Here is a 144179-nt window from a genome sequence, read left to right on the forward strand (position 1 = left end):
AAAGTGGCTTAAAACTATACCTCATACTCACACAATAGCTCTGAAGGGAAGACACATTGGTCCCAGATAAGAGAGAAAGGTCACACTTGCTCATAGCAAAAGAAAGTGTGCCAGCTCTGCGTGTGGTAACCTTGAGGAACAAGGAAAAAAAAAAGGCCTTTCCACTAGGCAATTAGGCAAACAAACTACAAGGGTCAAATAAAACAAACAAACAAACAAACCACACCTCATACAAAAGACAGAGAACCCAGTCTGAGGAAAACCACAGTCAAAAAAGATATTCTACCCAAAAACTTGACCACCAATGTTCACAGCAGCATTATTCATAATAGGTAAAAGGTGGAAACATCCCAAATGCCCATTATTTGATGAATGGGTAAACAAAATGCAGTATATACATGCAATGGAATATATTTGGCCATAAAAAGCAATGAGGGACCAATGCATGCTATAGCATAGATGGAACTTGAAAGCATTATGCTAGGTGCAAGAAGCCATCACAAAAGACACATGTTATATGATTCCATTTATATGAAATGTCCAGAATAGGCAAACCATCTATACAGACAAAAAGTCTATTAGTGGGGCTCCCGGGTGGCTCAGTGGGTTAAGGGTCCAACTCTTGATTTCAGCTAAGGTCATAATCTCATGGCCATGAGACTGAGCTCCAAGTTGGGCTCTGCACTGTCAGTGCAGAGCCTGCTTGGGATTCTCTCTCCCTCTCTCTTTTTCTCTCTCTCCCTCTCTCTCTGCCCCTTCTCTCTCTCAAAACAAATAAACAAACATTTTTTTAAGTGGACTAGTGGCTGTTTAGGGGTAGGATGACAGCAGAGTACTACCCTAAGGGAATGTGATCTTTTTTTGAAATGATGAAAATATTCTAAAATTGACTGTGCTGATGGTTGTACACATCTCTGGATATCCTAAAACCCACTGAACTGTACACGTTAAATGGGTAAGTTGTGGGGTACCGGGTGGCTCAGTTGGTTAAGCGTCCGACTTTGGCTCAGGTCATGATCTCACAGTTTGTGAGTTGGAGCCCCATGTCAGGCTCTGTGCTGACAGCTCAGAGTCTGGAGCCTGCTTCGGATTCTGTGTCTCCTTCTGTCTCTGCCCCTCCCCGACTTGTGCTCTGTCTCTGTCTCTCAAAAATAAATAAATATAGGGGCGCCTGGGTGGCGCAGTCGGTTAAGCGTCCGACTTCAGCCAGGTCACGATCTCGCGGTCCGTGAGTTCGAGCCCCACGTCGGGCTCTGGGCTGATGGCTCAGAGCCTGGAGCCTGTTTCCGATTCTGTGTCTCCCTCTCTCTCTGCCCCTCCCCAGTTCATGCTCTGTCTCTCTCTGTCCCAAAAATAAATAAAAAAAAAAAAAAAACGTTGAAAAAAAATAAAAAAATAAAAAATAAATAAATAAATAAATATAAAAACAAAAAAATTTAAATGGGTAAGTTGTATGGCATGTGAATTATAGCTTAATAAATCTGTTTAAAAAATAAAAGCCAGCAGTGTTGTCTAAGAGACTCATTTAAACAAAACAAAACAATAGACATAGAAAAAGTGACAATAAAGGAATGGGAAAATATTTTTTTTTAAGTCACATTTTCTGCAAATACTTATGCTATAATATTTAATAACATAACTTCAATAAGTTCTAGAAGATGATGCATCGGTTCAGGACCAGTCAGGAAAATATTGGTTATTTAAATGGAGAGAATGTGGGGGAATTGGTTAAGCTGACTGAAGGAGAAACATGATGAGGCAGTATAGAGTTAGTAACTGCAGGTACCACCCCTGGGGAAATAAAGAAAAGAGGGGGACATCAGCCAAACTTAGAAGCAAAGGAAGAGCCCCACAGAATTGGAACTTGGCCGTCTGGGGGAGGGGCACCCTGGTTGCTCTTATGACCTCAGGGGTTTGGAGAAGAGTCTCCAGAGGAACAAGGTCTTACTTCTCTGAGGAGGGGTGCTGTCCAGCCACTGCTTATTCCTTCAAGCAGGCTGATTCTTGGAGTGTGCAAGAAGTTAGAAACTGGAACCACTGCTACCGTCGAGCTGAAGTGCTGCCTCGGGATCATTCTGACAGGAGGAACAAGTGGAAAGACCAAGAGGCTTCTCCTCTCTCCCACCTTCCCGTCTCTTTCCAGGTGCCCACTACTGACAATGTCTAGCAGGTAGCCCGCTGGTGAGGAAGTATCATTTGCAGGGTCCCAATCTCGGCACCACAAAGTTTGGAGTTGGGACACAATAGATTAATAGCACAGCTGGTGAGAAAACATCAAAACGAGATGAAAAGGATGATTGAAGAGCTAAGGAATCATCGAAACTAATGGTGACACTGCACCATTGGCAATTTGGCTGAAAATTGAATTAATAACATGTAGAAAAGGTTTGATTTCATCGTCATGAATTCAGAAGAAAAAGACAAAGATATTAAAGCAATTAACAAGGAGAGGGTACATGTGAAGGACAAAGATGTCTCTTCCTTTTTTTTCAAAAATTTATTTATTTTTGAATGTTTACTTTTGAGACAGAGAGAGAGAGAGAGAGAACAGCAGACAGAGGATCTGAAGCCAGCTCTGTGCTGATGTCAGAGAGCCCAGGATTCAAACTCACGAACCGTGAGATCATGACCTGAGCTGAAGTCAGATGCTTAATCAACTGAGCCACCCAGACGCTCCCCAAAAACTTCTTTTTAATAGTGATCTTCTCTTTAGCTTTAAGTTGTGCAAGATGTTTCAAACAAGAATAATTCTTGCCCCTGAAGTAGAAAATCTATTCAAGGTCACAGAAAAAGGGGCACTTGGGTGGCCCTCTCTCTCTCTCTCAAAAATAAATAAACATTTTTAAAAAATGGTCACAGAAAAAATATTCAGGGCTGTTATACAGAAAAATTTCCTAAAATGATTAAAGAACTTAATTTCAAATATTATATTGTAATAACAGGAAAATCTGTTAGAAACTGATGGACAGTGAGATATATTGTGGTTAAGACCTCAAACTTCAGGGGCGCCTGGGTAGCTTGGTCGGTTAAGCGTCCGACTTCGGCTCAGGTCATGATCTCACGGTCCGTGGGTTCGAGCCCCGCGTCAGGCTCTGTGCTGACAGCTCAGAGCCTGGAGCCTGTTTCGGATTCTGTGTCTCCCTCTCTCTCTGCCCCTCCCCTGTTCATGCTCTGTCTCTCTCTGTCTCAAAAATAAATAAACGTTAAAAAAAGAAATTTTTTTAAAAAAATAATAAAAAGACCTCAAACTTCAAAAGGCGAGAAAAAATTCTTAAGTAGGTTAAAATCAAATCAGTCTCAGACTTTTCCAGAGTCTTTCCTATGAGCAGTATCCACAAAGTCCTGGGACATGGCAGGGGTGCAGGATGGCAAGACTCAAGAACACTTGTTTAAGTTTAAATAAAATAGGAAGACGTTTTCAAAACTTAAGGAATATGAGGCTGTTGAAAGACTGAGAATACACACAGATTCTTCGTACCTTCTGCCATCAAAAGATAAAGTCTGTTTCTTCATCTTTTAAATATGGGCTGGCCTTCTGACTCGCTTTGGCCAATGACTTGCAGCAGAAGGGACATTACTTGAATTCCAAGCCTGCAGCTTCCATTCTCACGCTGCCACCTGTTGAACAAGACAAAGCAAACCTGCTGGAGGGGCTACGAGTGCCTAGGCTGACCACCAGAACTGACAGATGCAGCCCTAGGCTCAATACCGGATGGCCAATTTGCACAGGTAAGTCCAGGAGAGATCAGCTGAACCTCCCAGTTAAACCCAGCCCAACTGACCAACCCACAGAACTGGGAGCTAGGAAAAGATCCCTGCGGGTGGTTTGTAATCCACATAAACAAAGGCTAACTGAGACATGATGAAATCTACACAACCAAACCAAAATGGAGCTGGAAATAAAGCAGTGCACGATAAATACATTTAAAATACTGGTTAAGAAAAATTGATAGGAAATGATGGATAAAAATGGAATATAAATATTATAAACCCTGACAAAGTGAAAAATAATGTGCACCAAAATTTAGGAAGTATGGGGAAGAGATGGGAGGAAGTGAAAGAGTGTTAATCTATCTCTCATAGCAGGGAACTCAGTATGGCCAATAATGAAGCACATAGTTTTAAAAAGTTGCTCTGTCCTATTATGATTTTTTATCATTTTGTTTACCCTTTGAGAAACCTTTTATGAATCTCTCTTACAATGAGGAAACATGCATCTGAGAAGTTCCTTCAGTTCTTTTGTTAAATTCAAGTAAGACCAGGTTCAACACTGTATCTTAAGAAAAATGGCATGTCCAGATTGAGTCTATTCCTGTCCATTACTCTATGTAGCTCTCTATCCATCCTTCTATATGTATTCATGCTTGTAATAACAGTATTCACATATGGATGTTAGTATTCTGTAATATTAAAATTGGGATGGTTTGAACTTTTCTTTATTTCTTGGACTTTTTATAAAGGGTTTATATTTTTATAAAAACAACAAAGTTGTAAAAAGACTTTATAAGAAGTTTCGTTAGCAGTCCCAGTGGAAAGGGGCATTTTCATAGGGAATATTAAAATGGCATTATGCTCTAGATGTGGTGTATCTAAACTGGTGGTTCTCAATGGCTACACACTATAACCGCCGAGGAACATTTTTAAAAATTTCAATATCTAGGCTTCAGCCAGACCAGAGCCATTCAATTAAAATCTCTGGGATGGGGACTGAGAATGATACGGTTCAAATGTTCCCCCAGGTGATTCTGATGTGCAACTCTGGCTGAGAACCACTGGTTTCAACAGGCCAGACAGCACATTCCTAAGATGTAATGCATGTTGCTGAAAAGTCCGGCCACTCATTCCACCCTATGCCTCTTCAGAGGATCTGCTACTGAAGAAGACAGGAAGAATGAATACTCTGGGTAGGCTACTAGTGGCATAGGAAGCCTGTTGGCAGGAACAGGGGGCAAGATGCTTTCTTGTTTATCTCCAGGAGAGAGAGCCTGGATTTCCCCCCGCCCCCCCCCCCCCCCAGATGCTGAGTTGGCACCTCTTGGTGTCTCACAGGTTTTAAATGAATGACACACCCCCTATAGAACCAGTTCCTAACAAGTGAGATGGAATTATTGTGATTGGTTTACCAATGCTTTTTAAACTTTATTATATAGAGGAATTGCCCCGGAACCATGTTAAAATGCAGATTCTGATTCAGTAGTTCTGGAGTGGGGCCAAGATTCTGCATCTCTAACAAGATTCCAGGTGATTAGAATGGCTGTCAGGCATCAATTACGTCGTCCACCTTAACTATCAAACACACCTGATATTTACAGTAGCTGAGGAGTGCATTCTTTCCTTGTAGGTGAATATACAGGAGAAGCCAATTATAATCAGAAGGTGCTTAATGAGCAAAGCCAGATTGCAAAGCATATGTGAAGGCACAGAAGCAAGAAACTGCTCACGTGCATGGTGAATCAGAAGCTGGAGGTGGGCGGAGTCAGATCACTAAAGGGCTGGGCTTTGATCTGTGTTCTGCTGAGCACAAAGCCTCTACAAGATTTTCCATGGGGAAAAAAAAAGTCTTCTAGAGTCAATCATTTTGGGGAAGCATTGCACTCTATGCCCCTCACTTTGTTATTTACAACGCATAATTTGATTTTAAAGATGCTAAGAAGCCTTTGTCAAATAGAGATAATACCTCATAGGCAGTACTGGTTATATAATTTGTGGAGCCCAGTGCAAAATGAAAATTTGTCTTTTCCAAGAACTGTTAAGATTTTCTAGATGGCAGTGACAGAGCATTAAACCAATTGTGGAAATCTTCAGACCTTTTGGGACTATGCAGTTCACATGCCCATGAAGTTGCCCTACTCATAGAGATATTGGGAGCATTAAATGAAACAAGGAATGAAAAGTGGTTTAATGCTTGCATCCTGTATGCACTAAATAAATAATAACTATGGTGAACACACAGCTTTTAGTTAAAACCCTTGGTTGTAACAGAAACTCACTTTATCTAACTTAAGCAAAAAAAAAAAAAGCAGAATTTATTGTAAGGATCCAGGCAGGTGTTTCAGAATCCATGGGGAGAAGCAGCCAGCAAGGTACAGGAACAAAGGGGAAGAGAAGCATTATCAGGACTCTCCTTTTCTCTCTCAACTCGTCTTCTCTGTGGGTTCCCTGTCCACACCGTGGGACAAATCAGCCCAGATTTACAGGTTCAAGAGACTTCCCAGAGGGAGATTGGGGTCTCTTAGCCCGAATTCCGCATTCCGAGGAAGGGCTTCTGATGAGTCCATCTAGTTTTGCCTGGATTAAGCAACTATATATAACAACTCTTCAACTAGTATTGGCTCAATGGAGGGGGGGGAAGAAGGCAACATATGTCCATCCCAGTGTCTCCCATACTTAATTGATCATGAGACATTTCTTGAAGGAACGCCTGTTAGTAGTGACAGAACATACCTGAGGATTGCAGTTGCGGGTAACATGAAGCAATGAAATGGCTAAAGGAGAGGCATGAGAGCCAGGAATCAGATTTTCATTGCAGATGGCAGGGAGCAGAACTGACTGCAGGGAACAAGACTGAACACAATAAGGCTAATTAAGACCCTGCTACAGAAATTCAGACCTGGGAAGCAAGGCTAGTATTAATGGGGAAACGGGGAAAAACTGTCTCCAGAAATATTTGGGCAGTGAAAATCTGAAAGGATTGGCAAGTTACCTATATAGGGGGAGGTGTATGAGAGACAAGAATGGTTCAAAGGATGAATTTAGGGATACTGAATAGGTCGTGGCACCGCCATCTATGGAGATAATCTACGAATTGGAGGTGGCGGGTGGGTGTGAATTGTTTTTGATACGTTTGGTGCCAGGAAGAATATTCAGGTGGAAATATCTAGAAGCCTGAAATTTGGGCCACAGGCGAAGGCTTGAGACGGATTTAAATGTCACACCTTGTTGGTAATTAAAAAACTGAAAAGCTCATGCATTCAGTACACGACTGTTAAACAGTCTCCCATGGCCCAGGCGCTGGGGGACACAACACACATGCATGGACAAGATACCCATGGTCCTTGCAGCCTCTCGGGTAGCTTACAGTCGTCCAGGAAGATAAAGTTCGTACAAGGCGCTCCGTTTCCGAAGTACAGAACGTCAGAGGGTTGTGCAAACAATGGAGAACAAATTGGACACAGTGCCCGTGCCTCTACCACATTACAGCTGTGTGCCAGGGGCAGACTCCGGGTGGGTTTCAAGCCTGGGATCACCACTACCAAAGCCAGGAGCCAGGACGATGGCACGGGTTTGGTCTCTAACTGCGAGAGGGAGGGAGGTGCGCTTGGAGAGCGCGGTTGATGAAAACTGGCGATAAGTGAGAATCACTGCCCCAGCAGAACGACCTGAGACTGTTTTGTGTTTTCTCCGGCCAAGCGTTGCAGGCCGGCAATGTGCTGAGCTGGTTCCACTTGCCCAAGAGGAAACGACTAGAATGACAGTCCACGTAAGGGGTTCACTTTTCCATCCAAACTGCGTCTCCGTCGTCTTGCTGCGGGGAGAGGGTGAGGATGGAACCCAAGGGCCTGGGTTACTGTCCAGCTCCTGTGGGTGTCAGCACCCCAGAAGCTAAGTGCGGGGAGTACCGCGCGGTCGGAAGCTCTAACACCCGCACAGGCGGTTGGCGGAGAACAATGAGCTACCGGGGAGGAAGCGGAGGGTAAGCGAATTCGGAAGTCGAGGCCCCACGCGGGAAGACAGACGCGAACGCGGCGCTGGGCAACACGCCTGCGCCGCCGGAGGTTGGGAGCGCGTCCCCGCTTGGTGCCACCTCTGAGTCCAGAACCAGCTGCGAGCTCGCAAGGTGAGGGCGGGGGAGTGCACGCCTGAGGGACGGCCGAAACGCGCGAGCGCTGAGAGCGTGCGCACGCGCAGAGCTCCCGCCGGCCGGCGCCCAGAGCGCGGGAGAAGCGACGGAAGCCACAGAAAGGAGGCGCACCTCGGTGAGTGCTCCCCCTCCCCTTTCTCCCGGAGTGCCTTGCGCTCGCCCGGTGGGCGGGGGGGGAGGGGAGGGGAGGCGGCGGTGGCAGCCATGTTGTTGTGAGTCTCTGTGTCTCACCCTCGGTACTTCGGTGGTTCGGAGGAGGAGGGGGAGGAGAAGGAGGAGGTGGGGTGGGGGGGAGGGAGGTAGGTGGAGAAAGAAGATATTGCCGCCACCGAAGGCGGAGGAGGGAAGGACGGCCAAGAGCGACACCGCCGTGTGCCCAACGGTCGGTGTCCCCGGCTGAGGCAGCGCGGCCGCAGCAGCCCCGTAAGTCAGCCCGCGCTTGCTCCTTCTCCCCGTGCTCTGGCACCGCAGGGGCTGGCTCCCCGGGCTTTGTGTGGCGGCCTCGGCTGGGGCAGCCCGCAGGCGGGAGGGCGGACGGGGCCTGCGGGCAGCCCGGGACGGCAGCGGCCTGAGGCCCACTCGCACAATGCGGGGGGAGGGGTGCCGGAAGGGGGTGTGCGCCCGGCGGCGGCGGGGGGGTGGGGGGGGGCTCGGCTCTCCCGCTTCCTTTCCTTCCCCACGCCGCAGCCTCGCGGCGCTGGGGTGCTGGTGTCCTCGGTTTCTCGGCGTTTGGGGTTAAGGACCGAGCTGTCCTCTCAGCCCTTGGATTCGGAAAGAGGGCAGAGGCCGGTGGATCCAGAGAAGTGTGCGAGTTGGAAGTGGGCGAAGAGGAAGGAGTGGGTTTATAAAAACAAGTGTGGGAATTCTCGTGGGCCCGAGTGTATCCAGGAAAAGCTTGCAGCAGACAGGTGTGGGTATGAAAGAGCGACTTGGGTTAGGCTGGTTGGGTGCCATTATTAAGGAATGTTATGTTTTTGTTACTGAAACAGATTTCGACACTCAAAAAGATACATACATTAAAACGAAAGGAAAGATTAGATCCTTCAGACATTTTAGCAATAGTTTTGTGTCTGAATTGGGCCAGATTTTGGGAAAATGAATTGTTCCCGAACGCGTGTAAAAGTTATGCTACTTCCGAAAACATACCTAGGGAAAACCCAGTTTCCTTAACTTAGTCTTTTATTAAGACACATATTTAAACATTTTGTGGGTTAGTATTACGGACACATTAGGTGTAATAGGACAAGCATGTTAAAGTCAGGTCTTAGGACTTTGAGATTTTTAACTTAAAACTGGTGACAGGGTTTTTTTTGGTAAAGTTTTTTAGGGAAAGCTTTATTAGATGAATGTTTTAAACGCTTAAGAGAAATGTAATATCTGTAAAGGTATATCGAAACAATTATAATAAAGGAAGTTACCTAAGGATTTTAAAGGCTTGTTTACTGCTTAGATTTCATGTTTAATAGGTGACTCTTCACCATGTGACTGGGAGTATCAGAGGATGATTTAAGGAATTCTGGCTAGGAATCCTGTTTAAAACACAAGGACAGATATTTTTAATTGGCTTAAGTTTCTGTCCTTAGTCTTTTAATATCCTGCTTTTTAAAGATAATTTGCTTCATCTGCATAGGCATCATAGTGATTTCCTTTTTGCATGAATGTCGTTTCAAGCCAAATTTTTGGTGAAATAAGTTATTTAGGATTGTCTTTTGGTGTCCCAGGGACAGTTTTTGTACCCGCTAAAGGTTTACACGGATTTTAAAAAGTTAGTATTTCAGAATCTTGGGTCTTCAGCTTTTAAGTTCTTTTTTCCTGTTTGTACAAGTCTGGCTATTTAATCTTCAGGTTAGATTTGCTATTAAACATCTTCAAGAGAATTTAAACCTTATTTTTATATGTTTGAAAAAATTTGAGTGCAAGGTTCTTTTAGATGTTTCCATATTTAGTAAAATTTCAACTTAAAAGTCTAAATTACTACCATATTTAATTTGGTCATGCAAGGCTGTCTGCTTTAATAGGCCAATAATCTTAAGTGTTACAAGTATACAAACCAAACTATGCAGTCTTAAAGGTAATATTATGATTTTGTTTCTCCTAAACCTTCCATACTTTATAAATAATCTTTCTGGTATTGAAATATAACTTGTCTTCCTGTGTAGGTACTTATCCTAGTTAACAAAAGTAACTATGATCAGAGCTTTGGGCCAGGTGTGACCTCCAAAGCCAGTCTGGTCAGTGACCAGACTCTGTCTGCTTTTTATAGACATTGACAAGATCTTCATAATTTTTTTAAGTTTATTTTTGAGAGAGAGCAAGCTCGCATGCACAAGTGAGGGAGGGGCAGAGAGAGAGAGAAAATCCCCAAGCAGGCTCCTCGCTCTCAGAGCAGAGCCCAGTTGAGGCCTCCAGCTCAGGAACCTTTTGAGATCATGACTGGAGTCGAAATCAAGAGTCAGACACTTAACCAGTTGAGCCACCCATGCGCCCCCAAGATCTTCATAATTTTAAGTGGAAGTTGGTTCCTGTCTCCTGAATTATTTCATAATTCAATGACCTTTAAACTTGTCGGTTTCTAACATAGGGAAATACTCTATTTTTTTCATGTTGTTAAGTTTATGACTGTTTTAAATATTTGAATGTATCTCATATGCCTTTGACTTGCATTCAGGTTGTGGCTGTTTTACTGATAGGTGTGTGATTAGTATAAAAATTGTACTTGTAACTGGGTAAATTGGTTGGTGATATATTAGATTTCTTGCTGTTTTTACGAAGGCATAAAAACAGTCTGACTTGCTTCTGTTGTCCTAATTCTTCACTGTTGCTTTTTTTTTTTTTTTTTAACGTTTATTTATTTTTGGGACAGAGAGAGACAGAGCATGAACGGGGGAGGGGCAGAGAGAGAGGGAGACACAGAATCGGAAACAGGCTCCAGGCTCCGAGCCATCAGCCCAGAGCCTGACGCGGGGCTCGAACTCCCGGACCGCGAGATCATGACCTGGCTGAAGTCGGACGCTTAACCGACTGCGCCACCCAGGCGCCCCATTCACTGTTGCTTTTGATGAACTTCTAAGAAGGAACTGATCAAGTATGGCTTGTAGTCTCCTTCCTCTCTTTCTCTTTGGAAGTCTGCCCCCTGCAGAAAGCTCTTTATTCTGCTGCTTCTTGAGGTGACCATGATAGACTCTGCATCTTTTTGGAGGACCATCAGTTGTCCAGTGCTGCCTGTAACTGGGTCAGGATAATTAAGGGGTGTGGTGGTAGAAGCCCCACTGGCTTAGGTCTAAATTATGCTTTCCATTGTAGCTTGATCAGATATTGGATTGCTATCAGTCTAGTTCCTGTGTCTCACTTCTGAATTCTAATGTGGTGGAAAAAGGTTTCCTTCAAAAACCTTTCCTTCAAAAACCTAAACCTTCATTTAGAAGCTAATATTTTAATAATAATTTTTATATTTAGCAATATAGATAGAAGACATTTATCACTTAAAATGTATTACTTTTGTAGTGGGAAAAGTGAATTTTCAGAGCTGTTATTTTCGAGCCTTTCCAATGAAACTATTGTATAGGTAGGTTCTTCTTTCTTTTTAGTTTCAGGTAACAGTGTGTTTATATACGTAAGGTTAATGTATTTTTGTCTTGGTGACTTTTTCATCCAACAACTCAAAAGATCCAACTTTATAAATGAAAAAATTAAGACTTGCCTAATTAAACACAGTATCACCTTCCAGAGAGTCATTTTAATTCTTAATAAAATTGTGGAAATTTTTGTCTTTTGTTAACCTTTTTCTTAAAAGAAAAATTTTATTTGATCTTTGCCTGGCTTTCTGTACTTTAGAATTCTAAAGTGCTTTAAAGAATTGAAAAAGTATTGGTTATTCAAGCATGTTGGCAAAATCATAGTTTAGTGTATTTCACCTCTGCAAATTTAGCTGCTGTAATCCCATCCATTTTTAGTTCACAGATTTTCACTTATTCACTTACTCTCTTTGTAGAGAAAAGACATTGGAGTAGAGTACTGGAAAACATACAAGTGTGTACACCTTATGTACATATCCCAGCATTTCACTAAAGGGAAAGTGTAAAGGGAGAATGGGTAGTTGGAATGTAAGAATACTTTTGACTATAAATGGGACAGAAAAAAAAAAAAGCAGCCATTATCAGCTACCTGAGGCAAGTATTTGAACCACAGAGCCTCCAAAAATCTGCTTCCTGGAAGGGATTTGGTGAAATTGACTATAAAATGACACTGCAAAACCACCTATTCAATACCTGCTTAGGAAAATAAAACCTGCAACTGACTGCCAGAGTACATAAAAAATGGTGTGTGGCAGGGGAAGGGGGGAGAGAAGGCATTTTTTTTCACACTTTTTTGTAGTCGTTAAAAAAAATACCTATAAATATAGAGAACGTAATTTGAGGATAGATCTTTATAATTTCTATTAGAGTGGACATCTCATACCAAGAGTGCCAGTTTTAGATCTAAAAGTGGTGATCTGTGGTTTTAAGCACTATTGCTGAAAGACTTATGGATCAGTGGAATATTGTTTTGATTGTGTAAGATGCAACTGGTTGTATGCATTCAGACATTAGGGTAAATGAGTGGTAGAGTCAAGCTGACCTTAAGTATAGGTCTTTGCTAGGTAGTCAAATAAGGCAAATTGTAGGTAGAGAAAAATATGGATAGTATTGTCTGGTTTTGTCAAATACCAAGAATTATATACACATAGGAGCTATTTATATCTTCCATTTTGGTGACCAGGTCATTTATTAACATCTATGCAGTATTTTATCAACACTTTTAGCTTGACTAAATGTAATAAGTTTTCTGTAGTAATATCTAAGTCTTTAAGACTGATTTAACATAAGCAACATTAAGATTTGAAGTTTTGAGATGATGATAGCTGTCAGTTTTGTCTGTAGATGTTTTCTTGGACCTCCCTACGGTTGTAGTGTAATTGCTGAAAAGGGATCAAAGGGAATGTCTTTGGTACCTTCATTTAATCTCTAAATTATGTGGTTCCTATACTAGTAGGAATGGGAGTACTCTAGGAACTTGCCAAAGATAAATTGTTTGCTAATTTTTGAGTCTGCTTGAGAAGATACTCATGGAGTATTATTTGAGGAACATTCAATCCCATTTGTTACTCTGAATATTCTAGGTTGTATCCTGTCATCAAGCTAGACTACCAGAAACCTGAATACATTTTGAGACTTGCAGGCCTCTGATAATGCCAGACTTTATTTAGACATTGGTGGTATCAGATCCTTGTTATTAGGGAGTTTATAATACGGTGAAGAGGGGGGCGCCTGCGTGACTCAGTCGGTTAAAGTGTCTGACTCTTGATTTTGGCTCACGTCATCTCAAGGTTCATGGGTTTGAACACTGCCTCAGGCTCCCTGCTGACAGAATGGGGCCTGCTTGGGATTCTCTCTCCCTCACTCTGCTCCTACCCGCATGTGTGCTTTTGCTTGCGCAGCCTCCTCCTCCCCTCCTCTCTCTCTCTCTCTCTCTCACTCTAAGTAAATAAATTTTAAAAATAAAGTGAAGAGGAAGTTGATTAAACTTGTGATTACAGTGCAGTATACTAAGTGTACTGAGTAACACACGCGAGTGATGTCACAAAAGTGTAATGGGCTTACATAGGTCAGGAATAGCTGACACAGGGGTCAGGAATAGCTTTCTATGCGAGGTTAAGTTGAGTTTAAAAAAAAAAATTGGAGAGGGGCACCTGGCTGAGTCAGTCAGTCAGTAGGGCATGCAATTCTGGATCTCAGGGTCATGAGTTCAAGCCCCATGTTGGGCTTGGAGCCTACTTAAAATTTAAAAATGAAAAAAAGGGGGCGCCTGGGTGGCGCAGTCGGTTAAGCGTCCGACTTCAGCGTCTGACTTCAGCCAGGTCACGATCTCGCGGTCCGGGAGTTCGAGCCCCGCGTCGGGCTCTGGGCTGATGGCTCAGAGCCTGGAGCCTGTTTCCGATTCTGTGTCTCCCTCTCTCTCTGCCCCTCCCCCGTTCATGCTCTGTCTCTCTCTGTCCCAAAAATAAATAAACGTTGAAAAAAAAAATTAAAAAAAAAAAAAAGAAAAAAAGACCTGGAGAAATTAGTCAAGAGATGGGTAAATGGCATTCAGCCAGAGGGATTAGTATGGGTAGTGACCCTGATAGGGGAGAGTAGCAGAACTTAAAGTGGAGGTAGGGAACATTGAAAAGATAGGACCTGGAGAGGTAAATAGGGGCTCATCAGATTTAAAGGCTTTTTTAAATTTGGTCGTTCCTGAAAGACTTTGGAAATCCAAGATTGTAAACTGGGAAGATTTAGACCATATTGTTTGGAACCTTTAAAGTATTGCTGTGGAATTGCATTCCCTGGATTGTGTTACAAGTTAGGTACATGGTTTTCCTGGAGGAAAGCTGACTGTAAAAAATGAGATTATGAAACCTGCATCTGTTAAGAGAATGTTGTTGAGATTTTCTGTTACAGTTCTGTGTCCTTGATATAATGTTCCATATAAGAAATTTCTTTGAAAACTTAGTGCTAGAAATAAGGTTGTCTATGAGGAATTGGTATGATTTTTTTTTCATGGATAATGAGAATTGTATGTAATTTATTGTGTTTTCTCCCCTTTAATCTTTGTATCTTCAGAAGTTACATTTTACTTACTAATTCGCTACTAATATTTGCTTTGTTATTTTCCTAAGATTAATTTTTGCTTTATTGTCTATATTTCTTCCTATGAGATACTTCATGCAGCTTTCAACACATTTTTATTTACCTAGCTACAGAGCAAATTTCATTGAAATTATGCTCAAGAATATTTCTATACAGACCCTTTTTTGGTATGTAACTTAATAGTCCTGGAAACTAACAGATTTGGTTTCTCTTTCTCTATACTGCAGTGTAGGCATTTGTGGTGGTGGTGGGGTGTGTGTGTGTGTGTGTGTGTGTGTGTGTTTTAAGTTTTTAATTATTTTTTTTTTAGTAATCTCTACACCTAATGTGGGGCTCGAACTCCCAACCCAGAGATGAAGAGTCCCATGCTGTTCGGAGCCGCCCAGGGGCACCATAGGCAGTTTTTTTGTTTTTTTCTAAGCAGCTTACAGAAGGTTTTTTACAACATCTTTAAGAAATTGGTTGGGTCATTTCACTTAAAGTTATTGAGATACAAGTGATCATCCATTCAAAGCTTGTTCTTGAATATTTGAGGAATTTAAAAAATCACAATTCATACTTAATCACCTAAGAGATTCCTATTTATTTGAAAGGTTTGTACAGCTCATATATTTTTTTTATACTATTCAGAGTAGTCATAGTAAACCAAACGTGTTTTAAAACTTAACTGTCATAAGTTGTGGCTTTTCTTAGACAAAAGTTTAAAAAGTTGAAATATGTTGTATAATTGGCTAAGCTTTCTTTTCTTGGAAATTACTAGAAATACTGCTTAAAATAACTTATTTTGTGTTAACATATTTCCAGAAAAAAGTTATAATGCTGGCGTAAAGCTAAGCAGTTTTAACTGTAGGACTTACTATGTGACAATGAATTCTGGATTGACTGTATGCTCAGCTTGCAAAAGAATAAATGAGTACCAGGGAGCAGCATATCCTAAATGTAATGGACAGGGAACCTCTTATTTCAAATAACACTGTGAGTTTGTGGTTAAGGAAAACACTTTGGAAAATTCTAAAGAAAAAAAATCCTTTTAAAATTGCATTAGAGTTTGCTGCTTAAAATGGTTTTTATTTTTCCTCAGTTGTCTCAGACCATGCATTGAAGTGACTTCCTTTAGTTCTGTTACAACCTAACATTTAAGTTGTTTCTCCTTGGTGCTATATTGATTCCAATTGATTATGTGTAACAATTGAAAATTACTAGATAATCATTTGAGACAAGTCTTCAGTTGTTGGGCATTCAACCTAGTACTAAAATGAACTGAAAATAGCACAGGATCACTTGTACTATATTCTGTGATAAAGTCTCTAAACTAATGCATTTAAACTATGTTAACATAGGACCTTTTAGGGTGCCTGGGTGGCTCATTTGATTAAGCATCCAACTCTTGATGTCATCTCAGGTCTTGATCTTAGAGTCATAAGTTCAAGCCCCGTATAGGGCTCTGCACAGTGTGTGAAGCATATATATGTATATAGTGCATATATAAATATGTGTGTGTATACATGCACGTATACGTATATATATCTATACGTGCATGTATATGAGCACGCACACACACCTTTAAAGAAAAAACAATTTTGCTAGCTTCAGTGAGCCTTAGAACACAAACCAAAAAAGCAAAGATAAAGCCAGTAGTAGTACCTCCTCTCCTACCAGAGTTAAGTGTTTATTTGGTCATACTGCACACAAATATATGGTCATATATATATTGCTCCTCTATTTTAAACAAAAATGGGATTGTGTGATACACCTTAGCCAACTTGGTATTTTTACTTAATATGGACATTTGACTATATTACTTATCAACTTGTAACATTCAGTGCATAGATTTTAATTTGCTATACCATTTTTCTGTTGTTGAGTTTATGTTGTTTAATTCTTATTTATTTTTTTTTTTAATGTTTATTTATTTTTGAGACAGAGAGAGACAGAGCATGAATGGGGGAGGGTCAGAGAGAGAGGGAGACACAGAATCCGAAACAGGCTCCAGGCTCTGAGCAGTCAGCACAGAGCCTGATGCGGGGCTTGAACTCACGGACTGCGAGATCATGACCTGAGCCGAAGTCGGACGCTTAACCGACTGAGCCACCCAGGCGCCCCTTAATTCTTATTTTTGAACCACTAGAAGTGGTGCTGCAGTAAATGTTATGCAGTTTATTTTTTTCTTGTTGGTTCTGTTTATGTAGGGTAAATTCCCAGAAAAATTCTTGTATTAGAGGATTTTATATTGATTTTTTTAAGTAAGAAAATCATCCACTCATTATACTAGGTCATTAATACTCTAGAAAACACTTATATTTTAATTTTATATATTATCTCATTTATTCTTCACAGTAATCCTGTGAGGGGGGCATATTCTCACTTGCAAATGGGGAAACAGGACCAGAGTATTCAAGTGTTCTGAGTTCATTCACCTAGTTTGGGACAAACGTGGAGCTATATTCTAGATCTTTTAATTCATATTTATCTGTTACATCATGATGAATGATCCAAATTTTTTATTTTTTTATTTTTTATTTGGAAAACCATTAGGGTGCTTGTAGGTGTATTCCTTAGCTATAGGTGATATGGTGACGTGTAAGGGTCTCAGTTGTATCTGCACAGGGAAACATCATCTGGAGAACTTGCAAAAATACTAATAACAATCTATCCCTGTTTCTCTGCCCAGACTAATTTAAGTTTTAGATAAGTGGGAACTGAGAAAGAGAGAAACAGACAGATGGAGCATGAGCAGGGGAGGGGCAGAGAGAGAGAGAGAGACAGACAGACAGAAAGACAGACAGAATCTGAAGCAGGCTCCAGGCTCCAAGCTGTCAGTACAGAGCCTAATGTGGGGCTCCAACCCACGAACTGTGAGATCATGACCTGAGCCAAAGTCAGATGCTTAACTGACAGAGCCACCCAAGTACCCCTTGGATTTTTTTCTATATATGCATAAATGCATTTATCTCATGCTTTTGAATGGATTCATACTTGATAATGTTACGAGTTTCCCTCTCTCCTTATTACATTATCCTGATCCTCTCCCTCATAACTGTTAACATTTCATGGAACACTGGTGTAACCAGAATAGCTTGCATGATTGTGTTATGTGTTTTTTCTGTCCTAGTTATGATTTAGAGAAGTTTTCAAGTCTAACAGTTAATGTGATATTAATACACTGAAAATACCAATTAAATGCGATGGAAATTAAGAAAAAGATTGCTTGGGGATAGGTTTTGATGAAGAAAGTGGCATTTGAGCCAAATTTTGAGTTTATAGAATTTGCATGTGAAGAGTTAGATGGCAAAGAGCTGTCCAGAGGACTGGAATAGTATAAGCAAAAGGATGATCGGGGAAAGCTTTTAGTTGTATAATTTACATACAAGCTGACGGTTTATGCTTGGTTGGTATGGAAAAGAGCAGCATGGAGCCTTTGGAGTCTTGACAGTATCAAATCCTCTGCCATTTTAGTGGTTTTTTGTCTATTAGGATATGGAAATTGGTACAGTTTCCTTATTTGTAAAGAATCCTGCTTTTCTGGATTGTAGTAAGAATTAGATATGTGGCATGACATTGAGTGTTAAGTAAATTTTGTTCTCTTTAGGGGGTGGTGTCTGATAAAAATAAGGCTAAAGACATTTATACTTATTTGGAAATCCATTTTTTGGGGAAAAAATTTTTATGTGTCCTTTGTCAAAAATATGGTTGAGGAAGTAATAAGTTATACTAAGTTTATACAGTAGCTTGGACCCTGAGTCAGTTAGCCTTGTGTAGGGTAACTCCCTTTACAAGCTGCAGTTTATAAACTTTTTTTTTTTTTAAAGGGGGATGGATTCAAATTGTACCAATCCTTCAGGCCCAGCTTGAATACTACCTGCTTCCCATGGCCTTCTGTCATGTTGTTATGTATATTAAACCTTATTGTGGAGATTTTCAAACACAGAAGTAGAATAATGCATTGTATCCTCAGGTATCTGTCATCCATATTCAACCTTGGGTGAAATTTAACTTTTATTAATTTTTAAAAATATTTTTATTTAGTTTTGAGACAGAGACAGAGCATGAGCAGGGGAGGGGCAGAGAGAGAGGGGGAGACACAGAATCTGAAGCAGGCTCCAGGCTCTGAGCTGTCAGCACAGAGCCCGATGCGGGGCTCGAACCCACGGACCATGAGATCATGACCTGAGCTGAAGTGGATGCTTAACTGAGTCCCCCAGGTGCCCCTGAAATTTAACTTTTAAACGAATATTTCAAGGCAAATCCCAGACAGCAGACCAGTTCAAGCATAAATTCTCTTACTGATGAGGACTTATTAAAGTATACAATCCTCTCGGGGTGCCTGGGTGGCTCAGTCAGTGAAGCATATGACTTTGGCTCAGGTCATGATCTCACAGTTAGTGAGTTCTGCCTGCTTAGGACTCTGTGCTGACAGCTCAGAGCCTGGAGCCTGCTTCAGATTCTGTGTCTCCCTCTCTCTGCCCTTCCCCCGCTCACCCTTTGTCTGTCTGTCTGTCTGTCTGTCTCTCTCTCTCTCTCTCTCTCCCCAAAAATAAGTTAACATTTAAAATAAAAAAAGTAAACGTTTAAGTACACACACGCACACACAGTCCTCTTGTATTATCACTAACAAAATTCCTGTGTATCATATAATACTCATTCCATATTTAGATTTCCCTGATTTTCTCAAAAAAGTCTTTTTTTATAGTTGGTTTGTTAAAATCATGATTCAGACAGGGTTTACACAATATATTTGACCTTTAAGCTTCTTCTGAATAATATTCTTCCTTTTGTCCTCCCCTTTAAAATTTCACATCATAGATAATGTTAGTGAAACCAGGTGGTTTTCCTTTTTTCCGTATTCTGGATTAGACAATTACTTTCTTGTGTTATCTATTGACTGTTCTTTTATGTTGCGCATATTTCTGATAAACTAGTATTTGGATCTAGCACCTTTATTAAATTGAAGTTTAATGGTTTTTGTTTTTGAGGCAATAAAATTTCATAGGGTGGTGCTTTTTCATATTTCATTTTATTATGGGGCATATAATGTTTGCTTGTTCTACTTTTAAGATGATAGCATATTAAATCACAAATTAATGTTAATTTATAAATACTCCTTTTGGAGGGGGCTCATTCCATAATGTATCTTTGATATTTCACATGTCTCAGATTCATTAGTCACTTTGCATTGTCTGTTTTTATTCAAGTATGTCATTTTCATTTCCATCTAAGTTATTTGACCTCTCAAGTGTTATGTAAAAGTAACAGAAACTAGGATTGATTGAGGTTGATTGTGAAGATCTTCTGTAGGCAATATTTTGTTTTTCAAAATAAAAGAATTTCCTTAAGCAGTATTTTATTTCCCAAATGAATTGAGAAGACTTCATAAGGACTCAAATATTTGGTGATTCTTCTGTGAGAGAATTTTAAGGAAAAAATATCTTGCCTCATATTTGCATATTTGTAAGTTAAATATTTATCCTATTTTGCCCCTTTTTGAGATTTATCCTCAAAGAGCGAAAGCAGTCTTGCACAGAAATATTTGGTAAATTTGTATTTAATGTCTAACTGCTGTAATTTAATTTCTAAACTTATTAGAAGATTCGAGGTAGGGTCTTTGAAGATTTCTGGTTTCTGGGAATCTATGTTGATTTTTTTTTTTTTTTTTTTGGCCAAGTTTCATGCAAAACTAAAACTTGACTTTTCCTTAGTATAGTTGAGTGAGAAATACTGTTCTTGATGCTGGTAAAACAAGCACATATAGTTATCCCGTGAAGTATGTGGACAAATAAGTATTAAATATCCAAAAAGGTTCTTGTGGTTCTTGGCTCAACTGCTAGCTAAGTGACTTGTCCAACATCACTAGAAAAGTATATGATTAAATTTATGCCCCCAGGAAAAATAAATTACTAGGTGTTGACAGTGAATAGTAGAAATTTGTAATGTTCAATCTTTGAAGGCTAATGGTCTACTACAAATACTTAAGCCTGGATTTAGGTTTACCTTTGTCATGGATAAGAAAAGCCATTACTGGAGTGCTTGGGTGGCTCAGTTGGTTAAACATCCAACTCTTGATTTTGGCTCAGGTCATGATCTAGCATTGGGAAGGGTATAGAGAGGGGGAAGAGAGGATTGGAAAGTGGGCTCTGAGCTGACAGCAGCAAGCCCAATGTGGAGCTGGAACTTAGGAACTGCAAGATCATGCATGACCTGAACTGAAGTCAGACACTCAACCACACAGGTGCCCCAAAATGAAGATATTCTTAAGGACTTTAGCTCCTGTGTGTTTGCAGTAGATACCACTAATGTTCAGTGATTATGTTCATTAAAAACTATCCAAGGAGGAAAAGGAAAAAAAAAAAACAAACTATCCAAGGAGGATGACTACCAAGAATATTTCATCAACAGCCTAAGTTACTTTTTATATTAGCTTATATTTAATTTGGTTTTCAGGTTGGTTTTTTTTTTTTTTTTTGTAATTGGTGCACAAGATCACAATAGCCATCAGGTGTTATAGGACTAATATGGAAAAGTAGTGCCAGTGGGAAGTTGCTATTAGTTATTTTATGTTGAATGTCTTCAGTGGTATAGAAAATCTGAGGAAGTTCTTGTTCTCTGTCTCTCCATTAAAATTAGCATTATGTATTAATATGTATGAAGGCATTTATATACAGTTACTATCCAGATATTAGTTGATTTCGTGATTTGAATTTATATTTCATACAATACAAAATCTTTTTCATTCAATATATATTGAGCATTCAGACAGCTAAGACACAGTTCCTGGTCCCTTAGACCCCAGAGCTTAATTTCTACTATGGCCTTTAAATAGAACTAATTATGATACTATGAATTAGTGTCATATCATAGTAGAAAGTGCTTTAGTACCATTTATTGTGGCTCTAAATGGTTTTCCCTCCAACTTATTTTTTATAGTAGGCATATGGTGAGGAATTGGATCAGATGTCTGAGGAAAAATTAGTATATATTTTTTTAATGTTTATTTTTGAGAGAGAGCACAAGTGGGGAAGGGGCAGAGAGAGAGACACACACACAGAATCCAAAGCAGGCTCCAGGCTCTGAGCTGTCAGCACAGAGCCCAATGTAGGGCTCGATCCTGTGAACTGTGAGATCATGACCTGAGCTTAAGTCAGACACTTAACTGACTGAGCCACCCAGGCACCCTGAAAAATTAACATTCTTAATGACATAAATGTACGTATCAATGCATATTCTTGGTTCTTTACACAAACTTGTTAAACTTTTGAGTTATGTGTTAGTAAATATAAAAACTTAGAACTTAACCAGTATATTGAGGTTCTTTATCTGTTTTTCTCATGTAATTAGCAATAATGTTGCCTACAAAAAGTTGGTTAATGCTGTTAATTTTTTTTGTTTGTTTAAGTTTATTTTGAGAGCTCGCATGCGTGTGCACGCATTGGGGGAGGGACAGAGAGAGAGGGAGAATGTGAGAATCCCAGGTTCCTCACTGACAGTGCCAGCCCAGTGCTGGGCTCATGAGCCATGAGATCATGACCTGAACCAAAATCAAGAGTCAGACCCTTAACCAACTGAGCTACTCAGGTCCTCCTAATGCTGTTAAATTTTAGAATTTGATGACACTGTTGTTTCCTTTTGTTAGGAAACAAAAGAACCTCAAAAACTTAGTTCACACTTACCTCAGTATTTCGCAAGGTCTTGGCCATAGAGAAGTTTCTATTATGTATCTTCTATATGAGCCGATTCCAGTTGTTTATTAAAGGAAACAGTTTTGGGAGAGTTTCATGGCTTAGTAATAAACAAAATTTGAAGAACCCCAAGCAGTACTGTGTACCATAACTCTTGGATGCACTTTCTCCAAGTTAACATAGTCAATTCAATATTCTGTAAATGCATGCTAGATACTCTGTTGCTTGTTAGAAGAAAATACTGTTTTTTTCTCCTATGATCTAACCGTTCTGGATAAAATTGTTAAATTTATGTCCAAATTCTTTTCCCTTGCCACCAGATGGTATCAGCATTTGTAACTGTGTAGGACATAGTAGATTGGCATTTTGCAAAAATTTTGGAGTCCCACTTACTGGTATATATGTGACCCCTGCCCCCTCAACTTTATTATTATTAAAATGGAGATTATTGGTTTGAGAATTTAACAGTGTTTCTGTTCTGTTGTTTTGCCCACTTTCTCCTCTCTTCGTGATTGAGATAAATGGTAACACCCTAAACTGAAAAGCTGAGTTTGATTTTTTTTTTGTTTTTTTTTTTAAAGGCTTTTCCTCTTCCCCTATCTAATCCCCTTCATTTAAATGTAACCTGAAATACCATTCATTTTAAGAACAAAATATGCCTGGGGAATAGTATGAATGAAAAGGTTGAAGGCAAAGCTCTGATGCTTAACTTTTGGCTTGCTCATATTTTAGAGTGAATTATCTGCATTTGATTTTTTTGTGGAGCAGTCAAGAAAGTAAATCCACTAGAGCAGAGGTCGGCAAACTGGCCTACACTCCAGATCTAGCCCACTACCTATGTTTGTTTGGCTCACTCTCCAGGATTGGTATTTAGATTTGTAAATGGTTGGAGAAAAATTAAAAGAATAATATAACACAAATACTTGAAATTCAGGTTTCACTGTTCTTAAATAAAGTTTTATTAGGACACATTCATGCTTATTTACTTTGATATCATCTATGGCTGCTTTTTGTGCTACAAAGGCATATTTGAGAACAGAGACCACATGACCTGCAAAGCGTAAAATGTTTACCATCTGGCTTTTTACTAAAAAAATTTATTGACCTCTGCACTGGGGCATAATTCACCACAAAAGTAAGAATGGATCCAAGAGACTTCTCACATTTATCTGGAGGTTCTTTAACTTATGACCTCATCTATTTGGACGACAAATAAAGCCTGGAAGTAAGCAAAGAAGGGCTTCAGTAAAGCTTCAGTGCTTTAGTCTTGAGAACATTGCTTCTATGTTCCTTTTATTTTTCTTAATAAAAATCTCCCTTTTTATTCATAGATTATACAGATATATTGTAGAAAGGTAATTAAATAAATAGATGGGGAAAATGGTGTATTCTGATCACTTAAGGATGGTATGAATTTTAGGTGATTTCCTTTCAGTCTTTTTTCATTAAAAAAGTTTTTTTTAATGTTTATTTTTGAGAGAGAGGGGCAGAGAGAGGGGGAAACACAGAATCCGAAGCAGGCTCCAGGCTCAGAGCTGTCAGCATACAGCCTGACGTGGGCCTAGAGCTCACTGACTGCGAGATCATGACTTGAGCCAAAGTCAGACAGACGCTCAACTGACTGAGCCACCCAGGCTCCCCTGTCTAAGCATTTTCTTAATTGCAAACTCAAATATTTTTAATAGTTATGTGTTATTTCATTTTATAGATGTGTTACTTAACTATTGTAGGGCAATTACGCAGTTTATAATTTTGGAAGTCAGTAATCTGCAAGCAACAATACTGCAAGCATGTTTATACATAGCTTTTATATATTTATTCTTAGGATTGATTCCCAAAGTTGGGGAAACTGGTTCAAGAGATATGAATCTCGGACACCTGGGTGGCTCGGTTGAGCGGATCAACTTCAGCTCAGGTCATGATCTCATGACTCATGGGTTGGAGCCCAACATTGGGCTCTTTGCTGACAGCTCAGAACCTGGAGCCTGCTTTGGATTCTGTGTCTTCCTCTCTCTCTGCCCCTCCCCTGCTTGTGCTCTGTCTCTCAAAAATAAGTTTTAAAAAATTTTTTTAATTTTTTTTTTTTTAACGTTTACTTATTTTTGAGACAGAGACAGAGCATGAACGGGGGAGGGTCAGAGAGAGGGAGACACAGAATCTGAAACAGGCTCCAGGCTCTGAGCGGTCAGCACAGAGCCCGACGCGGGGCTCGAACTCACGGACCGTGAGATCATGACCTGAGCCGAAGTCGGCCGCTTAACCGACTGAGCCACCCAGGCGCCCCTAAAAAAATTTTTAAAAAGCTATGAATCTGTGTGTATGATGTTAAATTGCTTTCCTAAAAAAGGATTGTAACTATTTTTTTAATTAAAATTTTTTTAATGTTTATTCATTTTTGACACAGAGACAGTGCGAGTAGGGAAGGGCAAAGGGAGAGGGTGACACAGAATCTGAAGCAGGCTCCAGGTTCCGAGCTGTCAGTACAGAGACCCATATGTGACTTCAACTCACAAACTGTGACATCATGACCTGAATCGAAGTCGGATGCTTAACAGACGGAGCCACCCAGGAGCTCATTGAAACTTTTTAGAATACGTTTTTGTGCGTGTGTGTTACAGGTAGTTTCCTTCTTAAAGCATGTTTTTACTGTTGTTAGTCTACCATACCTGGATATCTGAGGCTACGGATCACTGCAAATTAAAAGCAACCTAATTAAAAAGGTCGGAAATAGCACCACTATGTTCAAGTCAAGTGGTATTTATTTAGTTATTTTAACTTTTTTAAAGGTTATTTATTTTTGAAAGACAGAGCGACAGAGCATGAGCAGGGGAGAGTCAGAGAGAGAGGGAGATACAGAATCTGAAGCAGGCTCCAGGCTCCACGTTGTCGTGCTGTCGGCACAGAGACTGATGCGGATCATGACCTGAGCCTAACTCAGATGCTTAACCAACTGAGGCCACCCAGGTGCCCCTCAAGTCAAGTAATACTTAAACTGACAGCAAGGCAGGAAATGCTAACAAAGGCAGCCACAAGAGACCTAAACATTGAGTTCCACAAGAGCCTCAGAAAGTATTGTTTCTTTCTAGAGTAGTCTGTTGTGGTGCTGGTAATGGATATTTGTTGAGTACTTTTTATTAATAGTTTACAAAACATTTTTGGATACATTATCTCATTTGATCTTCACAATAGATTAAGTAAGCTAAGGCTTAGAGGTTAGACAACTTGCAAAAGTCAAAATGTGAACTCACATTCTGTACCTAATCACATACTATTTCTATTGTACCATATTGTCTGATATAAGATGTGTCCATTGTGCTTTCTTTAGGAAAGCAGAATAAGAAAGAATAAACTTTAAGGCCATTTCCATATCCTAAAAAGAATTTTAAGGTTTTGGCCCTAATGGAATAATTACTTTAACAAGGACAGTGTGTTCTCAGAGGATACAGATAAATAAGATGTTCCATGGAAGAGTGTTTAAAAAAAAATTTTTTTTTTTACATTTTATTTTTTTTTGGGAGAGAGAGAGAGAGCGCGCGCAGTGGGGGAGGGGCAGAGAGAGAGGGAGACACGGAATCCAAAGCAGGCTCCAGGTTCTGAGCTGCCAGCACAGAGCCCAACGCGGGGCTCAAACTCAAACTGTGAGATCATGACCTGAGCCGGAGTCGGATGCTTAACCAACTGAGCCACCCAGGCACCCCTGGAAGTGTTTTAATGACTGCAGTTGGTATGATCTTTGTACGTTGAGCCCTTCAGCGCTTAATATCTATCGTTTAATGCATTTAATGTATAAGTTGATTTAAAAGGCACATATTGTTAAGCTTGTAAAGCATATATTGATTTAAATTTGAAGCATACTTAAAAACTTAGCAGCATAATATTAGGAAGCCACTTTAGATGATTGAAAATATGATTCCTAATAACATGTTGGCAATATTCTGTAGCTTCCAGATGATTGGCCATTAGACTTGGGAAACAGTTAATGCTTGGAAGAAGTTGAAGCTGTAATGGAATGAGAGATCTAGAAGATACAATATAAAATACAAGGTTTAAGAGAAGGATCACATGTGAATCTAAGAAAAAGAATATAAAGGACATACTTAGAGCAATATGTGAAATCCTATGAAATATTTATAGAATAATGAAATTGACTATATCTAAATTTAGGGAATTTTAAAGAAACATTTAGAAATCAAAGATGATTTAAGCAGACTATTCTAGACATTAGAACAAATTGTTTTGTGTTAAGATGGAGAACTTTGTGTGAATGAGAAGTTTGGAACACATTTGGACCAAGATTCCTTTATTTGTCTTGATAATTATATACATGTGCAAAATGTATATAAGTATATGTAACATCCGTATTATATATATGGCTACAGAATTTTATATGTCTATGTATATATGTTGTGTGTAAAACAATATTTTGATCTCCGTGAGTTTGCTTTAAAACCAAGAGCCATGGGGGCAACTGGGTGGCTCAGTCGGTTTTGGCTCAGGTCATCATCTTGCAGTTTGTGGGTTCGAGCCCTGCATCACTGCACCAGTGCACAGCACAGCCTGCTTGGGATTCTCTCTCCTCCTCTCTATGTCCTTCCACCACTCATTCACTCTCTCAAAATAAATAAACTTAAAAAAAAAAATCAGTGTCTTGATGATAGGGCTAGAGTTCTTATAGGTGCAGGTAAATTGGTTCATCTACATATGTAATAAAACCTATAATGTTGACATTTTTACTTTAAATGGGCATATGAATTTGAGAGAAATTAAGAGGAAAAAACAGTCCTTTATACTTAAGCACATACTTACCATTTCTGGTGCCCTTCATTCCTTGAAGATCTGAGTTTCCATCTGTTATTTCCCTTTAGCTTGAAAAAAATTTTTTAAGTATTTCTTGAAGTGGAAGTCTGTTCTAACAAATGTTTTTATCTAAAAATATCTTTTTTTTATTTTTTTAAGCCAAAGCATATTTCTACCAGGTAAAAACTTCTAAGTTGGCATTTTTATTTCTTGTTTCAGCACTTTACAGCCTCTTCCTTTGTATTCTGGTCCCCACTGTTTGAAGTGCAAAATCAGTGGACACTCATATTATCTTTTCCCCTTTAGGTAACCTTTTTCTTCTCGCTGTTTTCAGGATTTTCTCTTTGATTTTTATTATGGGTATGGGTTTTATTTTCTTTTTTCTCGTTTTGCCTTGGGTTCACTGAATATCTTAAATCCATGAATTTTGCTTTCATCAAACTTGAAAGAATTTCTTTCTGGCCGTTGTTTCTGCAAGTAATTTTCCCACCTCATTTTCTCCTTTATTATTTTTTTTCCCCTCTCTCTAGATTGGAAATCTCGGTTGATCTATCTTTAAATTCACTGACCTTTTATCTCCAATCTGTTACTAGATGCATCCAGTGAAAATTTTTTATTTTTTATTTTTTATTTTTTATTTTTTAAACGTTTATTTATTTTTGAGACAGAGAGAGACAGAGCATGAACGGGGGAGGGGCAGAGAGAGAGGGAGACACAGAATCGGAAGCAGGCTCCAGGCTCTGAGCCATCAGCCCAGAGCCCGACGCGGGGCTCGAACTCACGGACCGCGAGATCGTGACCTGGCTGAAGTCAGACGCTCAACCGACTGCGCCACCCAGGCGCCCCGAAAATTTTTTAAATATATATATTTTTAAATGTTCATTTTTTGAGAGAGAGAAACAGAGACAGAGCATGAGTGGGGGAGGGGAAGAGAGTGAGACACAGAATCTGAAGCAGGGTCCAGGCTCTGATCTGTCACCACAGAGCCTGACGGCAGGGCTCAAACTCCTGAACCATGAGGTCACGACCTGAGCTGAAGTCAGATGCTTAACCAACTGAGCCACCCAGGCACCCCTAAAGATATTTTTTAGTTATAGAATTTCCATTTGGTTATTTCTATAGTTTGCTTTCTTTGTTGTAATTTTGTATTTTTTAATTTGTTAGCATATTTTTTCTTTCATGTTTGTGTACAGTTAAAATAGTTGCTTTAAGATCCTTGCTAATTCTAACCGTTGGGTTAGCTTGGGCTTGGTCTTTATTAATTGATTTTTCCCTTTAGTCTAGGTCTCATTTTCCTGTTTGTACATGTCTGGTACTTTTAGATTGTGTTCCAGACTTTATGATTGATACATTGAAAGTACTCTCGGTTCTGTTATGTTCCTGTTGAGAAAGTTTTTTGTTTTTGTTTAATGGGGCTCAAACTCCAAATTCCTGTGACTTCTGTGGTAGTCTGTAGCAGACATTACAGACATAAGTCTGTAGCCTTAATCAGGCTGCTCAAAGTCTGCTCCACAGATGTATAGTTCAGGGATTGTCTAAAAATCTGAGTAGAATTTATATACGGAATTTGGTTCTCTCTTTTCTGAGACTTCCATCTTCAGTTTCCAGCATCTCTGGTTGCTCCAAACTGTTCTTTGGTTCTTCAAGCTTTTAAGACTAGATTCTCTGTAGGAATTTTGGTGCCCACCTCCAACCCCAGGCCTGTTCTCAGGAGAAAAGGCCATTTAAAAAACTCACTCTTTGCCAGTCTTTTCTTTTAAGTGTAGATGATGTTCCAGTTTGGGTTTTTGGTTTCCATTGCCTTCAAATTGTTTTGTATTTGCCCAGAGTTTGTAGTTTTTGGTTTCCATTGCCTTCAAATTGTTTTGTATTTGCCCAGAGTTTGTAGTTATCTGCCAGAGTGTTTAGGTTAATAAGAGCTATACCTCTAATTACCAGGAAGTGCCTGTGACTCATTTAAACTCTTTGAGAACAGTAACTGTATTTTAACTCATTTTTTCCTCAACAAAATCCCAACACATTGAAGATATCTAGTAAAAGGTTCCTAAGTTAATGAAAGGGTGAAACGACCTGTTCACTTTGTGAGAACTGTTAATGAATCCAGCTTTTCTAACAGGTTAAGAGAAATAGCTTATTTGCTATCCATATAGTTTTTTGATAATAGTATCTGTTCAGATTTGTTGCTCATTTTTAGATTGGGTTGTTTGTTCTTTTGTTATTTTGTTAGAGTTTTTTAATATATTTGGATACAAGTCCTGTATTGGATCTGTGATTTCCAAATATTTTTCTCCTAGTCTGTGGTCTTTTCATTATTATCAGTGTCTTTTGTTCAGCCTGTTTTATGGACGAAGTCAGATTTTTTACACATTGGTTTTTCTTTTATGGACTCTGCTTTTGATGTTGATCTTACCTCATAAACACTAGGTCACATAGCTGTTCTGTTTTTCTAGAAGTCTTATAATAATAGATACTGCATTTAGCTGTATGATCCATTAGTTTTTTTATTAAAGTGTAAGGTATGTGTTGAGGTTCACTTTTTTGCATATGGATATCTTACTTTTCAAGTATCATTTGATGAAAAGATTGAAGAGCTTTTTTAATAGCTGACTTTTTTAAAGATTTTATTTTTAAGTAAGGTCTGCACTCAGTGTGGGGCTCAAATTTACAACCCTGAGATCAAGAGTTGCATGCTCAGGGCACCTGGGTAACTCAGTCGGTTGAGCATCTGACTTCACCTCAGATCATGATCTTGTGATTCATGAGTTCAAGCCCCACATTGGGGTAGCTGCTGTCAGTAGAGGCCACTTCAGATTATCCCCCTCTCTCTGCCCCTCCCCCACTTGTGCTCTCTCAAAATAAAGAAAAATATTTAACAAAAAATTGCATACTTTACCAACTGAACCAGCCAGGTGCCCTTTTATTAGCTAAGTTTTGAATACTTACGTACCCTGTTCTCTAATTCACAGTAAGCCATGTGGCAGATGCTCCAGTTACCATCCCATGAAGAAATTGAGAGAAAACAGTTTAGGGTACTTGTTCAGAGTTATAGAGCTACTTACTAAGCTGCCAGACTATAATTTGAATCTAATTCTATTTCCTTGTAAACCACGTTAAGGAGTTTGAGCTTTATCTTTAAGTCAAGGATTAAGATGTAGGAATCACATGGACAAAGTACAGTTCAGAAAGATGACTGATTACATTTGGAGATTAGAGTGTATGATGGGAAGACAGAATTACAGTCATTTTAGGTAAGAGATGGTGGTAGTGTAAACAACCAAACAGCTGGAAAATGGTTAGATTTAAGTGAGGTAGGAGGTTGACATTAGTGATTGGATATTGGTGTAAGAAAGGAAAGAATTAAGCTGTAAATGGGGAAGAAGAATAAAGTTGGAATTTTGCCCAGGGAATGGGAAGGAGATATTTGGACATTTTTCAGAGAGAAATTTGGCTTATAAATACAAATGTTTGAGTGAGAGTCCTAAGCATATATATAGTTTTCAAAGCGATGAGAGTGGATGAGATTGCTCAGGATAAGGGGTAGAGAGGACACTACCTTGGATAGAGGACTAAAGGAACACTAGAGTTGAAGAGACAAGGGGATCTGTGAAGGCTGAGAAAAAGCAACTGGACACGTTGGAAAGTAGAAGGAAAAATGATGAGAGAGAGAAAGTGGCAACGGAGAACATTATTACAGCAAGGGAGGGGTGCTTTGTAATGTCCAATACTATGGAGTCTTAAAGAGAGAGAACCTGTTGGGGAAATTAATAGGATTGTATTGCAAGGCCTAAGAGCTGAAGGCTGTGAATTTGTAGTGGCTTCAGTGTTGAATGGTGTTCTCCAGCAGTACTTAACATTCGAAGGCAAAGGACCTTCTGACTCAACACATTGTCGCATGAATGATAATTTAAAATGTTAGAAATGAAAAGATAAGAAACATACACTTTAGTTTTAGTAGAAGGCGAAGTGAAAGGAGTTACTCTTAAGGAAATTTCAATATTTAATCGCTCTCACAGCTGATTAATTTATGTGTTTCTTTGAGATTGAACTGGATCATCACTTACATCTTTTGAGGGAAAGTTTTAAATCAGTCGTAGAAGATCTACAAATAAGGAAGTGTTGAGAAATTTTGAAAAATATTAACTAAAGTAATGTAAAATAGTAATGTTATAATTGGAACAACAAAAAACAGGCTAACTATACTTTAGTATTTGAGCTTGCTTCCTTTGTTACCTTCTGTTTTGCTCAGCCATTAGTGGTTTTTCTTGGCACACAGAATAACCCACGAACCTTTGACCCCAGGGTTTTAATTTTAATGTAGATTGCTGTTATGTGCTCTATTTAGGGAAATCTATCTTCATAGAGAAATCGGTTTTTCTGCAGTAATAGCAGCAATATAATATAAAAATACTTGATACAGTCTATTTAAATTTTTCTTTCTACTGATTTTTGTTTTTGTTCAACAGGTTTGATCTGTGGATGAAATGAATCATGATTTTCAAGCTCTTGCATTAGAATCTCGGGGAATGGGAGAGGTAAATACTTACGAATACTAAGAATGTATATACCTCACTTTATTTGAGCCCTTAAGACTTTTTTTTAAACCATAAATATTCTTGAAAATAGTGTTTATGTCTTCCACATGATGTGGGTTTTTTAAATCTCAGATGATACAATTCTGTAGTTGTGGTGATTTTCACCTTTTTTTTTTTTTAACCTCTAGTAGTAATTTTTAGTGAGATTGTATCTAATTGATTTGATTGACTTGGTTTAGATAATGTTTTATATTTTGATAATGAACCATAATTACTTTGCTTAGAAAAGAGCCTTTCTTGATCCTTGTCCTGCTGTTTTATATATGTATGACGTTTGCTTTAGCCACACTTGATTGTTCACTATTCTCTCTTCCAAAAATCTCTCCTTGTTCACTGCTTAATAAACTTCTAATCCTCTACAAGACTGTACTGAGAAAGATTCTTATCTGTTGTCCCATTGCTATCTGCAGTAAAATTAATTACTTCCTCTTCTGACTTCTCCTAGATCTTTATACGTACTTTATTACTTGTTACAATTTGTTTTATATTAATCTTTTCTGTAGATTGTTAGCTTTGAATAAGTGGCACACAGCACTCTGAATTTAATAGATTTTATCAGTCCTGTTAATATATGATTTTTGTTGGGGCATCCCATTTAACTACACCATCACATAAATTAAGGAATAAAAAATGCTTGAGTTTTCCATATACCTAAAGACTATTTAGAAAACTAATTGATTATGAAAACCCTTGTGGTCACATCTTTATTTTGTCATGTTCTGTAGTACTAACATAGTGTGGACTTTGGTAATAGAACATAACAGTGAACAGACATGAGATGTGTAATTAACTGCTTGCTCCCGGAGATTATTTTACTTTGGTAGATTAGCGACCTTCATGAGACTCACTCCATCCAATGCTGTGCTCTTCAGATGCAGAAAAAGAGTCCAGTCACTCCTCTGGGCCACAAGAGGGCACCCTGCAGCTAGCTAACCCTTCCCTTCTCCAGAACAGCGTTTTCCAAAGAGTTTGTCATTTTCAGAGGACTGATTTAAGGGTGAGTTAAGGTGCTTAAGCATAAGTATTGCCAAAGTACACTTGTTAGTCTAGTGTATAAGGTAAAATTCTGGTCCCTAAGAAAGGTTTGAAAGAAGGAATAATTTTTTAAACAACAACAACGACAACAAAAAAACCCCTACACCTTCACTGCAGTGGCTACTTAGGCATTATTTACACTGTGGGTGAATAAAAAGAAATAGTTGAAAAAGGCTTCTGTTTTGTTCCCTGCTACTTGTTTTCTTTGGTCTTTAGAAAGCAAAATAATCCAGGTTTGAACAGTGTTTCAGCCTGATCTGTGACAAACTTGAACTCAGTGATTTAAGGGCAAGTAAAGCCACACCATTAACTTAATTCTCTTTAGACCCCCAGCACTTTACTTCCTAGATCTACATTGTATATATGTTTACAGATTGGCTCATTTCCCCACTCCCCTTCTAAATAACACTTGATAAATGCAAAGACATCTTTGCAGTTAAACAAAAATGTCCTGATCAGAAACAGTAGTTGGAAGAGTTTGGTTAGTTATTTGGGGGTGGAGGAGGTATATTTGAGGTTTTTGGAAAAGAGACAAGCTGGGTTGAACAGTATGTTAATCTAAACTTAAATCTAGGCCTTCTTAATGGAAATTTTAGATAACGCAGAATGAAAGTGGCTAGGGTTTAGACTGCCTGCTCTTTTGGGCAGATAACAGTAGGTCAGTGCTTCTATGACCTTCATTCAGTAGAAATGTATTTTTAAATAAGCTGTTATTCACTAATTAAGTTTTTTTTCTTAACAGTTTACCAACTAATTCTGTTACCTCTAAGAGATAGCTAAGAAACCTACTCAGGTTTCTGCCTCTGGGTTCTCTCTCCCACAAGCCTTTCTATCTTTCCTCATCTCACAGGCAGCAGGGAACCTTCTGGGATTTCCTTCTTTGCCTGTCTCTCTCTCACCAGTCTTCTCCTCCTTTCCTGACAGGTGAGGTTTTTTGTTTTTGTTTTATCCCAGAATTCATTCATTTTAATAAATTAAAAGTAGCCCTGAGTTTTTGGCTCTTGAGTTTTCTAAAATTGCTTGTTTATTTTTTAATGTGACATCCTTTTTTAATGGATTGCCCTATTCTTGACTTTTTCTTCAAAAATCAAATTTTCTTTATTATGTCTTAAGTTGTTGTAAATTTCTCATGTACAAATATTGCATTACATATAGGACTATTTTCAAATGTACTGGGTTTTGTAGGTCATGATGTCTTTACTGACCCACCATCAGAAGGGCAGTCTTTTCTACTTGGTCATCCAGAAATGGGAACAGATCTGTATTCATCCATTCATAAACTCATTCTTTCCATATTTTTCCATAGCATGTTTTTGTCAAAAGACTTACTGATTTGTATTGTGTCATATGGCTTAAAAAGAACAAAGCTAATTCATAGGCGGTTGGACTCTGCTTCATTAATATAGTGTTTTAAAACTACAGTGCAAAGGCACAAATCTATTATATACACACACAGTATGTTCCTGTTTATTTTTTAAATAGGGGGAAAGATACCCCTGCCTGAAATTCTTTAGGGAACCTAGAATTTAATTTTAAGTCCCTGCGTTAATGTATATTATTTAGGGAATAGTCAAAGCTTAGTATGATAAATAATGCCCCCTCCTTTCTTTTCTGACACAGTAATATTTAAAGAATGTTATGCACTAAGATCCCAGGTGGTATGGTGAAGTGGAATGCTGGGTACGGGAGGAGACTTCTGTTTTCTCTCCAATCTATCACTATCACTATGACTCTGAGTAAGATTGACTTCTTTGAAGACAGTATTAGGAATAACCTTTGTATGAGTTACATATATCTCTCAAATGTTCTAGCTCTGATCTGAGCTGTTAGGGATAACTGGAATAGAAGCCAGCTATTTGAAATAGTGTTTAACGATCATAGTTTTATCTACAGAAATCTTTACCTTAATTCTTAAACTTTATCCACCATAATGAATGCCCACGTTATATGGGGTGAATATCATGATAATATAAACTTTTTAAAATGTTTACTTATTTTTGAGAGAGAGCATGCCATGCATGTGCCTGCGCGGGAGGGGCAGAGAGAGGGAGAGAGAGAATCCCAAGTAGGCTCTGCAGTGTTAGTGCAGAGCCCAATGCGGGCTCGATCCCATGAACTGTGAGATCATGACCTGAGCTGATATCAGGATTCAGGCAGTTAACCAATGAGCCACCCAGGCACCCCTAAGCTTTTTTATTATATCTAGTGGTGGTCTAATGCTGGTAATTTTCAGAAATATTGATGAATTAGACTGTGATTGAAAAGAACCATCTTCCATGGTAGGTGTAAAGAGAATGGGCTTTAGAATTATACAGACGATGTGTTCAAATCCTATTCCTGCCATTTATTAGCCATGTGTGTAACTTTGGTTCTGATTCCTTGTGCAGGATGGGACGGTATTAGGCATCTATTCTTTGTTTCATGTCCCTCCTATGATACTCAAATGAATTGGGAAAAGAAGGCAAATAACTATAGATAAGACTTTTGTATTGAATAGTAATATCATAGTCCTTTAAAATAATCAGCCAGTTAAATGTTGCTGGCCAGTTTGTTATGTTTTATAATAAATATAAAAAGGTTCCTATTTTTGTAGCAAAGAGATCTAATTTATGTCTGCTATATGCTTGGTACTATTCTAAGCAGTTTACTTACGCTATTTCATTTTAGCCTCATAGAAACTATAAAAGTATCGTTAATATTATCCTTACAGATGAGAAGATTGAAGCTCAGAATGGTTAACTGGCCCAAGATGGTATATAGTAGTAGCGATTGAATAGCATGAACTGATGAGCGCCTTGACTATTTACAGTAGTGCTTCCTATTGGAAGTGATGACATCTAATGGTTCTGGTGATTAAAGTGTTAGAAATGGAGAAGATCTGGGGGAAGTGGTATGATTTGAAAAAATGAAGAAGTATTGATATCTTTTATTAATAGAAAAAATTAAAGTCTGGAAAAGTTGTGGGGTTCAAGGGAATTACCCTGTCTTTTGTTTTCTACATACACATTTAGTTATTAGCATCTATGCCTGTCTTTTGTGAACTTCCATTATGAAGAGAGTCACCTTAACATCGTAATTTGACCAGATAGTCCAGATACATATCTGGTGTCATGGCATAATTATTAATAGCACCCCCTTCCTCAGAAGTGTCCCAGTTTAGATATTACATGAACATGCTTTTGTTTTTTTTTTTAATTTTTGTTTTTTAACGTTTATTTATTTTTGAGACAGAGAGAGCCAGAGCATGAATGGGGGAGGGTCAGAGAGAGGGAGACACAGAATCTGAAACAGGCTCCAGGCTCTGAGCTGTCAGCCCAGAGCCCGACGCGGGGCTCGAACTCACGGACAGCGAGATCATGACCTGAGCTGAAGTCGGCCGCTTAACCGACTGAGCCACCCAGGCGCCCCTTACATGAACATCTTAATTTAAAACACCATATTGTAGACATAAAGCCTTTACATCCTGTTAATTCTTGGGATTATGTTAATTTGGTTGGTTTTGTGATTTTTATGAAGAAGGCTCCAGGCTCCAAGCACAGAGCCTGACGCGGGGCTCGAACTGACAAACCGCAAGATTGTGACCTGGGCCGAAGTCGGACGCTCAACCGACTGAGCCACCCAGGCTCCCCGTACTGCTATTTTTGAAGATGGAGAGGGCAAGCCATAAATGCTTCTTGAAGGAAAGAACTAGTAAAATGGTGGACAGTTGGGGGGATGAATCTGTATGTTCACCCAATCATTTCTGAGTTGGAAAGACAGAGGTGTAGGTTAACAAGATATACTGAGTTGCTTGACCTTGGTTTAAAGTTTTTGTGAAATTGGGAACGAATATGAAGTAGTACTGGATAATATATTTTGCAGATCTTTAAGATCTCTTAACCCTTGTTTTCTATAATATGCTTCCCCCTTTGTACTACCGTAAAAGAGTCTCCAGGGGCAAATCTCTAATTTTATTGCTATTCCAGCCAGTGTACTGCCTACATTTTTTTTTTCCCCTAAATGGTCTATCTTGAATTGTTGCCTTTCCCTGTATTCAGTTCATTTTAACTTTTCTTGGTCACAAGCTAGTAGTTTCTCTGAAAGTATTTCAAATCAGTGTCTAAACTGTCACAGAACGTTGTTTGTAGAATGTTGGTATAGGCCTTTGTTAGGAGAGGTATTAATTTTACTAACTCCTGTGCATGATAACTTAATAAATGTTTGCAAAATGAAGATATTCATAGCACAGTGTTGGGCAAAAAGTAGGCACATTGGATAAGTGCTTAATACAGTTTTTTTAATTTTTTTTAAATGTTTATATTTGAGAGAGACAAAGCACGAGCAGGAGAGGGGCAGAGAGAGAGGGGGAGACATAAAATCTGAAGCAGGCTCCAGCCTCCCAAGTGTTGGCACAGAATCTGACGTGGGGCTCGAACTCAGGAGCTGTGATATCATGACCTGAGCTGAAGTTGGATGCCCAACCGACTGAGCCACCCGGGCACCCCCTCTAGTTGTGTTTTAAAGCAGTAATTTATGAGCTTCTCTATTAAAGCACTACACGGAACTTTATCACAAAGACTTCCTCAAAGGGATTGTTATTTCTGTTACTTTAGGTTAGTTTCAGCCATTTCTGTGACTGTTTCTATTAAGTTTCTAAAACTTTACCCTCAGTTTCTTTGTTACTATTATTTTGATATTGAAACTTTTTTTCATGATGTATGGATAAAACATTCTCTCAGAAACCAATTTTTAATGATATTTTAAAGTATTAACTTGGGTTTTACTATGCATACATGTTCAATTATTTAAATATATCAAGTGCAGTGTTTTAGTATTATCAGCTTTACAATTTGTGTGAATATTTACATGAACCTTTTATAGTGATTTTTAAAAAAAGCTTATGAAGGAACAGAGGTTGCATTTTGCTGGGATCTTCGTTAGAGCAGATTATTGTTTAAAATGTGCTTTAAATAAAAATCATTTGCAGCCCAGGGTGATCCTAACATGGAAAAACTTTTCTTTCTAAAATTAGTAGAAGCTGGTTTCCTTTAAAATTAAATATATTTAATTTAGCAAAAAAATCTGCAGATTGGGAACATGCCCAAATTGGACTTTTCCCCCTGCCTTCAAAGCTGCTTCTGGCTTTTTGTTTTAGTTAATAGTGCTACCATTTAGCTTATTATCCAAATTTAAAAATTGTATCCTTTTTATTAATCCCTTCCCCACTTGTAATCATACTCATTTTGACTGTCCTAAATGTCTCTCAAACCATTTTGTTTTTTCAGTTCTTTGGGTTGGTACCACCTGTTTTAGTTCTACCATCTTGGCCCTGTTGGAATTTGCTAAACTGATTTCCTTGCCTGTAGTCTAGACTATCCATTATTCTTAAAGCTTATAACTTGAGTTGTTTTCTAAAACACAATGTCTTAACCTCTCTGAATTCCCTTTACATTGGTGAAATGTGCAATTTCTTAGCTTATCTTTAAGGCTTCTGAGAATCTGACCTAGAAAGTTTTACCAGCATTAGCTTTGACATTCCCACATCTGTTCATCCATCTCATACCTTGTTGTACACACAGTGCAGTTTATCAGGTTGTGCCTTTGTTCATTATTTACTGTATCTTCCTCCCCTTCTACTCACACTTTCAACCCTCTCCCCCCCCCACTCACACTTTCAACCCTCTCCCCCCCCCCCCCCCCCGTTTTATTTCTCAGACTCAATTCAGGTTTTACTACGTTCATTTTATTACATTTAGTGTGTATGTTTGTGAACTCTCTAAAAATAAGGTTACTATGCCTTAAGGAGACAAACACAGGTAAAAGCTTAGTGATAGAAGTATATACAGGTTTAATTATGAGCCCTGGAAGACTGGGTACCTAATTATGGGCTGAGAGGGAGGAGATCTTAGGAGTACTTAACTTAAAATGCCACGTACATGTCTCAGAAAAACAAAACAGTCTGTACTTTTCAAACATCTCCCCAGTCCATCTTCTCTGAGTGTCAGGGAAAGTAGAGAGGAGAGGCTTGGATGAATAATAAAGTATCATTAGGAATTAGCCAAAATGTACATATTGAATAATTTGTGAATCATTGTGTCAACACAGTTTTTATGTGTTATATATGTCACATACTTCCATTGCATAAGTGAAGTAAAAGTGAAAATATATTTTCTGCCATGGAAGCTGTGGGATAAGAGGTGATCCAAGAGCAGTATTTGGAAGTAAAGGAAAAGTTTTCCTTTTCTGTATAAGTGTTTTTATTGTATTATCTATATTGAATAAGAAATTTAGTAAGTTTTTTGAAAAAATTTATAAAGAAAATCACATGATGGTAAAACCTTTTGAAAAAGTATAGAAAAGTCCAAAGTGGATTTTGATTAGTGTTCAGGTCTAGAATTATTAGAGCCAGTACCCAAACATAAGTGAGGAGTTATTTTATCATTAACAATACAAATTAGAAAATAGTTCACCCTGAATTTTCCTTAGCATTGAAAACTAACTTGTACATACCAGTGGTAAGTTTGCTTTCACCCATGTAGAATTAGAATAAATTTGTAATCAGAATGATACTTAAATTAATCATTTTTTCCCTCCCAAATAGCTTTTGCCTACCAAAAAGTTTTGGGAACCTGATGATTCAACAAAAGATGGACAAAAAGGCATATTTCTTGGGGATGATGAATGGAGAGAGACTGCATGGGGAACTTCTCGTAAGTTATTGGTGTATGTGTAAGAATTATGAGTTTACTTGAAATTTTCAAAACCCTGTTAACCCCCAGACAATATTTGGAGCAAATTTGTGAAGTCTTTGTTGAAGATTTTATAAGTCATTGTAATGCACATTTTTTGTTAATGCGCATTTTTTATTAGCCCTTATCTAATGATCTACTTAACAATTAGAAGTGTTTGTCACGGTGAAGTATGTTACAAAGTTTTATTTGAAGTTAACTCTAGGGTGCCTGGTTGGCTTAGTCTGTGGAATGTGCAACTCATGATCTCACGGTTGTGAGTTTGTTGGGTATAGAGATTGCTTAAAGATGAAATCTTTAAAAAAAATGAAGTTAACTCTGATTATAAAATTCTGAGTTTCCATTAAAAGAGGGCACATTAACAATAGGGATTTTCAATCTTAAATTGTATTAGAGGACAGCGACTGATTTATCTAATTGCAGCTCAGTCTAGCTTTATTAGACATTTGCCATACCCAGAAAGGAAGTAAACTCCCTGAGTGAGGTAAATCCACAGAAAGGAAGCAGACTTTGAATGTTTTTGATATCCACAAGTAATGGAGAGAGACTTAGAAACCAAGAAACTGTTAAGGGAGAAGGAACTGGTATGAAGGAGTACAGTTCACGGAAGTAACTGTATTGATAGGTAAATTAAAGAGCATGGCCTTATTCTTAAAGTAGTACTGATTATATTTTGAAATGTTTCTCATTAGTAAAATTTGAGATATATACACATGCAACTGTCAACATGTATTTTACAAATAAGTTTTCTCTTTTTATAACAATTCATTGCAGCTTGTGAAAGCTACACAAAATTACCAAATTAAGATCAAAACAAATTTCTGAACAAATTTCTGGATAATTATCAAATTAACCTTAAATTTTGAGTGTAAATTACCAGGTGTTTCTTTATTCTACAAATCATTAAAATACATTAAAAGGTTTAAAGTCTTTTATATTGGGAATGCAAGCTGGTGCAGCCACTCTGGAAAACAGTATGGAGGTTCCTCAAAAAATTAAAAATAGAACTACCCTAGCAATTGCACTACTAGGTATTTATCCAAGGGATACAGGCTAGCTGTTTCGAAGGGACACATGCACCCCAGTGTTTATAGCAGCACTATCAACAATAGTGAAAGTATGGAAGGGCCCAAATGTCCATTGATGGATGAATGGGTAAAGACGATGTGGGGTGTGTGTGTGTGTGTGTGTGTGTGTGTGTGTGTGTGTATGTATGTATGTATATATATATATATATATATCATGTACATACATATATAGTATGTATATTATACACACACACACACACACAGTGGAGTATTACTCGGCAATCAAAAAGAATGAAACCTTGCCATTTGCAGCTACATGGATGGAACTGGAGGGTATTATGCTAAGTGAAATTAGTCAGAGAAAGACAAAAATCATATGACTTCACTCATATGAAGACTTTAAGAGCAAAACAGATGAACCCAAGGGAAAGGAAACAAAAATAATATAAAAACGGGGACAAAACAGAAGAGACTCATAAATATGGAGAACAAACAGGGTTACTGGAGGGGGTGTAGGATGGAGGATGGGCTAAATGGGTAAGGGGCATTAAGGAATCTACCCTTGAAATCATTGTTGCACTGTATGCTAACTAATTTGGATGTAAATTTAAAAAGAAATTAAGTATTATGTTGAAAAAAAAGTCTTTTATATTTAAATTTGTTTATTCAACTAAAATAATTGCTGAAAAGTTAGGTAGTACTAGATAATTTTAGTGATTAATAAATACTCTTATAGTAAAAATAGAGAAAGTTTGAAAACTTTAGCTATTAATTTATAGTGAAATTTTCTTAAAATACTGGGAATTTTCTTTGAAGTCCGTCGGTATGTAATATAATATGCCAGGTTTGGAGAATATGAAGGTAAATAAGATATTGCCCTCAAAGGATTTTTTTTTTTTCTGGATTTGAATTAACCCATATTACATGGGTCTCATAATTTAAAGTATTCCATTATTTAGACTGGGGCACATTTTTCCCACAAAAGACACTTTCCTTGCTAAAATTACATGTGCTTGAAAAGTTGAATGGTAGACATGTTTTGATTTTTGTTTTAAAGGTTGAGTGGTTAATTACTTTAGTTACCAGAACCAAATATTTTTTTAAAGCATTCCAAAGGAAAACATCTTGAGCACAACATGGTAATGAAAGATTATTTTCAAGATGGATGGTTGGGAAATATTTTTGGTATGTTATATTTGGAGGATAGCTTGTGCCAGAAGTAAAACATTTAAGCCACAAATTTATATATTTCTTTTAGTGTCAGATTTATATTTTGAATTTCTTATATCATTTCCTCTTGAAATTTTTTTTTACGCTGTATGGATAAAATTCTGAAGATGAATATTAGTCTTTACCTGGAGACATGTGAAAATTAGAAATGAATGAAAAATTTAGAAATTATTTTGTTTATAGAACATTTATTGGGGGGCGCTCAGGTGTCTCAGCCGGTTAAGCATCCAACTTCAGCTCAGGTCATGATCTCATGGTTCCTGAGTTTGAGTCTGCTTCTGGCTCTGTGCTGACAGCTCGAGCCTGGAGCCTGCTTCAGATTCTGTGTCTCCCTCTCTCCCTGCCCCTCCCCTCGCTCACGTTCTGTTTCTGTCTCTCAAAAAATAAACAAACATTGAAAAAAAAATAAAGAAAAAAACATTTATTGAATGCCAAGTATGTACAAATATGAATAAAGGAATTGTAGGAATAATGTCCTAAAGGAATTGTCAATCTCAAGATTCTTTCCATGACTGTAGGAGACTTTACCATATGCTTGGTTTCTCTAACTGAAACTGTCTTTTCCACCTTCATGTTTCCCTATTTTTTTGCTCACTTTAACTCTTTACTCTTCATATCACTTCTTCTGGGATTCACTCTAAGATTGAGAAGGATTGATGCCCTTTCTTTATTTTTGCATAGTATCCTTGATTATTTTTACTGCTGCTCTTTTACTCTATTATGATTACCTTCTATTAAACCTGTAATCTCTTTGAGGGCAGGTACTGCCATGTTTGTTCTAAGCACAATGCCTAATATGCAAGAGGCCGTAAATCAACATTAGAACTAGTGAATGAATGGGTGAATGATTGAATGAAAAAAATATAATGACTAATCTCTTGTGGATAAAGATACTGTAACGGAAGTGTTTTTATATGCTTTAACAAAAGTAGCAATCAAACCTACAGTTAATGAAGTGATGACTGAGTTCCTCCATTACAGTTCAGCCCTTTAAGGACTAGACTTAATACTGAATATTGTATATGATCACAAATGAACCAGAGGCAGCTCACTGGTTCCTTCTACAATTTTTTTTGGCAGATCTAAAAAGTTGCCTCAAATGTTTAATTATAGTTGTATCCTATTTGTTCTCTAATCTTAAATACTGCTTTTCCTTTTTGTCCTAAAAACAATGTAGAAAGGGCACTCATATCAGGTGAATATTTTTTTGTTAAAAATAAATGGGAAAGTTTTAAACTAGAAGGGATTTTTATTTTATTTTTTTATTTTTTTATTTTTTTAATTTTTTTAATGTTTATTTATTTTTGAGACAGAGAGAGAGAGCATGAGCGGGGGAGGGTCAGAGAGAGAGGGAGACACAGAATCTGAAACAGGCTCCAGGCTCTGAGCGGTCAGCACAGAACCCGACGCGGGGCTCGAACTCACAGACCGCGAGATCATGACCTGAGCTGAAGTCGGACGCTTAGCTGACTGAGCCACCCAGGCACCCCTCTAGAAGGGATTTTTAAAAATAATCTTCAGGTGACAGGTTTTACACCAAGAGAAAATTCTGTGATATTAACTGATTTTTTTCTTTTTTTTAAGTTTTATTTATTTGAGAGAGACAGAGACAGCGTGAGCAGGAGAGGGTTAGAGAGGAAGAGAGAGAATCCCAAGGAGACTCTGCACTGTCAGGGCAGGGTTGGATACAGGGCTCAAACCCACGAAACCATGAGATCATGACCTGAGCTGAAACCGAGAGACCGACTGAGCCACCCAGGGGCCCCTGAACTGATTTTTTCAAACTTAATTTGTTTGTGTTTATAGTGGTACAGCCTTGTGTTCTGAAATCTGTCCAGTATATAACTGAGCTTGAGGAGTGCCTCTGCCAATTTAGGAGTTATTTTTATTCTTCTAGGTTTTACTTTTAAAGGTTTTTGTTTTGAATTAGTGTGAATCACAAAGAGAGCTTTAACATTTTAGTGAGATACTTACAGGTAGCTGAGCCTTCAGGTCAGTGTTTGTCTCCCTTGACCTTTCTGGTTTGACTGGCTTCACATCAGCTTTTACTTATTTTATTTTTATTTTTTACCAAATGGCTCTTTCTATCTGTATTCCCAAGAAATGTGCCTAGGTCAGTGAATATGAAGAGCCTTTAAAAAAAAATTTTTTTTAATGTTTGTTTAATTTTAGGGGAGCGAGACAGAGTGTGAGTGGGAGTGAGGAGGGGGAGAGAGAGACCATGAGAGGGAGACATAGAATCTGAAGCAGGCCCCAGGCTCTGAGCTGTCAGCACAGAGCCCAACGATGGACTCGAACTCAAAAACTAGAGATCATGACCTGAGGCACCTAGGCACCCCTGAGGAGCTTTTTGTAAAGATTATAAAAATAATATGCTGAGGGGTTTTGTATTGTTTTTTAATTTTTTTTTTAACGTTTATTTTTGAGACAGAGAGAGGCAGAGCATGTACAGGGGAGGGGCAGAGAGAGAGGGAGACACAGAATCTGAAACAGGCTCCAGGCTCCGACCTGTCAGCACAGAGCCCGACGCGGGGCTCGAACTCACGGACTGTGAGATCGTGACCTGAGCCGAAGTCGGACGCTTAACCGACCGAGCCACCCAGGCACCCCTTGTTTTGTTTTTTAAGGTAGAGCCAATAACCTTTCATTTATTTATTTTTCCTGGGTTATTTTTTAATTTAATTTTATTTTTTAAATTTACATCCAAATTAGTTAACATACAGTGCAACAATGATTTCAGGAATAGATTCCTTAATGCCCCTTATACATTTAGCCCATTCCGCCTCCCGCACCCCTTCCAGTAACCCTCTGTTTGTTCTCCATATTTATGAGTCTCTCATGCTTTGTCCCCCTCCCTGTTTTTAAATTATTTTTGTTTCCCTTCCCTTATGTTCATCTGTTTTGTCTGTTAAAGTCCTCATATGAGTGAAGTCATATGATTTTTGTCTTTGACTATAACTTCACTTAGCATAATAACCCTCCAGTTCCATCCACATAGTTGCAAATGGTATGCTGAGTTTCTGTACTTCAATATATTAATGTAAATACATTTTGGTTAGCTTAAAAGTACAAACATGTAATTGTGTTCTTTCTTCCAAACAGACCATTCAATGTCCCAGCCTATTATGGTACAGAGAAGATCTGGACAGGGTTTTCATGGAAACAGTGAAGTAAATGCAATACTGTCTCCGCGATCAGAAAGTGGAGGCCTTGGTGTGAGCATGGTAGAATATGTATTAAGTTCTTCTCCTGCTGATAAATTGGATTCTCGATTTAGGAAGGGAACTTTTGTAAGTATTTTGAATAAAGAAATATTTAATAATTACTCAGTGGTTTTTTGGTTATCTTTAAGTCAGTTTATTTTTCTGTTTTTTCCCAAGAGCTAAAGGAAATTTTATAACTTATTGGAGCTCTTGTTTTCTTTTTTTGGCCACTTCTTGAAATACATGAAATAGTAGAACCACTGGGAATATAATCTTAGCCATGTTACAAAAATCAAATTATACGAATTAAAAAACATAATTTGCAAGATTAAAATTGCTTACTTATGGTAGTGCTTGATGTGAATGTAACCGAACAAAATTATGCATTAAGTAAAATATTATCTCTTCTGTGGTGTTACTGCTCTTCCAGCCCCGCTATAGTTAAGGTTGCCTTAGCTCTTCTGTTATAAATCACTGCTTTGTGCTCAGTTTTTTGGCCTTTGATAAATTGGTTGATTATGAAAGTAAAATAAGGTTCAATGCTTTTATTGTTTATGTGGACTATAGTGTAGTTTTAGGTCACCTTATGGTGCCTTATTTTGTGTTTTATTACATATTCAGAATCAAACAGATTCTTTTTCTTCAGGGCACTAGAGATGCTGAAACAGATGGACCTGAGAAAGGAGATCAAAAAGGCAAGGCTTCTCCATTTGAGGAGGACCAAAACAGAGATCTTAAACAAGGAGATGATGATGATTCTAAAATAAATGGCAGAGGTTTGCCAAATGGAATGGATGCCGATTGCAAAGATTTTAAGTAAGACTTTAACTTTCTCAAGAAGAAAAGCATATCTCTTTAGGGATGATTACTGTTAGCTGATGTGGTTGATTTAGACACTTTTCCAATTTTGGTTTACTTTATTTCCCTTTGTACCTTGCGTTAATCCAGAAAAAGATTTAATTTTTTTATAAGGAATATTGATTATGAACCATTTTTTAAAAAAATAATTCAATAGAATAGTCTCTAAAACCATGCCTTCCATTAAAGGAGTAATGTTAGGCATTGCTGTTACCTTTCTGCTAATATGGTAGTCTAAGTTTTAACTTTTTCCTGCCTGCTAAAATTTAGTGAATTTTAGGTTTAATCTGTGATTTTTCTTGGCAAACTCCTCTTGGGGTTGCTCTTGAGCACCTTTTTTGTGGAGTTTTCTCTTTCTTCTATCCCTGTATTGTATCCCCCACCCCCCACTTAACTCTTAATCTTGGAAATGAGAAAACATAATTAGCTTAGGAGCTGTGACCTTTCTTGTTCATAAATACGAATTTGTGCTAATACTTAATATTTCTGAAATTAGGAAGTAGGGAACATATTAGAGATCTCAAAAAGTTAGTTTTAAGCTTAGAAGTCTTTAAGTTGTAACTTAGTTGTTTCTTGATGGCAATTAAATATTTTCTTCTAGCCTGTCTCAAATTAGCCAGTGTACCTTTACCTAGATATTAGAGAGTTGTTTCTTCATACTGAATTCCTATAACTTTATATTTCACTAATGAGATGCTGAAAATGAACTGTTTTCTTTGAGGTCTTGTGAGCCACAGAATCTCCCTTAACTGAGTGTAATCATATATGTGGATGGTATGCATTTACATTTATTATTGCCTTTAATTGTCAAAAGCAGAGTAACAGTGTTTCCTAAAAACAGTGCCATTTGTATCTGTTCTAAGTGCAAAAAAGCATCCAAAACCAGTAAACCTCTTTGACGAGAAATACATTTCATGCTTTTCAGTTTGTTTTAGAGCCTTATCCTGATTGTGCTTTTCTGCAATTACCTAATCTGCGATTTAGCAAGGGTGTGTATTTAAAACTGAGTTGATTATGAGCCCTTCAGAGTATGCATTTATAATTGAAGTGTTAATACACCATTAACTATAGCAAGAAAATAGCACCACTTGATAGCGTAATTCCCTTTTCTATTATATCCTCTATCTATCACTATGTTAGAGTTGTGTGTATGAAAGGCTATGCTTCTCCATATTAATACGGACTTGTACATTTATTAAAATTATAATTTTATTCCATTAAGGTTGGGGTATGTATTTAAAATTGCTTACAAAATATTTTAGATACAGTATTGTATTTGATAGTATAAAAATGTGTCAGACATATGGCTGTGGCCATATAGTCACTATGCTCACACATCATTAATATGTACATTAATTGATACATCATCAGTATATAACCACTAGAGTGTAGAACTGAAAGGAGGGAGAGAACTATACCAGTCTTTATTATTTTTTTTTCCAGCTGATTTTTTAAAAAATATTCTTTAAAGAAAAAAAAATTTTTAAGTTTATTCATTTTTGAGAGAGACAGAGCGAGAGGGGCGGGGCAGAGAGAAAGGGAGGTGCAGAATCCGAAGCAGGCTCCAGGCTCCGAGCTATCGGCAGAGAGACTGATGTAGGGCTTGAATCCACAAACCGTGGGATCGTGACCCAGCCGAAGTCGGACGCTCAACTGACTGAGCCACCCAAGGCGCCTCTTTCTAGCTGATTTTAAAGTAGACCCTTTCAGTTTTATTTTTTTCTTCCCATATATTCTGAAAGAAAAGCAAACCTTTGTGGAATATTCACATGAAAAATTATGTATGGTTAAAGGAGTTAGAAATTTCTTCTAAATGTTGCAAGGATAGTGATTGAATTTTAAATAAAATGCAAGTTCACCTAAGTATCTGGAAACAAATTCTTATAAGTAATTACTTGTAAAATGCTCTGTATATGTTAGCAAATTTATCTCAATGTGAAGCTCCTGAAGTTGGGGGCAGAGTTACATAGATGTTAACAACTGGCAATGAAAGCCAGGTAAAATAGTTATTACCATTTATTTAATGTACTTACGGTTGAATATACTATGAACTGAAGCTTCCTAAGAACAAACTTACTTCTTGTGTGGGAAAGGATCTTGCGTAAAATAATTCTGTAGAAGAAAAGACATTGGTAAATGAGAATAGATTATATATAGAAATAAAGTTTAGACCATGAAAGATGTTGATAAAAGAGGCGATCCTTAATATTTAATCTTAATACATTTTTTGGGAAAATTAAAGACGCTAGTTAGTAGAGGAAGTTGCTTTTTTGTATGTGGAAGTTTACTTTTCATTGAAGGGCACATTTAGTTTTTGGTAAATATGTTACACGTTTCCATTTCTTTCTGATGACTTAAACTGAAGCAATTTAGTGTGATAAAGATGGGTTTTTGAGAGCGGTCATAGAGGCTTTTCATAATTCCTTTTTTGTCCTCATTTGGAAAAATAAGTACGAGAAGATTATGTCTTTGGTCTCCTCACTTAAGGAATTGAGGCCTGGAAGATGAAGTGATTTGCTCAAAATCATATTTAAAGTCGGAGTCCGGAGTCAGCCTTTGTCTTGGTTCATGTCCTTTTTTGTTATATCCCACATTTTACACTCTGAAGTCATGAAGGCCATCCTTTCTGTCCAGTCCCCTCTCCCCGCCCTCCCCCAAATAGCAAGCAAGATTTTACGGGAAAATTCTGTACTCTTGGGCAAGACAGGAATATGGTAGGTGGATTTTGGTTTTGAGACTTCCCATGTTTGTCACTTGATAGGCTGCTATTCGTACTTACTCATTTTGTCTGTGATTTGAGACAAAAGTTTCAGGTAGTCTGAGCCTAAATTGTGATATTGGGCAATTTCTTATCTGTAAAATTGAGTTATATCTTTATGCTATTCACCGTGGAGAAAATGATCATTAGTAATATGAAAAAATCAAACTGTGTCAGTTCCTAAGACATTAAACTGGGGGGTGGGGGTTGTAATAAAGTGGAATAATTAGTGACCTGGGGTGCCTGATTTGCCTTCTGTATTTTGCCGCCATTTGTTTTTCATGATTTTCCTACTTTCCATTCAGATTTGACTTACTACTTTTACTCATAATGCCTTTCTGTTTTCTTTATGTAGTCGTACTCCTGGAAGTCGTCAAGCCTCTCCAACTGAAGTAGTTGAGCGCCTGGGCCCCAATACTAATCCCTCAGAAGGATTGGGGCCTCTTCCTAATCCTACAGCTAATAAACCACTTGTTGAAGAGTTTTCAAATCCTGAAACCCAGAATCTGGATGCCATGGAACAAGTTGGTCTGGATTCCTTGCAGTTTGACTATCCTGGTAATCAGGTACCCATGGACTCTTCAGGAGCTACTGTAGGCCTTTTTGACTACAATCCCCAGCAGCAGGTAAAGCGTGCCCCTTCAGTGAAGCCTCTCTGAACTATGTACCGGTGTAGCCTCTGGTGCTGTGAGGCATGGACATGAATAATAGGAGTGTTCTTAAATACTTAATGTTTTATAAATAAAATGTTTTTGTAGTTGAGAAAGTGATTGAAATATGTGTTTAAAATAATCTATTCTCAGCTTTCTAAATAGAAATTAAATGCTTTGAGACTAATCTTTGTTTTAAATATTTTCCCTAATAGCTCTTTCAGAGGACTAATGCACTAACAGTTCAGCAGTTAACTGCAGCTCAACAGCAGCAATATGCATTAGCTGCAGCTCAGCAGCCACATATAGGTGAGTCTTTATAAGTTACCATTTTGATTAGACTGTTAGCAACTCTTGCATTAGTGTTTATTAGAATGTTTTATTTTTCTATAATTGTATGGGGTTCTTGTTTTAAAACGTCTTCTTAAAAGAGTAATAGATTACATGGCAGGAGTAAAGATTAACTAGGGAAGAACTGTTCCTGATTTTTGTATCGTTAAATAAAAATGTATAATATGATGAAAGCTGTCAGCACATAAGGTCAGTGTAAAGTTAAGAGAGTCAAACACTTGGAAATTCAAATGTAGTTATTTGTGTCTTTTGTCAAGTAAAAATGCTTATTTAAAAAAATGGTTTGGGAATCAATTCCAAGAAAATTCCTTAAAATATTTTCTTCTTCTTCACTTCATTAAGTTATTTGGACTTTGACTTTTAGCCTTTAACATGAATTATTATTATACCTTTGTTATTGCTAGAGTCAAAGCATTGGTACATGTTGTCCATGTTGGGGTTTTTTATTTTTAACTTTTCAATTTGAAGTAATTCTAAATTTACATGGAGTTGCAAAGAGAGTACAGAGAGGTTCCCCACACAGCTTTCCCTAAATGGTTACATCTTACATAATCATAGTACACTACCACAATCCGGAATATGATATTGGTAAATGTATATGTATAGTATTACATCATTGTATCACATGTGTAGATTTATATAACCACGTTTATGCCTGGTTTTAGCTAACCTTGATTTATTTCTTGGTTGGAAAAGTTGTGAATATTCTCAACATCATAATCAGTGGAAGGGGGAGATATTTATTAAGTTGTTTCTCTTCCCTTACATTTGTATTGTTCTTTGTCAATCCAAGAAGGACACCTAGGTCCCAAATTTTATTTTTGGTTTTTATCCAAGATGACCACACATTTCTAGGTGACTTCTAATAGCAGCATGCATTCTTTGCCTCCAACTTTCTTTATTCCTATACTTAATCCTTCCTTCTCATTGTTAGAAACATAGTGATTCCTGTCTACTAATGGACTGGTGTAACGCTTTTATTTATTTCTTTATGGTATGGTTTAATATATGACAGGCTAATAGTATACCCATTATTGCTCTTCCTTTTTGAAGTTTTCTCTTCTTATAAGCTTTTTTATATAAACTTTAGACTTCATTTATTTACTACCAGAATATTGGGTTAAAATTTTAAATTAACTTTGGGAAAATTGACATCTTTATGATATTAAGTATTCTAATCAGGACATGGTGTATTTTTATTTTTGTTGACATCTGCTTATGTGTTGTTTATGAGTGCTTTAAAGTTTTTATCATATAAGTTTGCATATTTCTTAAGTATATTCTTAGATATTTTATCTTTTACTATCATTGTAAATGGCTTTTATAGGTCTTTTAATTGGTATCTGTGAAAGCTCTTGATTTGTAAATGCCAACTTCTATGAATATTTTCTAATAATTGAATCATTCTTGTGTTCATGGAATAAAAATGTATCTACAATTCTCTTAATGAGCTCTTTCAATTGGCTAGTGTTTTATTTAGGGTGTTTGCATCAATAATGTGTATATGAAATTAGTGTTTACGTTTGTATGTATGTTTGTTTTTTCATTTTTTTGGTCAGATTTGTCATAAAAAGAATTTAGAAATATCTCCCTTTTTAGTACCCTGGAGTATTTCAAATAACATTGGACTTATATGGTCTTTTAAGAGACCATAAGGCAGAATTTCTTTGTGAAGCCATCTGGAAGACTATGCAATTAAATTTGAAAACCTGAGTAAAATGGAAATATTTCTAAGCATAATTTACCAAAATTGATCCCATCTTTTAAAAATATTTATTTTGAGAAAGAGAAGGCACATGAGCAAGGGAGGGGCAGAGAGAGGGTGGGGGTGGGGGAGAGAATCCCAAGCAGGCTCAACACAGCACAGAGCCTGACACAGGGCTCAAACTCGCAAACCAGATCATGACGTGAGCTGACAACAAGAGCCAGATGCTTAATGCACTGAGCCACCCAGATAGAAGAATCCTACCTTTTAACCTTTGTTCCACAGTTAAATGTATTTATTGTTGACCATCACTCTTTTTATCCAAGTTTGACTAGTAATTTCTTGGGTGTCTGATAGCCTACTTTAGAACAGCACTTTACAACAGAAATATAATATGTGCCACATAGAGTTTTAAATTCTTTTGTAGCCACATTTAAAAAAAATTTTTTTTTAATGTTTATTATTTGAGAGACAGAGAGCAAACAGGGGAGGGGAAGAGAGAGACAGGGAGACACAGAATCGGAAGCAGGCTCCAGGCTCCGAGCTGCCAGCACAGAGCCCATGGAGGGGCTCAAACCCACAGACTGTGAGATCATGACCTGAGCCGAAGTCAGCCACCCAACTGACTGAGCCACCCAGGTGGTGCAGCGGTGGAGTGGGTTCTAACCTTAATTGGGATTTCAAATTAACGATAAAAGCATGTATTTGGAAAATAGCTCCGAGATAATTGGGTCCTATTCCTAATGTATCAAAATTTTAAATGAGAAAAAGTTTTGCAAGACATTTTGCCTCTTTGATAGACAAAGAACCATAGATTAAAACAAAATATTTTTAATGCTTTATTTTACCTGTCAGATTGACAACTCTTTAACAGTTTAGTAGGGGCACCTGGGCAGTTCAGTCTGTTAAGTATCCAACTCCTGATTTCACCTGAGGTTATGATCTCATGGTTCATGAGTTTAAGCCCCATGTTGGGCTCCGGGGTGACAGTGGGAAGTCTGCTTGGGATTCTCTCATGCCGCTGCCCCTCTCCCACTTGTGCTTGCCCACCACCCCCTCAAAATAAATAAACTTAAAAAAAAAATTTAAATGGTTGGGTAATGTCCAAATTTGACAGGAGTGTGAATGGCATATTCATATATTCCTGATGGGAATGTAAATTGGCACAACTTTCCTGGGGAGTAATATGGACATATTGGCCAAGAATTGATGTATATTTTCCCATTTAAGTGAATTAAAAAAATTTTTTTTTAATCTTTATTTATTTTTGAGAGAGAGAGAGGGAGAGAGAATGTGCTTGAGCAGGGAAGGGGTAGAGAGAGAGGGAGACCCAGAATCTGAAGCAGGCTCCAGCCCGTGAGCTGTCAGCACAGAGGCTGATGCAGGGCTCGAACTCACGAACTGTGAGATCAAGACCTGAAGGAAGTCAGACAGTCAACCGACTGAGCCACCCAGGCGCCCCTCATTTAAGTGAATTTTTAAATGTTTATTTACTTTTGAGACACACACACACATACACACACACACACAGTGGGGGTGGGGCAGTGAGAGAGGGAGACAGAATTCAAAGCGGGCTCCAGGCTCTAATCTGCCAGCCTAGAGCCTGACATGGTGCTTGAACCTTAACTGAATTTTTATAAAGATAGGATGATAATGCAGAGACCTTGCGTACTAATAGAATAATAAGATTATTATAACAAAAGATTGTGGACCATCTGACTATATATCCTTAATAGACTGGTTAAATCATGTATGTTCCTTCTGTGTATTAGAAAGAATGACTTGATAGGTTACCTGTTGACATAGAAAAGGACCTATGGTTAATTGGAAAGTGAAAAATACATATTAAAGTGCCATTATGGCCTACAGTATATAAAATGTGTGACTGTGTGTGTGTTCATTTCAAAATTGAAAATGATGTATATACCTACGTGTATGTATAAACATAAATATACATGCGCATTTGTATACACGTGCAAACATAAATATACATATATATGTAAACACAGTGTATTGTTTGCTGTCTAGTAAGTTGTAAATATTTCTAAATTAATCATGAACTTAATAAAAACACATGAAAAACATTTTTTCAATAAGTTTCAGTATGTATCCATTAGGCTAAACTGATTCCTTTTTCCCCCACATACCTGAAACTTTACTTCATATCTGCTTTATATTTCACATTTGTTTTATAACAAATATGGAGAAAACTATATTAAAATCCTCTCTAAAATTGAATAATTCAGTAGAATATAAGCCAACAGTCAGGAAAGATTACATGAGGACTTTGACTTTCCGTTTTGTAAAACTCCACTAGTATTGGAGATCTTAAAAGCAAGCTATTTAAATCATAAAATATTGAATATAAAAAAATTATATCCTGGCTTTGAGATTTTGTAGGGGTATGAGTAGGACATGAATACCACAACATCCATCATTTTCTTTGTGACAAAGACAATTTATGATAGAGGAAACAGGGAAATCTTGAAACCTTTTCCCCTAGGGCTTAGTTAAGAATGCAACTCTGAGCAAATGATTTTTTAAATAGTGCAAGGATATTATTCAACTCTCTTTTTTTTTTTTCAGTGTATTTATTTTGAGAGAGAGCCTAAGCAGGGGAGGGGCACAGAGGTAGGGAGGAGAGAGAGAATCCCAAGCCGACTCCCCGCTTTCAGCACAGAGCCCAAGACAGAGCTCCATCCTACGAACCGTGAGATCATAGCCTGAACTGAAATCAAGAGTCAGATGCTTAATCTAATGGGCCACTCAGGTGCCCCTGAACCCTCTTTTAGTCTTCCTTTATTAAAAGCAGAGTTTTGGGAGCTCCTGGGGAGCTTAGTTTGTAGAGTGTCTGTTGATTTTGGATCGGTTCATGATCCTAGTATCAAGCCCCATGTTGGGGTCCATGCTGAGTGTGGAGCCTGCTTAAGATCCTCTCTCTGCCCCTCTCCCACTTGTGCGTGTGCATGTGTGTATTCTCTTTTCTTTCTCAAATAAAAGTTTTAAAAACTCATTTTTCAAATGGTTGTGCCTATACATGAAATCAGTGTTGTGGGGTATGGCCACTAGTTTTAGAAGTTAAATAGATTATAGAAATTAATAAATTTAGTAGAAAATACTAAGTTACATGGAACTTTATAAAGATAAATTTTTTTTGATATTTTTGTTTGTGGCATGTATATGTATATATGGTCACTAGGTTGATATGAAATATATTTCATATTATGGGTCACATTCAAAACATTTAAAAACTGCTATAATATAGTTAGAATGGAGTTTCTGAACCTTGATTTTAAGGTTTAGAGTAAGTGTTCCTTTTGAATCCTTTCTTTTAAGTCATTTATACCCACATGCTTTTATTCTCCTATTCTCCCCCTTAATCATGTTTTCATTTATTTTTAAGTATTTTTAAGTAACCTCTACACCCATGTGGGGCTTGAACTTTCAACCCCGAAATCAAGAAATCATGTGCTCTACTGACATAACCAGCCAGGCGCCCTATTAATCATCTTGTAAATTGAATTTTTCTGAGCTCTTGTAACTTTTAAAACACCTCCTTTCCCATTATTTCCTCACCTTCCACTTGTTTTCCAGAAGAGACAACTCAAGCAAGTCCATACCTTACAGTGACTTGTATACACAGTACTTTCTTGATACCAGCAGTTTTCTTTAATAAGTACTGCAAACGAATATTTAAAAAATCTTCTTCCCTGCCTTTTACCGAATTCACGTTAGCAGTCATTAGATGCAGAAGTGGCCTTAAAGTCACAGTTCTGCCTAAAGCTCTTCATTGTTATTCTGTTGCTTTCTGGGTAAAGTCCAAACTTCTTAACATGACCCAGGAAGGTCTTCACAGGTCTTCATTCTGATTGTAACTCCAATTTTGTCTTGTCTTGCCCTGCCCTACAACCCCACATCATCCTACCCACACTTTCTGAAGCTCACTAGGTACCCCTTCTCTCTGTGCCTATAGCTCCTACTATACTGTATTCTAATTGTCAATCTGTTTTTCTCATTAGATGGATTGATTTGTGAGGGCAGATCATGCCTTCCTCACTATTGAATTCTTAGCTCACAGTATAGCTTAATAAAGATTAAATTAAAAAATACTGGGGCGCCTGGGTGGGTCAGTTGGGCATCTGACTTTGTCTCAGGCCATGATCTCGCAGTTGATCAGTTTGAGCCTGGCTTCAGGCTCTGTGCTGACAGCTTGAGCCTGGAGCCTGCTTCTGATTCTGTGTCTCCTCCTCTCTCTGCCCCTCCCCTGCCTGTGCTCTGTTTCTTAAAAATAAGTAATAAGCATTAGAAAAACAAAAGAAAAACTACCGTTGAACAATAGTAGTTCTAACTCTAAACATTTATTGTGTGCCTGTTTTGCTAGTTCTACACAGTCCTTTCATATTTGGTATCATGTTTTAACTCTCACAAAAATCCTCTAAGATAAGTGGTGATACACCTATTTCCTAAATGAAGAATCTTAGAGTCAGGTGATGTCACATGCCCAAAGTCACTCAGTTAATCAGTTTGAACCACTATATGCACTCTGCTTCCCCACTCCAAATTCAGTGTAGAAATTATTTTACCTAATGAAGAAAATTATACTTTACATCTTCATTCATTATTTCTCCCCTTTTTAAAATACAGCTGGTGTATTCTCAGCAGGCCTTGCTCCAGCTGCATTTGTGCCAAATCCGTATATTATTAGTGCTGCTCCTCCAGGGACTGATCCATATACTGCAGCAGGGTTGGCTGCAGCAGCAACATTAGCAGGTAACTTATTGTTCATCCTCGTTGCTTATTATGGATTTAGTTTTAATTTTCTTACAAGTTGTATTTTTGTCTATTTGGTGGGCAATTTGAAGTTCCTAAGAAAATCTGAAACACTTATCTAGAATCAAGTGATGTTTCCAGAGAGTTAGTTTACTATTTGTCCAGTTTTAATGCTGTAGGAAAAAGCCGAAGCTTGAGAACTTTTTCCTTTTGTACATAGTTGGTTTCCAATTCAATTTTGTAGTTTCAGAAATCTTACATTGCCAACCACAGATCTTTTTTCTGACCAATTCCATCACCCACAGAGACAGTGCAAAAGTACAGTTACTTCTAATGCAGTAAACTGGGGTAGGTACCATAGATACCCAGGTCAGGGAGAGTATGAGGTAAGGAGCTTCAGCAGTCTTGAGAGAATGAGTATCTAAAAAGTAAAGTTTATTTAGCAGTGTTAAAAAATGCAAGCCGACTGAGGGGCAAAAAGGTGGCATGGAGTTGGAAAGCACTTAACTGTCAAAACCAGAAACTGCCACTCAAAGTCTAAAATGAAAACCAAAACTATACAAATGTTATGTATCAGTAATATTGCAATAATACTGGGGAAAAATGTTTTTAAACCCAAAGCTGTATTTCTTGCTTATTTAAGTAGTAAGGAGAGTTGGGTGCTGGTCAGGCACCATCCTATTGAGCCAAGCAAACAATTTGCTGATCTTCTGTGTAGGGTTTTGAAGAAGAGGTTGTTTTAGGTTGAGTTGGTTATAGAGACAAATGAATTAGTGTTAGGCATGGGTTAATGTTGGTTACAGAGGCAGGAACAGGGTCATGTCAGCCATAAATGTGTCTTCACTGGAGTGAGCCTGCCAACTGACTTTCATAACTCTAGACTATCATGATTTTTAAACTTTGTTCAATGATATGAATTGTCACTGATGAATTTGACAATTTTAAACTCCCACTTCTGGCAGTTATTATCCTGACTGTAGAACAGTCAGTCTTTTCCTGGGAGTTAGGGGACTTGTTTTTTATACTCAAGACTGGTTTAAGAAGTGAAAAAATAAATGTTAATTTCAAATTCTAGTTTGATAGCTTATTTAGGAGACTGAAACCAACCTATCACATTCAGTAGATTTTAGTATTAGTATAGATCTGCACGTAATTCCATAAGGAGGGGATGAGCTTTCTTGGTGCCATTTAACTGGATGTTAGTATGTAAAATTCTGGTATATCATACAATCTATGGACTTTAAGGAAACCTTAAGAAATGGTTAGTTTTCAGATTAAGCAAACTTTCTAAGACCAGTGGTGTCCAATAGAAATATAATGTGAGCCAGATAATGCAATTAAAATTTTCTAGTGTCTACATTATAAAAGCAAAAAACAGATGATATTAATTTAAATGTTTGATTTATCCCAACACAACCAAATATTATTTTAATATAATTAATATTTTTTTAATTACTAATAGATATTTTACTTTTTTTTTCATGCAAAGTCTTCAAAATCCTGTGTATATCATACTTAAGACCACATCTCAGTTCGGGCTGTCTAACTTTTTAATTCTTCAGTAGTCACAGGTGGCTTCTGGCTATTGTTTTGGGCAAAGAGGTTCTAGATAGATATTTGACTCTTGTTTTGATAATGTATTCTTCATAAATCCTGTTAACAGTTTTCATTGTAGATGGTGCTTAAACTATTTTCAGAAATAATACTTTACCTTTAAGTTTTTTAATGCTTTTCACTTTAGTGATTCAGTCAATTGTACTGGGCTTTATTTTCCTCCAAAACAAAGTGAATCCAAGAGTTTAACTTTTTAAAATACTAGATATATTAAAATTGTATCCGTGGAATTTTAGGCCATTTTTATTTTATCAATTAATAATCATGACATCTTGCTCATCAACTTAACGTGGAAATTATTGTGCATAATGCTGTTTACTCCCATAGAAGCAGATGTTACCTTGAATAACATAGACTAGAACAAGAACAGTTCATTCTGTTTTTCCTAGTTTGCTTTCACATGTCTATGTCCCTCTGTGCCTTTATATTACCTGGTTCTTTCTTGTCTTTACTCACTAGTTCCATTTTCCTAACCACATAAGCAGTGATGTTTCATTTGTTTTCATGCAATTTTCAGTTGCTTTGTGAGACTTGTGACTAATTGTTTCAGATATGAAGAATATTTTTAATAAAAACTTTAACTAAAAAATATTTTTAAATTCAAGGTTTACAATTCAAATACAGTTGTCGCAAGCTTGGTACAAGAATGTTCCAAAGTTTTATGTTGTAGATTGCAAATAAAAAGATAAAAGTGTTTTGTAATATTTTGGTAATTTTTTTCAATATTCAGAAAATAGCCTTTTAAGAGAATTTGAATTGAACATAGTAAATCTTACAGTTTTATGAAGTCTAATGTTCCCTGAGTATATTATCTGTGTTTGCCAGTATCAAACCCATAAACTGGCATTCAGTCACTGTTGCATAGATGGTTAAGTATCCTGTTAGTTCATTGGTCCTTTTGACTTTAGCTTTACCATCTCCATTGAGGCCACTGCTGTCACTCCTGTTTCTCTTGAAGTAATCATAACCTGAACGAGACTTTTTCCTACTAGAATCAGGAAAAAAAAAAAGAAAGGATATAGCAGGTGTAAGTGGGTTGGGGATTATAAGGACATTTGCTTTAACTCATATACAGTGTTCCTTTTTATGATCTAATGGTAACTGATTTATCTATAAAATGTAAGTAACTTTTTTTTTGGGGGGGGCGGGGTGGGGTGTGGGGTTTAGGTCCAGCAGTGGTTCCACCTCAGTATTATGGTGTTCCATGGGGGGTGTATCCAGCCAATTTATTTCAGCAACAAGCTGCAGCTGCGGCAAACAACACAGCAAATCAGCAAGCAGCATCACAAGCTCAGCCTGGACAGCAACAGGTATAGGCCTGCCTTCATTAAATCATACCTGAAGAGTCCTTGAAATTCAATGAGTTCCTTGTTTTCAAGATGTGTGTCTTTTCATCTCCTCAGCATGTAACGTAGTACCTATATACAAGTATTGATTACATGGTGGGTTTTTTTTCTAATTGGTATCACATGAATTTAGATTTAGGTGTATTCCATTTCTACATTTTTGTTATAGAAACTGTTGAAATCTCTAGCAGATTTTAATTTTCTTTTCATCACCTTTTCAGGTGTGCTCATGTTCCTATCAAAGTAATTGCCACTTCATTTTCTTCTGGGTATTTAAGTTATTATTTTAAATATTAACTTAATACATTTCTGACTAGAAAATGATTACAGAGTACTTTATATTTTTAAGCAAGCTGGAGAAAATTGAAAAGAGGAAATATTTTCACTACTGGTTAAATTTAACTTCTTCAAAAAGAAAATGTTTATTACAATGGTTTTGGTTGGTTTTGGGTTTTTGAAATTTCTGCTGCTTTCATGTTTTGATAAACTGTTTTGATAAATGTAGAAACACTATTGGTGATTTCTGACTTCTGATTGTCAAATTCTTCATATTTATACCAAAGAAGCAACTTAATGACAAGTGTAGTGTTACTTGTCAGTTAAATTTTATTCTAAATTTCCTTTATGTGGTTTATTACTGTATTGGTGTTCTGTTGAAGCTGTCCTGTGGCTCAGTCCTTGTAGATTAGACCATGGCACCATTTAATAAATTATTTTTCAATCTATATCTTCTTTGGGCAAACATGAAAATATACTACTTGACCAATACACCTATATGTGAGGCTTATTTACAGTGAATACTGCTTGTCCTGAATTGTTCATCTATCTTTGTGAAATTAATATGATCTAAAATTTTGCCATCCCCCCCCCCCCCAAATAAATTTCTTTGGTAAGAAAAAGAGCACAAATACTAAAAATAACTTTTCGTTAAGGCCTTCAAGAATCTCTAGATGTTACTTAATAGATTGTTCTAGTTGTCATGAGCCAGTGATTGTGTTTTTGATCTTAAGTATTTTGTATTTTTTCATGCCAAATCATCGTTTTGTTGCATATAAATATGTTCGAAGAATATCCAAAGGCAATTTATTCTGGGATAAATTTATTTATCTGTTATTTTATAATTTCATTTTTAAGGAAATCATTTGTCCTTTGTAGGTTCTCCGAGCTGGAGCAGGTCAGCGCCCTCTTACTCCCAATCAGGGCCAGCAAGGGCAGCAGGCAGAATCACTTGCAGCAGCAAATCCAACTTTGGCTTTTGGTCAGGGTCTTGCTACCGGCATGCCAGGTATACAGTTAGTTAATTGTAGAAATTTGCATAGGTTTGAAATGTTAAATGTAATTGCTCACATTGAAGAGTGAAAAAATCAGAACTATCTTTAAAGTCTTGCCTACCTTGCAATAAGTTAGAACTCAGGGGCCAATAGTTGAAATCTGTATTTTTTGTGAGACCGCGATCGCGAACGTGTACTGGAATTCTCCCTACGTCCATTTTTTCTTACTCTGTATATGTCATAAACTCTAGCATTTTCTCAACATAGTCCAGAATTCTTGAAGCATGCTTCAAGAAGTAAAATCATTTGGTTAGAGTTGTCATGTTAAGACAAAACCTCTGTGCTGTTGCTGCTGAATAAGAAGGTCATTTAGTTAATATGAGAAGTTTGCAGCTAAAATTTTCCACTGTTTCATTGTGTTTAGCCAATTTATAGTATTATGAACTATTGGTATCTATAACCTGATAGCAAGTGTATACTAAAATACACCTATGAAAGCCTAATGCAAAGAAAATGATAAAACTTTATTCCCATTACCACAGTACAACTTTTAGAAGGAGCCAAAAAAATAGATTTTTGTTGTAAAGTAGATTTTCATGAAACTAGATACAAAATTACAACTTTAAGAATAATGCAAGGACAATAATTTTCTTAAACCAAGAAAAGCACTTATGTTTTTAAAGTGAAATTTAAAGCTACATTTGAATATCAGTAGATAGTGCGCCATTTCCTATTCTGTTCTCTCCTGAAGACTCACTTTCTCTCTTAAGTATCCGTTTTTTTCACTCTTAGTATATGAGTAATTATTCCTGTAACTATATAGATTACTTATTAATGAAATGTGAGTTTCAGTTTCCACTTAATTGTAATTTAGTTAAATTTTCAGATCATTTAGGAATCGTATTTAATGTATCGGAAAATATATGTGATTGAGGGTTTCTTGTATGTGTTACATGTGGCTGAATGCTTCTGTATGTTACTTTGAGAATTTCTATACTGATTGCATTCATTCTGTTATCTCTGAGATTCTAAGGTCTGATTTCATCATCTTGTCTAGCCCAGTGGCTAAAGAGAACATGTTAATATTATAGTCTCTGAAGTACAAATGATAATAGAATGGGAGTGTTCTTATTATTTTCTTTTTTTATCCCAGCTATGTACTTGCTTCGGGGAAGCTGCTTACCTGGAGCCGTGAAGCTGAAGTTGTAGACGCATGGAAGGACATGGAGGCAGGGCTAAAAGGGAACTGAACTGAAAGTTTATGAAAGATAGTACTAAGACGGCTCTGGGTTCTTCTATTTGTCTCACACTTCTTTTAAGCCTGCCTCCGTGATTCCTTTCAGTAACTCTAATATTAACTCAGTAACAATTGCAAAGTAAGACCTCCTCTTCTCCATCCTTATTTTTCTGAATTCTTTGGTGTATTTCACCATATTGACTAAGTCCAACTCTCTACAACGTTTCTCTGTCGTGACACTAGCCTCTGTGATAATTTGTTTTCCTGGATTTCCTATCTTTTTCATTGCTTTGATCAGTTTCCCTTTCCTCTGTCTAAATCCTTAAACGTGGAAGACAGTTACTTTGGACTAGATACTTTGGAATCAGATGTGCCATATTTCCGTACAACCTAGTTGAGTCATGTTGGCCAACTTTTCTCTTTGAACTTCAGTTTCAGTATTGGAACAATAGATGGTCTTTTGTGTGTGGGTGGGTGGGTGGAGACCGTCTGCTTTCATCATTTCAGCTATCATTCCTATTCCAGTAAACTAATGAGTTTACATCTACATCTTGGACTCTTTTTTGAACATCTAACATATTTCTGCCTTTGTATTGGACATTACCATGTGTATGTTCCAGCAGTCCTCAAAACTCATAGTGTCAAACAAAAAATGAACTCTCTCCCAGATTTGCTTATCTTACTGTTTATTTTAGTATTAATTTCACTGTACTCTTGAACTAGAAACTTTTGGCTTCAGGCTCAGAATCCTCTTCAACTCTTTTTTCAACGGTTTTTTTTTTTTTTTTTTTTTTTTTTATTTATTTTTGGGACAGAGAGAGACAGAGCATGAACGGGGGAGGGGCAGAGAGAGAGGGAGACACAGAATCGGAAACAGGCTCCAGGCTCCGAGCCATCAGCCCAGAGCCTGACGCGGGGCTCGAACTCACAGACCGCGAGATCGTGACCTGGCTGAAGTCGGACGCTTAACCGACTGCGCCACCCAGGCGCCCCAGAATCCTCTTCAACTCTTGATTTTCTTCTGTGCTTCGCATTCAATAATTTGTCAGTTCTTGTTCATTCTATCTCATGTTCCCTTTCTTTTTCATCTGTGCTATTCTTGTTCAGCCTCTTTCTTAACCTCCCACTAACTCTGCCTCCAATCTCTTCTGTTCATTTATCTTTTTTTATTTATCTTGAGATTATCTTGAGAGAGGGAATCCTAAACAGGCCCTGCACTGTCAGCACAAAGCCTGACATGGGGGGGGGGGGGGGCTGAATCTCACAAACCATGAGATCATGACCTGAGCGGAAATCCAGAGTCAAACACTTAACCGACTGAGCCACCCAGGCGCCCCCATTTCATCTTGTTATTCTTCTTTCAGTTAACCTTTCAAAAATATAAGTTAGTTTTATACCATTCTGGTTCTTAATATTTTGCTTAAAAAATTTTTTTTAATGTTTATTTTTGAGAGAGTGCGAGTGGGAGAGGGGCAGAGAGAGGGAGACACAGGATCCAAAACAGTCTCAAGGCAAGGCTCCAATGTGGGGCTCAAACTTAGAAACAGCGAGATCATGACTTGAGCCAAGTTGGACACCCAACCGACTGAGCCACTGAGGTGCCCCTTAGTATTTTCAATGATCTAGTCCCAAACTACTTAATTGATAGTATCCTTCCATAGTCCTGTGCTTTAACACACTAGACCATATACTACCAGCCAAAGATACTTGTATTTTTCATGCCTCTAGCCCTAGCTAATGGTTTTTAGCTTAAAATACCCTTTTACACATTTTAAGGGAAATTGGGATAGATAGAGTTTAACATTATTATTTTTTTTTTAACTCTGGTTTATAAACATTTTGTAATTAGCTTTCCTTCTCATCCTTCAGTATTCTTTGCATAAAGCCTTCCTGATCTTTCTTTCCCAGTGTGTCTTCATCAGTAATTACTCTTCTTGCACCTTTCTTTAGTTCTTCTATCTGCCTTGCATTTCATTTAGTTATTTGTGATTTCTCAATTCTGCCTTTGCTTTACCATGTTAAAGTTAGAAAATGTCTTCAAGTAGAACAACATTTTATATTTCTCTTTGAACGGAAGTTAGTAGATCAGTGTCTTGTCTCAAAACAAAGTGGCATCTTAGAATTAAGGAGGGGTGCCTGGGTGGCTCTGTCAGTTAGGTGTTTGACTTTGGCTCAGGTGGTGATCTCATGGTTTAGAAGTTCAAACCCTGTATCAGGCTCTCTGCTGTCAGCAGAGCCCGCTTTGGATTCTATGTCCCATCCCCCCACTTTGTCCCTCTCCTGCTTGCATGCTTGCTCTCTCTCACAAAAATAAACATTTAAATTTAAGGACGTAGTACATTACCTCCTCTACTAGATTGTATAGTCCTTGCATGTAGGGACCATGTCTTTTTTTTTTTTTTTTTTTAAAGCCCCTGTGTCTTACCAGACTCTCAGTAAAGAAAGATAACACAGTAGAAATTAGAAGCTTTTGAACTAAATGATTATGAAAATGCTACAAATTTAAGCTTGTCACCTACACCTAAAACAACATAGGAGGAGAATATAATAGGCTCCAATGCATACATTGGAAAGTAAGTTTCTATCTAGGAACTATAAAAGGAAGAGAATAAACCCAAAGAATTTGTAAAAGGAAACCAAATAATAAAGATGGGAGCTGATGTGAATGAAATAGGTGGCAAACATACAATTCAAAGATTTAAATTATCCCAAAAGTTATTTCTTTGAAAATACTAATAAAATTGATAAACCTCTGAGAGACTCATCCAAAAAAGATTTAAAACAAGAAGGCAGAAATACCAATACAGAAAAATTAAATAATCATTGGTGGCTATTAGGAACAATCTCACATTAGCAAATTAGTGTAGATAAAATGGACAAATAACTAGAAAAATGTAACCAAACAGACTTGAGGATATATAAAACATCTGAGGTCTGCTAACGTTAAAGAAGTGAATTAAGTAATCAAAATTTCTCCCTTAAGATTTTAGGCCAACATAAAAACTTCAGTGGTGAATACCAGGTATTCAAGGAGGAAATAATTCCAATTTTTAAGATCCTAGAAAATAGGAAAAGAAGGTATGCTTCCCAGGTCATTTTATGATACTAGTATAATCTAAATACTAACACCTGTCACATTTAATACTATCCCTATCAAAATACCACTAATATTTTTCACAGAGCTAGGACAAAGAATCCTAAAATATATATGGAATCAGAAAAGACCCCAAGTAGCCAAAGCAGTCTTGAAAAAGAAAAGGAAAGCTGGAGGCATCAGAATTCCAGACTTTAAGCTATCTTACAAAGCTGCAGTCATGAAGACAGTATAGTACTGGCAAAAACAGACACATAGATCAGTGGAACACAATAGAAAACCCCGAAATTATATGGCCAGTTAATCCTCAACAAAGCAGGAAAGAATATTTAGTGGAAAAAAGACAGTCTCTTCAACAAATGGTGTTGGGAAACCTGCCGAAGAATGAAAATGGACCACTTTGTTATACCATCACAAAAACAAATTCAAAATCAATGAGAGACCTAAATGTGAGATAGGACCCCATCAAAATCCTAGAGAACACAGGTAGCAACCTCTTTGACATCAGCTGTAGCAACTTGTTACTAGACATGTCTCTAAAGGCATGGGAAACATAAGTAAAAATGAACCATTGGGACCTCATCAGGATAAAAGCTTCTGCACAGCATAGGAAGCTGTCAACAAAACTAAAAACCTTTGGAATGGAAGAAGACATTTGCAAGTGATATATCTGATAAAGGGTTAGTATCCAAAATCTATGAAGAACTTCTCAAACCTTACACGCAAAAAGCAAATAAGCCAGTGAAGAAATGGGCAGAAGACATGAATAGACATTTTCCCAAAGAAGACATCCAGATGTCTATCAGATAACACGAAAAGATGCTTAACATCACTCATCATCAAGGAAATACAAAGCGGAACCACAATGAGGTATCACCTCACACCTGTCAGAATGGCTAAAACTAACAACACAGGAAACAACAGACGTCAGTTAGGATGCAGAGAAAGGGGAACCCTCTTGCACTGTTGGTGGGTATGCAAACTGGTGCAGCTACTCGAGAACAGTATGGAGGTTCCTCAGAAAATTGAAAATAGAACTACCCCGGGGTGCCAGTCAGTCCAGCATCCAACTCTTGATTTCGGCTCAGATCATGGTCCCAGGGTCATGGGATCTTTGCATGGCGCTTGTGCTGAGTATGGAGCCTGCTTAAGATTTTACCTCTCCTCCTCTCCCCCTCTCCCCAGCTCATGCGTGTTCCCTCCTTCCCTCCCTCCCTCCCCTCCCTCAAATAATAATAATAATATAGTAATAATAAAATAGAACTACCCTACAATCTAGCAATTGCACTACTAGGTTATTTACCCAAAGGATACAAAAAATACAGATTCACAGTGGCACATGCACCCCAATGTTTATAGCAGCATTATTAACAATAGCCAAATGTTGAAAAGAGCCCAAATGTCCACCGACTGACAAATGGGTAAAGAAGATGTGTGTGTGTGTATATGTGTATGTATGTATGTATATATGTGTATGTATATATATGTATACACACACACACACACACACACACACACACACTGGAATGTTACTCAACCATCAAAAAGAATGGAGTCTTCCCATTTACAATGACGTAGATGGAGCTAGAGTGTGTTATGCTAAGCGAAATAAGTCAGAGAAAGACAAATACCATATGATTTTACGCATATGTAGATGTAAGAAACAAAACAGATGAACATAGATGAAAGAAAAATAAAAGAAGGGAGCAAACCATAAAAGAGATTTTTAACTACAGAAAACAAATTTGCTGGAGGGGGGTGGTGGGTGGGAGGATGGGTTAAATGGGTGATGGGGATTAAGGAGGACACGTGTGATGAGCACTGGGTGTTGTATGTAAGTGATGAATCACTAAATTTTACTCCTAAAACCAGTATTACACTATACGTTAACTAGAATTTAAAAAAAAAAAAAGCTTGAAACATTAAAAAAAGAAAATAAACTTAAATATTAAAAATCACATCTGGGGCGCCTGAGTGGGTCAGTTGGTTAAGTGTCCAACTTTGGCTCAGGTCATGATCTCACGGTTTATGAGTTCGAGCCCCATGTCTGGGCTGTCTGCTGTCAGCACAGAGGCTGCTTCGGATCCTCTGGCTCAGCCTCTCTCTGACCCTCCCTTGAGGGTTCTCTCTCTCTCAAGAATAAGCATTTAAGAAAAAATAATGAAACCTGTCAGACTATACAGAAAAGGAAAATTACAGGTTAATTACTAAATTCTAAAATATTAACAGCCAGATATAGCAGTATATAATAGGATAATAATATATGATGAACAAGTTGGTTTTATCCCAGGAATTCAAGAAGTTTAGGAAGTCATATGAGGTCATTGGCACGTTCAAAGATTAAAAGAAAGCAATCACAAGAACTTCTCAAGAGAGGCAAGGAAAGCATAACAAATTTATATACTGACTCTAATAACAAGCCACTTCAACAAATTAGGATTCAAAGATAGTTTCCTTAATATGCTAAGGTGGAAATTGACACCCCCCGTGCCCCCAAATGGATAACACACTTCTGCTTTATGGGAAATAATTGGATTTTTTTAAGACGGGGAAGAAGACAATGATTCCTATTAACACTTTAGCATGTTAGAGATCCTAGCTAGTACTATAACATGAGAGAGAAATGAGAAAATTCTGTAAAGGAAGAACTAAAACTGTCAATGAATCTTTAGATCAAATATTAGAATTAACGTTCTTGTTAAGGTTTTTGGATATGAAAATCAATTTAAAAATCTTTTCAGGGGAGCGCCTGAGTGGCTCAGTCGGTTAAGCGTCCGACTTCAGCTCAGGTCATGATCTCGCAGTTTGTGAGTTTGAGCCCCCTGTCAGGCTCTGGGCTGTGGGTTGTGTCTATGTCTCCCTGCCCCTTCCCTGCTCACTTGCTCGTTCTCTCTCTCCTTCAAAAGTAAACATTAAAAAAAAATATGAAATATTTTTTGTTAACAGCATACTGTTTGAAAATGAAAAATTTTAAAGATACTTGTAGTAGTAGCAAGTACTTAGGACTAAATCTAACTTTTTAAAAGTATAAAGGAGACCTAAAGAGATACAGCTACCTTTGGTCCACTCAGCATTGAAATTTTTTTAAAATGTTTTTATGTTTAATGTTTTTTAATGTTTTCATTTTTGAGAGAGAGAGAGAGAGACAGCGCGCGAGTAGGGGCAGAGAGAGAGGGAGACACAGAATCTGAAGCAGGCTCCAGCCTCTTGAGTTTTCAGCACAGACCCCAGTGTGGGCTGGAACTCATAAACTGCAACATCATGACCTGAGCTGAAGTCGGATGCTCAACTAGCTAAACCACCCAGGCTCCTCTTGACAGGTCAGCATTTTAAATGTGTCAGTTCTCCCTATAGTTTCAGTACATATCCAACTAAAATTTCTAATAGGTTCTTTCTATGATATTTTGATAGGTGAGAAAAAAATTTAGTGAAAATGCAAAGGGTCCGTCAAGATTAAGCCACAATACTCTTAAAGGACAAAAATAAGTAAAAAGACTTGCTCTGTTCTGACTTACTCCAGAGGAAGACTAATTCTAAAGCTACAGTTAAATTCTTGCCTGGAGAGACAAACCAGTGGGACCCAATAGAGACCCCAAAGATGAAATCCCCAAAGAAACGGACACCTAATTACAAAGAAACAGAACAAAGCAGTAGGGAGGAATGACTTGTTTTACAAATAAGATGAAATAAAATTGGTTGTTTTGGAAACAAAATGAAATTGAACCCCTGCCCTATCTTGTGTTCAATAACTAACTTCGTTTGGATTTTAGACAAATGTGAAAAGTGGAATTTTAAGGCATTAGAAAATACAGGGAAATTTTGTTATAAAAATGAAATAATATTTGACATTATTACCCCAAAATTCACCATAAAGAGAATAGATTGTCAGGCTAGGGATGGAGAAAGATAATTGCAATATATTAAAACAGTGAAAACCTTTGGATACACATACGTATTTATAAGCCAGTAAGAAAAGGCAGCCTGGTAGGAAAATGAGTAAAAGACTTGAAAAAGCCTCTTCCAAGAGTAGCATATGAAGAGATGCTCAGCCTATTTAGTATGGGAAAATGAAACTCAAAACCACAACAAAATATTTCTGCATATCTTCCAGATCAGCCAGATTTAAAAGTCTGAGAATATAAAGTGTTATTAAAGTTACATGCAAGTGAGAACTCTAATAGCAAGGTAGAAGGAGTGTGAATTTACATAATCAGTGCGTCAACTACTTAGATACATACCTTGCAGTAGAGAGATAAATCCACACGTTATACACCAGGATACATGTACCAAAATGTTTATAAGCAGTACTGATGGCAGTGTCCCTAAATGGGGGAAGCAGTGTAAATGTAGAACATATAAATGCGTTTTCGTATCCATCCAACGAGCTGCTATACAATAATGGAATAATGGGCATGTATATCTGCATACAACCGCTAGTGAATCCTACATGAAAATTTTTAAATCATTCCAACCACATGAGTCTTAGGGAGGCATTTATGGGTAGTAGAGTAGTGTATAACTCTAAGAGAAAGAGAAGATTGTGGAGGAGCAGGGACATATGAGAGGTAGGGTGCTGGGCAGTTTTCTATTTCTTAACTTGGATTGTGGTTAAATTTTTGTTATTGTAGTCATTATACTGTACCTTTGGGTTTATATTCTCTGTGTGTTTATGTGTTTTATTTTACAGCAACAAATTTTAAGCGCAAAGTGTTGTGCTTTGCTAATAAAGTACGTTTTCTGATTAAGAAAAAATTAGTCTCAGCATCCCCTTTTCTTTAGCTCCCCTCTGGCCCTCCTTACATCTAAACTCCTCAGAAGCATTGTCTGTACTTGCTTGTGGTTCTTCCATTCTTGACTGAACTCACTACAGTTTGGCTTGCATCCCTCATCATAATGACTTCATGTGTCTAAGCCATTTGTCAGTTCTCAGCTTCTGATAGCTTTTAGCATCATTTAACATTGTTGATCACTCACTCTTCATTAGAATTATTTCTTCTTTGGCCTGCAGGAGACCACAGTGTTACAGCTGTTCCTTATTTTTTTTTATTTTTTTATTTTTTGTTTAATTTTTACTTTTGAGAGAGAGAGAGAGAGAGAGAGCAGGGGGAGGGGCAGAGAGAGAGAAAGAGGGAGCCGCAGAATTCGAAGTAGGCTCCAGGCTCTACGCTGTCAGCATTTAGACCAACATGGGCCTTGAACTCCCGGACCGCGAGATTCTGGCCTGAACCAAAGTCAGATGTTCAACCACCTGAGCCACCCCAGGCACCTGCCCTGACTGTTCCTTCTTCATCTCTTCCCTGGTTCCTTCTGTCTCCAGCCTCTTAATGTGAAGTACTCTGTCCATAGATCCCTTTTTAATTTTTCTTGGTGATTTCATTGTTTGTAACTCCAGCCTGGACCCTCTCCCCTAAACTTGAGACTTGTATATCCTATTTGACATCTCCAGTTGGATATTCATAATCTCTTCTCAAGATTTATCCCATTCATTCCGTGAGGAGTCAGCTTGGAAGCTCTGTATTCCCCCCCCTAGATTTTGCCTTATATGTCTGTTCAGCTGGTTCTTCTAATTTATATCCATTTATAATGAAACTAATTGCAAAAACAGAATTACCATATTTAATTAAAAACAACCTTTGCATGTGAAAGTGTTGTTAGTCTTGGCGGTGAAGGTAGTATTTAAACTTAAAATTATCAGTACCTTTTTGCAAATGGTTGTCTGAATGTTGAACCTGAGTCCTTGTCCTGTGTAAGATAGACTTTCTTAACATGACTTCTGGGAGAGGAGTAAGCTTTTCTGTCTTAAAAGTATCTCCTGTGTGTAGTTAAATTCTCTCCTGTGCATCTAGAGTGGTACTTGTTATATATTATCCCTGGAAGAATTGGCAAAATAGTCACTTTTCTCTTCAAAACAGTTACTTTTTGTTCTGTAGTTAAGATAAGGAATCTCCCCTGAGAAAAGCTTCTGTAGTTGTGAATAGTGCAGATTATCACCTGACTTGTGCTTAAGGCTATAAAACTAATTCCAGTATGATTTTTATTCAGATTTTTACTTGAGAACCTTTACAAAAAGTGTAACCTTATGATTTTAAGGTATCTTTATGTCATGATTTTTAAATGGATGCTTACAAATGAAAAGCTGAGGGAATGCTGTTAATGAATCCCTTGGTTTAGAACTTTATTAAAATTGCATAATAAACCATTCTTCTAGTGTTCTAACTACCTCACATCCCTTAGTCTTTCCATCCTCTTCTCAGAACTAATAGGTAGTATTTTTCAAATATCAGTGCTTGATGGCCTATAGTTACATATCAAAGAATGTACCTTGTTATTTTGTGGTTTGTAAATGGAAGGCATCTCTTAAAATTTAGAGAAAACAGTTTTACTTACACACTATTACAGTTTCATACATTTAGTAAGTAATACCTTCTCAAATGTGTTAACTTCTCATATCATGATTATTTAAGGATTTCATATTGTATATAATTATATTTTGTGGTTGATAAAGACAAATGTGGGGGAAATAAATATGCATGTTTTCTATAGCAAATGTTTTCATTAGTAAACATTTATTTTAATATTATCTAGGCTATCAAGTACTAGCTCCAACTGCCTATTATGATCAGACTGGTGCCTTAGTGGTTGGCCCCGGAGCAAGAACTGGCCTTGGAGCTCCAGTTCGTTTAATGGCTCCGACACCCGTTTTAATTAGTTCAGCAGCAGCACAAGCTGGTAAGTGTAACTGATGTTTTCAGGGATAATATTTTTCTGGTGTTGTTTGAGATATTTTAAAAATAGAGAGTAGTCTTTTTGGTGGTTTCAAGAAGTATCTGAAATTTATTTTCCAGCAGCAGCAGCAGCAGCTGGAGGAACTGCAAATAGTCTTACCGGCAGCACAAACGGTCTCTTTCGGCCAATTGGCACTCAGCCACCGCAGCAGCAGCAGCAGCAGCAGCCGCCGAGCACGAATCTGCAGTCTAATTCATTTTACGGGAGCACTTCTTTGACTAGTAGCTCCCAGAGCAGTTCTTTATTTTCTCACGGACCTGGCCAACCTGGAAGTACATCGCTTGGCTTTGGAAGCAGTAGCTCTTTGGGTGCTGCTATAGGCTCAGCCCTCAGTGGATTTGGTTCGTCAGGTAAGTTGCCTTTTTAAGATGAGTGTACTCTGCTAAGTGGACATGAGGTATATGTTTGTTTTTAATATGAAGATAAGTAATAGCTTATAGTGTAGAAAGGACAGGAATAAAATACCGGTTTATTTAATTTTGTAGGAAGAAAACTACCGGCTGCAAATCTTTAAGCATTTATGAATGTTTAGCTCACTTCAAGCAGCCCATCTTTTACTCAGATATAATACATTTTCCCCTGGCTTTAAGAATTATAATTTTTGTTTTATTAAGATTTGTTTGCTGATTACTAGTTCTTCCTTTTTATGTACAAAATAATGTTTGAGGAAGTAAATATTTTGCCACCTTAAATTTCTAGTGTTTTAAAATAATAGTCTTTTTGTTTTTATCAGATGTTTTATTCTTATTAAATGCTAGTCATTCATTATGGTTTTATTAGGTATAATATATAAAGTTAAAATACAGTGAAATACTCTGGTCAGAGGCCCCTAAGAAACTATCAATACGCTTATCTTCTACACTAAATAATTTAGCCTTTATCATTAAAAATTCTTCTAAAAGAATATTTCTTCCATAGCCTAGTTATATACATAATACTTAAAATTTTTAAATTTAAAATAGCTTCACAAAATAAATAATTTACCCACACAAACTGATTTTGTAACTGAGAAATGACCAGGTGAAATCAGAAGAGGCCCACATTGACTTCCTGTTGACATACCTGTGTTATCAGTCTCTGAAGGTTCCAGAGTATTCAGGAAACCCTAGTTCTGTTGGTACAATTAATTGGCAGCCTTTTCTTCATGAGGGGTAGGGCAGTTTATTCAGATCTCAAGAGGTTTTCTATTTTTAGTAAAGTCATAGAATCTTTTAATACCTGCTTCTCGTCCGTTTTCCCACCACATTAAATTATTTTCTTTTCTGGTGTGGAAAATGGCAAAACTAACATGGGCCAGTTGTTATTAAGTATGTTTGCTGGTTTTCTAAGGAAGTGACTTCTGAACTTTCAACATTCATATTTGTAAGAGGAATGATCTAAAATTGCTATAAACTTGTAGAAGCAGAATCCTTTTGTGCTACAATGAAATGCAATAGGGAAATATCATACTTGCCTAACACCAAACTACCTAAAGAATGGGCACAAGAACTTCTGAGGGAAAAATCTAATGAACTTGGAGAGTCTTCAATCTTTTAATTTTCCTACTTGAATTTTTCATTCCTTTTGGAGTTCGGTATTTTTACCTCTACCCAGGCACTCCCATCGGACTCATTTTTTGTTCCTAATACAGTTGACAAGCATTTTCTCCAAATATCCAACATGCTGAAGAAAATTGTAAGAACATATAACTTAAAAGATAAACTTTGTAGGAATGACTAGTTTCTAAACTAGAGATTATAGACTCTAAATAATCCAGGAAAAATAGAGAAGAGCTTTGATAAACCTCATTTCCCCTTTTGTAATAATATATATTGTCACTGATGGTCTGGGATGGATTTGTAGACCCCCTTATCCACTTCTTTCAAATTCTCATTTGTCTCTCAGTTGTTAGGATCATTCCCCCCAGCATTCAGGAACTGGTTGGCATGAGCATTTTGTTCCCTACAAATGTTTCCTGCAGATGCCTCCTTCCCTAAAACTGGTCTTCTTCATGCCTCCCTTATTTATAAACATTGCTTACTTAATTTTGACTACCAATCTGTATATACCTCTGTTTTACCTTGCTTCAGAGGACATTAGCAGTTGCCACCCCTGGATGCCAGTAAAAGTCTTATCATCTTCCCCTTCCTCTTGGACATTTTGTGAGAGTTCATTCAAGTGCTACGCAAGGGTACTCTTAAAAGAAGCCTACCCATTGCCGTTTCACATGATGGCAATTCCATACCTGTATGAAATCTAAAATGATAGTACGGTTATGTGCACATATACACATACAGAATCCTGTACACTGTCATTCTCTTACCTATATGATGCAATTATTAACACTTACCAGTGTTGTTATACCCCACCTTATATAACACAGGAAGCTTAGCCATTGTAATATGGTAATTAAATCAACCCTTCTACGACCCATTACTTAGAAAGTGTTGTTACAATTGAAAGTTTGAAATTTAACATGTTATATATAGTTGATAAATGATTAGTGACTCCGCTGTTGGTCTAGCCTTTTAGATCTTTTAGGTATCCTTTGTTTTCATATTTCACAGTTGCACTGTTGCAGATAATTTAGGCATATAGTAAAAGTTAAGGAGCCAGCTTGTTTAGGATTAAAATAAAGCTATTTCTGAATTACTTTTAAACGTTTGGCTTGGCCTTTCCTTTTTGGAGGAAGATACTATTTCATGTGTCAAAACTATGGTTTCTTTGGTTATTTGCCAGGGAAATGACAGTGCTACTGCTCTTATTAGAGAGCTGTTGTTTTTTTCCTTGTCAGTCAAATTGTTTTCTGAAATAAATAGGAATTTTAAGTGTAGCCCTGTATTTAGAACAATCACTTTGACAGTGTCCTTTTAAATTAGCATAGTTAACGTAGCATGTATTTACAATTTTGCCAAAAGCAACTCTAGAAGAGGTGCTTATCACGTGAGTGTTTGTTTGGTTTTGCTACTAAAATGCATATAGTTACATAGTGTTCTCTTATTAGATGATACCTTAAAATGTGCAGTTTTCTATAAAACATATCAGTCTTTCAGAAACCACACTGGCTGGTATTAAAGGTTTACTAGTGTTTTAATATTTTGCCTCATACAGTAGTGTGAGCCTTGTGTTTTTCCTTTATAAGAGTCTTGAATTTGGGAAAACCAATGTAATTGTTTGCTATCTGTATTATAAGCTTAACTTGGTCTACCCATTATGTTCTCTGCTTAATTTTTCTCTTAATTTTTCATTGTGCTCTAATGACCTATTTATAATTGACTTGAGATTAGAAAACCAAGACCTAATAGAAACTTTAAAATTCTCTTTAAAAATGTTACCATATTGGTCCGAATATAGAGCTTGTTCTTTAAAAACCTGACAGGTTAAGAAATCTAATATGAAATTCCCTTCGCTATAAAAGATATTCAGTTAAAAAACAAACCAAAAAAAGGCTAGTGTTTAGAAATAGGAAAGAAGCACTTGAAAATGTGGGCTATAAGTGAGACTTAAGATGTGGGAGTTTTGGACAGCCCTTTTAAACACTTGGTAAAGACTGATTATCCGGATATGTTGATTACTTTTTTGAGCATGCATGGCTACATGGTAATGTGGTTCTGCCATTTTTTAAAAATGATTTTGTAGAGTGCTTAAGGAAAAAAAGGACTAGAGGGTTGAATTTGGGATTAAGTAAAAGGAATTCAGTATGTAGTTTAGGAAGGTATGTGATATGAGATAATTGTGTATTTGAGGGGGAAAAAAGGCTGATTTGTCTTCACTTGAGTAAAGGGCTCATAAGACCAGTAGTAGAATCTCTGGAATGGGAGATGGAGATCCTGAGGGGTAAGTGAAAGCATGTCTTTGGTTGTGACAACAGTAATGAAAGCCATCAATTGTCTAAAAGGAAGTTTACTTTTTCATATATATTTTGTAACTTAGTTGCTGATGGATAGGGAGAATGTGTAATTTGAAAAGTGCTGAGAAGTTAGTTACCATCTGTATTTCACAACTGACTGATATTCGGGCCAATATGGACTTAAAGGACTATGGTTTGAACACAAGGTAGAAGCCAAATTAAATGTGAATGGTGAGGGAAATGTATTAATAATCTATTTATCAGTGTAATACTTTCTTGGCATTGAGTTGAAGTCTAAGAAACTGATTCCAGAGATTAGGACACTACCAAAATTTAACGTTATTGGAATTTAATCTCTAGCGTCTCCTAAAGCAGACACCTTACAATTGTAGGGTTTATAAATCATACCAGGGTATTAAAGCACAGTAATCATATGTGTCAATGGTAAATATGTGTGAAATAATAAACATATGAGTGCTCTGTTAAGTATCTGGTTACTTTATTGGGGTGCATTTATACCCTTTTATGATTAATGAAAGTTAGTTTATATAGTTATCACAGTAATTATCTTCCCCATAATGTTTCTAAAAGTAATTATTGTGATCACTTCTGTTATTTCCCAGCAAGAGTTGGGGATAGGTTTTATTCAGTTAACACTGTATGTAATTAGGGTTTTTTTTATTTCTTCTTCAGTTGGCAGTTCTGCAAGTAGTAGTGCCACAAGGAGAGAGTCTCTATCTACTAGCTCTGACTTGTACAAAAGATCTAGTAGCAGCCTAGCACCCATAGGGCAACCATTTTACAATAGTCTGGGATTTTCCTCCTCTCCAAGTCCAATAGGCATGCCTCTGCCAAGCCAAACTCCAGGACATTCACTTACGCCACCGCCATCACTTTCATCACATGGATCCTCATCCAGTTTGCATTTAGGTAAAAAAAAAAAAACAAAACCCTTTTTATTTGTATGTATACATGTAAGTGTGTTTGTGTGTGTGTTTATAATATGTGTAAAATATTTAATGTTGGATAAAACATGCCAAATTGCTTTTGCTTTTAGATACTAGCCTTTTGAAAAAGTTCTACTTTCGTGAAAATTCAAAGTGAGGGTCTAATGTACAGTAAGGTAAAGACCCCTATTGTATCTTATGTTCCTTTTATGAAATACAGTGGTGTGTTTTTTCTTGTCTGTGCTTTTGATTTGTGTGTGTTTTAGATCATCTGAAAAGTCAACTGTTGAAACATGTTAGTAAAAGAAATTTCACTATCGAAAGTTTTTGCACATCTAAAGGAAAACATTAGTCACATAGTTCTCAAACTTGAGATAGTTTACTACAATGGTTTTTGCTTTGGCCTTTGAATGCCTGGCCATTTTACCAAAGGGTGTATCAGGGTATATGAATTTAGTATGGTTGTGAGTTAGAGAATCTTATCGGTTTGGTCCATATACTTTTGAATACGTCGTTAGTTTAAGAAAAAAATGTTTTAGGTTTGTTATATCCTTGAATTTGGAGTATTTAGGACTTTTGTTTATATCTTTATATTAAAATTGCCCCCAGCCCAAGATTATTGAGTTGGTGGTTACCCCTTTTCCTCTCCAGGAAGTATTTATTCATGTAGTTAGCAGCATATATTTGAAGAGATTTTGAATATCAGGCTGTGTATGAATCCTTATCTCTTCAAGGAAAGTATTTCATTGAAAGTAGATTTTGGATTTTTATAATTTTAGTTGCCTTAATTAAAACAGAGATTCCTTTTTTTGATTTTTATGTGCTTGGAAAGATTTAAATCAGCTTGCAATTTAAAAAGTAATGTTGCTGTTGTTAGCAAATATAAGTTAGTGATTATATTTGACTCCCCCATCATTAAGGTGTAGCTATTTTTTCCTACAGCTCATTAATACATAAATGTCCACGTAACAAAGGGATCTTTTGTAGTGATCATCGTGTAAATATATGTCAGTGTGACGTGGCCTAGATTTTGAAAGACTGGTCCTGTGCCCCAAATTCTGGGTCTTTGCTCTTTTGTGGATATTAAATATATACAATTGATTAATTTATTTGGGAGGTGTCGTAAGATCTGCTGTACACTACTTGTGTAAATTTACCAGTTTTTAGCCTGACACCTTCATTTATCATCTCTTCTTGGTCATAAGGCTGCTCAGTTCCTGATTTCTGTTATTTCTACTCAGACCCACTCACTTCCACCACCCCCATGTAAGATATGCCTTTGAAACTTTGAAATGGACACAAATATTTGGAACATAACAAACCTAAGAATAGGACTTTCATAATAGTTTTGTGTTTTATTTGTTAAGATTATATTTGTCATGTCCTGTCATTTTTTTATAGGTAAGTTTCAGATCAGATTCCTGTCAACTGTTACTGCTTATGTTGTGCTTTAGAGCTTGTAAAAATGGCATTAGTTATTCTACGTAACTTGCTTAAAAATTAGAACATAATTTTTCGGGGCACTTGGGTGGCTCAGTTGGTTGAGTGTCCGACTTTGGCTCAGGTCGTGATCTTGAGATTCGTGAGTTGGAGCCCCACATCGGGCTTGCTGCTGTCAGCCTGTCACCGAAGAGCCTGCTTCAGATCTTCTGTCCCCCTCTCTCCGCCCCTCCCCTGCTTGTGCTCTTCCAAAAAAAAAAAAAAACATATTAAAAAAAAATAAAATTTTTAGATCTGTCTCTATAATTAAACAGCAATCAAGATATTTTTCTTTAGACTATAAAGAACCCAGCTGTGTAGATGCTTAGGGAAGAAATTCTCATCAATTATGAGAAATAATCATCACTTGGGCCAGCATTTCTGTATTATAGCCTGATACTTTTGTACCCAGAGTTAAAACTCCATAGGTTTAGCTTCAGCTGGAAATCTGGTATTTTAACGCACTTCTGATTGGAATTATCTGTAGGTGATTTTCTTTTGTGATCTCCCAGTTTCCTTTAGTTTTAGTTGTAGTGTGACTGGCAATGTTGTTAACAAGGACTGTATAGACCATGCCAGGGTGAAATAGTTTAATAGATTTCATAAATTGGCTCTTTACATAGTGTTCACAGAAGTAATCTATCCTTTGCTTTCATCTGATTGAATCACAATGCAAGGCTTACATGCTTTCTGGTCTAAGAAAATACTTAAATTGTATATCCTTCAGATGGATTTCTTCATGAATCAAGTTATCAAGGCAGCTGATTTAGGAAATGCCTGTGGAAATGAATTTGCATGTCTGTTTCTAGAAAACAATTAAATCTAGAGGCATGGTCTGGTTGTTGTTTGCTAGTTTGGGCAAGATAGCGTTCTGTATTCTTAGTGTTGCACGTTATCAGGAGATATGTATCTGGTTGTCTCCATTGTGAGCTTGTCAGCCTGATCCACTTGATGGGCTTAGCAGCCTTCGATAGTTGCCCATTTTATGAGTTTGCAAAAATGGTGATTCTCTAATTCTGTCATAACCTTCTGCATTTATGAGCTGGAACTTTTATCTAAAAAAATTTTCCCTCATGAGTTGTGAGGTTACACTGAAAATACATAGTTCATATAGGAGTCAGGATAATGCTTGGAATCTTTATTTTCTAACTTTGAGAATGAGTTGATACACTAACAGCTTACTTGTGTTCTTTTAATCATCATTGTTACCTGTAAATTAATAGCTTTTGGGATTTCAGTCCATTGTGGTCTGGGAGACATCAATTTTATACCTTTTTTTTAATCCAAAAATTTTACCATATTTGGCCATTTGGCACCCTTCAGATTGGCTCCATTTGACTACAACTTTTTGTTACTATTATTATTATTTCTTAAGGACAACTTTTTAAAAGCAGCACTTAAAATATAGGGAGTCAGAAACAAGTGGGACAGAGCAAAGAAAAAGAAGAAATTTTATTATTTTTTTTTTTTTTTATTTTTTCAACGTTTATTTATTTTTGGGACAGAGAGAGACAGAGCATGAACGGGCGAGGGGCAGAGAGAGAGGGAGACACAGAATCGGAAACAGGCTCCAGGCTCTGAGCCATCAGCCCAGAGCCTGATGCGGGGCTCGAACTCCCGGACCGCGAGATCGTGACCTGGTTGAAGTCGGACGCTTAACCGACTGCGCCACCCAGGCGCCCCAGAAGAAATTTTAAATTAATGGTTTTTATCTTGAAATGGAAAGAGTAGTGTTATTCTGGGCTTCAAGTTAAGTGTTCAAGATTAAGTGAATTATTTTCTCCTATTACATTGATCTAAAACATGTTACTGATTTCTGATACTCTCATCTTTATGCTCATCATTATTAGATTGATATGGAACTTCATGCATATAAAGCAACATTCTGTATTTTTATTTAATTTACGACTTGACAAAATAATGGCTTATTCCTTGTACCTCTTCATTTTTGAGCTGACTGATGTTTTTCTTAAGGGTATGAATAAGTGTAATTCAGGCTTTGTACTATATGAAATTCATTTTATTGAAAGGGGACTGTCAGTTCTGAAAATTCATTAATGTCATGTATTCAGCAATCAAATTCAGTGCTTTAGCTTGTTATGGATTAGAAAATTTTATAACCTATTTTCTAATCACAGAAGATTTTTATATTAAAAACAGAATAAATTTGTTAGGATCGTTTTTCCTCTTAAGTAGATGTCAGCCTCTCTTAAAATTGCCAAACTTTGGTAGACTTTGTCAGCTCTTCTCTTAGAATGAAATGTTTAAATAAAAATTAAAACAAGTGTCACCCAATCGGTTTTAAGGCTGTGTGCAATTTTTCTGAGTTTTGTATGTGGTCCTTAAAGCAGAAAACAATGTAAGTTATTTTGAAGCTTTTACTGAAAGTACTATTATCTTTTAAGTAATAAGTTGCCTGTAACTCAGTAGCATTTGAATAGTTTTCTAAAGCACCTTCATATTCATTATTTCATTTCATCTTAATTGTTAAGGTAGACTGGCTGAGCGATACGCTCATTAGAGATAAGAAAAGTATAGGTCTTATGAGTCCAAGAGACTTGCCCAAACCAGCGAATGATGGAATTGAGGCTAGAACACCACTCTGACTCCTGATACTATCCTTGCTTTTTCTGTTCTGCTATTCTAAAATAAACTGAACAGTTTTACACAAAGTATATAAACAGCAGTATTCTAATCAGTCTTTGAAACTGTGTACCTCACAGTGGCATCAGTTATGTATTTTTAAAGTTGTATATAAGATTACTAAACTTCTAGATCCTTTCTTTCTTATTAGTTATTCTTGAGAATGTCCAAATATATTATCTACTTCGTGAAATAAGAATATGTGTTAATCATAAGGCAGGCATCTCAGGAACTGTCTTTAGAGCAGCATATACAGCTCGCAACAGAACATTTACAGGCGCTCATGGCGATGTAAATTAAAGCGTTGCTTCAAACCCTCTGGTGTGTCTAAAAGTCATTTTTATTCATTGATGGGTATAAACTATTCTATGAAGAAATTCCAAAATTATTACTTGTATGGAAGAATTTATTTTGTTTCATTTCTGTATACAAATTTATTGATCTTAGGTCTAATTTGGGATCACAGCGATTGATTGTTGCCCTTATATTTTATTCATTATTCTTTAATAACATTATCTTTGACTTTGTGGTTCTGAGTGAGAATATTATCACCAGTTAGTTCAGTTAAGATAATCTCAGGTTTAGAGCTAGCAAATACTTGATCTGAGTCCATGGTTCAGCATCAGAGTAATTTGGGAGTGCTTCTTTAAAGTACCAGGTTTGAGGAGGTGAACGATTTGGAAATATGTGGCAACAGTTTTTACTTATCACAATGATTGTAGGAATTCTGTTGACATTAAATATGCAGAAGCCAATCTTACCATAACAAAAAAAAGGTGGGGGGAGTTTTATCCCACTGAAATTTCCAATAGTACCCACAGGGAGAGAGGCACCTTGAAAAGAAATAATTCATAATTTACACATGACCTTATTCTAGTTCACACTTCCTTTTTAACCCTTAGTTCCTGGATCCCTGGGGGCTTTCCATGAACCTTTGACTTTGTCCTCTGTCATCTCCCTAATGCCTTTTTTCCTTCCTACCTTCTTGCCTTCCATTTATCTCAACTCTGCTTGCTATTGCGTAAAGTTTGGGGGAGGGGGATAAAAGCTTATAGATGAGAGACAAAGTAGAAAAGCCAGATTTCTTTTTGTATATGTTTTTATATACTCTTTTCCTCTTGATATTTTCCAAATTGAGCCTTTTCTTTAATTTTGCTGATTGTGTATCATTGTTTACGGTCCTTTTAAAGCTTTCCTTTTTGTCGGCCTTCACATTTGCATTTCAGCTCCCCACTCAATTAGTTTTTACCTTGTTTTCTTATTACTGAGGTAGCAAATAAGTCTTCATGCACCTTAAGCGTTTTAATCTACCAAGGTGTCACCTAGAATTTACATCATTGCATTGTTTATACACCAAACAATGTCCATTAAGTAAACATAGGATCAAAAATATAACCTTTGAGATATATGCAGATGTGCTTCACTAGAGATTTATAGCTTTAGCCAAATAATCTTTGAAAATGAAAGCACACGTCTCATGGGGTGACATTGAAAATTGACTGTTATTGAAAATATTTTCATGTGTGATTGTTTTCTTACAGTGTGCCTAGGAACAAATCTAATGTGAAAATGTCAAGATCTTTACAAACTGTAAAACACTGGAGAAGTTAAAGGAGACAAATAAATGGATGGATATACCTTGTATGGGGGTGGAAAGACTCAGTATTATAAAGAAACCACTTTTCTTCTAGTTGATGACTAGATTTAGCACAGCCTCAATAATTTTTCAGGCTTTTTAAAGAAATTGACAATTTCTTTACGTTAAATAACGTAAATGGGGAAGATAGAGCTGAGAGTAGTCCAGACAATCTTACAGATCCAAGTTAATGTCAAAATATATTATAAACTTACGGCAACTAAAGTTGTGGTATTGCCACAAGGATAAATAAGCCAGTGGAATAGAACAGAGGATCCAGAAATAGACCTACTTCTTTAGGTTGACCTGATTTGTGACCAGTGGGCCGCTCTGGTATATTTGGGGAAGGGTGGTCTTTTCAGTAAATGGGACTGGAGCAATTAAATATCCAAATAGAGTAAAGTGAACTTTGACTTCTTTCTCTTTCACACGATACACACATACAAATTTTATCATCAAAGAAATTAAGTAATTGGCTTATAGTCATGAAGTTAGTAAAGAACAAAAATCTTGAGCCCAAGATTTTTCTGGCTTATTACAGGATGTCGCACTGCTTCTCAAAGAATGCTTCTATTTCTGTCTAATATCTCTCTGAATAAATAACGGGTCTTTTCCTACTCCCTAACTTTAGAATTTTTGTGAACTTTATTTATAAAATTTTGGTAAAATATAACTTAGCCTGTTGTGAGTTGATGGGAAAACTGAGTTTGAACGTCACTATATTGGTTGCTTTATACATTTTTACTTGCTAACAATTGGCCTTTAATCCAAATTAAATTTTTACTTCAGTAGTCTCTTCAAGTATTTTATTACTGGTTTTTAAATTAAAACAGATAAAAGTCTTTATGTGATGTTTTAAATAGGATAGTAATAAACTTAATTTATGCTGAGATTAATCCTTTTTTTTTAATGTTTATGTTTTGTGAGTAGTTTCATTGACCTACCTTTTTTTTTTTTTTTTTTAACTTTTATTTACTGAGAAAGAGAGAGACAGAGCATGAGCATGGGAGGGGCAGAGAGAGGGGGAAACACAGAATCTGAAGCAGGCTCCAGGCTCTGAGCTGTCAGCACAGAGCCTGATGTGGGGCTTGAACTCACAAACCGCGAGATCATGACCTGAGCCAAAGTTGGACACTTTACCAACTGAGCCACCCGGTACCCCAAAATTGTGTGTGTGTATTTTAGACACACACACAACACACACACACACACACACACACACACACACACACTGAGAGTGGGGGAGGAGCAGAGAGAGATGGAGACAGAATCTGAAGCAAGCTCCAGACTCTGAGCTGTCAGCACAGAGCCCGATGTGGGGCTTGAACTCATAGACTGCAGGATCATGACCTGAGCCGAAGTCTGACACCCAATCAACTGAGCCACCCAGGCGCCCCCTCATTGACCTACATTTTATAATTTTTGTGTCTGATCAGAATTTTTACTTATTAATTTATTCAGACAATAATGACTACCTACATGCCAGACCCTTCTTGACTAGAGATAATTGTATTAAGTCAAAAAACCACTTGTTAAGTCAAACTACCCATCATCAAGTCAAACTACCCACCATCATGGAGGTAGTAGTTTTGTGTTGAATGTAGACCTGGCTACCAGAGGTTACAATGTAATGATTGTAATTCTGTTGCCTTATTGCATTTTAATTCTGTTTTATAGAAATATAATGATTCTCTTCATTAGAATTACCATCTTTCCTTCAGGGTTTTTTTGTACCAAATTTACCACACTTTATATTAGGGTTACTTCTGGGCTATTTTGGATTGGAAGCAAGAAAGGCCAGACCTTTCTCCACAACTATAAGAATGTTGAAATCTCAACAGATGTTTGGGTAATTGAATTTGAGGAGTTTTGTTTCTTTGTGTTTTATTGGTGAATGTATTCTGGGACACTTGCTACTTGTTTAAAAAATTATTTTACATTCTACTTGGATTTCTATTATTAAAGCATTATTTAGCTGTTCCAGTCAGCGTTAACACTCTGTTCAGTGTGTTAATAGGATCATACTGTTTAGAGTACTGCACTTTGAAAGGGCTTATGACAGTTGTAGAGTTTTTATTTTTGTGTGTGTACATTTGGTTTGGTTTTTGGACATTAGGTTAGGTTTATTTTTGTCTGGGTTAAATCTTTCACAGTCCGTTTGCAGTTCAGCCCTCTTCCCACCACAGTAACAGCCCCATCAAGACAGAAAATCAGTGTGCCTATAATGTTTGTCTAGGATCAAAGTTATTCTTCCTGATACTCAAGTTTATTAAGCAAACCTTAACATTGCATAAACTCACTGAGTGATCCTGATTTTAAGAGAAAAATCCCAGGTCCTACAGTTTCCATTTACCCCATTCAGGGCAGCTGGTCATGAAATCGCAACAGGAATATTTTACAAGAAATGCAGATGTAATCCATTGGTTTCTTAACTGTCACCAAAAGTATTAACCAGAGAGGAAATGAGGTCATATCTGTGAGGGTGGTTTGAGATGTGCGGGGAAGATACTTAGCACCCACATGTCCATATGAGGCAGTGAGTGAAATTCACCCCGCTACTTATGATTTTGGGGGCATAGTTTTTAAAGAGTCCTCATGTTCAGTTACAGAAGTAGTTTTCACTAAAGATTGAAGTTCAGGCAATTTTTAGAACCAAACAGAAACTAGCCTTTTTGTTAGAATAATGGGAATCAACAAGATGAGTTAGTAATAGAAATGATGTAATACTAGTCTGAAGACTATAGTTCATATGTTAAGAGCTCAGTCTGGTTATTTATTTTTTGAAGGCTTATTTATTTTTGAGAGAGTACAAGTGGGGGTGGGGAGCACAGAGAGAAGGGGGACAGGATTTGGAGCAGGCTCTGCACTGACTGCAGCAAGCCTGATACAGGGCTTGAACTCCAGAACCATGAGATTATGACCTGAGCCAAAGTCAAGATGCTCAACGACTGAGCCACCCAGGTGCCCCTCAGTCTGTTTAAATGCTCTTTGATGAATGAGGGAAGATTATTAAATATCTTCTGTTGTGATGGTCTCCCTCTTTATATTTTTAGGAAGGTTAAGCTTAAGTAGAGGCTAAAAGGTCAGGTTACTTAATTGCATTTAGAGAAAAAATTGCAAGCAATAGAAATGGAAACAACAGATTTTTATTTTGGTTTATAGTTTACATCTAATGTTTGCTTTATGTGTGGTCGTAAGATGTACAACTTTAAGGTAACACCTGACGTTTTCATGCTGTTTGCTTTTTATATTAGCCTATTAAAATGGTGTGGAAGACTACACTTTTTTCTAAATGTTTATTTTTGAGAGAAGGAGAGCTTGAATGAGGGAGGGGAAGAGAGAGAGAGACACAGAATCCGAAGCAGGCTCCAGGCTCTGAGCTGTCAGCACAGAACCCAACACTGGGCTCGAACTCACCAACCATGAGACCATGATCTGAGCCAAAGTTGGATGCTTAACTGACTGAGCCACCCAGGCACCCTGGGAGAATACACTCTTAATTAGAATCTCATTAGTTTTTAAACTCATTGAAGCCTCAATCTTTTTCCAGTAAAATTTTGTGTCTTTATATTGCAAATATATAGTTAATAATCACTAGAAAAATTTTATGTGATTTATTCCCCGTGTCACTTACGTCAAGTGTATCCCAGATTTCAGAATGTCATATGACAGGGGCACCTGGGTGGCTCAGTTGGTTAAGCATCTGACTTCAGCCCAGTTCATGATCTCACTGTTGTGAGTTCAAGCCCCACTTCAGGCTCTGTGCTGACAGCTCAGAGCCTAGAGCCTTCTTCAGATTCTGTCTCTGTCTCTCTGCCCTTCTCTTGCGCAGGCGTGTGCGCGCTCTCTCTCTCTCTCTCTCTCTCTCTCTCTCTTTCTCTCTCTTTCTCACTCTCTCAATATAAAATAAAACATTGTTTAAAAGTTTAAAAAAATGTAATGTCATACTGTTCTTCATGAGGTATAGTGGGGTATAATTAAAAGCTTTAAGTGAATTATCCAGGTATAATTGTTTTCCAAAAAACTCAGTCTAATTATGATTTATTCATCTTTCAATAAGGTAGCTTCACTAAGCCTATTGTGTCACATGTGAAATGGAGATAATAGCCTTGTCCCTTGTCCTGTTGTTAAGAGTATAGCATATGTATTAGTTTTCTAGGGCTCCTGTAACAAACTACAACTAGGTGGTTTAAAACACAAATTTATTGTCTCATACTTTGAGGCTAGAAATAAAATCAAGGTGTTTTTAGGGCCATGTCATTTTGAAGACCAAAGAGGCAGTCCTTCCTTCCTAGCTTCTGGTGGTTGCTGGCAGTCCTTGGCATTCCTTGCCTATAGATGCATCACTCCCATGGCCGCCTACATAATTACATGGCATTCTCTCTGTGTGTCTGTGTCCTAATTTTCCTTCTCTTACAAGGACACCACTCATTGGGTAGGAGCCCAACCTAATCCAGTATGACCTCATTTGAACTTGGTTACATTTGCAAAGACCCTGTTTCCAAATAAAATCAAATTACAGGTACCAGGAGTTAAGAATTAAAAACTTTTCTGGGAGACTCAGTTCAACCCAGTATAGGCTGCCTTTTGGTTACCCCAAATTCCTCTTTGGCCCACGTGCAGAATACATTAATTCCAAGCCAGCATCTCCAAGAATTGTAACCCATCCTGTCATCAGTTGAATGTCTAAAATCTCATCTAAATGACTCAAGTCTAAATCTCATCTTCTCTGTCAGGTGAGACGCCTAATGTGGTCCATCCTGGGACAAAATTCTTCTGCATCTATAGCCCTATGAAACTTAGGAAATAAATCATCTGCTTCTAGAATATAGTAGTAGCACTGGCATAGGATAGACATACCCACTGCAAAAGGGAGAAATTGGAAGGAATGAAGGACTTACAGTGCCAAGCAGGTCTGAAAGCCAGCAGGGCAAATTCCATTTGTTTCAAGGCCTGAGAATAATCACCTGTGGCATGATGCTCTGTACTTCGCATCTACTGCTGCCCAACCCCTGTAGCCTTTGCATCTGTGGCTCTGCTTTCAGAGTAGTTCTTAATTCATCCCATCTCTAACGCTTTCAGGCCAGGCTGCCAGTGTTTCTGTAGATACGAAATTCTTGAAAACATTGTTGGTCTCCCACTAATGTCAAGGGGCTGTCCATCTACACCCATTGACTCTGCATTCTCAGCATTCTGTCTAGATAAGCTAAGACTTTTCCAGATCATCTAGTGCTGGTTTTCCTTTGCTTAGCAGCTCCATTTTCAGGGGTGCCTGGGTTGCTCAGTTGGTTGAGCGTCCAGCTCTTGATTACAGCCCAAGTCAGCATCTCCGGGTTCGTGGCATCAAGCCCCGTGTCAGGCTCTGTGCTGACAGCGTGGACCCTGCTTGGGATTCTCTCTCTTTGTCCCTCCCCTACTTGTGCACACATGCTGTCTCTCAAAATAAATCAATAAACTTAAAAAAAAAAATAAACAGTTCCTTCTTCAAATTATCTTAATCTTATTTCACCATAAGCAGCCCAGACACCAGACCACACCTTTAGCACGTTGTTTGGAAATCTCAGCTAAATCTCCACACCAGTTTTGCTTTCCACCCAGTTTTGCTTTTTTAACACATTTCAGTTGGGTTTCCCCGTTTCCAATAACATGTTTCTTATTTTATTCTGAGACCTCACTTGGAACATCTTTATAGCATTCATATTTCTACAAACATTGTTCATGACAACATACGTATTCTCTAAGACGGTAGCCGCTTTTGATACGTGCCTTATATCTGTCTGAGCCCTCATCAGAATTGCCTTTAATATCCACGTTTCTACCAACCCTCTCTTCAAGGCAATTTAGGCTTTTTGTGAACACCTCCAAATTCTTTCAAACTGTACCCATTACCCAACCGCAAAGTCATTTCTTCATTTTTAGTCATTTTTTATAGTAGCACATCACTGTGAGTACCAAAATCTGTGTTAGTTTCCCAGGGTTGCTATGGCAGATTACCCCAGCTGAGTCACTTAAAATGACAAATTTGGGGGGAGGCACAATTCAACACAGTATATAGCATTTTGTGCAGAGTTAACTTCTCAGTGTCTAATAAAGAATGCCCAGTAAATGTTTCCTGCCTTTTTTAAAGGACCCTCAGTGTCTAGCATACAGTATTATTTATGAGTATTAAGTAATTAAATGGACTTTCTCAGGTAGGTGAAAAAAACTGATTATTTTGAACACATAAACCCTATTTAAAATGAGGTGCCAGAACTCAGGACAAAAAGGTCTGACCAATATTATCCTTTGAGGAATTAGATTGTCATTTTAGACTTTTTTCCTACCACTCTGTATCATTGATTCTTTGCCTACTGCAACTAACTGGCCATCTTCGGTTATCATCTTACCATTTCCTGAGTTTTCTAGAACCTTGTCTTCTGAAACCCGCACTGTCTAGTAGCCTATATGTAGTTGTACCCTTTTCAGGACCCCAAATCTACTAGGATTACCATTTCTATTTGAAATTGGTAGTTAACAACCTGCTGTAAAATGAATCCTTGAATAATCTTGAATTCTAATTCATTAGCCTCTAAACTCTTCTTCAGAATAACCTTCAGAATATTTTTTTTTAATAAAAATTATCCACTGAGGGTAATTCAGTAGGTTTTGAGTAAGTCTCCGGGAATCTGTATTTTCAAAAGAATACACAGGTCTGATAGGTTAAGCAGCTGGCATTCCAAATTTTCTGGACTTAGAAAAGAATGAAAAGATTAATCAGGTTTATTTATTTTGTGATTGTTACAGTTGTTACCGTTGTTTTTCTTGCCCTGTGTTTTTCCCAATAATTTTATAATCTTTTTTGTTTTTGATTAATAATAGGAAGGATTCTAACGCAATAGACTTCTCGAGGAAATTAATGAAAACTTATAAAATCATATTATTTCTACTAGGATTATTGTAAGATGCTTGCCTTCACTCGCTTGTCATGAGTGAACTTGAAAAATCCTTACACAAATAGTATGTAAAGGGCAGCACACTATTGTGTGAAGAGCTCTGTCCAAGAGTCCTGGCTGACTAGCTGCATACTGCATTTGGACCAGTGGTCTGTGACATTATAGCACAGATCTCCCTGTCCAAAATACATTCCTAGCCAAGTAGTGATTAAGAAGTGTAAATGCGGGGCGCCTGGGTGGCGCAGTCGGTTAAGCGTCCGACTTCAGCCAGGTCACGATCTCGCGGTCCGGGAGTTCGAGCCCCGCGTCGGGCTCTGGGCTGATGGCTCGGAGCCTGGAGCCTGTTTCCGATGCTGTGTCTCCCTCTCTCTCTGCCCCTCCCCCGTTCATGCTCTGTCTCTCTCTGTCCCAAAAATAAATAAATAAATGTTGAAAAAAAAAAAAAAAAAAAAAAAGAAGTGTAAATGCTAAGGGTGGATGTCAGTGATGAATTGAAGATGGTTATCCCTTTAACACATTTGGTGCAGAAACACCTCTGCTTATGGACTACCATTAGCAATGGTATGACCTAGATAGCCTATATGTGTGTTGTTTTTCATTAATTTTGGAATAATTTGAGACTTAATGGGGAAGTTGTAACACCGATACAGGGAAAAAAAAAAATTACAGCACACCCTTTATCCGGATTTTCAAAATGTTATTTTACCATGTTTGCTTTATCGTTCATTTCCTCTCTTCCTCTCCCCCTCACTGCATATTCATTCCCCTTCACATCCAGTTTTTTTTTTCCTTGATACTTTTGAAAGGAAGTTGCAGTCTGTCCGTTACCCATTAAATATATCCATGTATGTTTTCTGAAAATAAGGAAATACTCTTTTATATAACTACAATGATCAAAGTCAGGAAACAATGATATCATACCACAATAAAAAATAAATTAGCCAACTTATTCAAACTTTGCCAGAGAGAGACTGGAGAGAGTAAGGATTAGGAAAGAGATTGATATGGGGACTCACATGACGCTCATTTGTCATGACTCTTTAATTTTCTTTAATCTTGCACTGTTTCTGTCTTTTATGACTTAAACATTTGTGAAGAGCATAAGCCAGTTTTGTAAAATGTCCCTCAATTCCAAAATAGGTTTGGATGGCATGCTTTCAGTATTTAGATAACCAGATTTAAAATGTTCAGTGTATATTACAATTGGGTTTTAAATGCTTATTTAATTTGTAAAGAAAGAAAGGTACCCTGCCCTGAGTGAATTTTTTTGTTTTGTAAATGAAAATACTAAGTAGACTTCCAGAACTGAAATATTGAGGTTTCTTTAAAACTAAAGGCAGTTACACATCATGAGGCATTTTAAGTCGGCAATGAGTGCATCAGGAGTTTGGTGTTAGGGAGCTGATAGAATATAATCAAAGAATATCTAGACATGGGAGAGATTCCTTTTAGGTATTAGAAGGTATGAAATAAAATTGGCATAGTCATTTCTGGGGGTAAGTATATATTTTGAATTTGGTGTTGAAAATCTTCAGCGCATTAAGGGTAAAGAGGTGTAGGATTGGGCCTTATGTTTGAGGTAAGGTAAGCAGTGGTGCAGAGACAATAATGAACAAGAGAGGTAGAAGTGAACAATTAAATTAGGGTTCTTCTAGGAAATTTGTGTAATAGATTCAGAATAAGGACTCAATATTAGGCTGAAGAATTGAGAGGATGTACTCTAGCAGGATGCTTTAGTGTAAAGTGATCTCCAAGTGGCCTTTGAATGAGACTTTATAATTGTTTGTAAAAACAGACTGGAATGATATGCAGAGTATCCTTACCCTACATAAAGGTTAAAGAATTGTTAGAGATTTGAATGGGCTAGTGAACAGTTGATAGAATTGTATAATTAGAAATAATAGTAGGGGCTAGAGGGTTAAGAGTATCAAGGAAATGAAGACAGTATTAAAACACTGAATTCTTTCACATTTTGGATTCTTTGTACAGGAACACTGGTATAGTTATATAGACCTGGCATGAATATGCGAATTTGATGTTAGTGGTTTTAGTGTATAAAATGTTCTGTTAAATTACACATTTTTAAGAAAGATAGTCTAGAATTGAACCTTAGGCAGTTAATGTTATATAAAATATTCATGAATATTAATGTGTACCCACTATCTGTCAGACATTCTTTTAGGTACCAGGGATCTAGCTTGTAGGTGAACATAATGTTGTGGCACTTACACTGGAAAGGGGACTGGAGAGTCCTATGAATTATATGTATAATACTCTGGGTGGTGGGAATCACAACAAAAGCTAGGGCATTGGGGACTGAAAGTAAAAGAGGAACGTTTTAAAGCAGTTCACTCTCCAGGATTACAGTTGTCTTACTTTTTTCCTTGTGCCTGTAACTCTTTTTGCCATTCAGTGCCTCTGTATAACTTCACAACTTTGCACTGACAGTGTGTCCTTGGCATCATCTCTGCCCTGTGGTCTGGATTGTATATATAGCACTCCTCTACTTAGAGATGGTATATAATAGCTTAAAGCTGATGGTAGATTCTGTTTATCTGAGCAACTATATTTGCACGTTACGGTTTTCTATACATTTTTCTTTTTTAAAAGGACACTGTCAAGTACTTTTAAATGACTTTTGTAATAGCAATTTCCTGCTTGTATTTTTTGTTTGTTTCTATTGACTGCCCTTTAATTTTCTTGTTTGGAATGGGATATAATAAGTTAAAGAGGCTTTTTATGTGTCTCAAATGATCAACATTAAAGCTCTAGGAAAAATACATTTTGTTTATTTCTAGTTCTTGTCAGTAAAATAATAGTATTTTATGGAGAGTATTCCTTTAAAATTTTTAAAATACTTTAAGATGTAATGGATTTATTTTCTTTAAGAAATGGTTTTTTGTGGCTTCTGGCTGGCTCAAGTCAGTAGAGCATGCAACTCTTGATCTCAGGGTCATGAGTTTGAGCCCCATGTTGTGTGTAGAGTTTACTTTTTTAAAAATCCGTTTTTCTTTACATAGAGGTATATGTATTACCTAATGCATTTTTAAAAATACAGTCCAAAAAAGTACAAATTTAGCCCTCAGTGTTCCATGAACACTGCAAGTAAATTTCAGCCCAACTGTATTTCAGTGGCTTCAAATCTTGAGTTTGCTTAGCTATTTGTAACCTTGTTAATAAACTGGAAATTTTGTTGGTAGTTTTAGTATTCTGGTATTGATATTAGTATGTATGACATTACTTGCTATAATTATGTTTTAAACTAAGCTTCCAAGAACAAATACAACTTTTATATATGATATTAGGTGTTATGATTATGATTGAAACTAAACTGCCAAGAACAAATACAGGTTTATTTTTCTCATCTTTTCTAGTCTTTTTTATCCCCCAGATCCTGTAGTCACACACAAAAAGTAAATGTGTGAGATTTTCCCTCCAGTTTCAATTTCCTGTTAAAACATATAGGAATTAGTGGTCAGTGGAGTGGTTATTTCTTTATTGATTGAATCTTAGTGTAAGTAACTCTTATTTGAGGAATGGCCTTGTCAAAAATATTTGCTGACCACAGCTGCTTTGTTGTAGGAGGCCTGACAAATGGTAGTGGTCGATATATCTCTGCAGCGCCTGGAGCAGAAGCAAAATACCGGAGTGCTTCAAGCACTTCCAGTCTGTTCAGCTCCAGCAGCCAGCTCTTTCCTCCTTCCCGGCTTCGGTATAATAGGTCTGATATTATGCCTTCCGGCCGAAGTAGATTATTGGAAGATTTCAGAAACAACCGCTTCCCAAACCTTCAACTTAGAGACTTGATTGGGCACATAGTTGAGTTTTCTCAAGACCAGCACGGTTCTAGGTAAGTGATTATGGTTTAGGATACTGAGCACTGTATTTTTGCTTTGAAAATTACTGCCTTATAGGAGTCTAAAATTTTCTTGACTGGGATCATTTAAGGAAATTTTTACAGAATAAAGGCCCAGTAATGGATTTCTTCTTCGCTATTAGGACATATGATAAAAATAAAGGTTTTTTAATTATTTATGGTTTCCCAGTTTTCTATAATGAGAATACTTTTATAATGAAAATATAGGAGTGCCCTTTTTTGGGGTTATTTTTATTACATTGATTCTGAAAACACTCAACTTTAATTTTCCTTTGAAAAGAATGCTCTGAATTACATTTGTGGATGTAAATGTCCCTGATGTAGACCTTGTCTAAAAAAAAGTTTTTCAAAGAAGGTTAAATGCTTTTGTGTTTGTATTTGTATAGATTTGTATTTGATGTGATATGTCTTAAGTTGAAACATTTCACTTTTGTTTTAGAAGAATTTGGTGACTTTGTACATTAAACATAACGTTCTCTTATAGTACTTAAGGTACATGTAAATTAGTGTTCTCAAGATAGAACACAAAAAGGAAAATAGAATTGTAACACATTTATTAAATTTAATTATTATTTCCTTTTATAGTTTTATCTCCCTAAAGTTGAAAATTCCTTAAGAGTAGCACATGAACCTTGTGTCATTCACAATGGCTAGGAATTCATTTGTGTTTGATGAATTTATTTCTGAGGGTTTCTTTCATTAGGCTCCAAACTTAAATATTTAATACTATTATGAAAAATGTATGAATAACCAGTAAAATCTAGTTTTCTTCATTGATTATAATGCAGATTATAATATATCCAAATGTCTGCCTAATAGTTTAAATTAAGGCATTATAAAGAAATGCTTCATAGCTTTTGCCTTTTTTGCTTTAAATTTGCTGTTCACAGTATTAAATGTGTTAGTACTATTCCTGGAAGTAATTTTATGTGTATATACGTGGGGGTGTGTGATACTCAAGTCAGATACAGATTTTGCAGGAGCTTATTTTCAATGTGCTGTGATGACATATAAAATGTTTCCTATATAGATTCATACAACAAAAACTAGAGAGAGCTACTCCAGCTGAGCGACAGATGGTATTTAATGAAATTCTACAAGCAGCCTATCAATTAATGACAGATGTTTTTGGAAACTATGTTATACAGAAATTTTTTGAGGTAAGCACATATACATATTTGTATATCCAACTATATTGCTGAATGCGTAGAAAAGTTCAGAAAGTTGGGTAAGAGTCATTTTCATATAAAAATATATGCACTTGGGAAAAAATATTTTGCAAAGTATGTATCTGACAAAGATTTCATATCCAGAATATATAAAGAACTCCTAAAACTCAACAAGAGAAAGACAACTCTATTAAAAAATGGACAGGAGAGGGGTACCTGGGTTGCCCAGTTGGTTGAGCATCTGAGTTGGGCTCAGGTCATAATCTTGCGGTTTGTGAGTTTGAGCCCCACATTGGGCTCCATGCTGTTAACTTCGTTCCCGCTTTGGATCCTCGGTCCCCCTTCCTCTGCCCGTACAGAGAGAGCTTGTACTCTCTCAAAGATAAACATTAAGGGGCGCCTGGGTGGCGCAGTCGGTTAAGCATCCGACTTCAGCCAGGTCACGATCTCGCGGTCCGTGGGTTCGAGCCCCGCGTCGGGCTCTGGGCTGATGGCTCAGAGCCTGGAGCCTGTTTCCGATGCTGTGTCTCCCTCTCTCTCTGCCCCTCCCCCGTTCATGCTCTGTCTCTCTCTGTCCCAAAAATAAATAAACGTTGAAAAAAAAAAATTAAAAAAAAAAAGATAAACATTAAAATAATTTAACAGACAGGAGGAGCACCTGGCTGGCTCAGTTGGTGGAGCATGTGACTCTTGATCTCAGGGTTGTGGGTTTGAGCCCTGTGTATAGAGATTACTTTCAAAAAAAAAACAAAAAAGAAAAATGGACAGAGGACCTGAATAGACATTTCTCCTCAGAAGATATACATGTAGCCAAGAAGCACATGAAAAGAAGCTCAACATCCTTAGTCATTAGGGAAACACAGATCAAAACCACAGTGAGATTCTACGCTACATCTACTAGGATGGCTTTAGAGGGCCGAGGGGAATAACAAATGTTGGTGGAGATTTGGAGAAATTGAAACCTCATATGTTGTTGGTAGTAATGTAAAATGGTGCAGCTGTTGTGAAAAAGTTTGGCAGTTCCTTCAAACTTTTCTTTTTTTGAGAGAGAGCACGTGTGAGCAGGGAAAGGGACAGAGGGAGAGAGAGAATCCCATGCAGGCTCCATGCCCAGTGGAGGTGGCATGAGGCTCAGTCTCACGACTTTGAGATCATGACTTGAGCCCAAATGAAGAGCTGGACACTTACCCACCTGAGCCACCCAGGCACCTCGGCAGTTCCTTAAAAAAAAGAACTAAACATAAAAATTACCTTACAACCCAGCAATTCCACTCCTGTATACCCAAAAGAATTGAAAACAAGGACTCAAACACCGTTTGTTTCCGCATTATTCACAGTAGCCAAAAGGTGGAAACAACCTATATGTCCAACAGATGAATGGATAAATGTGGTATATGCATACAATAAGAATGTTATTCAGCCACGAGGAATAAAGTTCTGTTACATGCTACATCATGGATGAAGCTAAGTAAAATAAGCCAGATGTAAAAGGACAAACATCATAGTGTTTTTCTTATATGAGATAGCTAGAACAGCCAAATTGATAGGGGCATAAAGTAGATTAGGGTTTTCCAGGTGCTGAGGGGGGGTGGGGGGGTTACTGCTTAATGTATGCAGTGTTTCTGTTTGAGGCAACGGGAATGATTTGGAAACAGTTTGTAGTGATAATTGCACAACATTGTGAATTAATGCCATTGAATTATGCACTTAAAAATGGTTAAAATGACATTTTATGCTATATATTTTATCACAAAAATATTTTTAAAATATATGGGCCTACTTTAAATGAGAAGTTTAGTAGTAATCTGATTAATATTTGAAAATATAAAGCATTGAGAGTAAATCTTAGATGAAGAAATTAGTGATAATAGTATAGTCTTTATTTACATTTGTTAGATGTGTCATGTATTTTGTATTTTATCTAATTTTCAGTTTACAACTAAGTATCTCTGTTTTAGTTTTACTTAAGTTTCCTCCACAGTTACATCAGAATATAGTTTGTCTGAATGTAATTTGGTCTGAATGCATGGTCAGAAGTTCATTACGTTAAAGATGAGGGGATTTTATTTGTTTAAAATGAAATGTAATGCTGTTTACTTTAAAAGAATTACAGGTGATTAATATATTAGTAAAAAGGAAATTTTAGATAATGAGACTTAACCCCCCCCCCCCCCATAAAAGTAATGCAGTTATTTCAGGCAGTTCTGGATTTATCTTAATTAGCTTTTACCTAAGTCCTCTTCCCTACATGATTACAAATTGTGATATTTTAAAAATAGAATGAATAGGCCGCAAACAGTGGGTTATTCAGGTTTAACAAAATTAATATAATGGTTATTTTTATTAATACTGATTTCTTTTCTATCAGTTTGGGAGTTTGGATCAAAAATTAGCTCTCGCCACTCGTATTCGTGGGCATGTTCTGCCTTTAGCCTTGCAGATGTATGGCTGTCGTGTTATCCAGAAAGCTCTGGAGTCTATTTCATCTGACCAGCAGGTAATTGTAAGTTAAGACAAACTTTTTGTATTTTATTCAGTTTTTAAATTATTACTTTATATTTCCCCAATTAGAATAAAATACTTTAAATAATCTCTCTCAAACAGTACGTTTTAATTACATATTATACTATAGATCTTTGATCTGTCTGTCCTCTTCATTCTCTTCAACATCTCTTCATCTTTAAATGAAGATAATTTGAGAGCCTGCTGTGTGGGAAGCAAAATGCTACACTTGCTTATTTGATTCCCTGTAGTATCAGGAATACCTTTATTGTTTCCAAAATGTATTTGGATTGTACCACTTCTTTTTTTTTTTAAACTTTTTTTAAATGTTTGTTTATTTTTGAGAGAGAGACAGAAACAGACACAGAATCCAAAGCAGGCTCCAGTCTCTGAGCTGTCAGAGCCCGTCGCAGGGCTCAAACCTATGAACTGGGAGATCATGACCTGAGCTGAAGTGGGACACTTAACCAGGACACTTAACCAACTGTGCCACCCAGGCACCCCAGATTGTACTACATTTATAACCACAAGAATAAAATTTTCTTTTTTCAATAGTGCTTTTTTTTTTTTTTTTTTTTTAATTCCAGTTCACATAAAAACATAACGCTTCACAATTTGTGTGTCATCCTTGCACAGGGGCTATACTAGTCGTTGTACCATTCCACTTTTTTTTTTTTTTTTTTTTTTTTTTAATGTTTGTGTTTGAGAGAGAGCGTGAGTTGGGCAGGAGCAGAGAGAAAGGGAGACACAGAATCTGAAGCCAGCTCCAAATTCTGAGCTGTCAGCATAGAGCCTGATGTGGGGTTCGAACTCATGAATCATGAGATCATGACCTGAGCTGAAGTTGGATGCTTAACCAACTGAGCCACTCAGGTGCCCCAGTACCATTCCACTTTTTTTTTTTTTTTAATTTAATGTTCATTCATATTTGAGAGAGAGAGAGTGTGAAAGTGAGCACAGGGGAGAGGCAGACACAGAATCTGAACTGGGCTCCAGGCTCTGAGCTGTCAGCATAGAGCCCGACACGGGGCTCAAATTCAGAAGCTGTGAGATCATGACCTGAGCTGGAGTTGAATGCTTAACTGATTGAGCCACCCAGGTGCCCCACCATTCCACTTTTAGTGTATATGCTGCTGAAGCAAGCCCAGGTAAAAAAAATTTGTTTTATTTTTTCCATAAATCATGAATAAGACATTTTAATGAGAAAAAAAATCTTATGTTTCTATTCTAAGACACTCAAAACTAGTTTTCCCTGCCTATCCTTTTTTTTTTTTTTTACTTTTTTTTTTTAACGTTTATTTATTTTTTGAGAGACAGAGAGGGACAGAGCATGAGTGGGGGAGGGGCAGGGAGAGAGGGAGTCACAGAATCCAAAGCAGGCTTCAGTCTCTGAGCTGTCAGCACAGAGCCCAACCCGGGGCTTGAACTCACGAACTGTGAGATCATGACCTGAGCCGAAGTTGGACATTTAACCGACTGAGCCACCCAGGCACCCCTCTGCCTGTCCCTTTTAGCTGCAACTTTATTTATAACATGCAAGAAAGACCAGTTTAAAGATTTTTTTTTTTTTAAAGCTTAAACCTTTTTTTTTTTTTTAAAAAGGTTAAACAACCAGGCTAGCAAAAAGGTACTCAATACATACTTTCCTTATATCAAACAAGCTAATATTTTAGTACAGTGTAACTATACAAAATGTATAAAATAGAGATATGTTCACAAAGGAAACACTATAGGCTCAGAACAGATTTGAAAAAACATGCTATTCTCATTGGTTATAGTAACTCTAAAATGATTGTAATGTTGAATCCGACTTAGTTTACAAAAAAGTCACACACACACACAAAATATATATGTATATGTACATATGTATATATATAAAGTCCCCAAGAACTATGGTTCCTGTAAAATACTAATAGCCAGGTACTAGTGTATAAAATGTGAAGTTCTGGGGTTCCTGAGTGGCTCAGTCGGTTAAGCATCCAACTTCGGCTCAGGTCATGATCTCATGGTCCGTGAGTTCAAGCCCCGCGTCGGGCTCTGTGCTGACAGCTTGGAGCCTGAAGCCCGCTTCAGATTCTGTGTCTCCGTCTCTCTCTGCCCCTCCCCCATCCATGCTCTGTCTCTGTCTCAAAAATAAATAAACATTACAAAAAAATTAAAAAATAAAATAAAATGTGAAGTTCTGACATTGTATTCATTTTTAGGAAATAAAAGAAAATCCAAAACCATTTTCATTACTGTTGAAAGTCAGATATGCTAATAAGTAACTTAGCTATGGCCACTGTCAACTATGTACAGCTATATTTAAATTGAGCAGACAAGTGGATACAAAGCTTGTCAACTGGGGACTGGCACAGTTAAGAGAACTGTACTGGGTTTAGGAGAGGTCTGAAGACGTGAAACCACCCATCTACATAATTCACATTTCTGCCCCAGCATTACCCTCCCCCATAAGGTTTCACAAAATGCCAGTGCCCAGCAGGAATCATAATGCTGCAAGGTAAGAGTTTCCCCAGACTTCTTTGATGTTGGCCTGTAGGAGAATATTAAGCATGCGTCGGCTAAACAAAGCAGTCAACCCACCCATCTGGAAAACTGTGGTGCACGGTTTCCTTCCATTCTGGTTGTACTAGAAAGTACTCCAGTTTTTAAATGGAGCCAGATTTATATGTTAGCTCTGTAAAATATTGAGCTACTGTAGCAGCAAATATGAAAGTACAGAAACAAAACCAGTTTTATTTAAAAATTTATTTCTGTGACCTTAAAACAATCTTTTCCTTCTTATCTGTTTCCTGTAACCAGACATCAATTTCTTCAAAGGATAAAAAATTTAAAGCCAGTTGCATTCTATATGCCAATTAGAAATTATACACATAAAGTTCTTAAAACTTTCATTCAATAGGAAATTAACCTAAGAATTCTGTTAACAAGATTCACGATTCTTTAAAGAGAAAAGAGAACACCTGTAAATGGGAATATATCAAATTTTTGGATGGAAGAAGTCTTATTTTAAATCAAAAAAGGACTGATGTAATTCCAGTCATACTCTGGGAATCTTTTGGTAATTCATCAAAATAATTTTTAAAATTATTTGAAATAGACAAGAATATTAAGAGTTTGAGAGTAAATGCTGATCTGCTAGATTTTTGAAAATAAATTGTGAAGCATCACTAATTAGTGTGGGTTTCATGTGAAATTAAGCAGACCTTAGGAATTAAATTTATAACCCTAAATAGATTACTATTTTCTATATAACTAGCTTATGTATTACAATGAAAGATAGAGTAAGGAAATAATTATTTCTTTAAAGGTATCAGTAGTTAGTAAATTTGGAAAGAGATCAGCTTTGATTCTCCACCCACATATATTATTGTATAATAAATCCCAGAATTAAAAACAGTCATAACATGTATGGATGAATATGTTTGTATGTGTGCATTAATCACACCATTGAAAATTTGTGAGAAAATAGCATTACTCTGGAGGAAATCCTGAGTTTTAGAATAATTGAAGATATGTCACAATGGAACAAGATGAACAGATTTTGATTATTGTAGATGCTTACACAAATGCTTGATCCTAAGTCTCAAACTGGTATAGATAAAGATATTTTGGGCATGCCAGGGTGGCTCAGTTGGTTGAGCTTTCAACTTCTGCTCAGGTCATGATCTCGCTGTGCCCTGTGATGGGCTCTATTATGACAGCTCAGAGCCTGGAGCCTGCTTCGGATTCTGTGTCTCCCTCTCCCTCTCCCTTTCTCTCCCCCTTCCTTTCTCTCCCCCTCCCTTGCTCATGCTCTGTCTTTCTTTCTCTCTCTCAAAAATGAATAAACGTTAAAAAAATTTTTTTTTAAATAAAGATATTTTAAAGAATGAGATCTTGTCAATTGCAGTAACATGGATCAACCTAGAGGGTATTATACTAAGTGAAATCAGTCAGAGAAAGGACAAATACTGTACCTATGATTCCAGTTATATGTGGAATCTGATAAACAGAACAACAGACTCTCAACTACAGAGAACAAGTTCTTGTGTGGATAGCAGGATGGGGAGGCAATAGTTGAAAGGGATTAAGAAGTATAAACTTCCGGTTACAAAATTTAAGTCACAGAGATGAAAAGTGCACCATAGGGATTATAGTCAATAATGTAATAACGTTGTATGGTGGCTATACCTTATTGTGGTGCACGTTGTGTAATGTGTATGATTGTTTAATCACTGTTGCACACCTGAAACTAATATAACATTGTTGGTTACACTTAATAAGTAAATAATAAAGACTTTAAATGTCTTTAATACTTGAAAATATAGAGCACTGGGAGTAAGCCTTAGAGAAACCTGTTAATGGTATTGTTTGGATTGTAAACTAAGTAACATTTTATTTTGTTATTTAGTTTATAGTTAAACATCTGTGTTGTATTTTGGCTTAACAGAATTTCTCTACAGTTATTCAGTAGGTAGTAGGTAACTGGGAGTAGTAGGTAGCTGGGAGTTCTTTGGGTGAGAAAGATTGTAAATGTGAAAACCTTACGAGTAAGCAAAGAAATACACATGAAAGGGTCATTTTTCCTGGTTAAATGAACAAAAATCTAAAATTTCCCAAAGATTTGTCCCTGAAGAAAGTATCACATAATAAAGAAAAGTTATATTAAATGAGTTCTTTAATATAAGCTCATTAAAAAAAGAATTAAAATGTCTGATTTCTTCCTATCATTGAGATAATATGTGAAAGTCACGTAGCCCTTAAGTGCTCAATTCCTTACCCTTTCCCATGCACTTAATAGACTCATGTAGGTATTAAAAATTATTTGAAGGAAAGGGAGTGCTAAGCAGAGAAAAAGTATAGAATTTGGAATTATTTGTATATGTATATTATAGTCAGCTGAGAAAGTTGTGTGGAAGGTATACAAAGTGAAGAAAGTCATTTAAATATGGCAGATTCAGGATCCCTAGGTTATTTTTTAACAAGTGTCATTTACATTGCAGTCCTACGAAATGTTTTGGTAACCATCTCAATTTCTGTTTGGAGGGGCAGGGAGTATGGATTTTAAACTTTGATATCTAAAATATTGCCGACACATTTTTGAGTATACTTTTGTACTCTTTCTAATCCTGTTAACGTTTCTTGATGAGATAATTTTTTAAATGTCATCTTCTCTTTGCAGAGTGAAATGGTAAAGGAGCTAGATGGTCATGTACTCAAATGTGTGAAAGATCAGAATGGAAACCATGTTGTACAAAAATGTATTGAATGTGTTCAGCCACAGTCACTACAGTTCATCATTGATGCTTTCAAAGGACAAGTAAGGTTTATTTTTGTCTTCTAATTAGCAGGGCATTCTTTTAGCATTGGAGTGTTAACACATTTTTCCTAAGTCACAAGATTATAATACCCAGTAATGACAGACAAAAATAGGAGACAAAACTGAATGTACAGTGATTTCTGCCTCTTTAATAGAGTGCGTCAATAGATAGCTTCATTTTTTTGAAGCTGAAATATGTGGAAATAAGAGTTCAGTTGTATTACTTTGTTTTTAATTTTTTTTTAATCTTTATTTCTGAGCAAGAGAGAGAGTGTTAGCAAGGGAGGGGCAGAGAGAGGGAGACACAGAATTCAAAGCAGGCTTCAGGCTTGGAGCTGTCATCACAGAGGCCAATGCAGGGCTTGAACTCATTATCCGTGAAATCATGACCTGAACTGAAGTCAGACCCTTAACCGACTGAGCCACCCAGGCACCCCATCAATTGTATTACTTTGGGATCACAGCTATTAGAATTAGAAACCCAACAGTGTTCTCCAGATTTTCGGGGAGAAGTAAAGGAGGGAAGAAGACTTAAGACTGTACAGTAAAACACAGACAATAAATATCAATTAGTAACTAATACATATCTGGTTAGGTTCCTTTTGATCAAAATATCTGTTAGCTCCTGAATTGAGCACCTCACTTTCCAGTCTTTACCAATAGGATGGTAGTCATATTAGAGGTGACTCCCCACCCTTCTATTTTAGATTAATTCAGCATGTCATCAGAAACCTGTCTGCCTCATAGAACTTTCCAGAAATGCCAGATAAAGTAAATGTATTTCTTGCACTTGTCTTAAGGTGTTTGTACTTTCAACTCATCCTTACGGCTGCAGAGTGATCCAGCGCATCCTCGAGCATTGCACTGCAGAGCAGACTTTACCTATCTTAGAGGAACTCCACCAACATACAGAGCAGTTGGTACAGGTATGAACTCCGTGATTGTTGTCAATGTGTTTCTGACAGTGGTTCAGAATATAGGGAAATGTAATTTTTCCTAAATTGACACACTGTAAAAACACACAGTAAGACAAAAAAGCTTGGTGTATTCTCCTGACTATATACTACTGGATCTTTAGAAAAATAGTATCTTTTTAAAAAAAAATTTTTTTTCAACGTTTATTTTATTTTTGGGACAGAGAGAGACAGAGCATGAACGGGAGAGGGGCAGAGAGAGAGGGAGACACAGAATCGGAAACAGGCTCCAGGCTCTGAGCCATCAGCCCAGAGCCTGATGCGGGGCTCGAACTCACGGACCGCGAGATCGTGACCTGGCTGAAGTCGGACGCTTAACCGACTGCGCCACCCAGGCGCCCCCAAAAAATAGTATCTTTTTAAAGAATAGTCATTATTTTTAAGGGGTGACTTAAGGAAAGTAATTTTTAAACATCTGTACTTAGGATCAGTATGGCAATTACGTTATTCAGCATGTCTTGGAACACGGTCGACCTGAAGACAAAAGCAAAATTGTTTCTGAAATCCGAGGAAAAGTCTTGGCCCTGAGTCAACACAAATTTGCCAGGTATTGCAATATTTTCTAATTCCAAGGGTCAGTTCTTTCAACTCTTTTATTAGTAAACAAATGCATGTAGAATATGATATTCAAATATAATGTTTCTTTTAGTAGAGGGAAAAAGCACATACAGACTATTCCTTTTATTCTTTTTTTAAAAAAATTTTTTTTTTTTAACGTTTATTTATTTTTGGGACAGAGAGAGACAGAGCATGAACGGGGAGGGGCAGAGAGAGAGGGAGACACAGAATCGGAAACAGGCTCCAGGCTCTGAGCCATCAGCCCAGAGCCCGACGCGGGGCTCGAACTCACGGACCGTGAGATCGTGACCTGGCTGAAGTCGGACGCTTAACCGACTGCGCCACCCAGGCGCCCCTATTCCTTTTATTCTTGAAGACTCCTCATGACAAATCCATCTGCCTATGTATATTCCATTTTTGAAGTCTGTATTCAGAAAATGATTGGTCTCCCCAAACCTATAAATGCAAATTAGTTTAGTGCTTGTTAATGAAAGTCTCAGACCTTACTAATGACTTAGTCTCTAGTTTCCTCTTTGTAATTTTAATTTTAAGAGGCATGTAATTACACTTGTGAATATCCAGTATGGGTTCCTCTATAATACTAGTTCTTTTTTTTTTGTTTGTTTTTGAAAGTAAAGGGTAAGAGAATACCATCTTCACTCTTTTGTCTTCCAATGTGTTAAGCAAGTTCTTTTAAAACCAAGGGAAATTTACTATAAAGGAAAAAGTAACAAAATTTTTTGTGTATATACTTGAATTTTTAGCAATGTAGTAGAAAAGTGTGTTACCCATGCCTCCCGTGCCGAGAGAGCTTTACTGATTGATGAAGTTTGCTGCCAGAATGATGGTGCTCACAGTGCCTTATACACCATGATGAAGGACCAGTATGCCAATTACGTGGTTCAGAAGATGATTGATATGGCTGAACCTGCCCAGAGAAAGATAATCATGCATAAGGTAATACAGCTTATAGCACTTAAAATAGGTGATTCAATTTGTGTGACTTTCAGGATACAATTTTAACTTCCTAGGTTTTAATTTCCTCATGTGATGTAACTGGAGAAAAAAATCTAAAATCAATGGATAACCTTTGACAAATGTAGGTATGGTGTACCCTTTTATTAAAATTCTTAAAGTAATCTCAATAAAATCAAATTTATTTCTCATCTATTTAACCTGCCTTTAGCATTGCCCATCCCCATCTTATTGAGATATATTTGATTTGCCATGATACATGGGTTGAACATTGATTTTAAAATCTAATTAGGTTTTCTCACTAATGTAATGCAGTTTTCTAAAGAGAATTTGGGTTTTTGTTTTTTTGTTTTTTTTATCTCTGTCTTCTCTCTAGAATCTAGCTCATAAATTTCCATAGGAAAACTTACTGTTAAAATGAACACTAGATGTGGGGGTTCTGTGTGGCTCATTCGGAAACGTGATTCTGGCTGTGGTCATGATGTCACAGTTCATGGGATCCAGCCCTGCATTGGGCTCTGTGCTAACAGCACAGAGCCTGCTTGGGATTATCCCTCTCCCTCTGCCCCTTCCCTGGTCGTACATGTGCTCGCTCGCTCCCTCGCTCCAAAGAGAAACTTAAAAAAAAAAAAACCCACTGGAAGAAATACTATATATATACTCCATGTTTTTGTAAATTTATTCATTAAGAAACCGGGGACAGATACATAAGTTCTTTGGACCTCTTGTCGTATAGAGAGAAGTAGATGATAATTTTTTTTTACCTTTTTAAAATTTAATATTTCTGCTTAAAAGTATATACATAGAAAAATTGTCAGTCTTCTTTTTAACAGTTACATTAACCACTATCATCTTTATGACATTTGGATTGTTTCCAGGTTTTTAACTGTCATAAGCAGTGCTGTATGTGAATGTCTTTGCGTGATTAACTGTTTTGTAGGATAAATTCCTAGATGTGGAATTGTGGGGCAAAGTATGTAAACATTTTACATGTTGATAGACACAGCCAGGTTTTGCTTTAAAAAAATCTGTACATGTTTGCACATCTATCCAAGATATAATAAGAATGCCTGTTTTGCCATCATCTCATCAATACCAGTTGTTATTTATAAAGTTTTTGCCAGTCTGTGTGGAAGATAATGATATGATTCTAATGAGTAGTTTCATTTACATTTTAAAAACTATTAGTGAGATTTTGAACAATTTAAAATCACACATCACACATCTGATTGCTCATTTATGTCTTTTGCTCTATTTTCCCTATTGAATTTTTGTCTCCAACTTAAGCTAGAAAATTCTGCCTTCATCAACTTTTGAAGAACTCAATAATTCACTAGTGATGCTTCCCTGCTATGTTTGGAGCCCCGTCTACTATTTGCATATGTAACAGTTTAGAAGTAGTGGTTTGTTTATTCATTGGACAGTTTTGAGAGTATAATTGGAGAGATTGAGTAGGATGAACCACTTTCGAAAACAACTTTTCTTTAAAGGATTTGTATATTAAAATTCCAGTTATTCTTTCTAAGTCACCCAGATTTAGGAGTGCTTTTTTAAGAAGCCAGAAACCAAAGTCACTTAGATTTACTAAGCAGATTATTTATTTTTCAGATTCGACCTCACATTACTACTTTGCGCAAATACACATATGGGAAGCATATACTGGCCAAGTTGGAAAAATATTATTTGAAAAATAGCCCAGATCTAGGGCCTATTGGAGGACCACCAAATGGAATGCTGTAAAGGAAAGAGAAAGAAGATGATGTAACCATGTGAAAAGAATGTTTCTTTTGTGAATTATCAAAACACAACTCAACTATGAATCTTCAAATTTTTTTTTAAAGCAAAACTATTTATTGACTTTATTCATCCATTTGTAAATTTTTTAAGGTTCTTGTGTATATTTGGGGGGTGGGGGTGGTGAATTATAAATTATATTCAGCCCTGAGTGGAGACCTATCAGATTGGATTGCTGGCAAAGCACAGAATGCCTGTATATGATGTAACTATCAAAAAAAAAGCTGTCACATATTTTGTAAATTTTTACCTTGTAAAGTCACAAAAAATAGTTTTTAAAGGAAAAAGTACAGTATTCTTTTAATAAACTGGCTTGCAGTCTGGTAGGTCTACGGACCCCATAGCACAACAGGTTTATAGAGATGTATATAGAAATATAGTCCTTATTTTTTTTTTTTGTTCTTTGTGTGAAGCCTTTTATAACCAATTAACAATCAACTGCATAAATATTATTAATATTTTAAAAAGAAAGTTAAGTTGTATTTTGGTAATTCACAAACTATCATGCAAATAAAATCTCCGCAAGTAAGTTAAGAATTAAATGATTTGAGATGAAAGAACTTACATTATTTACAATGGATATGGTTTTAATACAAATACTGCCCTAAAATGTCTCTGGCAATGTACAGAAGTATTGTATATACTTACATATGTAATTGTTGTAAGAGGTAAGAAAAAAAAATCATGGTGACACTTCCATTCAGTTAAGTGCACTAAATGAAAAGTTAAGTCCCATTTTAACTTTTCAGTTTGGTTTGCAATCTGAGAAAGAGTAGAAATTTGTATATTGTTTTGCTTATAGGATTACAAGGACATGTTGAGGAAGTGTTGAGCTTTATTTTGCTTTTTCATAGTAGACTTTGCAAAAGTAGGAACCAGATAGAGGTGAAAAGGGGCCACTGAAAAGTGAATTTGATAGCTCAACATTTAAGCATGACTACATATTCAGATAGCTTTTTTTGCTTCCTATAAATATATGCATTGTGTGTGTAGTAATAGATGTAAGTTTACACTTTAAAAGCAAATCTTGTTTCAATGTTTATTATAAAAGCCTTGCTAATTTAGTAGTGATGCTTTCCTTGGTTGTACAGGTGTACATTTGTAAACCTTCATGCTGTAAATGGAATTTGTTTTATCTCTTTGGGAAACATTTGCATTTTAGTGTACATTTATGTCCCTGCCCTATTTGACCTGGCATATAGTGTTGTATAATGTAAATTTATTTCTCCAAATCGAGAGTGATTTTTTAAAAATTTTTTATCTTTATATGGTTTCAGAAGTATGAACCAGCTTTCTTTTTATTATCGTGGGAAACATTTTCTTTTATAACATAGTTGTTGACTCTGTTAATATGGACATACTAGGATTTGGATCACTTTCAAGAAGTCAGGGTATTGTGCATAATAGAAAGTATTGGACTGAGATTTTTGGTTACCATGGAGGCCAATGCTTTTTCCATCTTATTAAATGTGATGTGACTTTTTTCTTTGTACAGAAGAGTACTGTATTTTTGAATAGCCTATTCCCAAGTAAGAGCAAATCTGTATGATAACATTTTTTTCTCTGGACATAGGACATAACAGTAACATGATGTAGATTTACAAGCGGCCTTATGTACATTTCCCAACAATCTTTTTAAGGCAAAATTGTGACCATATGTGTATAATTAAAATCGTTTTTAATCCTTTGCCTATGAAAATATTTTGGAAAAAAAAACTTGCTTTGTATATTCAGTTTCTGAAAGATAAAGAAAGTGCTTTGTATTTTGTTGAAGTCAGTATTTTGTATAAAACCATTTATGTTGACCCACTTCTGTTTAGTGCTGACAACTAATGAACCATGCTATCTCTTTCGATTGAACATGTAAAGGATTTTTTTATTAGAAGTCTGCAGAAGAAAAGCATTCTTCTGAGCACAATATTGAATATAAAGGTTTTATCACTTAGCTGTTATCATGAACCTAAAAATAATGGCATAAAGTTTGGGGTGCCAGGCATACTTTTTCATGTTTGACTTTGAGTTATTCTAGTTTTCTAACCCAACATTCCATGTTGAGTCCATTAAATCCAACCACTTGTCACTGTCCCCTCTCATAGTCCTACTGGTTCATCAGCATGTCCCAGTCAACAGTGGCAGTGCTTCCCCTCCCCCCCCCCCCCATACAAAGCTGCTCTTTTCCCGTCCTACTTTGTTTTGCCAGCCTCAGAGTGTCTTGGCCCTGTGTCGAACTTTTGCTCCCAGTATCCACTCACAGTCGTGAGCTGATCATGATCCAAATCGTCCTTGTTGGAGATTGATAGTGACTTTCCTGGATTTGCACAGTTGAATTCCTGGCTTTCCTTTGTCCTGCAAACTTAGAAAGTCTTGGGGATAGCTGGGAAACTGAACCTTCTTCTTGGGGTTTTGATGTTCCCATGTATCCCAGTGTTGACAACCCAATCTTCCCAATACTTTGGGGCCTATTCTAGAAAAATATCTGTTATTCTAGAAATTTTACAGTCTGCCATTTTGGTGCCCACCTCTCTGATTCCACCATTTAATAAGTTGGCATGGAGTTTTGCTAAACTCTGACATTTCAGAATAAAGAAACTTTAATTGGGCAGAACCACTTAGACTTCACTCTTGAGTGTCTCCTTTTGATAATGGATTGTTTCTGGACCAGTTTGTCTAAGTCCTGGCTCTTCTTGGTTCATATGAAATAATGTTATCTTCACTTTGTATATTATGTATAAATTAGAAAATGAAAAATGTGTGAATAACATTGTATGAAATAAACCTGGTCTTGTGTTTTTCTCTAGATAAAATACCCTTCTGTACCTCAATTATAATTCAGATTGCCCATTCAAGTTTACTCTGATTTAAGGAAAAGAAAATATTTTTATCCCATGGATGCTAATCTGGGGCTACTGATTACTCTGATGATATTCGTGTCTTTGATTAGTATTCAGGATCTCTAATTACATAGAGTGATTACACACTTCATAGGATGAAACTTTTAGCCTGTTTACTTGATAAAATGATACTTCTTCAAGGTTGTTTTCAGGATTAAATTAAATCACTTATCTTTACCTATAGGTGTTTGTTTCCTTTCCACATGAACTTTTAGAAACAGTGTTGTTTAAAGGAGAAGTGCAGTTTGCGTTCAGGCATGGATTTGGAATTTACCTGGTGATTCATAAACTTTGTGAACTTGTGTGTGTGTTAACTGATCTAAGGCTCAATGCCACATCTATACCATGGGTAGTACTACTTAGGTCACTGATTTTAAGAACTGAGAATATCTTAGATACATAGAACCCAATTCTCAACTAATGCTAATACTATTTCCATTCCCCTCTCCCTTCTATAGCTGTTTATTTTAAGCCGTACAGATAATTTGATAGAATCCAGAGCGGAGGTCTACATAAAAATACATGGGAAAAGGAATTTTCATGATACACATTGTGCCAGTTTTAATTGTATCTTCGTCTGGTTCTGTTCTGAGCTGAAAGCAGTCCTTCTGGAATTGTTGGCCTATCCCACATCGTAGTGTTAAAATTAAAAGACCCTTGAAGAACTAAATATCACATCCTCCCACACTAGCTTACTGACCAAAGAAAAGTTTCCTAAATTGACCTTGGCAGTAGTCGTTCTATTTGCCCTCCTGACAGTGATTTTTTTCGGGAAGGTTGGGGTTCGGGGGGAGAAGGGCAGAGGAACCCCAGAGGAGCAGTGTTCACAGTCTGTCCTATCTAGCTAACTTTAAAGGGCCTAGCTGATGTGATTTGGGTGCTCCAGACGGTAAATTCCTCTGTGAACACAAGTGAGAAGGCCGGGAGCATGGTGTCACCAAGGCTCACTTCTAGGAGGCTGCAGGGCACGAGGGGGTCTCCATTTTCCGGTCCCTAGGGTGAGTGTAGGTTGTGTAATCTTGGGCAAACTTAACCCTTTAGGCTTCTGTGTTACCATCTGTAAAGTAGGAATACTGTCCTGATTGCCCACAGAACCTTGAATCTGAGGAGTACTTGACGGTAAGAGCCTACGAGAACTGTAGGACAGATCCTACAGGAAGCTCAGAACTGGGTGGAAGTTTTATTGAATGTCATTTCCTCCATATCCTGTAGACAATTTCTCATTTCTTCTAGGTTTCAATCACAGAACTTGTTTTTCTCTAAATATTTACCAGGAACTTAAACCCTGTATTCCATTTGGTAGTTGAAAGAAGAAATTGGCTAGGTTGAGATTAATTCAAGTTCTCTTGGGCATCCAAGTGTAATAGTTCAGGGTCTGGACTCTGGAATTAGGTTTCCCAGATTCCAAATCTTTAGCTTTACGTAGTTAGGCAAATGACTTCATCTTTTAAACCTCAGTTTCCTGATGTGTAGGTAACAGAAGTGAGACCTCCCTCCTAAAATTGTGAGAATTGGATAAGATAGGTTCTGTGCAGAGGCAGTGAGTGACTCCTAGTGAGTTAACAAAACTGTTGGGGGCTGGGGGAATATTTAAAAAAAATTTTTTTAAGTTTATTTTCAGAGTGCAAGCAGGTACGAGGTAGAGGGATAGAATCCCAAACAGGGTCTGCACTGTCAGTGCTGAGCCCGTCGCGGGGCTTGATCCCAGGAACTGTGAAATCACGACCTCAACAGAGATCGAGAGTTGATCGCTTAACCAACTGAGCCACCCATGTGCCCTAATTGATTTAAAAGTAGCTTTGCCCTGATATGTCCAGCTTCCAGGATGATAATAAGGAGTTGTCACATCCTTAAGCAGTGGAGTGACAGGTGCAGTGCTATAGAGGACTTGCCCACAAGTTGGGCAAAGCTGTGGAAGTAGTGGGAAACTGGAGAGAGGCCAAAGTCGGCAGTGGGAATTCCAGTTAGGAGTTCCATCACACGGCCAGCTCCCACCACACCTAAGTCTCACCCGAGGCCTTTTATAGGAAGTAGCCCTGAAAAGATGGGTCTCAACACCTGGTGGGTCCCTTGTACAGCAGGGGCTAGGAGGAAAGCATGTGGACCGCCCTGGAGGAGAAGGGGGATGTTTGGGATCCTTCCCTGCCCCGACTTTGAAAGTCCCATTGTGACCTCCAGGACACGTTCAGTTGAATAGAATGTACGAGGTTTCACTGAAGAGAATTCGAAAAGGCCAAAAATGTATCTTGGAAATACATCTATTTAGACATATATCTTAGACACGTTTAAAATACACTTCTTAACTCCTAGGTTAAAGAACTAAACTAATTTGGAATAAACCATTTGGGCCAACTTCAAAATGAGTAATAGTGCTATATATCAAAACTTGGGAGATTTGGGCCAAAGACCAGAGAAAAAATATTGAGCCAAGAAAGTCTGAAGACAATTTAAGAAGCTAGTAAAATAACAAAATTACCAAAAATGGTAGAAGGGATTAATAATAAACTTCACAAAAAAGGAATAGATTTGATTGGTTAAAAATGAGACATGCTTGGGACGTCTGGGTGGCACAGTCGGTTAAGCGTCAGACTCTTGATCTCAGCTCAGGTTGTGATCTCAAGGTTTGAGTTCAAGCCCTGCCAAGGGGCTCTGCACTGATGACACGGAGCCTGCTTGGGATTCTCTCTCTCTGACCCTCCCCTGCTTGTGTGTTCACTCGCTTGCTCTCTCAAAATAGATAAACATTAAAAAGAAAAACTCTTAAAAAAAACCCACAAAGTTGAAGGAAGGTCTCACATGGCCTGATATCAAAACCTACAGTAATCAAAACAGTGTTTGGATGTTAACTACACATTGTGATTGATCATTTTGCAATATATACAAATACTGCATGTTATACACCTGAAACTAATATACTGTTATATGTCAATTATACCTCAATTTTTCACAGAAATTTGTGGTACTAGATAAAGACAAACATACAGATCTATAGGAAAGAATAAAGAGCCCAGAAGTAAACCCTTGCATATATGGTCAAATGATCTTCAACATTGAATGCCAAGAACATGCAATAGGGAAAGGAAATGGTGTTGGGAAAATAGGATATCCTCTTGCAAAAGAATGAAGTTGGACCCTTACTTACACCAAACACAAAAATTGGATTAAAGCCCAAAATGGATTAAAGCCCCAAATGAAAGACCTAAAACTATAAAACTCCTAGAAGAAAACATGAGAAAAGCTTCATGGCTTTGGGGTTGGCAATCATTTTTTGCATATGACACTAAAAGTTCAAACAACAAAGCAAAAATAAGTGAGGCTGCATCAAACTTAAAATCATCTGTGCAGCAAAGGGAATAATCCAAGTGGAAAGGCACTGAATGGGGGAAAACGTTTGCAAATCATGTTATCTGATAAGGGGTTAATATACAGAACATACAAAGAACTATAAGCCAAGAAGAAAAAAAAAACCCAACCGGATTAGAAACTCAGCAAAGGAAGTGAATTTCTCCAAAGATGATGTACAAATGTCCAACAAGCTTATGAAAAAAGATGCTGAATATCACTAATCATTAGGTAACCACAAATCAAAGCCACAATGGGATATCACTGATCATGGCTACTGTCAAACAGAAAATAGCAAGTCTTAGGATGTGCATAAACTGGAAGCCTTGTGCCCTGTTGGGAATGTCAAAGGGTGCAGCTGCTATTGTAAACAGTTTGGCGATTAGTCAAAATATTAAAAATTACCATATGACTCAGCAATCCTTCTGGGTCTATATGTTTAAAAGAATTGAAAGTAGGGGGTGCCTGGGTGGCTCAAAGCGTCCAACTTTGGCTCAGGTCATGATCTCACAGTTCATGAGTTCAAGCCCCACATTGGGGTTGCTGCTGTCAGCACAGAACCCGCTTCAGATCCTCTCGCCCCCTCTCTGCCTCTCCCCTCTCAAAAATAAACATTAAAAGAAAATTGAAGTAGGATTTTGAAGAGATATTTGTATGCCTGTGTTCATAGTAGCATTATTCACAACGACCAAAAGGTAGAAACAATCTAAGTGTCTATCAGCGGACGGATGAACAAACAAAATGTGGTGTATACATACAATGGAATATTGTTCAGCCTTAAGAAGGAAAGAGAGGGGCGCCTGGGTGGCGCAGTCGGTTAAGCGTCCGACTTCAGCCAGGTCACGATCTCACGGTCCGTGAGTTCGAGCCCCGCGTCAGGCTCTGGGCTGATGGCTCGGAGCCTGGAGCCTGTTTCCGATTCTGTGTCTCCCTCTCTCTCTGCCCCTCCCCCGTTCATGCTCTGTCTCTCTCTGTCCCAAAAAAAATAAATAAACGTTGAAAAAAAAAAAAAAAAGAAGGAAAGAGAAAAGGAGCGCACGCAAGGGAGAGGAGCAGAGGGAAAGAGAATCTCAAGCAGGCTCCATGCCCATCTAGGGCATGGATCCCACAACCGTGGGATCATGACCTGAGCCAAAATCAAGAGCCCACGCTCAACTGACGAAGCCACCCAGGCGCCCCAGGAAGGAGGTTTTGACACAGGCTGCAACATGAATGAACTTGACATTATAGTATGTGACACCACAAAAAGACATACTGGCTGATTCCCCTCATATGAAGTTATTTAAAGTAGTTTATAAAAACAGAACAGTGGTTTCCAGGGACTGGGGGAGAAGTAAACGAAGAGTTACTGTTTAATGGGTGTAGAATTTTAGCTTTGCATGATGAAAAAGTTCTGGAGATCTGCTGCATAACAATGAGTGAGTATACTTACTACTGAACTGTACACCTAAAGATCAAGATGGCAAAAAAAAAAAAGGTTGGGGGGGATCAAAGGAAAAAGAGGAGAGTCAAAGATATAACCTTAGGTGCACCTGGGTGGCTCAGTCAGTTGGGTGTCCAACTTCAGTTCAGGTCATGATCTCACAGTTCCTGAGTTCGAGCCCCACATCGGGGGCCTGCTTCGGAGTCTGTGTCTCCCTCTTTCTGCCCCTTCCCTGCTCACACTCCGTCTCTCTCAAAAATAAAAATAAAGATGAAAAAAAAAAAAGATACACTCTTAAAATACAGGCATGAGCCCAGACTGTTTAAAGGGCAAGTTCTGTAAATCTTTAAGGAACATATAATTCCTAGTTTATATAAAATTTTACAGAGTGTGGACAACAGTGAAAATTTCCCAGGTTATTCTACAAAACTAAAACAACCTTGGAGACAAAACAGAACTATAGTGCACACAAGCTATAACCATGAGCTATATTCATTTATGCAGAATTCCTAAGTCATGTGTAAGGAAGTCTTACCATATGACCTATGCTCCTAGCTATTTACCCAAAAATGATTTGAAAACTTAGGCCCACACGAAAGATGGGACACAGATGTTTACAGCAGCTTTATTCATAACTGCCCCAATTTTGAAGCAAACAAGATGTCCCTCAGTAGGTGAGTGGATAAGCAAATGGATACATTCAGACAATGGAATATTAGTCAGCAATAAAAAGAAATGAGCTATCAAACCGTGAAAGGACATGGAGGAAACTGAAATGCATATCGCTCAGTGAAAAGAAGCCCATCGGAAAAGGCTGCATACCAGATTCCAACCATATGATGTTCTGGAAAAGGCAAAACTATGGAGACTGTAAGAAGGTAAAAGGTTGCCAAGAGTTGTAGGGATGGGGCGGGTGGGGAGGAAGGGATCGGTAGGTGGAACAGAGGGGATTTTTAAAAATTTCCCCCCAGTGTGGTCATTTCCAGCTGACAGCGGTTTCACCTGGGGAGAAAACAAGCTGTCCAAGTTAAGGAAGGTCCTTTCCAGTCTCCACGGAGGCCAGTTTTGATCCTGAAATCATGAGATGGGACCAGAGGCAACAGCAGCAATAGCTGGAAAGTATAAAATACTGACGCTATGTGCCAGGCGTCAGGTGCTCTACATATATTATCCCATCCCCCCTCACAACGGTGTGAGGAAGGGACTAGTCTTAGATGCCTTTTACAGATGACAAAGCTAAGGCTCAGAGGGCTTGTGTGACTTGCCCAGGGAGGCAGGGCCAGAGGTCAACTGCAGTCTCATGCCAGAGCCTCTTGGAAGTCGACTCCCGTAGGGCCCAGGAGGTGGTGAATGTGCTAGAAATGCATACATGTCATGAGTCGTGGCTTTAGCTGGTCCTTGCCACAACGGGATGGGGGTCCAGTGTTACTAGCTCTTCTGATTCTTTTAGAAAATCCGAAATCTGGATTCGTACATGTGATTTCCTTATGGAGATGTCTCTTTTTAGAAAAGCACTGTAAGGGCAAAACATTTCTACAGGCCAAATGCAGCCCTGGGGGCTGTTTGGTGTGCAACCTCTGGTGAGTACAGGGTTTACCTTCTACCTGAGGAGAGAACTTGCCACACGCAGGCACTACACGCACATCCCTGCACCCACATCACACCCTGCCTTCTACGGCCCAGCTGCTGTGAGCGCCTTCCCCTTCAGAGCCCACCCCAGCGTCTCCCCTGGGGCCTTGGAATGCCTAACTTCTCCAACAGTGCTATTTACCAGGCCTGGTGCCAGGGGGAGTGCTAAGTGCTGTCACAACGAGCTGAGTTCAGAAGGCTTAGGCGCGCCCCGGGGCCCAGGTTGCAGGGGAGGGGGCTGTGAAGATGAGTTTCTTTTTTTTTTTTTTTTTAATTTTTTTTCAACATTTATTTTTGGGACAGAGAGAGACAGAGCATGAACGGGGGAGGGGCAGAGAGAGAGGGAGACACAGCATCGGAAACAGGCTCCAGGCTCTGAGCCATCAGCCCAGAGCCCGACGCGGGGCTCGAACTCACGGACCGCGAGATCGTGACCTGGCTGAAGTCGGACGCTTAACCGACTGCGCCACCCAGGCGGCCCTGTGAAGATGAGTTTCTACCCACCTTTCCCAGGTTCACCATCACAGCCCCAGTGCCGCTAACGTGTGCCGGGCACCGTGCTGAACCTTTCACGGTGCTTCTCTCCTTTTACCCTCCCAACACCTCTCTGAGTAGGTACTAGTATGTCCCCAATTCATAGGGGAGCAAATCAAAGCACAGAGAGGCTAAGTTACTTGCTCGAGGCCACATAGCTAAGGTGGTCTAAGAATGTGGAGGAGGAATTGCATCTGGTGGCCGCCTGAGATGGTGGGGGTGAGCAAGACAGACGTGGCCCTCAGCTCCCCCCCCCCCCCCCCCCCCCCCGCCGACAACCTCGGCACAAGCGCCCCTTGCCGACACGGGGCTGAGTCAGGGAAAGCCCTTTGGCTTCTCTGAAGCCAGGTCGTTGGGAGGTGGGGACAGGCTGCTGTGGGCCGAGCAGCCCCGCCCCAGGAAGTGGCTCAGGATGAATCAGTCTGGCGGCACCTGGGAGGGTGAGACTGGTTGGCATACCTGCCCGCCTGAGAGCTTCCTGTCCAAGCCTCCAATGAAGGCTGCTGCAGAGGTGGAGCCGGGCAGCACTGCAGCTCTGGACACGTTTATCAAATGAATGAACTACAGCCCACCTTCCTCAAAAAAAAAGCTATCTTTATAGACAAAGAGTCCTCAGGTCTCCCTAGGGTGGTGGCGTGGGTAGCATCAGATGATAAACACGGTCCCCCAAGGGGACGGCTTTGGGGAAGGAACTCTGGTTTGGATGTGGAAATTCCAGTGCTATTTACAGAGGATGTGTTTATTCTCTTTTTTTCTCCTGCTGACATCCTAGCAAATATCAGGCTCAACTTCAACGGCAAGCAAAACTATACATCAGAAATGGGCAGGTAGCATAATGGTGAGGCAGGGCGTGGGGATGGCGACAGAGAAGCAGGACGTAGAGTCCAGGATGCTCACAATCCCCCAGGCACCCGGTGTTTTAGAGCCGCCTGAGCACAAAGGTGCCAACAGTACATGTAGTTACACAGTTCCCAATATCCGTGAAAACAAAATGTAAGTTTCATGGAAGAAACAAAAATTTCCCATGGGCCTCTCATTCTTCGTGTGTCACTTCGGACTCCAGCACGGCCCCACTGCGGACTGGGGTGAGGGCTTCCCGTGGAGCCCCCTCTGCATGCCTGCCACCGGCTGAGCATGGTCCCCAGCAGTGTGAGCAGAACAGACTGTATGGGCTTCAGATTCTGAAAACACCCCATCGCGTGAACAGCCTACTTCTCATCAAGACTTCTTTTGGGGACCGAGGTTGTTAGGTGACTTGAGTCAAATCCAAAATTTAAGACAGTCCAGCACTGGGGAGCTGGTGGGGTCGTATCATGGGCAGCATCTTTGGAACTATCCCCCTCTCCCTCCTCCCCCCACACAACTGTCCTCCCCACACTCTCTCGGGTTACATGCAGGAGGCCAAACTGACCAGAGTATTGTCAGAGTTAGATTCTCTGGCAAGGGGTGGAAAATCCAGGAAAATCCAGTTTTTGAAGCAACGCAGAGGTCCATCATCCACACGTGTGCATGGGCAGGGCAAGGCTGGTGTGCCACCTCACTGGCTGGGCACCCGACGCCCCTAACCTGGTCCTCTGCCAGGCATGGTCTCTGTTCTCAAGTTCACTTCCTGTCCAAGATGACTGCTCCAGCTGTAGCCATATCTGCATCCCAACCAGGAGGAAAGAAAAAAGGAAAGAAGGAACTGTCCTTCCCTTTGACGCTCCGTGAACGTATGTACAACCATCTCTGCTCGTTCCCTGAACGTACGTACGACCATCTCTGCTCATGTCCCGTCATCAGGCAGCTACATAGAGCTGTGGCGATGCTGGGAAAGAGAATCTTCATTTTGGATGGCCAAAGGGCCAGTTGAAATTGAGGTGTTCTTTTACTGAAAAAGGAGAAGAAAACAAATACAGGAAGCAACGAGTGGTATCTGCTCAGGCAGTCAGCAATAAAAGGCTCCATGTTTCATAATGGTAGGGCCATTCAAAATCAAATGACAACGAGATATTTTACTTGCAATCAGAGTGGCAAAATATAAAAGGCCCAATAAATGCCAGGTCATACAGAGGATGTAGAAAAATGGGCACTCTCATAACTGCTGCTGAGAGTATAAGTTGCTATGGACCCTTTTGGAGAGCAATTTGTTTAGAGAAATTAGAGCAATTCCTAAGAAAGCTCAATATATTTGTACCTTAAACCCAGCTCTATCTACTCTTAGAGAAAGTCTCTGCACGCACTCAAGGAGAAAAGCACAAGAATTGATTGCAACGTTGTGTATAATATTGAAAACTGGAAACAACCAAATGTCCATGGATAAATAAACCGTGGTATATGCATACAATAAATGATAATGCAGCAGTTAAGATAAGTGACCCAGAGCCACCACATGTATCAACATGGCTAAAGGAGAAGACTCCATTGTAATGTTTCATTTCATACAAAAATAATAAAAAGAGAAGAAAGAAGATCCTGTTCAGATTAGATAAACTGAGTGGTAGTCGCATAGGTCTTCATTATATTATTATTTTGGGGGGATTGCAACTGAGGTGGGGTTCTTTTGCATTGTTTTTTATCGTAAAATACACACAATGCAAAATTTACGATTTCAACAATTTTAAGTGTACGACTCAGTAGCATTAAGTGCATTCATGTTGTGCAACCATCACCACCTTCCCTCTCTAGACCTTTTTTCATCTTCCCAAACTAAGACTCCATACCTGGTAAGCAATAATGTCCCATTCCCTCCTCCCTTCAAACCCAAGCAAAGACCACTGTTCTATTTTCTGTCTCTATAAATTTGACTACTTCAGAAACCTCACATAAATGGAATCAGACAGTATTTGTCCTTTTGTGACTGACTGGTTTATTTCACTTAGCATAAAGTCTTCAAGGTTCATCAATGTTATAGCATGAATCGGAATTTCCTTCCTTTTAAGGCGGAATGATCTTCCCACTTTATGTTTACACCACATTTTGTTTATCCACTCATCTGTCAGTGGCTACAAGGGTGGCTTCCACCTTTTAGCTGTTGTGAATAATGCTGCTGTGAATACAGGTGTGCAAATATTTGTCTGAGTCCCTGGTTTTAATTCTTTTAGTATAGACCCAGAAGTGAAATTGATAGATCATATGGTAATTGTTTTTAATTTTTTGAGGAACATTATTCTTTATTATATGTTTGAAATGGTCCACAATAAAGCAATTAACTGTCTTTAAAATGTTTCATGACAAGGGGCGCCTGGGTGGCTCAGTTAAGTGTCCGACCTCAGCTTAGGTCATGATCTCGCGGCTCATGGGTTTGAGCCCCGCATTTGGCTCTGTGCTGACAGCTCAGAGCCTGGAGCCTGCTTCGGATTCTGTGTCTCCTCTCTCTGCCCCTTGCCTGCTCACACTCTTTCTCTCTCTCTTTCTTAAAAATAAACATTTAAAAAAAATGTTTCATGACAAGAAGTTACTTTGTCTTAGTAAAAAGTTGTGTTTTTACCATCTTGAAGTAAGAATGCCTTTACACGCGTCTGATATTCTTTGGGAAGTCCTTGACATTGGCTCCCCCGAATTCAAGACCCTTGAAGGTTAATCTGCACCCATTCTGATACTCAAGCTCTGCTTGCCAGTCATGGCTTCAGGTGGGTGTGGAACCAATTCCGGCCAGTGAGATGGGAAAAGAAGCCACTTGGGTGGCTCGGTCGGTTGAGCATCCCACTCTTGATTTCGACTGAGGTCATGATCTCACAGTTGGTGGGTTGGAGCCCCGCATCGGGCTCCGCACTGACAGTGTGGAGCCTGCTTGGAATTCTCTTTGTCTCCCTCTCTCTCTGCCCCTCCCCTGCTTGCACCTTCTCTCTCAAAATAAATAAATACACTTAAAAAAAAAAAAAAAGAAGTGTAGGGGAGATGACCTCATTTCTGGACGTGGCTGTATTAGCTGAGATGGCTGGAAACACTTCAGCCATCTTGCCACCAGGCTGAGGGTGGAGCCACACCAGGACGGTGGCGGTTTTGGTTGTACCATTAGTAATGCAGGTAAGGTACATGCAATAAACGTCCTATTATTCCAGCTGCTTGAGGGGAAGCTATTAGGTAAGGTTAAAAACATCTCCACTGATTTAATAAATAACTTCTAAAGTAAAGAATTAAACAAGTAATATGTATGTATTGTCATTTAATAAATTAATATTATAGAGTAAACTTAAAAATTCTCCTATAACTGTCCCCACCCCATTCTCCTCCCCTATAGGAGAAATGTATTATGTATAATAGTCTGTGTACATTACACACATTTTTCTTATAAGAAAATTGTGGCCAGACTATATATAGATCACTCTTTAACTTGCCTTTTTCACCTAAAAACAAGTTTTGAAAAATGTCCCATGTCAAGACTGCTTTATTTTAAAAAGTGTTGTATAGTTTTCCACCGTGTGGGAATATCCACATTTATTTCATTTTTTCTTTACTGATGAACGTGTAAACATGCCTCTTGGGACACTCGTGAAAATACTTCTGAAAAATAAATTCACTGGGGCAGAGTCCCTGAGTTGAAGGCTAAGTCCATTTTATTTTATTAAAAAAATTTTTTTTTAAAAAAAGAGAGAGTGCGTGCGTGCATGCTACGTGCACACAAACAGGGGAGGGGCAGAGAGAGAAGGAGAGGCAGAATCCCAAACAGCCTCCATGCCATCAGTGCAGAGCCCGATGTGGGGCTTGAACTCATGAACCGTGAGATCATGACCTGAGCCAAGATCAAGAGTGGGACGCTTAACCGACTGTGCCACCCAGGCACCCCAAGTGCATTTTAAGCTTTGACAGATGCCAACTTGCTCAGAGGATGCCTGTGCCAGTTCAGGTGTCTCACGCAGTGAAGGGCAGCCGGTGCCCGAGGTACCACACGCACCACGCAGGGCCGGCCTCTTCTTGCCTGCTCTCCACAGGTTGCCCCGCCTCCAAGTGGCAACAGGTGCCCATGGGAAGAATGAGAGAAATGGGGTGGGGGAGATGCTGGCCCTGCCTTCCCAGAACTTTCTTTCTCTTAGTGGGAAAAGGAAGCAACATTCAAGGCAGTTATGACTCACCAAGGATGATACTGAACATACTTAATAAGCCATGTTAGGAACACAAGTCAGGATGGAGACCCTGCCTTAGTCCCTCCACAGGGGAGGCTAGAAGCCCCCTGCTCAGCCAGACATTAACCCTTAAGATGTTAGGTGTGTGAAGGCTTGGTGGGGCTCCCAAGGAAGGGGCCGATGAGTACAGCAGGGATGGACGGCCATACCTGTGCATATGTACCGATGTTGCTGTCACATTCCAAAGGGCTGTATCTCTGAGGCAGCTTCTCAAGGAAGAGGCTTTCCTGCAGAATTTGGGCTGGGGGAGAAGCAAGCAGGGGTCAGCTGGGCCAAAGGCAAGCCCTGGCCTTCTAGTTCCCTTCTTTCTGTACATGTTTCTTTGGGATCCCTCTGTTGGGTCCTTCCTCTTCCTAGTCTGCCCAAAGAAATACACATTGATCTGGGGCAAATGCACCGTTGGAAAGAAACACTAAACTGGTGATTTTTGAAAAGACTCCATCAAACCCCCCAGACCCCAACTTTCTCGATTTTGTGCAGTAGAGAAAAGCAGGATACTGAACTGACCTATTTTCCCTCCACATTGGGTTGGGAGGACCAGAGAACTAACCTCAGACCCGTGGAGCCAGCCCCTGGGAGACACATGGATTTTCTACTAAAAGGGCCTTTTAACCCAGCAGGACTCTCTGAGCTCCTGGAGAGACCCTGCCTGGTGCCATGCTGTTGGACGATCCGTGATGCCAGGCACTCAGAGACCCTGCAGTAGGCCCCAAGAACCCTGATAAGGATCTCTTATCCCCCAAAGACAAAGCTGAGGAAACAGAGACCTCAAAACAGGAGTTGCCCAAGGTCAAACAGGGATTCAGGGAAGGGGCAGAAACAGGGCTATGTTGCTGTTCAGGGGCCTCACCTTTTAGTGCTCTGACAGGGGAGAGTGGCTGAGACGGGGACACAGGAGGCTGTATAGTGCCTGGAAAACCTGCTGGGTGGGTGGAGAACCCAGGGCCCACAGTGGATGGTCCTGCCTGTATAGCCCAGGACCCAGGAACGTTTAAACCATTTAAAGAGAAACACTGGAAACTGCTGAGAGGCCAAGACACCTCAGGAGAACTTTTTGGTTCCCAGTTCAGACCAATTGAGGCCTGCCCTGCCCACTGCTTGCAGAAGGTGGGTGAGGAGGACGCCATCTTTGGTCTCCAGGTCCAGGTACGAAGGTCATTTGGCGCCATCTCTCCTGCCTACCAGACTGCAGGCAGCGCCTGGCAGCTTCTTCCCCTTTTCCCTCAAGGCCATTTGTGCGACACCCAGAGGCCTTCCACAACCTTTTTGGACAGAGGTGGCTGACTGGTGTTGGAAACCCTGAGGCCTAGGACGTCTTAGGGACTCACGAAGGAGCAGGAACTCAAGCGGCCCTCATCAGATCCGCTGGCCAGAGGCTGTCTGCCCTGGGAAGAAAGCCGTTTATTTTTCCTTTTAGCTAAGAGGACGAAGGGAGAGGGCAGTCTTCCATCGAAAGACGCAGAAAACTTTTCTTTTCTTTCTTTCTTTCTTTCTTTCTTTCTTTCTTTCTTTCTTTCTTTCTCTTCTTTCTCTTCTTTCTCTTCTTTCCTTTTCTCTTTTTCTTTCTCTCTCTTTATTTTTACAGCCCGTCCTGAGCATGTACCTCTGTTCAAAGTAAGGCCCCAAGTTTCCACCACTTTCTGGCGTGATGGCAGAACGCGAGGGCCTGTGGGAACCTGTACTTGGGGAAGTGAGGACGCAGGGACCCCTTTGGCAGCCGAAGGAGAGGCAGGGGAGGGCTCCATCGGTTTAAGGCCCCATCACCCCGGGGCCCCGCACAGCCCGGAAAGCTGTCCCGCCGCCGCCGGGATCTCGGAGTTGAACACACCTGGAGGACGCTGGGTGCCCACGCCCAGAGGGCGCTGTAAGATTGGCGCCCACGGTCGAAGACCGACGCCCGCTCCTCCCGCCCCTCTCACGGTCAGCGCCCCCAATATACTGAGCCAGGGCGGAAGGGGGTGCCCCGATCCCGCCACTCGGAGCAGGGGAGCTGAAACGCCACTCACAACAGCCTGTGGGAACCACAGCTCCGGAGGAAGGAGAGGTCCCCCCGGCGGTGCGGGAGGGGGCGGGGATGGGGGCGGGGCCAGGACGCCGGGGGTGGGGCATTCCAAGGGGGCCGGGCTGGGTGGCTCAGAGGGCGGGGTCCTAGGGGGTGGGGACTGGGGCTGGCCCCGAGACTAGGCGAGCTGGGGGTGGGGGGCTAGTTTTTGCAACGGCTAAGGGCCTGTGGGTTTATTATAAGGCGGAGCTCGGCGGGAGAGGTGAGGGCTGGAGCCGAGCCGGGCGGAGAGGAATCCAGAGGTAGAGAACGGACTGCAGCCGGCGGATTCCGCAGCCCTCGCCAGGGACAGCCGCGCGCGGGGCATTGCCCGAGGGTGCCGCGCGCAACGACCCGGAGGAGCCGGCGCGGAGCCCCGCGCAGTCCGTACCGCGCGGCGTCGCCGCGATCCCCGCAGCCCGCAGCGCTCCCGCCGCCGGTCCGGGCAGCATGAGGCGCGCTGCGCTCTGGCTCTGGCTCTGCGCGCTGGCGCTGCGCCTGCAGCCGGCTCTCCCGGTGAGTGCGGCCCGGGGCCGGGCGGGGAGCGGCGGGAAGCCGGTGTTTGCAGACTCGCCGATGCCTCCAGCGGCACGTGGAGGGGGAGGGGAAGCGGGGACTTGCCTTCCCGCGCTAGCCCGGCGGGCCCCGGGACCGTGCCCGCGAAACCGGGGTCCCGCTCCAATTGCCTCCGCCGTCGGTGGGCGCCGCGCGGGTTCCGCCGCTACGGGCGGGGGGGGGGCCTCGGGCGCCCCGCGGAGAGGAGCCTGTGCGGGGGCCCCGCGCTCAATTATGTGAATCGGCTCCCCATGCGCTGGTGCCCACTAGCCTGCGGCGGCTCCCGGGGTCGCGAGTTCCCATCCAGTTACCCCTGGCACCGCAGCAGCCGGGGTCCCCGCCGGCGACCCGGGAAGATACGGTGACCGCGGCCACCCGCAGACCCGCCGAGCCCGGGCTCCCGGCCCCTTCGGCGCAGGCAAGTTTGGGAGCAGCGGGGCCGGCGCGTTGGCAGAGGAGCCCGGGCCAGGGCTGCGCGGGGGTCGTGGTGGCCGCGGAGGTGGGATCCTCGGCTTCCCATCCGCTGCCCTAAGGGAGCTGGGCAGAGCTGGCAGCGGGAGGTTCCGCGAAGTTGGTCCCGGAACACCGGAGCCCCGCAGGAACCCAACTTTGGGGCTGCTGAAGTTGTGTTGCCCGCTGAGGGGTGCGGGCGGTGCTGGGCACGGCCAGGGAGGGCTGCGGCTTCCACGCGAGTGGACCCCGGAATGGCTCTTCCCCTCCCCCGGCCTGGCTTTGTGCTGTAGCCGCGCGGAGGGAAGGCGGGTCCCTTGGCCCGCCCAGTGAAGCTGGGGGGAAAGAGGGACAAATGTGGAGCCCTTGGCTGGGGGAGGAGGCCTTTGGGTAGGACTCCAACATCCACCTTTGGCGAGGGGTGGGTCCCCTCTGAAGAGGGACCTGGCCGACAAAGAGCATCCCAAGGGCCCCCAGAAAGTGATCTCCCGCCCCCGCCGCCGTCCGCTAGCCCGCCTTCCCCAATGGGGGCGCTTTGTTCTCGGCCCCTGTAACCCTTTCCTGGGAACCGCCCCGCAGCGCCGGCCCCGCCGTGGGCTGGGACCTGGGCCGCCGCCAGGTGTCAGCGCTGGCCGCCGGGTGTCCACGTCCACTCCCAGCCCCCACACCCGGTGCTGGAGTCCCGGGGCCCTCCCCGCGGGCTGGGGCGGCCATCCCCTGGGATGGAGAGGGGAGGTGTGGACGGAGCGGGGGGCTCTTCCCCTTCCGGAAGTGGCGGTCTTTCGCTGCCACATCTGGACTGCTCTACTTCCCCAGCTCTTGGTGAGGGAGGCACGTGGGCAGGGAAGGATCGCAGGAGGGGGGAGGGGTGCCGGGTCCTCCACGGGTAATGTGGCATCTGCACAACTCTCAGCAGTGCCGACCCTCTGTAAGCGGGTCCCTCTACAATAATAGAAGCTACCAGCTGTTGAGAGCTTTGGGGTATTTTACAGGGTCTGGCTCAGGTGAGGTGTTTCCCAGGCTTATCTGTGAAGTGCCCCCCCCCCCCCCCACTTTTCCAGGCGACTGTTGTGTTTGGAACTATATTTTGAAGTACAAGGACAGGGTCCCTGATGCTTCTTGCATTGCTGATGAGTTGGATGGAGATGGGGGGCGAAGGGTGCCAAATCTGGGGGAGCCTTGGGGACAGATAGGATTTCTGAGCTGAGTCTCCAGTGCACTCCTGGCTTTCAGATCCAAGAAGTTGGTATCTGGCTTCTTCTCTCTTTAGAGTTGCAGCTTGGTAGGACTCAGATTGTGCCTTGACTCATAGTTCATACTCTGGAGAGGAGAGTGGAGATGTGTGGCTTAATTCGGGGGTCCACCTAGCGCTACCTGGATACTCCACTCTCTACAGGTCCAAGACTGGGCCTCAGCAGAGACTGCCGAGGTGGGGTTCCCCCACCTATTTCCAGCTAAAATCAGGAGTGCGGGGTTTGGTTCTTTTGCCTGCCTTGGTTGAGGCTGGCATTCTTATAAGCTGGGATCCCAGAGTGCCTGTTATATGGGGGAGGCAGATGGGTTGTGAGATTCTCTGTGGACTGTGTTTCCCAGAGTCTCCTGTGTAGTGGGTAAGGGCAGATGCTGCATTAAGAGGCATTATTTCTTGCCTAGAAACTTTGACACATTACAGAGGGCTGGGAGGCAGTTGAGTCTCAAAGGGGAGAGGAGGGAAGGAGGACGGCTTATTAGAATGTGGTGGTAGGAGGACTTCCTGGAAGAGGTGGCTGAGTAGAGCCTGAAAGCACTAAGCTTTGGGGTCAGACGTTGGCTTGGAGCTTAGGTTTTCTTTTTTCCTTTTATAAAGTTTAGTTTGTTTTCTCTTTCCCAGACCTGCCTTTTCCCTCTTACAGTGGGTGTCCATGTTGGGTTAAAAGTAGGGGCATAAGGTGGCATAAAGTCCCCGCCCCCTCCCCCCTTACTAAAAGAAGCTAGGCAATGGGGTTTGCCTAAAATAGGAGGAGGTGTCTACAGGTTGCAGAGATCTGGTCCTCTCCCAGGGTTCACTTTGGTCCCAGTGGGAAGCAGGTCAGAACCCCTCTGGGGACCAGTGAGGTAGGGTGTGATCGTCGGCACCTGATTTTGAATGGGCAAGAGAAGGCTATTAGGGCAGAAGGTTGCTTAAAACCACTCCCAAGAGACAAGAACAGGTTTGTCTGAAAAGGTTTCTCTCTCTCTCTCTCTCTCTGTGTGTGTGTGTGTGTGTGTGTGTGTGTGTGTGTGTGTGTGTTTCCTGTGGTCTTTTGTTTCTTCCATGCCAGAAAAATTGCTTGTTCTGGAATAGTTATTTGCTGTTTTCCTCTCCTTCCCTTTTCTCTTTCTTGAAAGGCATAAAATCCCTTTTTGCCCTAATTATGGGGGCCAGTAAAGACATTTTCCTAAGGCCTGGTAGGGTGGGTGGGGGTTGGGGGAGGCACTAAGTGCCTCCTCTCCTCCTGGGCTCAGAGCCTTCTAGAGGTGATGTCACTCCTGGCTTCAGGAGGGTGGGAAGGTGGAGCTGCTTTAAGTCTCTACCTGTGGCTCATGGTGGGTTCCAATAAAACCTCATTAACCAAGATTGGTGGGGAGAGAGATGAGAAAGGAGGGAGGCCTGGAAAGAATTAGTGAAAAGCTTGAATTTTGTAGTATTTTATAGAGGAATGTTTCCTATTGCAGTTTCGGATTCTGAAATCCCTTGGGAATGAGGTATCCTTGGCATCCAGGTTTTTTTAGTGAGCTAAGAATCCATATTGACCTCAGCTTTGGGCAGGACTCTCTACAATATTTATTTTCCTTCCTTTATTAACAAAAGAATACTGGGGCGCCTGGGTGGCTCAGGCAGTTAAGTGTCCGGCTTCAACTCATGAGTTCAAGCCCCGCATTGGCTCTCTGCTGTCAGCACTTTTTCTCTCTTTCTCAAAAAAAAAAAAAAAAAAAGAGAGAGAGAGAGAGAGAGAGAGAATACTAAGCATAATTTAATCTCAAGATGCCAGGGTCTTCTTCATGGTTGTCACTGTGTTAGGTTAGGCATTTCTGTCCTGGGTTTCTTGAGCTCTGAAGAGCATTTTGCCCCTTGCTGGGTGCCCCCAGGGTTGGTACCTTTTGAATTCTGGTTTGCTCTATTTCTCCCCTCATCCCTGACAGCAGCCAAAAGTGACAATTGTGGGCCTAAGTGTAGCAGGCAGCTTTTCTATTCAATTCTAATTTGCACTGTTCTCCAGCAGTACTAAGAAACTAATCAGATATGTCAGAATGATTCCTAAGGCATGAGTTTTCAGTGCTGAGTGAGAGTTTCACTTGTGAGTAATGTTCATGATCTGTGATATGTGGAGTTGTGCCTCCATGGACCCAGCTGGGACCTCAGCAGTATCCCTGATAGTACCTGGAATAATGAAGGCTGTCAAAGGGCATGCTCACAGGCTCCCTCGGTGAACAGGTGTGGGTGATCTCTGGGAGGAGGCACCTGTGACCCTGTGTTCCGAGTTTCTCTTCCTGGCTTGAGTTGTAAGTGACTCGCGGCTCACAGGTAGCCTGGACCTGGTGAGGCTAACTTATAAGTCTCCATTGGAAGGGCCCTTACTCTTAGCTTGGGTCCTGTCTCCATCGTGTCACCATGTTTTATCTGGGTTGAAGTGCATCTTTCTTAGTGCACGCGTACTGTTGACAGGCCAGAAACGGCTTTCGATTAAGTAGAGCTCCAGGACCAAGTCTCAACCCTGCCACTAATTTACCATGTAACCTTGGGTGAGTCACTTCACTTCCAAGTCTTGATGTCCTCTGTAAAGCGGACATCATACCTGTTCTCCCTGTCCTTTGTCATTTGCATATTCATTTCATAATGAGTGCTTGAAAGTGTTTGGAAATGAAAGCGCCAGAGGAAAAGTTAGCTATCGATATAATTAGAGGCGCCTGTAATTGGGTGCTGATTATTGAGTGTTCAGTGCTTTTCTTACCTTCTTATCTCATCTTTAAGCCAAACCTTTACGATGTACGTCATTGCCCTCATCTTGTGGATGAAGCCTATAGAAGTAAGCCCCTCTAAGGGGCTGATGTGTGAGAAACAGGATCTGTCCATATGCGTGGGCGTATGTGTATGGCATTAATGAACTGATGAACTGTCAAGTCTCCCCAGTGAAGCCCAGCATAGGAGGCTCGCTGAAACTTGTGAGGCCCTATGGGTATTTGCTGTTCCATCCTGGAGAGCCATGGGTGTGCATACTTTGGATGGAGAGGGCATTGGGCTGGGCTGAGCTGGCCTGAACGGTGCCTTTAGGTGAACCCTGAGCATTGGCAACATCCTTGGCTTGGGTTGGGTTCACCCAGTGGTTTAGGGACGGGCAAGAGTTGCTCCCTGGAGCCTAGGTCAGGAGACAGTGAGCCCATGGGGGTAAGGTGGGGTGTGCTCCCAGGTCTGATACCCGTGCAGGGACCATATATATGTTCTTGGCTTGTGCAAAGAGGCCTGATGGAGCATCCCATGTTTGCATGGTGCCTGCGTGCTTGTCCCCAGGGCAACAGCCAGTCTGCACTGGCTTTCATCTTAGGCACTGGGGAAACGCTTTCAGAATTAGTAGATCCTTTTTAAAGCTGGGGAGGTGGGCACCATGGTATCAGCCAGATGCCCAGATACCCAGCACTCCTGGTTCCTGTGCTGGGTTTCCCACCTGGTCCCCTCCAACACTAGGTCCCACCGCAGAAGCAGCCCCGTAAAGAATCAGTCATTAAATGATTTCTAGTCCTGGAACCTTGGTAGTTTTACAGAATGCACTGTTTCCTGATTTCTTCCTTCTTTTCAACAACCAATTTTGGAGTCTTGGATTGAAAGCCCATCCCCCCCCTTGAGGGCCTGCCTAAGTGTGTCTAGGGAAAGGGAATGGGATTAAGGGAGTCTGTGGAAAGAGGGCTTTTGGCGCCAGGATCCTGCGCCCTGGAACAGATTCAGCACGGTGTCATTTCCCTGTCAGCTGTCCCAGGGCTTTCCATGCGAGGATGCATTCTGGAACCTCCCTCGGAGTGGGCTGTGGGTGCCCTATGATGCCGAGGGAGGGCAGGCATTGATAAATCGCTCAACACAAGGAGGCACATTTGAGGCCACTGAGGCAGGACCCTGCACCTGGGGTCGCTTCAACTCGGCACCTTCGAATCCAGGAGACCTGGGAAGTCTCCCGCATGGCCTCCGGGATGGCCGGCTCTATCTGCGTGATGGAGCTGCTTCTGCCTGACCTCAGGAGGCTTACGTTGGGTGGGCAGTAGGCACTAGAAGTCCCCCAAAAGAATAACCTTTCTAGGCCCTAGACGGGGCTCTTAATTAGCTCCCCTGTTCTCAGTGCTGTGGGGCCCAGAATGAGCCGGTGGCGGGCAGGTGCGGGGTGGCCTGAGGGGAGGTGGGCTAAGCTCCCTCCTGCTGCCTGTCAACACTATGCAGGTCTGGCAGGCCAGGACGTCTGGAAGGCCGTGAGTGTGTGGAGGCAAGCTCATGGTGGGGGGTGCAGTGGGCAGTTTTGGGGCTCGGGACCATTGGGTGCGGAAAGGGGAAGGCTGGTGGCTGGACCTGCTCCTGGACTCAGTTGTCTGCCCCGGGATGTTTCCTGTTGACTCATGAACTTGAAGGCTTTCAGATGCATCCCCTTCTGCCTCTGGAGCTTATTGAGGGTCTCTGTCCTCCTGGCATTCATTTATAGTTCCAAGGGCTGCCTGATTCTATGGAGAGGCTGCTCCAGTGCTGGGAACGCTCTTGTGACCCACCTAGGGCTGCAACCCCGCAAGAGGCCGTGTGCCGGCTGGCGGGCCTGCAGGCCGGGTTGCAGCTACAGCTGAGCTTGGCCTGGGTGGTCTCGACTCTGTTTCCTCATTGGGCTTTCCTGCTGGGTAGGCTGCAGCCTGAGTGTCTTGGGAAACCTGGTCACCACCTGTCTGCAACTTCCTCTTCAGAAGCCGGGAAGTGGTCTTCCTCTCTCTTCTTTTCTGGTGGATTCTCCCCTTTTTAGCTTTAACCCTGATGCTCCTCCATCCCTGGCGTTAGGAGTCTATGGAGGTTATTCCTACAGAGAAGGATGGCTAGGACACTTGTCCTTCCTGGTCCCAGGTTGGCCCCTGACTGGTTTGGGCAGGTCTTTGTCCCTCTGTGCCTCAGTTCCCCCATCTGTCCCCTCTGGGGCCTCCTTCCTCTTCTTCAGCTCTGAGACCTTGTCCTGGGGAGGATGAAGGTGGTAATGGGGGACTTGGCCGGGGCTTAGGGTCCTCCACCGTTATTCTTCTGGGGACTCGAGGAGACACTCACTGCCCGAGGAGTCATCTGTGGGGGTGGGGGTCAGGGCAGGCTGCTTGGAGGAGGTGGCCTTAGAGTTCAGTGTGGGAACCAGAGGTGGACAGAGGACGCTGGGCAAGGTCAGGCCTGGTGATGCTCTCTGCACACACCCAGGCATCCTGGCCACCTGCCCAGGTCCGCTCATCAGCAGGAACGGAAGCTGTGTTGGGCAGGTTGGGGCAGTGGGGCAGGCAGGCATATTTATCACTTCACTTGTTGGCTGAGTCATGGTGCCAGGCCCACAGATCCACCCAAGCAGCCTTGACCATGAGCCCACTGTGTGCTAGACGGGGTAGGGGAACCCAGCAGGACTAACTAAGGCTCTGATGCCTGCCATCCAGCCTTGGCCCTCCTCTTTTCTGCTGAGTGACTTTGTGCAAGGGCCTGTCTTGGCCTCAGTGAACCCACCTGTGAAATGGGAGGAGGGAGCAGAGAAGCGTAGGTAACAACAATCATGCACTTGGTGTGTTTGTGGTATCCTGTGGTTGTGTCACAGGACTGGTGGGAATCAGGGCCGGGCCTGTCTCTGTTCCCGGAAGCATTCTGCTTCAACCCTTGGGGGTCATGAGCCCTCTTTGGCTTGACCAGATTTAAAACCCAGAGCCTGGTGCCTGCCGTGTGCATTGCCTTGTGCAGGTGGGGAGCCATCCACACCTGGTCCAGGAGCACATGCAAGAGAAGGTGGCCATTACTGGGACCAGACAGGAGGGTTGGTCCATGCAGATAGGCCAGAGGGGCAGTGACAGTAACGGTCATTCACTGAGAAAGGGTTCATTCGAGTCCCACAGTACAGCAGTTTCTAATCAGGAGCTCAGGCCATAAGGCAGGCCATGTTCTGGCCAGGGGAAGTGTTAGGGGAGGTAGTCCCCAGATGGGGGCAGTGGGAGTGGCAGAGGCTGCCAGTTTTGCTCTGGGACCATTCTTGGGCCGCACTGCTCTCCCCGGGTGTTAAGAGAACTGTCCCACCACAGCGATGTTGAATTCCTAGTCTTTCCCACTCAGGCTGCCTTTCTGTGGCCACACCGGCCCTCTGCCCCCCACAGCAGACCGAGGAGTTGGAGTGGTGGGGCCTGGGTGCATAGGGAGGGAACTTCTGGAGGGCCAGGTGCACTCATCGACTCCAGACCTAGCACATGCTGGGCACTGGGAGGCCTTGGGGGACTTGAGGACTGCTGCTTCCATGCCACCTGTACCACGGTGGCCGCTGATGCCCAGGGCCTTGCCTACCCATCTGGGGACTTGATTGTGCCAGTCCTATGGCAGGGGTGCAGAGGCAGCACTGGCTCTTCTCTCTGCAGCTTGTCAGCATCCCTGCTGCCCAGGAAACTATCCGGGGCCTTGGAGTCCCATCTCTGGGGAGTGTCCCCGACGGGTATGTGATCAGGTTTGGGCTCGCAGGGCCCCAGGCTGCGGGTGTTTCAGGAGCCTCTGAGACTGTTGTAGAGGCTGACGTCAGTCCCCCTTCTCCCAGAGAGACATGCTGGGGTGTGGCACCGCCATCTATGGTGACCGCATCTCCTCCAGGGCGCGGTGCAGGCATGGTCTGGGCAGCAAGACCTCCGGGCTGGCCAGGGCCTACGGGTTGTGGGCCAGACTAGGAGAATGGGCACACCTGCACTTGGGCGGAGGGAGCCGCCCCAGGCTCTGCCCCTGCCTCTCCGCCCACCCCCCACAGGGTCTCCGGGAGTAAAGGGTGGGTGGGGCTGGGGGAGGGGCATCCTTGCAAAGTTTCCCTGGGGTCTCCTGGTTGTTGTAGTAAGGTCCTGGGACAGCCTTGAGTCTGTGTCCTGCGCCCTTGGAACTGTGGGAGGAGCAGAGAGGCTGTGGCCTCACCCCTCTCCCCTCTACCTGTTTGGGAACAGGGTCATTCTTCAAGACCACTCTCTAGGGGCTGGGGGGCGGCAGGGGGGATGTCTTGGTCCACCTTTCCTCCCACTGTGAGGGCAGCAGCCTGAGCTGATTGCTTGGGTCTGCCTGCCTTTGGGGTAGTTACTGGGGCCCAGTCTGAGGTCCTGAAGCTGTGGGGCTGGGCAGGCCAGCTGGGATCCAGAACTGGCTGGCTGGTCAGCCTAGGTAAGTATCACGGGGACTGGAGAGGTGTCATGTGGAGGCTGGGAAGAGCACAGGACATGGAGATTGGGCAGTCCAAGTCATTACCAGGCTCCATCACATCCTCCCTGAGTACCTTGGGCATGTTTCTTCCCTTGCCCCTAAGCCTCAGTTTCCTCGGAGGGCTTTTGAAAAGACCCCAGGAACTAATGTACGTGGCATGATTGAGAGTCCCTTCCTTACCTGGACTCGGAGGAGCAAGTCTGGGGGAGCTTTGGGCCTGACTCTGTTTAGAGAGTCCCCTGGGGAGCACACCCCCCGCCCCGCCCCCGTGGCTGTGACTGGAGGAAGGGGTACAGTCTGACCTGGCCTGGGTGTGTAGTTACTTCATGTGAATGGCTGGCTGGTCTTACCCCAGTGTGCTGATGTAATAGGGCCTGAAAACATGGCTTTTGCCCCTTCTCAGAAATGTGAGCCTTCGCTGGCAGGCCAGACTTTGCTCGCCTCTGCCTGAGCCTCTGCCAGGGGCTGGCTCCTGACCCCGGGGAGGTGTGAGCTGGGCTGGCAGGCGGTGGGGGGAGGCCAGACACCAGGGCACCTGGGCCGGGGCTCAGGCCAGCCGAGCGGGGCCCTGGGACTGTAGGGGACAGCGGCTTGTCCCCAGAACGGCCGACTGAAGGCTGTCCCGGCGAGGGAGCTGGGCGAGGCCAGGCTGCAGGATGTGGGGGGAAGGCCTCACTTCTGTGGTCCTTCTTCCTTCTGCACTTTCCCCTGTGCCACCTCTTTTCTTCCTGAGGGTAAGAGAGCCACGTGGCCCCCACTGAAGGGTTGTTAACCGCATGCCTGCTGGATTGCCTGGCCTCAGACCCTCTCCCTAGCACTTCACTGGCTGTATGCCCTGGGACAAACTGTCCCCTTTGCCTCAGTGTCGTTATCTGGAGGATGGATTCGGCACTGGAATCTAAGGTTATTGTGAAGATTAATTAATTCGGCTAAAGTGCTTAGATTAGTGCCTGGCACATAGCACACGATACGTATTAGCTGTTTTTTCCCTAAGGCCTACTTCAGGTATTTCTGTTTTTCCAGTAACCCCCAGCCCAGGTTATATCCTTAGGTGCCTACTCCCACCCCATGACTGTCCCGGAGCTCTGGGCAAGGTGTTGTGGCTACTCCACCTGCTGGGTGACTCCGGGCTCCTGAGAGCCCCCCGAGCTGCATGCACAGACACACCGTCTGCTGTGTGCACATGCCGCTGGTGCCCGGGAGCTCAGTGTGGGGCGTTTGAGGCTCTGTGGGCCTTTCAGCCATCAAGAGGCCCCTGGCGAATGTTAGGCTGACAGTGAAGGGGCCTAGTCTACTTTGCTGCCTTTGAGGTGGGATCCCACTGGGAACCTGGGGAGCGAGCCCAGCCGATTCAGACCTGGTCTTCACAGAAAATTTTGCCTTCTCTTGCAAAGGCCAAAACTCCATTCTGCCGTGGTACCCCCACGGGACTCCTTCAAGGATACTCTGCCCTTCCCGTGTCATTGTCTGGGCTTCTACCTCAGTGCCTCATCAGTCTGACTTGAACTTTATCCCAGAGGCAAGTTCCCAGGCTGGCCCATTATTCTTCTGTATGTGGGAGGAGAAGCCATGTATGTCTGTGGCTCAAAGTGGGAACAAAGGGAATTTAGTCTGTCTTTCTTAGGTATGGGGTTGGCTGGCGACCCAATTCTGACACAAGTTAAAAAATGTGCCCTTGGCATCTCCCGGCCTCTCTTGCAGTCCTTTCCCATCCTCCAGGTCTCCTACCCACCCCCGGTGCCCCCGTTCCGGAATTAGCTGCTCCCCTGTATAGAGCTGATTTATACTCTAGGGTGAGCGTCTAGCACCCGATAGTCTTACCAGAGGCATTTTAAAGGGGACACTGTGCAACTGCAGGGACACTGATTGGATAAATTTGGGTGAGGAAGTGCCCCCATCCCCGTCTGTCTGCACAGCTGGAGCCCCGGCTGGCTGCAGGTGTGTCCAAAGCTACTAGTTTCTGGCCCTGCGAAACTTGAGGAGACTTTATTTAGACAGAGCTGGGGGAGGGTATCTCTAGAAGCCCACCTGCCAGAGGTGTCAGGCCCCCAAGCCCGGTGGCATCTGGAGGTTAATCAGCTAGAGAGCAGTTCAAGGGGCCCCTGTGAGGGCTGGCTGGGGCATCCAACACTGAACTTCTGGTCTTTGCCGCCTCATTAGAACAGCCAAGGCTTGGGAGGTACAAGGCTCTGGTGGCCTCAGCTGCTCCCTCTGTCCTCGTGGGGTGCCATTTGCCATCCCAGAGTCCCCTTTCTTTGGAACACCTCTAACGTCCTGCCTAGGCCATAACCCCCCTTGGGAAGCTGAGGGCAGTGACACTGAGTCACTGTGATCAAGTACCCTTCTCCCTATTTGTCATGGTGGGTCCTCCCCCTGCTGAGCACTGTGTTTGTGGGCCACAACCCCTCAGGTGGGCAGTCCCCTTGACTTCCCAACCATAGACTTGGAACCAGGAGCCCCCTTACTATCACCTATTGTACCGATGGGGAACTGGACAGAGATTCTTATCCAAGGTCATCCAGTAAGTTGGGAACAGAGAGCCCAGGCTATAACCAGGTTTTCCTGGTACTGGGTTTGGTCACTTTCCCCTGGCCACCCCTTGTCTGACTCCCAGGGCAACCCTGGCCACAAAGGCTGGCAGGACCGGGCTGGGCAACCTTGCTCCATGCCTGGTACAAGGCTCTTGGAGGTGGGGAAAAGCAGAGGAACGGGTCTTCCGGCTCTGCGGCCCCACACCCAGCCCTCAGCTGGGCCCGGCTAAGACGAGTCCCAGCACGCGAGCCGTGAGGCGGTGCCAGCTCTGTGGAGGGGTGCGTATGGGGGTGCTGGTGGCAGTTCTGACCTGGCTTGGGCACTGGGGCTGGCACTGGCTGCCAGGACCCTCACCACCTCAACACAAGTCTGGCCTCTCCAGGTACTCCAAATGGGCAGAATGGGGCAGGCAAAGGGCTCTGCAAACTTGACCTCCGGTTTCCCATCTGTAAAGCCCAGTATGGATGCTGCCCTGTACCCCAGCCCTGCCCAGGAATCCCCCAACTGGTGAGGTCTGTGTCTGAGTGGCAGGATGGGGACAGCTCCAGTGGGTTGTGTGTGTGTGTATGGGGTGACGGGCACATCCCTGGGAGGTCCCCTGAAATGTGCTCCCCACAGTGGAAGTGCCGATGGGGGCTGGGGGCCTACATGCCCTCATGGATGCTCAGGGTGAAGGCAGAATAAGCCCCTGTCTCCCACCTGCCATTCCCTGGGCCCCTGCCACCCTGGGCCATGCCCATCACACCCTCTGCAAGTCTAGTCTTGACTTGGTTTTGGTAGAGAGACACGGAGCTGATAAATCACTGTGCCTGTCAGGCCGGAAATGCTGATCCTGTCTGAAGCACTGGTGGGGCCCCTTCCTCCTGGGAGTGCCTAAAGCGGGGTGGATTTCAGGGTCTTGAGGCCAAAACTGGGGGAGATCTGTGCCTCTCAGTGGCCTAAGCATGTCTCCCTGGCAGCTCCCAAGTCAGGAGAGAAGCCTTCAGAGAGAAAGTGATTTATCTGCTACTACCCTGATATCCTGGGCAGGAGGGGAGCCTGGTGTCTTCCTGGGCCCGGGCCCACAGTCCTGCCCCTTCCACCCAGCCTGACATGGCCACACCTATACCACTCTGGCCCTGCTGACAAGGAGTTGGGGCCTCTGCTCCCAGGTCCCAGCCTAGCCTGTCAGAGCACTAAGGGAGTTTAGTGTTCTCCCGCCAAGCCCCTTCTGTTGTCTAGAGAGAGGCCGAGAGCTGCCCCAGGTCAGCAGTACTGGGCAAGGGAGCAGTAGAGCTAGACCTGCCCTGTGGCAGCCACCCTGGTCAGGCTCTTTCCCCCTACCACCCCTGGCTCTGCTCCTCTCCTTGAGAACCCTTGGTCCAAGATGCTTTGGGTTTGACCTGCCTGGGCCCTCGGGACTGTGCTTAGGCCATGTTAGCCAGGGCTATAGGAGGGGGTACAAATGATCCCCCAGATGAGGAAAGCAGAGTTATGTTTATAACTGCCATAGGGCACCAGGGTGTTGGGTGAGCTGCAGGAGTGGGGCAGTGTGTTCTACAACATTCTCTAGCCCCTGTGACCCCTACCCCTGCCTCCCATTCAGGCAGGTTCCCCTGGAAAACTGCACAGTGGCTCTGCAGCCCCTGCTCCCCTCCCTGGTGGGCCCACCCTGGGACATCCTGCTCCTGCCAGGTCAGTGCCTCGGGCCTGGGATACCAAGGAGGTCCTGCAACTCTGGGCAGGCAGGACAGAGGCTCATCTTTGTCTCCGGTTTCTTGTAACCCTAGGAACCAAAGGGGTCATGCCTCTGGAAGTTCAGGGTTTCCTTAGCTCCATGGTGAGGCTCTTTTACAGATGAGGCAGGTACTGGGATGTACTGTTTGTGGGGAGTGGATGCATCAGAAGTACAGAGAAATGTTCCAGAGTCTTCTTGGATCAGTTTGCCCCTAGCGCTTGTTTATGGGGCTCTGTTGCTATTTGGTGCCTCTTCTTTGAACACTGCACCTGAGTGAGAGTCTTGGGACCTTTGTAGGGATTTGCCTTCCCCAGCACCCAGGCCCTGGGCAACTCTGGGTCAGACATTTCCCTGTCCAGACTATTGTTCTCCAAGTGTAGTCTGCATACCACCTACAGGACCCGGGACCTTGTTCAACATCAGAGTCCTGGGCCGTTGCCCCAGATCCACCGAATCAGCCTCAGGGATGGAGCTCAGAAGACTTCTGATAGTCTCCTGCTGATTCCTAGGGACCCTGAAGAAAAGAGCCCATGGTCTGGACAAAGGTGATGCTTTGGATTTCACTTTTGGTCAGTTTGGCATCCTGATGCACAGGTGGGGGGGGGGGTAAAGGCTAGGGTCCTGCAGCTGAAACCTCAGACCCCAAGAGTTATGAACTCTAGGTATATGGGGGGTGGGGGAGGGCTCTGCCCATTTACCTTAGATCCACAGTTCTGACCAAGAAACTGAAAGGGTAAAAATTACTTTAAAAAATGTGACTCTCTTAATCCTCCTTACACGATACTATACTTTGACTTATTTTTTATTTTATTTTTGTTTTGTTATTTATTTTTGAGACAGAGAGACAGAGTGCAAGTGAGGGAGGGGCAGAGAGAGAGGAAGACACAGAATTCAAAGCAGGCTCCAGGCTGTCCACAGAGAGTCCGACACGGGGCTCGAACCCACAAACCGTGAGATCATGACCCGAGCCCAAGTCAGACGCTTAACCGACTGAGCCACCCAGGTGCCCCTCGATACTGTACTTTTAGCAGTGTGTTGGTTGAGAGAGCAATGCGATCCTGTGAACTCAGTAACGCTTTCTAAAGGATTTCTGCTTTAGCCATCACTTAAGTCAGGCAGCAGGTGACACATGTCAGTGATTCAGGGTGTGGGTTGGAAACCACAGGTCCAAAGGACCCATGGGCTGCAGTCGACGGGGTGGCGGGAGTCCAGGGAGCAGGTGGACAGACAACGTCTTCCATCAATCCAGAGTTAGAAGTGGCTGGGTCCACCGTCCTCACTTGAACCTCACTGAGAGGTCCACTTGGCATCCTGACTTGTGACACTGCTATGGAGTTCTTGTCCCCGAGGTGTCTTTGAGGGATGCTGCCTGGGTCCCTTGGGTCCTTCGGCTGGCCAGGGCAAGCAGGCTACTCAGATGCAGGCTGCCAAGGAGAGTGGCCCTCTTTATGGCCAGTGCAGGGTGAGGCTTGAGCCTGTCTTCTTGACAGCTTCTTGAAGCTCATCTCCCAGCCCTCTGTCCTTGGGAATGGCGGGTGGCAGCCTGATGCAGATTCCCAGCCCCTGGCAGCTCTGACCCGATGCTTGTCCATGCCCTCCCCTGTCAACCTGTGAAGTCTGGGCTGGCATTGAGGTCCCCTCGGCTGCTGGGGTAGTGGTCAGGAATTTTTACTCCGTGATGCGCTCATCTCGTGGCTCCTGGAGCTTGTGGCTGTGTTGGGAAGACAGGCATCTTAAAATAGATGGGCCAGAGGGAGAGGGACGTAGGTGAGCAGAGCACGTGGCACACTGCTCCGTGGCCTTGGGCAAGTCCATCACCTTGTCTGTTTCAGTTCCTTATCTGTGGGAGATGCTAATCTCAAGCCTGCCTGCCTCAAATAGAAGGGTAAAGGTGGAAAGGGGTGGAAAGTGTTTTCAGTGTCAGAGAATGCCTCAGTTTTTCATACCTTCTTTCCTGTTCTGCTGGAGCCCTGACCCCAGGTCAAAGCCCCTCAGGGTTTTGATTTGTTATATGAAAAGTGGATTTTCCTAGGATTTGTAGAGGTTAAAGGGCCCCATTAAAGGTATGAGCTGGACGTCTGCGTGGCTGAAGTGTCTGAAGTGAAACTCTGAAGTTTCGGCTCAGGTTGTGATCTCACGGTTTGTGAGTTCAAGCCCAGCATCAGGCTCCACACGGACACTGCAGAGCCTGCTTGGGAGCCCCTCCCCTGTGCAAGCATGTTCGCGCTCTCTCAAAATAAATAAATAAACTTTAAAAAAAAAAAAAAGAAAAAAGGTATGAGCTGGTTGGCCTTCACCTTCTCAGGCAGCTTGAAGCAGGTTCCAAGGTGGGCCCACCTGTCCCTGAGCAGCTCTGAGCTGTGGCCACATGGTCTGGGAAGGACCCAGGTCAGGCAGTGCTGAGGAGAGCCCTGAATGAGGCCTTGGGGGCAGCTGGCCACAGGCTCTTAGCACAGTGGCCTAAGTGAAACTGGAAGTCTCACCCAGAATGCTGGAGTCAGCTGGCACCTAGTGATCCAAGTTCAAACTCAGCAGTTTCTGCTGATTTCCTCCCCAGGGAGCTGAGGCCAGCACAGGTTCAAGCTGGAGGGGATTGGGAGGTCACTGCAGCCCTTCCCCTGATGGAGACCCAGCCCTCAGAGGGAGGGGCTGCCCCCGAGGCCAAGGAGCTGGTTTCAGTAGAGAAAGCGTTTGCTTAAGAGCTTGTTGTGTAAACAAGATCGCCGAGGGATAAGCTGAGTAGAGTTGAGGGAACAAATTGTTTTTAGGGACCGGGCAGATCCAAAGTCTTATCAAGTGGTGAAAGAGGCCCAGCTCTTGGGAAACTGCTAACCTGTTGAGGCTTCTCCCTGTAGGTGAGAGGCCGGGCCTCCCTGGCTTTTGCCTCCAAGGGTGACATGGTCCCAGTGCATGGAGTCCTCTGCAGGCCTGCATCCCCTCATCTGTGAAACAGGAGACTGGTTTCTGCTAGCAGATTTGGCTCTCATGACAGTGTGCAGCTGAGGCTGGTCTGGCCGGGCCCTGACCCCGTGCCATGTCGAGCAGCATCTCTAAGGGATGGAATCAGTGCATTGGGAAAGGTCGCTGCTGGTCTCCTAGGGCCTCCTCAGGAAAGCTGAGGGAAGGCAGAGGCAGTGGGCAAGAGGGAAGTGGGGTCTCAGTGAGTATGGGTGGGTGGGGGTCCCCTGAATGCTTGGGCCTCCCCTTGCCCCGCCAGGCTGTGGGAAGCAGTCCGCTGTGGGCCTGGGATGGGAGCATGTGGGGATGAGGGGACCCACTCTGCCTGCCTGGTGGGCAGTATTCTTTACTACGGAAGGTTTAGGGGAGGCTTCGAAGCTCGGTGGAGACAGGACAGGTGTAGGAAGCACCACCTGGGGACAGTGCAGACAGGATGTGGCCTGCGGTGCAGGCGGAGGGCAGGGACCATGCCAGTTCATTTAGATGGGCCGTGACAGCTCAGACAGGCCCTTCTGGGGCCAAAACCTTTTTCTTCGGGGGGTGAGGAAGAGGTAGGGTTTGGGTTTTGTACTTTCAGAGGAAGCTCAGTGGTATTTCTAGCCTGGTGGTTTCTACACATGTCTGAAGCTTCCCTCCAGACCTGAGCTCCTGGAAGCGGAGGCTCCACCTGGGCCAGCTCTGCCCCAGGCAGCCTCGGGAGGCCAAAGGTCCTGTCCGGCTCTCCTTGCTCTGCTCCCTTCAAGGGTGAAACTCCGTGGCCTGTGGCCAGGATGTGGCGATGCCTCTCCCGCTGAGGAGGCCCACTCCCCGGAGCCCAGCCTTGGGCGGAACCTGCCTCTGACAAGTCTGCACAGAGCCTCCTGTGAGCTGGCTCCCTCCTGCCTCTCTTCCACCCACCTCTGCCTCTCTGCCACCTCTATCCCAGCTCTTCCTAGGCAGGCGCCAGAATCCTCTTTCCCGCGCTGAGCTGCGCTGGCTCCCTGGGTTAGAGCAGTGGCCCTTGTTGGTGGGGAGTTTACTGCACGCCAGGCTCTCTTAGGTTCTTTATGTGTATAACCTCCTTGAATTTTTGCAGCCATCCTGAAACGTAGATATTACTACTGTCTCCATTTTACAGATGGAAAGACTGAGGCCATAAGAGGTTTCGTGATGTCCTCAGGGCCACACTGGGTGCCCTGAACTGTGCTGCTTTGCCTCCTTATTCATTCTTTGTTCTGGCCCCTGACACTGGGGCCCTCGAGATGGGTGTATCACGAACTCATTTGGGTCAAGGTCGTGTTGCTGAACGGACACTCATCGCTACCCTTCCTGCCACCTGGCTTGTTGGGTCTTCTCTTCTCCAACCGCTGTTCTGGAACTAGTATTTGGGAGCTCTCCGCACCCCCATGCCGCCCTCCTCCAGCTTTCCGCGCAGGCCTGCTCGGCCGTGTGTGGTGCGCCCTGCCTCCTCCCGGCCCCGCTCTCTGGGTCTGCTGGTGCAGCTCCTGTCTCAGGAATTGGGGAGGTGTTTGCACTCTGGCACCTGCAGCCTCTCAGCCGGACCAGGCAGACAGCATTCCTGGGACAGCTGTTTGTACACGGGGTCCATTCCAGGCTCATGGCTCGTTTGTCGCCACCTCCTGAGTGCAGGGCCTCCTTTAGATCAGTCTCATCTGTCGCCAGCCTAATGGGCACCCTGTCCTTCCTTCCCCAAGTGGGTCTGCGTCCTGTCCTTCCTGTGGATGAGAAAACAGACCAGGTGTGGGAAGAAGCATGTGTCCTGCGTGGCCAGCCCTGCCTCAGCACAGACGACTTACCCGTGCCCGTCCCTGCCCTCACCCCGCCCCGTGAGGCCCGCAGTGTCCATACCCTGGTGCTCAGCATGCTTTGGAATGTCTCTCTGGAGTTAGGGTGTTGGGGGATTGTTCCTGAGGCTCTTAAACCTGTCTTGGCCCCTGAGGCTCCCTGGCCAGTGGCCCCAAGACCTGATTTTCAGTGTAGGGTGAGCTGATGGGGTCCCATTGTGGCCACAGCCCGTGTTCCGAGTAATGGCATCTTCTGTCTGCTCTTCTGAGAGGTCTGGGGCTCCCTTACCAGACTGAGCCTCTTGGGACAAGAGCCCTGCCCCCCTCAGGTGTTTCTGCACCCCTAGTACCTAGCACAGGGCTGTGTCATCATAGCGTTCAGGGGTGTGGGGGGGACCAGAGGGTGGCCCTGAGCTGTGGGTTCCAGAGCCACACACAAGGGTTTCCTTCCTGTTCTATATGTGTGTGGTGGGGGAGCTCATTCAGCTGTCTAGGACAGGGACCCCAGAGTAGCAGGGCCGTGGCCAGGCCTCCACTCATACCTTTTTCTGATCCTTTTCCAGCAAATAGTGGCCACAAATGTGCCCCCTGAAGATCAGGATGGCTCTGGGGATGACTCTGACAACTTCTCTGGCTCAGGTGCAGGTGAGCTGACATGGGTGCCCCATCCCAAGATGGCAGCGGGCCATGAGCTGGGGGTGGCGGTCAGGCAGCCCCCGGCAGGGTCTGAAGGGTGATGTTAGGGAAGAGAATGGGGTCCACGCTGCAAGGAAAAGGCATATATGGGTTGCGGGAGTGAATGTTGGGGTTCCAGGAGGCCCTGGGGACTGCCTGCTGCAGACAGACTTGGGCTCATCTTCTTCTAACTCCCTGGGCAAGCTTTGGAAAGGTGGACTTCTCCGAGCCTCTATTTCCTCATCTGTAAAATGGGAATATGTCTTGACTTCGTACGATTGTTGGGAGCTGTAAAGTAACATAAAGCCTGGTGGCATGTAGATCTTCCATAAATGTCCCTTAGCTCCCCTATTTCCCCTTTCCCTGGGGGAGTGGAGTCCTTGAGCTAGAGGTGACCATGGAGGCCTCCCAGAGGAGGTGCTCTTGACCAGGATTTTGGAAGAGGGCCGAGGCCATCCGTGGGGAAAGTGGCTAGGTAGGGGCCTGGGAGCTGGAAGGTAGGATGCAGCCCTCTGTTCTTGGGAGCGGGGGTGGGGGGGGGCTGAGCCTTTCTGGGGAGAGGGCAGGTGGAACAGGGAGGGGGCCAGAGAGGAGTGTGCACCAGGGACAAGGCATTCAGGCCCTGAGAGTGCCCCCACCCAGGGAGCGAGCTTCATTAGCCACAGGAAAAGTTCCTTCCCAGATGGCCTTGATGTCTCATGGTTCCAGGGACCAGGCTGTCCGCAGGCACATGCAGCAGAAAAGGGCAGCTGTCCTTGTCCATTTTCCAAAGCTGAGTTTAGCCTCAGCTCGTTCTGCCCTGGGGAAACCACTTCTCACAACAGGGTTCGCTAGGCAGGCCTGGGAGTCAGAGCTGTGGGCCCTTGTCCAGGCCTTCCTCACTGCGTGAGCCTGGCTGGGCCCGAGGTCTGGGCGTCCCCCACTCCAACAAGCTCTGCCTCTGGGCCTGCAGGTGCTCTGCAAGATCTCACCTTGTCACAGCAGCCCTCATCCACCTGGAAGGGCACGGAGCTCCTGACGGCCGTGCCCACGGCCCCAGAGCCCAGCGGCACAGATAACACCGCCACCTCCACGTCCGTCCTGCCGGCTGGAGAGAGGCCTGAGGACAGAGAGGCAGTGCTTCCGGCAGAGGTGGAGCCTGGCTTCACGGCCAGGGAGAAGGAGACCACCCACCCACCCGGCGAGACCACGCCACAGCCGACCACTCACCAGGCATCAACAGCAAGAGCCACCACGGCCCAGGGGCCTGTCACCTCCCATCCCCACAGGGACATGAAGCCTGACCACCATGAGACCTCAGCTCCTGCAGGACCCAGCCAGCTAGACTCTCACGCGCCCAGCGTGGAGGACCGTGGTCCTTCTGCCACTGAGAAGGCTGCCGAGGATGGGGTCTCCACTCAGCTCCCAGCAGGAGAGGGCTCTGGGGAGCAGGTGAGTGCTCACTGGTATCCTCTGTGTTTCCTGGGACGTTAGTACCGCTGGCTTGGTCATCTGGCACACTCAACACCCTGTGCCCCGTAAGCGTGTCCTGTTCCCGCCAGGAAGACAGGCTCACGCGGTCCCACCTTCCCCCTGCCTCCGGGGCCGAGCCCAGAGCGGGACAGACTAAATATGAGACCTGAGCAAAGGAGTCCTTCAAGATCCCCTAAAACAGGGCTTCCCAAACTTAAGCAGGGCCCCTGCTGCGGGGCAGGGGAGAAGCCCTACCAGGTCTTTCTTTAGATCTTAGAGTCATGGTCATTTTACACTTTACATTACAATGAGCCTATTTATTTTCATATAAATACAAGCGCTTTGTCTCGCTTGCTGTGATATCTGCCACAGTCCAGCCAGGGTCTGGTGTGATGTGGTGAGAGGTGCCTGGCTTTGGGGTCCCCGAGGGCTGGGTTGGGTGTGTCTGAGCTGGTGGCAGTGGTGACCAGGGACTCCCAAGCTGCTTCTGGGTTTAGAAATAAAACTGGATGCTGCTGCTGGTGGTGGCCCTCCGCAGCCTGCAACTGTCCCTGCTCTCCCGTAGGACTTCACCTTTGACATATCTGGGGAGAACACAGCCGTGGCCGCTGTGGAGCCCGACCAGCGGAATCAGCCCCCAGTGGACCGTGGGGCCACGGGGGCCTCCCAGGGCCTCCTGGACCGGAAGGAAGTGCTGGGAGGTGAGTTCCTTTCAGGTGGGTGGTAGGGGGGTGCATACCGCTGCTTGGGGGTTGGGGCGCTGGAGTGGGGCTGAGCGCGGC

The 144179-nt window shown here is 40.9% G+C and overlaps 2 protein-coding genes across 7 annotated transcripts in view; both read left to right on the forward strand.

Moving 5' to 3' along the window:
- Window positions 1–8150: 8150 nt before the first annotated feature.
- Window positions 8151–108940, forward strand: PUM2 (pumilio RNA binding family member 2). 6 transcript variants are annotated; one of them, XM_047069307.1, is made up of 21 exons: window positions 8151–8284; window positions 31463–31531; window positions 39207–39315; window positions 44715–44902; window positions 45462–45631; window positions 48787–49057; window positions 49297–49390; window positions 55782–55907; window positions 58689–58831; window positions 60023–60152; window positions 71055–71198; window positions 71315–71605; window positions 75778–76014; window positions 92304–92571; window positions 93629–93758; window positions 96136–96270; window positions 101434–101571; window positions 102372–102497; window positions 102971–103092; window positions 103868–104060; window positions 105687–108940. In XM_047069307.1, the coding sequence occupies exons 2-21, from the start codon at window positions 31481–31483 to the stop codon at window positions 105816–105818; spliced, it is 3198 nt and encodes a 1065-aa protein (XP_046925263.1). In that variant the 5' UTR covers window positions 8151–8284; window positions 31463–31480; the 3' UTR covers window positions 105819–108940. The 6 variants fall into 6 exon arrangements, with proteins under 6 accessions (XP_046925263.1, XP_046925264.1, XP_046925265.1 ...); XM_047069308.1 differs by having other exon boundaries at window positions 71318–71605; XM_047069309.1 differs by having other exon boundaries at window positions 8152–8284; window positions 96136–96264.
- A 14347-nt stretch (window positions 108941–123287) lies between these two features.
- Window positions 123288–144179, forward strand: part of SDC1 (syndecan 1) — a 23063-nt gene continuing 2171 nt past the window's right edge. The window contains exons 1-4 of the mRNA XM_047069231.1: window positions 123288–123353; window positions 141834–141915; window positions 142898–143376; window positions 143963–144098. Coding sequence (XP_046925187.1) covers window positions 123288–123353; window positions 141834–141915; window positions 142898–143376; window positions 143963–144098 — 763 coding nt within the window. The remainder of the gene's footprint in view (window positions 123354–141833; window positions 141916–142897; window positions 143377–143962; window positions 144099–144179) is intronic.

The sequence above is a fragment of the Lynx rufus genome, unplaced genomic scaffold, assembly GCF_022079265.1.
Source record: "Lynx rufus isolate CCGP_SWC_20201006 ecotype Redwood Valley unplaced genomic scaffold, mLynRuf1.p SCAF_8, whole genome shotgun sequence".
Classification (NCBI taxonomy): Eukaryota; Metazoa; Chordata; class Mammalia; order Carnivora; family Felidae; genus Lynx; species Lynx rufus.

Bases quoted from the DNA above. Each gene is read 5' to 3' on its own strand.
- PUM2 (XM_047069307.1), top strand. From the start codon at position 31,481: ATGAATCATGATTTTCAAGCTCTTGCATTAGAATCTCGGGGAATGGGA. The intron at 58,832-60,022 runs GTATAGGCCTGC...TGTCCTTTGTAG, and splicing joins CTCAGCCTGGACAGCAACAG to GTTCTCCGAGCTGGAGCAGG. The intron at 71,606-75,777 runs GTAAGTTGCCTT...TTTCTTCTTCAG, and splicing joins CAGTGGATTTGGTTCGTCAG to TTGGCAGTTCTGCAAGTAGT.